At 41.6% G+C, this 144,179-nt stretch overlaps 1 protein-coding gene, 1 non-coding gene and 1 pseudogene across 2 annotated transcripts; 2 read left to right on the forward strand and 1 right to left on the reverse strand.

Moving 5' to 3' along the window:
* The first annotated feature begins 7,182 nt into the window (after window positions 1-7,182).
* Window positions 7,183-110,072, forward strand: ATF7IP2 (activating transcription factor 7 interacting protein 2). Its single transcript, XM_010370259.2, has 12 exons — window positions 7,183-7,214; window positions 51,016-51,171; window positions 52,600-53,435; window positions 55,536-55,660; window positions 66,392-66,526; window positions 68,688-68,786; window positions 85,823-85,980; window positions 100,675-100,748; window positions 102,034-102,089; window positions 102,516-102,582; window positions 107,326-107,411; window positions 108,259-110,072. The coding sequence occupies exons 3-12, from the start codon at window positions 52,610-52,612 to the stop codon at window positions 108,670-108,672; spliced, it is 2,040 nt and encodes a 679-aa protein (XP_010368561.2). The 5' UTR covers window positions 7,183-7,214; window positions 51,016-51,171; window positions 52,600-52,609; the 3' UTR covers window positions 108,673-110,072.
* Window positions 110,073-116,614: 6,542 nt separating this feature from the next.
* Window positions 116,615-116,721, forward strand: LOC115895393. The gene has a single exon (XR_004055590.1). It is a non-coding gene; the product is annotated as a U6 spliceosomal RNA (small nuclear RNA).
* A 12,262-nt stretch (window positions 116,722-128,983) lies between these two features.
* On the reverse strand, window positions 128,984-129,141 carry LOC115895286 (annotated as a pseudogene).
* Between the last annotated feature and the right edge of the window lie 15,038 nt (window positions 129,142-144,179).

A 144,179-nucleotide genomic window follows, 5' to 3' on the forward strand; every position in this document is an offset into this window, starting at 1 on the left:
TCTAGCTCACATACGCAGATAACAAAGGAAATTAACAGGATTATGTTTTATTTTCTTTCTTTCTTTCTTTCTTTCTTTCTTTCTTTCTTTCTTTTTTTTTTTTTTTTTTTTTTGATGGAGTTTTTTGTTCTTGTTGCCCAGGCTGGAGTACAATGGCCGGATCTCAGTTCACTGCAACCCCCACCTCCCAGATTTAAGGAGTAGCCGGGATTACAGGTGCCCACAACCACACCTGGCTAATTTTTGTATTTTTAGTAGAGAAGGGGTTTCACCATGTTGACCAGGCTGGTCTCGAACTACTGACCTCATGATTCACCCACCTTAGCCTCCCAAAGTGCTGGGATTACAGGCGTAAACCACCAAGCCCAGCCTGAGAGTTATAACGTTTTTATTGTTTGTTTGTTTTTTGTTTTTTTTTGAGACGGAGTCTTGCTCTGTCCCCCAGGCTGGAGTGCAGTGGCCAGATCTCAGCTCATTGCAAGCTCCGCCTCCCGGGTTCACGCCATTCTCCTGCCTCAGCCTCCCGAGTAGCTGGGACCACAGGCGCAGCCACCTCGCCCAGCTAGTTTTTGTATTTTTTAGTAGAGACGGGGTTTCACCGTGTTAGCCAGGATAGTTTCGATCTCCTGACCCAGTGATCCGCCTGTCTCGGCCTCCCAAAGTGCTGGGATTACAGGCTTGAGCCACTGCGCCCGGCCAATTATAACGTTTTCTATACAAGACTAATTTAACAGTTTAATCTGTTACAGCTTGTATTCCCTTTTTTTTTTTTTTTTTTTTTTTTTTTTTTTTTTTTTTTTTTTGAGATGGAGTTTCACTCTTGTTGCCCAGGCTGGAGTGCAATGGTGCAATCTCGGCTCACCCCAACCTCCACCTCTCAGGTTCAAGCGATTCTCCTGCCTCAGCCTACCAAGTAGCTGGGATTACAGGCATGCGCCACTATACCCAGATAATTTTTGTATTTTTAGTAGAGACGGGGTTTCACCATCTTGGCCAGGCTGATCTCAAACTCCTGACCTCAGTTGATCTGCCCGCCTAGGCCTCCCAAAGTGCTGGGATTACAGGCGTGAGTCACTGTGCCTGGCCTCATATGGCTTTTGAAAGAGAATTGATCTGGGCCGGGCATGGTAGCTCATGCCTATAATCCCATCACTCTGGGAGGCCAAGGCAGGTGGATCACTAGGTCAGGAGATCAAGATCATCCTGGCTAACATGGTGAAACCCCGTCTCTACTAAAAATACAAAAAATTAGCCGGGCATGGTGGCACGCACCTGTAATCCCAGCTACTCTGGAGGCTGAGGCAGGAGAATCGCTTGAACCCAGGAGGTGGAGGTTGCAGTGAGCCCAGATCTCGCCACTGCACTCCAGCCTGGGCTGTGCAACAAGAGAGAAACTCCGTGTAAAAAAAAAAAAAAAGACCTGGGATCAGGAAATGTTCAGGTTAAGATAAAATACTGTGGAGACCAAGGTTCTTTTGAAGTCTTATAATGGCTGCCCTCAGAGACAACAGATGACACATGTTTCCTATTCGTACCTTTAAAGGGTGCTAGACTTTTACTTAATCTCTTCAGGATTGGGAGGGTCTGGAAGAAAAATATCTAGCTATGTTAATAGAGATTCTTTACAGATGCACATTTTGCTCCACAAAGGACAACTTTGCAGGACCATTTCAAAATATGGCAAAGAAACATATTTTGGGGTAAAATATTTTGACTTTCTTGTCAGGTTGGAAAGTAAGTCGTGATATATGGGTTTTATACCCAACTGATGAGAATTTATGGTTTGTAGGGCATGACTCCCCAGGTCCCTTAGAAAGGAATTTGGCCACGATTTATAAAAATCAGAGTTTAGTCCTCACAATGTTTGTGTGTTTTCTTTTCTTTTTGTTTTTCTCTTTTTTTGAGACAGAGGCTCACTCTGTTGCACAGGCTGGAGTGCAGTGGCATGGTCCAGCTCACTGCGTCCTCTGCCTCCCAGGTTCAAGTGATTCTTCTGCCTCAGGCTCCCAAGTATCTGGGATTACAAGTACCTACCACCTCACCCAGACAATTTTTGTATTTTTAATGGAGACAGGGTTTCACCATGTTGGCCACACTGATCTCAAACTCCTGACCTCATGATCTGCCTGCCTTGGCCTCCCAAAGCTCTGGGATTACAGGTGTGAGATGCCATGCCCGGCCCCCCCCCTTTATTTTCTTTTTTCTTTTTTTTTGGTCTTGCTCTGTCACCCAGGCTGGAGTGCAGCGGAACAATCAAAGCTCACTGCAGCCTGGAACTCCTGGGCTGAAGTAGTCCTCCCACTTCAGCCTCCTGAGTAGCTAGGAATATTGGCACACACCACTACACCTGGCTAACCAAAAAAAAAAAAACAAACTGTAAAGACAGGGTCTCTCTATGTTGCTCAGGCTGGTGTATGTTTGTTTTCAAGCTAGGAATGTTCAAGATAGGTTAGAGAAAAGGTAGAATAAACTGGCATTTTTTTAGTGCCAATTTCGTAATCACAGTAATAACCCTTTAGAAAATAAAATAGTAACAAACGTTTATCGAACACTTACTGTTCGTTAAGTACTCTGTTGAACACTTTACATGAATTGAGTCAATGTAATTTAATTCATGCAATAATTCTAAGTGGTTAATTTTTACTATGTGTTATGTATTGTTAGTAATTTCATTTTATATGTCAGGAAACTCAGGCATGGAGAAGTCTATTAATTAGGGTTCAGTCATGGAAAAACGAAACCACTTCACATATTTCAAACATAATGGTATTTAGTACAGAGAATTAGATGCTCATAAGTTTGTAAGGGCTGGAGGAGCTACTGTCACATTGATTTTCCTTCTTTTTTTTTTAGACGGAGTTTCACTCTTGTCGCCTAGGCTGGAGTGCAATGGTGTGATTTCAGCTCACTGCAACCTCCGCCTCTGGGTTCAAGCAATTATCCTGCTTCAGTCTCCTGAGTAGCTGGAATCACAGGTGCCCGCCACCATGCTCAGCTAATTTTTGTATTTTTAGTAGAGACAGGGTTTCATCATGTTGGTCAGGCTGTCCTTGAACTCCTGACCTCAGGTAATTTACCTGCCTTGGCCTCCCAAAGTGCTGGAATTACAAGCGTGAGCCACCATGGCCAGTCTCATTGGTTTTCATTTGTGCTGCTGCCTCTGTGGTCCAGAGAATAAGAAGGGTGCTGCTTCTGCTGCCCAAAGGGCAGAAAAGTTCAGAAAACTACTGTTGTCACAGCTGCCTTTAAGTAACTGAGACAGGGACTGGTGCGAAAGAGAGCCAAAACCTAAGTAAAAACCCACAATAACATGTATGTCTGCCACTTTCCAAATTTCTGGAAGTGTATTCCATTGGGTAAAACACAAGTGAATCCAGAACGCAGGAGGCAAGGGCTCCTGGGAAATGTAGTTCATAGGGTTTCCGCTTTGCCTCAGGGAGTGCTGAGAAAAGTGTGGAATGAATGCTTGCATTTGTTTTCTATTGCCATAAAAAGTTACCACAAACATAATGGCTTAAAACACTACCCACTTATCTCACAGTTCTGTAAGTCAGAAGTACAGTGGACTCAGGTGGGAACTCTGCTTAGGGTCTCAATAGGCTGTCAGTCAGCTAAGGCTGTGCAGAAGAATCTGCTTCTGGGTTCATTCAGGTTGTTGGCAGAACTACTTTCATTCTCAAGGTTTGCATGTGGTCCCTCTCATCTTCAAGCCAGGAACCATGGGTTGAGTTCTGCCTGTGCTTTGAAAATCTATGACTTTCCTTTCTGCTGCATCTATGTGACTTGTCTTTTGCCTTTAGGGATTCTCATGATTACACTGTACTCACTAGGAAAATCTAGGTTAAGTCCTCCATCTTAAGGTCAGCTGATTATAACCTTAATCATATTTGCAAAGTCCCTTTTGCTATGTAAGGTAACTTATAACTGTAAGAGGCATACTAGGAGACAAAGATCATGGGAGTACAAATTTTGCCCACCACAATCCTCAATGGAGGAAAACGAACAAACAAGAAAGCATTCCAACACAAAAATCTGAAGAATTTACTCAAGATCATTGATAGTCTCAGCTTTATTAATTTTAATAAGTTACTATATATCAAGTGTCTACAACAAGTCAAGAAATGTACAAGAACCTGTATCTGTTATTATGTTAAGCATTATTTATTTTAAAAAGTCAAATAGCAAATCGAGAGACTTCATAGTACTTCATGTAGCACATTATGTGAATGCATGAATTTATTTATTTATTTATTGAGACGGAGTCTCGCTCTGTCACCAGGCTGGAGTGCAGTAGCATGATCTTGGCTCCTTGCAACCTCCTTCTCTGGGGTTCAAGCGATTCTCCCGCCTCAGCCTTCCAAGTAGCTGGGACGACAGATGCGCACCATCATGCCCAGCTGATTTTTGTATTTTTAGTAGAGATGGGGTTTCACCATGTTGGCCAGGATGGTCTTGATCTCTTGACCTCAAGTGATCTGCCCACCTTGGCCTCTCAAAGTGCTGGGATTACCGGCATGAGCCACCACACCCGGCCAACAATAATAAACTTTATTAACATAATGTCCAGTAAATATAAATTATTTTTTTTATAGAGGTGGGATCTCGCTATATTGCCCAAGCTGGTCTCATACTCCTGGTCTCAAGCTATCTGTCGGTCTTGGCCTCCCAAAATGCTAGGATTACAGGTGTGCCCATGGCCTATTATATTACTATTGTTAAAATGAAATACAAGATATCCTAGTACCTTAAACAGATGTAGCGAAATGCTAGGATTACAGGAGTGTGCCTGGCCTGTTTTATTACTATTGTTAAAATGACATACAAGACATCCTAGTACCTTAAATAGACATAACATTTCTAAAGGCTAGTTACTCACTGTTAAACTGAATTAAGTCCAAATTCCTTATCTGACTGCAATTTACTACCTTCCACTCCCTCCCACACTATCTCTCTTAGCAACGCTATAATTATTTTCAAAATCATGTTCCAGAACAACAAAAAATGTGCAAAGATTAGGATTGTTTTACATTTTTGCTAATTTCCTTAATATCTGACTTAATACAGTAAGACTCTCTCTCTGTTTTTTTTTGAGATGGAGTCTCACTTTGTTGCCCATGTGGGGTGCAGTAGCACAATCTCGGCTTACCACAACCTCCACCTCCCAGGTTCAGTCTATTCTCCTGCCTCAGCCTCCCAAGTAGCTGGGATTACAGGCATGCGCCACCATGCCCGGCTAATTTTTATATTTTTAGTAGAAATAGGGTTTCACAATGTTGGCCAGTCTGGTCTCAAACTACTGACCTCATGATCCTCCTACCTCAGCCTCCCAAAGTGCTGGGATTACAGATGTGAGCCACCATGCTTGGTCTCTCTCTCTCTCTTCTAAGACAGTCTCTTGCTGTATCACCCAAGGTGGAGTGCAGTGGCACTTTCACAGCTCACTGCAGCCCCTAACTCCTGAGCTTAAGTGATCCTCCCATCCTCTCAGCCTCCCATGTAGCTGGAAGGATGCAGCTTTTTATTTTCACTTTTGTAGAAAAGTGGAGGTCTCACTTTGTTGCCCAGGTTGGTAGTTAGATTCTCATGTCTGCTTCTGTATTCAGTCTGTAGCAATATCACACGTCAATTTTTCAGAGGCTTCTAGAAAATTCCATTGACTCTTCTGACTCAGAGAATGAAAAAAGCAAAAACATCTTTATATTATTATAAATATAGTATAATTATAAAAATAGGATTGACATTAAAGATTACCCCTAGATCCCTGGAGCATATTCGGGGAACTGGCTGGTTGGAATATGTTATTCTGTTGATGACCTAACCTAGATTGTCTGGACTCACCTCATTTTTCTCGTAACTGAAAGTGACAAGGCAGGCAGCGCTAGCCTCATGACAAGCGTGGCTGGCTCACGCCTGTAATCCCAGCACTTTGGGAGGCCAAGGCGGGTGGATCACCTGAGGTGGGGAGTTCATGATCAGCCTAACATGGAGAAACCCCGTCTCTACTAAAAATACAAAAAAAAACTTAGCCAGGCATGGTGGTGCATGCCTATAATCCCAGCTACTGGGGAGGCTGAGGTAGGAGAAACACTTGAATCCGGAGGCGAAGGTAGTGGTGAGCCGAGATCGCACCATTGCACTCCAGCCTAGGAAACGAGCGAAACTCTGTAATAAATACATAAATAAATAAAAGAGGGCATTATGGACCTAATCCACTGTTGTATTTCCTGTACGTTCTACACAGTGGGCATTCAGTAACCACCTGTTGAGTGAGTTCATGGCATCCAAGTGGGCAGGCACCTAAGGCATCCGGCCTCATGAAATCACAAGCAGCCAAGGCTGGCAGGTTCCTGGGACAATTTAGCGAATTCAAGGATCTGGTGCAGGCCGGTGCGGTGGGTCATGCTTGTAATCCCAACACTTTGGGAGGCAGAGGTGGGCGGATCACCTGAGGTCAGGAGTTTCAAGACCAGCCTGGCCAACACAGTGAAACCCCATGTCTATTAAAAGTAGAAAAATTCGCCGGGCATGGTGGCACACACCTGGGGTCCCAGTTACTCAGGAGGCTAAGGCAGGAGACTCGCTTGAACCCGGGAGATTGGAAATGGGGGTTGCAGTGAGCTGAGATCACGCCACTGAACTCCAGCCTGGGAGACAAGATCAAAACTCCGTCTCAAAAAAAAGAAAAAAAAAATAGTACGGTGCTAGGACCAATCTCCTGAGTCGCAAAATTTAAGGACTCGTCAAAAAAAGTAAATAAGATAAATATTTTCAAACAATATTTAAAAAATTCAAATCGGAAACTACCGATCAGGGTGAGGAGTTGTTTTTGTAAATACGATTTTATTCCTAATAAGTTTCGAAAGTCTAAATCTTCACACCAGTCACTGAAAACAAAGGCCCAGCTCAGGCGCCTCCATCTACGCTATGGCGGGAAAGCCCCGGTGACTGACCGGAAGAAGCGCTCAGGGAGGCGAACCCCAGGCAACCCTCAGCTTACTTCCATTTCCCCTCGCGGCCCTTCGCCCCGCCCACTCTAGCTGGCTGTGCCTGATTGGGCTGGGCTGCCACACATTCGCGCTGCTATTGGTCCATAATCAGCTGGGGGTGGGCGTTGGGAGACCTACTTCAGCAGGTCTTGGCCGGATCACCATTGTTAGCGGCTGCGGTTTGAAGTGGGTTTGGGTATTGCTGCGGCTGGCGCGGTGCCGCTCTAGGTACGTTGGGGCCGGGCGAGTGTCCTGCGAGAGCGGCGATTGGTGGGGTGGCGGCTCTGGGGGCGTCGGTCGCGTCTCTGAGGGCCGGCCCCGGAGGCCTCCGAGCGCCGGGCCGACCGGACGTTTGCGGCGAGGCTGCCCTGACTGAAAAGCGCCCGCGGGGCCGTCTGACCCGGCCGGGAAGGGGCCCCTGAGGGGCGGACGGGCGCGTCTAAACAGTTTCAGAGAGGGGTGCTGGTGAAGCGGGAGTGGTGTGCGGCCCCAGGTCCGGGCGGCACTGGGGTTGGGGACTGCGGAGGGAAGTGGTCCGTGTTTTTTGTTCTGAGGGGGTAACTACAAGCTCGCTCTTGTCCGGAATGCTTTTAGAAATTAATGGATAAATCTCCACCTCCACCAACTTAGTGTCCCATTGCCAGATTTTCTTGAGTCGTTTTAATCATCCAATGAAGCCAGGTGCCAGAAGGCAACTGGATCTTGCCAGGCGGCCTTGAAGTTTGTTAAAAAGTAGGGACCAGAGCATCAGGAAAAATAAAACATTCTGAGTAAACTGCCGAAATCCCGTACCTCTGAGCTTGCCGGTGTAGGGATGGTAGGATTTAAGGAAGACGACTTCCTTACGGTAGAAGTTCGTTTTTATGATTCTTTTAAAGAAAATTCCATCTTACCGCCCTTCTGTAACCACCTTTCTCCAAGTTTGACAAGCAGGTTTAAGAAAGAGAGGAAGCGGTAATTTGCTTTATTTCTGTTAAAACCTTACCGCACTTAGGGAAACGGACTTCTGCCTTTCCATGTTCCTACGTTGAAAATGAAGTTTCTAACCACGTGTTGCTTCCTTTACGACACAATGGCTTTTTCTGCTCTGAAGACTTGTATATGGTTAATATGTATAGTAGAAGAGGACAGTTGTACTGAATAGTCCACATTAATAAAACTATGTCATATTCACTTAAATTGTTATTCTAGATTGCGACTTAATACTGTTTTTATTATGATTTTGTCATATTTATTGTAGCCAGTAAATGACCTGCGACATAACTGTTTGCAAAACAAATGGGGAAGACCAAGATAAAGATAAGTTATATCACAGGAAAGCAATTGAAAAATGTAAAAATGAAGCGTCAGAATGAAGGACTAATAACACTGAATTCAGCTTTTGTGAAATATGCCTTTCTTCTTAGCTTGTTTATTCTGCAATATGTTTGTAGAAGTGTTGACTCCAATCTTAATCAAATTTACTTCACTCTCAGTCTTATCTGCAGATCTGTACAGACCACATCCTAAGATTGACTTCTGCCTCAACAGAAATACATGAGCCAGTGCCTTATTGGAAATGATTTGCGTGTTTTAAGAACTGGTGTATATAGGTACATCTTGAATGTTGTGCTTTCCTTGCCTTATGCCTGTACTTCACCTCAGCCTTAAATTCCATTGTTTCCTTGCTACTTGATATCTTGAAATCTGGTTCGAAACTGTTGCATGATCCCTGCATCTTTGCTTGTGCATATATCATAGTTCTCTTATAGTGAGTGTGCACAATCTATTTCATTTTATGTAATCAAAGTTTAATATATTGGATAGTTAAAAATAAAATACAACTTTAAATGCACAAGAGTACTAGTTCTCATTGTTGAGTGAGATAATACAAAATACAAAAAATCGTATTCTCTCATTCTATGTCATAGTCTATTTATTTTACTTCATTCCCCCGGCCCCCACACACACTGCAGTGACTTATCTATCTCTTTTATTTTATTTTATTTTGAGGCAGAGGTTCGCTCTTTGGCTCAGGCTGGAGTGAAGTGGCACGATCTCGGCTCACTGCAACCTCCGGCCTCTGGGTTCAAGCGATTCTCCTGCCTCAGCCTTGCAAGCAGCTGGAATTATAGGCGCCCGACTAATTTTTGTATTTTTAGTAGAGACAGGGTTTCACCATGTTGGCCAGGCTGGTCTCAAATTCCTGACCTCAGGTGATCCGCCCGCCTCCGGTATCTCATGTTCATATATCATTTAGATACTTATTCTGCATTACAGTAGACTTAGGAGAGTTCTTTATCTTCATTTTTCCAATTGTGGGACAGATTGAAGTCAGCCAGTATCTAGAGAGAAATAACCTCATGACTTTTTGGAGGACAGGGAGATAATATATTGGATTTTTTTGAACTCCTGATTAAGTTATGAAATGTTTAGAGAGGTGTTACTAAAGTTAGCCATTAATTATTTAGAGGCATTATATGTGTCTACTAAATGTGGGAATTTCCATTGGTATACCTCTGAGGCTCTAGTGTGTACGGTATGCTGATTTGAACTAGCCTATCAGCCATGGCAAAAGTTGCCGAGGCCTTTTTAGTACTCTTTATTAAGCAGACAGTGACTTCGGGAGGCTTTTCAGTACTTGTTATTAAAGAGAATAATTTTGGGTGGCTTTCCAGAGGTTTGTTTTTAAGTGAATATTCATTAAACAGCATTTATTAAAACTACTGTAAGAAAGGCCGTATCACTGAAGATATAAAAAATATTTGTAGTGGGAAATTTAGATAAAGAAGAGGTGATCTTTAAGCTTGATCTTGAAAGAGCGTAGAATGGGGGAAAGGTTGATAATATGATAGTTCTGGTCAATTTGGAAAGTGAAAGTTAGGTTTATAAGAAGGTTCAGTTGGTATCTCCAGGAAAAGACAAAGTACTGTGAAAGAAAGATAATGTAGTCATGGTAGTCTATCTGGCTATATAGAGAATATTTATAACAATTTAAATATTGATTTAACTGAAATTATGATGAGCTGTAAGAGACGTGTGAACTACAGAACTGGATCTATGAGTGACAGAAGGGCAGACCACAATGCTTTTCGCATCTTCCCCTCCTTCCCATGGGCAGAAGACCTGGCTGTAGGAAATCTAGCTAATTACAAGAACGTCTTTATAATTTGGAAGGAAACTCTTGGAACTGTGAGTGCTTCCTGTCCAGTGTTACCATTCCCTACCATCCGATTAAAATGTTTCCTCCCCACCTTCAAAATAATTATGTGAGTTAAATCTTCATCTTCAATTACAGGAAATCAACATGGCTAAAATTTATGAAATACTGCGATTTTAAAAACAGGTTGTTAAAATTAAAGTGATTGCCATTAGATATTTGGGTGTGCTGGCAAACAGCTGCTTTGTTTCATAATGAGCATTTTGTACTTTTACATTGATAAAACTTGGAAAAAGTAATGTCAGAATTCTATTAGCATTCAGGTGATGCGGATGCTACTGGTCTATGAACCACACTTGGGATTATTTCATGCTCATTATGAGATTAACTGCCACCTGGCCTGAGTTTTGTCATTTTTGTTAACCACTATATAACTGTTAAAGCAGCCCTGTTGCTTCATAATAACACACCTGTTTTGTGTTTATGATAGATTTCTTTGAGCCTTAAGACCCTCTGTTCAAATATTGGCTGAAGTATCTGACTTTGAACAAGTTTAGTTAAATGGGTTTTTTTTCCTAAATATTTACTTTTTAAAAACAGTAACAGTAAAAAATTCAGTTCAGTAGTTTTTTATTTTTTAATTTAATGAGAATTGCTCTTTTAAAATGTATACTATCTTGTAGAACATCATTGGAGAACAGAGATGTTTTATAATGGAGAAACCCAATGAAGCAGGGAAAAAACCAGCTAAATCAGCATGCACCCATAGCTTTGAACTGTAAAAGGAAAAAAGACTAAGCTAACTTTTAACCACAAAGATACAGGAAATATGCTATTGCTTGGAAAGTAACATACTTCTGAATAATACGCAGGTTAAGAAATTACAGTGCGTCTTAGAAAATATTGGATAAGTATCAAATTATAAGGTAGAATTTTTGAAAACTTGGGGGCCCAACTAAAGTAGGGCTTAGAGGAAAATTTACAGCTTTAAGTGGGAAATTAGAAAAAAAGGCTGGGCATGCTGACTCATGCCTGTAATGCCACCACTTTGTGAGGCCGAAGTAGAGGATAACTTGAGGTCAGGAGTTTGAGACCTGCTTGGGTAACATTACAGGACCCTGTCTCTACAAAAAAATGTTTTGTAAAATTAGCCAGCCATGGAGGCACACACTTGTAGTCTTAGCTACTTGGGAGGCTGAGGCAGTAGGATTACTTGAGCCCAGGATTTTGAGGTTGCAGTGAGCTATGTTGATGCCTCTGCACTGCAGCTGGGTGACAAAGTGAGACTCTAAAAATAGAAAAGGAAAAAGACTGAAAAATATCTGAGTTTTTACTTGAAGCTGGAGCAAGAACAGCAAAGGAAATGCAAAGAAAGCGAAAGGAGGATAGGGCATGGTAGCTCACATGTGTAATCCCAATGGTTTGGGAGGCCAAGACCAGAGGATTACTTAAGCCCAGGAATTTGAATCCAGCCTGGGCAGCATAATGAGACCCCATCGCTATGAAAAAAATTAGCTGGGCGCAGTAGCACACATGGGTAGTACTAGCTACTCTGGAGAATGAGATGGGAGAACTGTTGAGCCCAAGAGTTCAAGGTTACAGTGAGCTATAATTGCGCCTTTGCGTTCCAGCCTGGGCCACAGAGAGACCCTGTCTCAAAAGAAAAAGAAAATGTGCCAGGCATGATGGCTCACACCTGTAATCCCAGTACTTTGGGAGGCCGAGGTGAGTGGATTGCTGGAGCCCAGCAGTTGAAGACCAACCTGGGCAATAAAAATTTTAAAAAAGGCCAGGCACTGTGACTCCCAGCTACTCAGGAGGCTGAGGTGGGAGAGTCGCTTGAACCCAGGGGGCAGACGTTGCGGTGAGCCGAGATTGTGCCACTGCACTCCAGCCTGGACAACAAGAGTGAAACTCCGTGTCAAATAAAAAAAGAAAAGGAATATGGCGGGAAATTATGAAATGGAACACTGTATGATGGCAAGCTGGCAAACTTAAAATATTTTGGCAATCTTTTTGTCTTTTTTTTTGTAGTTTACTTTGACAATCTTGATACATGTTTAATAAAAATGATCAAGTAAAAAGAGAAAAACACATCACTAATATCAAGAATGAGGCCAGGTGCAGTGACTCGTGCCTGTAATCCCAGCACTTTGGGGGGCTAAGGCAGGAGGATCACCTGAGGTCAGGAGTTCGAGACCAGCCTGGCCAACATGGAGAAACCCCATCTCTACTAAAATAAAAAAATTAGCTGGGTGTGGTGGCACACACCTATAGTTCCAGCTGCTGGAGAGGCTGAAGCAGGAGAATTGCTTGAACCCAGGAGGTGGAGGTTGCAGTGAGCTGAGATCGTGCCACTGCCTTCCAGCCTGGGTGACAGAGCAAGACTCTGTTTAAAAAAAAATGAAAAGAGGGACAGCACTACAGGTAATACAAATACAATTAGAGAATACTATAAGAACTGTGTTGACAAATTTGAAATTGTGTTGAAATGGAAAGATAGGTAAAATTGACACCAAAAGATATAAAAAGTATGAATGGTTGTATATATCGTCTTCTTTTTTTTTTTTTTTTTTTTTTGACAGGTTTTCACTCTTTTCCCCAGGCTGGAGTGAAGTGGCAAGATCTCAGCTCATTGCAACCCCTATCCCCCAGGTTCAAGTGATTCTCCTGCTTCAGCCTTCTAAGTAGTGCCCGCCACCATGCCCGGCTAATTTTTGTACTTCTTAGTAGAGACGGGTTTCGCCATGTTGATCAGGTTGGTCTTGAACTCCTGACCTCAGGTGATCCACCTGACTTGGCCTCCCAAAGTGCTGGGATTACAGGCATGAGCCACTGTACCTGGCCTTTTTTTTTTTTTTTTTTTTAACTGGAGATGACGTCTCGCTATTGCCCAGGATGGTTTTGAACTCCTGGGCTGTTTGAGTCTTGGCCTCCCAGAGTGCTAGGATTACAGGTGTGAGCCACTGCTCCCAGCTGGTTCTACCTCAATTTTAATTGAAAACCTTTACCACTAAGTTAACCCCAGGCCCAGATGACCTTAGTGGTGAATTATTCTAATATTTAAGGAAAAATAACACCATTCACACACAAATTGTTCAGAGACTAGAAAGACTTTGTAGTTTGTATGAGGCCAGCAAACCTTTGGTATCAACATTTGATAAAAAACAGACCCACTTCTCATTAACTTTGATATAAAAATTATAAACATAATGTTAGCCATTTATAGGCCAGGCATAGGCCTAAAATTTCTAATCTCAACACTTTGGGAGGCCAAGGCAGGAGGATTTCTTGAGCCGAAGAGTTTAAGACCAGCCTGGGCAACTTAGTGAGACTGTCTTTTAAAAAAAAATTAGCTGGGTGTGATGGGCGCCCCTGATGTCCCTGCTACTTGAAGGGTCAGGTGAGAGTCTCGTTTGAGTCCAGGAGATTGAGGCTTCAGTAAGCTGTGTTCATGCCCACTGTACTTTAGCCTGAGCAACAACGTGAATCCCTGTCTCCAAAAGAAAAGAAAAATGAAGTTTTAAAAATGAAACTATTAGGCCAGGCATGATGGTTCACACCTGTAATTTCAGTACTTTGGGAGGCTGAGGTGGATGGATCACTTGAGGTCAGGAGTTTGAGACCAGCCTCGCCAACATGGTGAAACCCCCTTGCTACTAAAAATACAAACATTAGGCCGGGCACGGTGGCTCAAGCCTGTAATCCTAGCACTTTGGGAGGCCGAGACGGGCGGATCACGAGGTCAGGAGATCGAGACCATCCTGGCTAATACGGTGAAACCCCGTCTCTACTAAAAAATACAAAAAAAAACTAGCCGGGCGAGGTGGCAGGCGCCTGTAGTCCCAGCTACTCGGGAGGCTGAGGCAGGAGAATGGCGTAAACCCGGGGGGCGGAGCTTGCAGTGAGCTGAGATCTGGCCGCTGCACTCCAGCCTGGGCGACAGAGCGAGACTCCGTCTTAAAAAAAAAAAAAAAGACACTACAAACATTAGCTGGGCATGGTGGTGGGCACCTGTAATCCCACCTACTCAGGAGGCTGAGGCAGGAGAATCGCTTGAACCCAGGAGGTGGAGGTTGCAGTGAGCCGAGGTTGCCTCGGCCAGTATACCCAATGCCAGTATACTCCAGGCTGGGTGACAGAGTGAGAGTCTGTCTCAAAAAAAAGACACCATTAGAAAAATCCTATGGCAGTAAAGGAATAGAACAAAAGGCATGAGATGTAAACTAAAAAGTGAAAGGCCGACATAAATCAAGCTACAAGTGGATCCTGAATTATGGTTTGACGTGATTTTTAGTTTATGATGCTATGGAAAGTGATAGGCATTCAGTAGAATATAAATTACATGAGAAATTCAAGACATTAGTATAACATCAACTTCGGGTTAAATTATTCTGCTCAATTGTAGGCTAATATCAGTGTTCTGAACATGTTTAAGATAGGCTTAAGCTTAGCTATGATGCTTGGTAGTTTAGTTGTACCTGTATTTACTGCCTCTTTGACCTAGGATATTTTCAATTTCAATTTCTGATAGGTTTATTGGTATGTAATACTATTGCAAGTCACACAGCATCTGTATATCAGTAGTAATATAAAGGCCAGGTACGGTGACTCATGTCTGGAATCCTAGCAACTTGGTAGGCCGAGGATCATTTGAGGCCGGGAGTTTGAGATGAGCTTAGGCACCATAGTAAGACCTTGTCTGTACAAAAAAAAATTTTAAAATTAGCTGAGTGTGATGGCGCATACCTGTAGTCCCAGCTGCTTGGCAGGCTGATGTGGGAAGATCACTTGAGCCCAGGAGTTCAAGGCTGCAGTGAGGTTTGATCTAAGCACTGCATGATAGAGAGACCTGTCTCTAAACAAACAAAAACAACCAAGTAATGTCAGGTGTGAAAGGATTAAACAATCCAGTGAAATGGCAGAGATTTTCAGACTAAAGGGAAAAAAAGCCTTGGCCTATAGGCTGTTGACAAGAGACAGACTTTGGATTTAAAGATGCAAATAGGCTGAAAGTAAAAGGGTAGATGAAGATACAACATGCAAATAGCAATCACAGTAAATCTAGCATGCCTATACTGATTTCAGACGAAATATACTGAAACAGTATTGCTGGAGATAAAGAGGGACATTCTGTAATGACAAAAGAGTCGGTGCCTCAGAAAGGCATACATATCATAAACATATGCACCTAATAAGAGAACAACAAAATATGTAAAGCAACTATTGACAGAATTGAAGGAAGAAGTGCACAATTCAGTAATAATTGGAGAATTCAATACAAGACTGTCATAATGGATAGAAAACTGAGGAAATCAGCAAGACAAGAGACGACTTGAGCGACATTAAACCAACTAGACTGAAGAGACATCTTTGAACAGTCCACCCAACAACAGCAGAATAGACTTTCTTTTTGAGTGTATGTAGAACATTCATCAGTATAGTCACATTAGGCCATGAAGCAAACTAACACATTTAAAAGGATTGAAATTATGAAAAAGCATTATCTGGTGAATAAAATCAGATCAGTACTAAAAAGAAACTTGAGAAATTTATAAATACGTTGAAATTAACACTTCTAAATAATGGGTCAAAAGAAGAAATCATGAGGTTAATTAGAGAATACTTTGAGGTGAATGAAAATGAAGACAAACATATCAAATGTTTTGGAGGGTGCAATTACAGCAATTCTTAGGAAATTTATAGTGATAAATGCTGTATTAAAAAAGACCTCAAATCAATAGCCTAGACCTTTTAAGAAACTGGAACTAGAAGAGCAAACTGAGCCTAAAGTCAACAGAATGTAAGAAAAAAGTAGTGTAGAAATTAATAGAGAATAGGCAAAAATAGAAAAGGAAAACCTTAGTTTGAACGATCAACAAAATTAAACATTCAGCTAAACTGAGCACGAAAAAAGGGAGTGAAGGCTCAAATTACTAAAATCAGGAATGAATGAGGGGACATTACTACAGACCTTCTAGTAGTTAAAATATATAAGGGAATACTATAGAATAATTCCAATTGTATGATACTCCATTTAATAGATGAAACAGACAAATTCCTAAAAAGATGCAAAACTACCAGAACTCACTGAAAAAGAGGAAAGTCTGAACAAACATAAACAAAGCAGTGGAATTAGGACAAAATGCAAAGCCCCAAATCAGATGGTTTTATTAGTAAACTCTACCAAACATTTAAAAGTACAGTTCTTCAATTCTTTAAAGAAATAGAAGAGGACGGAACATTTCTCAAATAATTCTGTAAGGCTAGTATTATTTGAATACCAAAAGCAGACCCCAACACTATAGGAAAAGAAAACTGAAGAATGATATTTTTTTAAAGTATGTAGATGTGAAAATCCTTAACCAAATCTAGTAATTTGAAACTGACATAAAAGGATTATACACCATGACCAAGTGAGATTTGTCTCAGGAATGCAAAGTAAATTTCTCATGCAAGAATCTTTAACGTTATGTGCCATATCAAAAAGAACAAAGCTACATGGTCTTTTTAAGAGATAGTGAAAAGCACTGATAAAATCCAATGTCCCTTCATGATAAAAACATTAAACAGTAGGGAAAGTTTGGAACTTTCTTAACTTGTTAAAAAGCATCTGTAAAAAACCCACAGAGCAGGCCGGGCATGGTGGCTCAGGCCTGTAATCCCAGCACTTTGGGAGGCCGAGGTGGGCAGATCATGAGGTCAGGAGATTGAGACCATCCTGGCTAACACGATTAAACCCCGTCTCTACTAAAAATACAAAAAAAAAAGTTTAGCCGGGCTTGGTGACAGGCGCCTGTAGTCCCAGCTACTCGGGAGGCTGAGGCAGGAGTATGACGTGAACCCAGGAAGCAGAGCTTGCAGTGAGCCAAGATTGCGCCACTGCACTCCAGTCTGGGCGACAGAGCGAGATTCCGTCTCAAAACAGAAAACAAAAAAATAAAAACAAAAGAAACAAAACCCACAGCTAACATCATGGTGGAGGATTGGAGGTTTTCCTGCTAATTCAGGAACAAGATGACCCCTCTCTGCATTTCTATTCAACATTCTACTGGAGGATCTAGTCAGGAAAATGAAGCCAATTTTTTTTTCAAATAATAAAAGCATCAAATTGGAAAGGGAAAAGTAAAACATACACACATAACGTGATTTAATATGTAGAAAATTCAAAGAGATTCACAAACCATTAAAGATAAAAGCCAGTTCAACAAAGTTGAAGGATGGAAGATCAGCATACATAAATCTGTTTTATTTCCATATACTTGCAAAGAGGAATCCAAAACTGAAATTGAGGAAAGCATATATAATAGCATCGAAAAGAAGTACAAAACATATACTCTGAGAACTGCAAAATGTTGAAAGAAATTAAGTAAATGGAAAGATAATCCCATGTTCATCTAACCAGAGGACTTATATTTTGAATATTAATCCCTGATCCAGATGTATGGTTTGCAAATATTTTCTCCCATTTCATACATCGTCTCTTCATTCTGTAGATCTCTTCCTGTACAAAAATTTTTTAGTTTCGTATGTAATTCCAGTGCTTTATTTTTGCCTTTGTTTCCTATGCTGTTGGGATCATATCTAAAAAAGGTCATTGTGCAGACCAGTGTCGTGAAGATTTTTACCTACGTTTCCAGTAGTTTTATAGTTCTGGGTCTTAAATTTAAGTTTGTTTTCTTTTTTTGAGATGGAGTCTTGCCCTGTGGCCGAGGCTGGAGTGCAGTGGCATGATCTCGGCTCACTGCAGCCTCTACCTCCTGGACTGAAACGATTGTTGTGCCTCAGCCTGTTTTGTTGTTGTTGTTGTTGTTGTTGTTTTAATTGAGACAGTGTCTCACTGTCTCACGGGATGAGACGGTGTCTCACTGTCTCACGGGATGAGACGGTGTCTCACTGTCTCACGGGATGAGACGGTGTCTCACTGTCTCACGGGATGAGACGGTGTCTCACTGTCTCACGGGATGAGACGGTGTCTCACTGTCTCACGGGATGAGACGGTGTCTCACTGTCTCACGGGATGAGACGGTGTCTCACTGTCTCACGGGATGAGACGGTGTCTCACTGTCTCACGGGATGAGACGGTGTCTCACTGTCTCACGGGATGAGACGGTGTCTCACTGTCTCACGGGATGAGACGGTGTCTCACTGTCTCACGGGATGAGACGGTGTCTCACTGTCTCACGGGATGAGACGGTGTCTCACTGTCTCACGGGATGAGACGGTGTCTCACTGTCTCACGGGATGAGACGGTGTCTCACTGTCTCACGGGATGAGACGGTGTCTCACTGTCTCACGGGATGAGACGGTGTCTCACTGTCTCACGGGATGAGACGGTGTCTCACTGTCTCACGGGATGAGACGGTGTCTCACTGTCTCACGGGATGAGACGGTGTCTCACTGTCTCACGGGATGAGACGGTGTCTCACTGTCTCACGGGATGAGACGGTGTCTCACTGTCTCACGGGATGAGACGGTGTCTCACTGTCTCACGGGATGAGACGGTGTCTCACTGTCTCACGGGATGAGACGGTGTCTCACTGTCTCACGGGATGAGACGGTGTCTCACTGTCTCACGGGATGAGACGGTGTCTCACTGTCTCACGGGATGAGACGGTGTCTCACTGTCTCACGGGATGAGACAGTGAGCTTGATCTTGGCTCACTGCAGCCTCCACCTCCTGGGCTCAGGTGATCCTCCTGCTTTAGCTTGTCCCCAGTAGCTGGGACAAGAGGCACATGACACCATGCCTAATTTAAAAAAAAATTTTTTTTAAAGGTTTTTGTAGTGACAGGATTTCCATGTATTGCCCAGGTTGGTCTCAAACTCCTGGGTTCGAGCAGTCCTCCTGCTTTTTTGACCTCCCAAAGTGCCGGGATTACAGGCATGAGCCACCACGTCCAGCCTACATTTAACTTTGTAGTAATGCATTTAAAGTTGATTTTTGTTATGTGGTGTGAGATACTGCCTAGTTTCTTCTGCATGTAGATATTCTGTTTACCCAGCACCATTTATCAAAGCAGCTGTTCATTCCAAATTGTACGTTTGCCTTTTGGTTCAAAATCAATTTAATATAAATATATGGATTTTATTTCTGGGTTCTCTATTCTGTTCCATTGGCTATATGTTTTTAATCCCAATACTGTACTGTTTTGTTTACTGTAGCTTTGTGGTATATTCTGAAATTGTCTAGCATGATCCCTCCAGCTTTATTCTTTTTGCTTAAGATTGCTTTGGCTCTTTGGGCCCTTCTGTGATTCCACATTAATTATCCATTTTAGGATTATATTTTCGATTTCTATGAAAAGTGACATTGGAATTTTTATAGGGATTACATTGTCTCTTTAAGGTGTTCTGGGTAGTATAGTCATTTTAGCAATATTAATTCTTCCAAAATATATGAGGAACTCAAATAACAAGAAAACAAATAAGCCAATTAAAAAATGAATTCCAGAGTTTGAGATTACGGTGAGCTATGATCTCATAGTTGCATTCCAGCCTGGACCACAGAGAGATCGAACCTCAAAAGGAAATGGGCTGGGCTTGGTGGCTTATGCCTATAATCCCAGCACTTTAGAAGGCCAAAGCGGATGAATCATTTGAGCTTAGGAGTTTGAGACCAGCCTGGGCAACATTGCAAAACCCCATCTCTACAGGAAATTAGGTGTGGTGATGCATGCCAATGGTTTCAGCTACTCAGGAGGCTGAGGTGAGAGGATTTCATGAGCCTGAGAGGTGGAAGTTGTAGTGAGCTGAGATCGTGCCACTGCACTGCAACCTGGGTGACAGAGTGAGACCTCATCTCAAAAAAAAAAAAAAAAGGCAAAGGACTTGAAGAGACATTTTTCAAAAGAAGATATGCAAATGGCTAAAGTGCACATTACTAATATTCATGGAAATTTAAATTAAAACCACTATGAAATATTTCACACCTGTTAGAATGACTTATCAAAAATAAAAGATAAGACCAGGCGTGGTGGCTCACGCCTGTAATCCCAGCACTTGGGGAGGCTGAGACAGGTGGATCATGAGGTCAGGAGTTTGAGACCAACCTGGCCAAGATGGCGACACCCCATCTCTACTAAAAATACAAAAATTAGCTGGGTTTAGTGGTGGGCACCTGTAATCCCAGTGACTCGGGAAGCTGAGGCAGGAGAATTGCTTGAACCCAGGAGGCAGAGGTTACAGTGAGCCATGATCACACCACTGCGCTCTAGTCTGGGCAACTGAGCAAGACTGCATCTCAAAAAGACAGTAACAAATGTTGGCAAAGATGTAGAGAAAAGGGAACTGTTGCACACAGTTCATGGAAACATGAATTAGTACAGCCATTATTTTTTAGAAGTTCAAAAAATTAAAAATATAACTATGATCCAGGAATCTTCTTATTGAATATATATCTAAGGGATAGTAAATCATTATATAGAAGAGATACTTAGACTCACATGTTTATTGCAGCATTATTCACAGTAGATACAGAATCAACCTGTTTATCAAGGAATGAACGAAGAAAATGTGGTATATGTACATAATGGGATATTTTGCCTGTCATTTGCAAGAACATGAATAAACGTGTACATTGTGTTAAGTGAAAAAGTCTAGACACAGACAAATACTGTATGATATCTCTCATTTTCGGAATCTAAGACTCAAGGAAGAAGTAGAAAGGTGATTATACAGCTGGGGAGTGGGGTTGAATAGATAATTGGTCAAGGGGTATAGAATTTCAGTTAGGGAAGTATATTCAAGAGATCTGGTGGAGCGAGGTGGCTCATGCCTGTAATCTCAGCACTTTGGGAGGCCAAGGCGGGCAGATCACCTGAGGTCAGGAGTTCAAGACCAGCCTGACCAACATAGAGAAACCCCATCTCTACTAAAAATACAAAATTAGCTGGGTGTGGTGGTGCATGCCTGTAATCCCAGCTACTCGGGAGGCTGAGGCAGGAGAATCGTTTGAACCCAGGAGTCGGAGTTTGCAACAACCTGAGATTGTGCCTGGGAAACAACGAAATTCCGACTTAAAAAAAAAAGAGATCTATTGTGCAAAACCTGACTAGTCAGGAACAATATGCTGTATACTTAGAAAATTATACAGTGGTAATGTCAAAATTCGTAAATAATAACTGCAATCTAAATGAAAAAATAGTAATACTAAACTGATTTACAAATTCAACACAATCCTTATGAAAATTGCAACTGGCTTGGGAGAAATTTATGATTTTTCTTTTCTGTGTATATTTAAGGTGAGTTTATTTTTAAGTATGGTGAGAGATAGGGATTTAGTTTCATTCTTATACATAGGTCAATCCAGTTTTCACAGCACCATTTATTGAAAAGAGTCTGTCCTTTCCGCAGCATATATTCTTGTCACAAAGATCACTTGGCTATGGATATGTGGCTTTATTTCTGGGTTCTCTGTTCAGTTGATCTGTATGTCTATTTCTATACATTATGGTGCTGTTTTGATTACCATCAGCTTTGTATTATAATATCGTTAGAAGTCAGGTAATGCAATTATCTTCAGCTTTATTGTTTTAGCTTAGGATTGCTTTGGCTATTTGGGCTCTCTTTTGGTTCCAGGTGAATGTCAAGACTGTTTTTTGTAATTCAGTGAAGAAGGACATTTGCACTTTGATAGTGAATGCATTGAATTTGTAGATTGCTTTGGGCAGTATGGCCTTTTTAACAATATTAATTTTCCTGATCAGTGAGCATGGGATATTTTTCCATTTGTGTCAGCTGCAGTTCCTTTTGTCAGTGTTTTGTAGTTTTTCTTATATAGGAGGTCTTTGACCTGCTTGGTTGAAAATATTCCTGAGTATTTTCTTTTACGTTTTGTAGCTATGGTAAATGAGATTGCCTTCTTACTTTGGCTCTCAGTGTGATTGTTATTGGTGTATAGAAATGCTATGCATTTTTGTTTGTTGATTATTTTATTTATTTATTTTTTGAGTCAAGAGTCTTACTCTGTCGGCCAGGCTGGAGTGCAGTGGCACGATGTCAGCTCACTGCAACTTCCATCTCCCGGGCTGAATCAATTCTCCTGCCTCAGCCTCCCAAGTAGCTGGGATTACAGGCATGTGACAGCACGCTCGGCTAATTTTTGTATTTTTAGTAGAGACGGGGTTTCACCATGTTAGCCAGGCTGATCTTGAACTCCTGACCTCAGGTAATCCACCTGCCTCCGCCTCCCACAGTGTTGGGATTACAGGCGTTAGCCACTGCTTCCAGCCGTTTGTTGATTTTTGCATTTTGAAACTTAGTTTATCAAATTAAGAGTCTTTTGGTAGAGTCTTTAGGGTTTTCTAGACATAAGATCATGTATCATCAGCAAACAGATACATTGATATCCTATTTCGTTTTTCTTTCTTTCTCTTACCTGATTGCTATGGCCAGGATATATATAGTAGTATGTTGAATAGAAGTGGTGAAAGTGGGCATCTTTGTTTTGTTCAAGTCCTTAGAGGGGATTCTTTCAACCTTTCTTGATTTAGTATGATTTTGGCTGTGGGTTTGTTGTATATGGCTTTATGGCCTTTATTATTTTTAGCTATATTCATTCCTTTTTGTTTTGTTTTGTTTTTGAGATACAGTCTCACTGTGTTGCCAGGTTGGAGTGCAGTGGCACGATCTTGGCTCACTGCAACCTCCATCTCCCAGGTTCAAGTGATTCTCATGCCTCAGCCTCCCGAGTAGCTGAGATTACAGGTGCCCACCACCATGCCCAACTAAATTTTATATTTTCAGTAGAGACAGGGTTTCGCCATTTTGTGGCCAGGCTGGTCTCGAACTTTTGACCTCAGGTGATCCACCCGCCTCGGCCTCCCAAAGTGCTGAGATTATAGGCATGAGCCACCGTACCTGGCCTTAGCTGTGTTCGTTCTATACCTAGTTTATTGGGGGTTTTATCATGAAGTGATGCTAAATTTTGTGAAATGCTTTTTGTACATGTGTTGGGATGATCATATGGTTTCTGTTCTTAGTTGTGATGTATCACATTTATTGATTTGCATGTGTTGAACCATCCTTGCATCCTTAGTGTAAAACCCACTTGATTATGGTTTATTTTTATTTATTTATTTATTTTTGAGATGGAGTTTGGCTCTTGTTCTTGTTGCCCAGGCTGGAGTGCAACGGTGTGATCTTGGCTCACTGCAACCTCCACCTCCCAGGTTCAAGCAATTCTCCTGCTTCAGCGTCCCAATTACCTGGGATTACAGGCGCGCACCACCCTGCCCAGCTAATTTTTTTGTATTTTTAGTAGAGACGGGGTTTCACCATGTTGGCCAGGCTGGTCTCGAATCCTGACCTCATGATCCGCACACCTCAACCTCCCAAAGTCTGGGATTACAGGCGTGAGCCACTGCTCCTGGCCTATTATCTTTTTTACGTGCTGTTGGATTCAGTTTGGTAGTATGTTGTTTAGGATTATTTCATTCATGTTTATCAGGGATATTGATCTGTAGTTTTCTTTTTTTGCTGTGTCCTTGTTTGGATTTGGTATCAAACTGATACCACCTTCATGGAATGTGTTAAGAATTCCCTCCTCTTTTTTTTCTTCTCTTTTTGGAATGGTTTCAAGAGGATTGGTATTAGTTCAGCTTTGTATGGTAGAATTCAGCTGTGAATCCATCTGGTTCTGGGCTTCTTTGTTGTTGGGAGAATTTTTTTTTTTTTATTGATTCAATCTCACTAATTATTCATCTGTTATTCAGGATTTCTGTTTCTTCCTGGTTAAGGCTTGGGAGGTTGTATGTTTCCAGTAATTTATCTGTTTCCCATAGGGTTTCTTGTTTGTCAGTATATACCTGTTCATAATAGTCTCTGTTGTTGTTTTGTATTTCTGTGGTATCAGCTGTAATGTATCCTTTTTAATTTCTGATTTTGTTTATTTGGACCTTACCTATTCTTGGTTGGTGTAGGTAGTAGTTTCCCAATTTTGTTTACATTTTCAAAAAACTTTTTGTTTTATTGATCCTTCTTTTTGGTCTGTATTTCATTTAGTTCTACTGTGACCTTTATTTCTTCTGCAAATTTTTGGTTTGATTATTTTTCTAGTCTCTTGAGGTACAATGTAAGATTCTTAATTTTTGAACTTTTTTTTTGATGTAGGCGTTGAATGCCATGAAGTTCTCTCTAAGGACTGCCTTTGCTATATCCCAGATGTTTTAGTATGTCATCTTTCTATTTTTGTTTGTCTCAAATATTCTTAATACCCATATTCATGTTTTCAATGACTCAGTGATAGTTCAGAAGCATGTTGAATTTCCATATATTTTTATAGTTCCAGATATTCTCTTGGCATTGATTTCTAGTTTTATTCTGCTGTAGTCTGAGAAGATACTTGATACGATTTTGATTTTTGTTTTGTTTCGTTTTGAGGCAAGGTTTTACTCTGTCACCCAGGCTGGAGTGCAGTGGCATGATTTTTGATTTACTGCAGCCTTAACCTCCTGAGCTCAAGCAATTCTTTCACCTCAGCCTCCCAAATAGCTGGGACTACAGGCATGTGCTGCCGTACTTGGCTAATTTTTGTACTTTTTTGTAGAGACAGGGTTTCACCACGTTGCCAGACTGGTCTCAAACTCCTGAGCTCAAGTGATCCTCCCACCTCAGCCTCGCAGAGTGCTGGGATTACAGGCATGTGTGACTATGTCTGGCCTGATTGTGTTTTTTTAAAAAATATGTTTGCAGCCAGGTACAGTGGCTTCCCCTGTAGTCCTAGCATTTTGGGAGGCTGAGGCAGCAGGACTGCTTGAGGTGAGTTCGAGACCAGCCTCTCAACACAGTGAACCCTTTGTCAAAAAAAAAAAAAAAAAGTTGTCTTGTTTCGTGGTCTAATGGTCTGACTTGGAGAGTGTTCCATGTGCTAATGAGAAGAATGTATGTTCTACAGCTAGAATGTTCTATGAATGAATGTTAGGTTCATTTGATTTAAAGTTCAATTTCAGTCCAATATTTGATTTTTCTGTTTCTATCTGTCTAGTGATGTTTGTGTGGAGATGAGAGATTTTCCAGGTTAATGGATATCAGGTAGAAACCCTACTGCTACCACTGCAGCTGGCCCTTAACTGTAAGTGCCACCCTACTGGCCTGGAGGTCAGCCCACATAGCTTATTACAACATGTGACACAGTGCACAGGGCTCAGGAGTGTGAGGTAAATTCTCATGACTTCATGTTACCAGAATTGTCCATACCATGCTGGCTACTCAGGAGATTGTGAACCTGCTCACCTACCTGTTACGCTGCTACTACTACTGGCATTTGAGAAAACCACCACACTAAGGCTTTTTAGAACCAAGGAAATAATAGAGTTTTCACCACTGAACTTGTCCAGAAGCAAAGACACAACCTCAAGAAGAAAAACTTCTGTCCTAGCAAAAGTAAATTTAATAATAGCAAGAAGCAAATACGTCTCTGGATGTGCAGAAATAAGCATAAAGTTACAGGAAGCATGAAAAAGTAAGGTATTATAACATACTCTCAAAGGAACATAGGAATTCCTTAGCAACGGATTCTAACCAAAAATAATAATTGAAATGCTGAGGAGCTCAGAATGTTTTAAAGGAAACTTAATGAAATGCAAGGGAAATCTGAAAACCCATACAAAGAAGTGGGAAAATCAATTTAGGATATGAATGAGAAATTTACCAAGGAAATTAGATATATTTTCATAAAACCAAACAGAACTTTATGACAATGAAAAATTCTTTGAAGGAATTTTGGAATGCATTTGAAAGCCTCAAGTATAGACTAGACAAAGCAGAAGAAACAATGTTTTTGAGTTAACCTAGTCAGAGAAAAATAAAGAATTTGTAAGAATGAAGAAGGCCTTTGAAACATATGAGACTACATAAAGCTGCAGAACTAATGAATTAACAGTATTTCCAAAGAGAAAGAAAAAGCAAGTATTTAGGGAACCTTTTTCAGGAAATAATTAATGAAGACCTCCCTAGTCTAGCAAGAGATTTAGACATCTTAGATACAGGAGGCCTAATGATTCCTAGGAAAATATGTGGCAACATAGGTTTAATGCCATATAGTCATCAGACTGTCTCAAGTCAAGGTGAAGGAAAGAATTATAGAATCAGCAAGAGAAAAGTGTCTTTAATGCCATATAGTCATCAGACCGTCTCAAGTCAAGGTGAAGGAAAGAATTATAGAATCAGCAAGAGAAAAGTGTCTAATGACATAAAAGAAACCTCATTAGACAAATAGTATACTTGTCAACAGTAATCTTTTGTTTTTTCCTTTTTGAGACAGTCTTGCTCTGTCACCCAGGCTGGAGTGAAGTCGTGTGATCTCTGCTCATTGCAACTTCTGCCTCCCGGGTTCGAGCGATTCTCCTGCCTCAACCTCCCGAGTAACTGGGATTACAGCTGTGTGCCCCCACACTCAGCTGATTTTTAGTGGAGATGGCATTTCACCATGTTGGCCAGGCCGGTCTCGAACTCCTGACCTTAAGTGATCCACCCACCTCAGCCTCCCAAAGTGCTGGGATTACAGGCGTGAGCCCTGTGCCCAGCCTTTTTTTTATTTTTTTGAGACAGAGTCTCACTCTGTTGCCCAGGATAGTGTGCAATGGCACAATCATAGCTTACTGCAACCTCTGCCTCCAGGTTCAAGCAATTCTCATGCCACTGCCTCCAGCTGGGACTACAAGCATGTGCCACCATGCCCAGATAATTTTTTTGTATTTTTAGTAGTGACAGGATTTCCCCACATTGGCCAGGCTGGTCTCGAACTCCTGGACTCAAGTAAACCACCCACTTTGGCCTCCCAAGGTGCTGGTATTATAGGTGTGAACCACTGGGCGCAACCAAAAGTAACCTTATAAGTCAGAATGGGATGGGATGAGATGGGATGGGATTGTCAAAGTGCTGAAAGAAAAAAACCAGTGAATCAGGAATTTTATATCCAACTAGATTAAGTTTCATAAATGAAGGAGAAATAGTTTTTCTTACAGAAGCAAATGGTGAGGGAACTGATCACCAGTAAGTAGACCCTCCTTACAAAAAATCCTCAAAGAAATCCTAAGCATCTTAATGAAAGGTCAATATTTGGCTGGGTGCCATGACTCATGCCTATAATCCCAGCACTTTGGGAGGCTGAGGTGGGTGGATTGCCTGAGGTCAGGAGTTCAAGACCAGGCTGGCCAACATGGTGAAACCTGGTCTCTACTAAAAAAAAATACAAAAAGTTAGCTGAGTGTGGTGGTGGGTGCCAGTAATCCAGCTACTGGGGAGACTGAGGTAAGAGAATTGCTTGAACCCAGGAGGCCGAGGTTGCAGTGATCCGAGATCACGCCATTGTACTCCAGCCTGGGGGACAATAGCAAAACTCCATTTCAAAAAAAAAAAAAAAAAAGTCAATATTCATTATCATGAAGACACCTGGAAGGGGCAGAGCAAGGTGGCTGAATGGAAGCTGTTAGTCCAAGCTGCATCATTTTGTAAGCCTGCCACCATTTTGCAGACCTTGCTCAGAGTGGAACATTCCACAGGGGCTTGAGCTGTGAGAAACATCCTGCCTAACCACCTGACTACAGAAACATTCTTATCACATCCTGCTGGACAAAGGCCCAAGGAGCGTTCTTATCACATCCTGCCTGACAAAAAGACCAAATCGCCTGACCACAGGAATATCTTTATCAACATCCTCCCAGGCAGCAAGCCATACCACCTAGATCCCTCCTGCCCTGACCTATAATTGCCCCAGCCTGTAAGTGGCAGTGGGCCTTGGCACTAAATTGGTCCCCCTATGTAGGATTCCACTGACAATAAACCTGTGTTGCTGTTGGGCTGCCAACTGTCTGTTCTTAACCCTTGACTTTCCTTCAAATCTAACAGAAGCTGTCACTTGAAGTCAGGAGTTCGTGACCAGCCTGGCCAACATGGTAAAACCCCATCTCTACTAAAAATAAACCAGCTGGGTGTGGTGGCACGTGCCTGTAATCTCAGCTACTCAGGAGGCTGAAGCAGGAGAATTGCTTGAACCCAGGAGGCGGAGGTTGCAATGAGCCAAGATCACGCCACTGCACTCCAGCCGGGGAGACAGAGCAAGAATGTCTCAAAAAAAAAGAAAAAAGCTTCAAATAATTTTTTTTCATAGAATATTTTGCTCTGTCGCTCAGGCTGGAGTGCAGTGGTGCAATCACGGCTCACCACAGCCTTGACCTCCACAGGATCAAACAATCCTCCTATCTCAGCCTCTCGAGTAGCTGGGACTGCAGGCTTGCACCACCACCCTTGACTAATTTTTTATATTTTGTAGGATGGAGTTTTGCCATGTTGCTTGCGCTGGTCTTGATCTCCTGGGCTCAAGCTATTCACTTGCCTCGGCCTCCCAAAATGCAGGGATTACAGGCCTGAACCACCATGCCCAGCCAACTTAAAATAATTAACCTAATGATACATCTTAAAGAACTAGAAAAGCAAGAGCAAACCAAACACAAAAGTAGTAGAAGAAAAGAAGTAATAAAGATCATTGCAGAAGGAACAAAAGATCAATGAAATTAAAAGTTAGTTTTTTTAAAGATAAAGCAAACTTTTGTGCAGACTATGAAAAAGAATACCTCAGACATTCAAAACATCATTTGTGGCTACTGTGAGCAACTTTAGGCCAATAAATTGGAAAATCTAGAGGAAATGGATACATTCCTGAGCACATACATCCTACGAAGATTGAACCATTAAGAAATCCAAAACCTGAACAGACCAGTAACAAGTAATGATATAAAAGCTGTAATAAAACGTTGCCCAGCAAAGAAAAGCCTGCGTCCTAATTGCTTCACTGCTGAATTCTACTGAACATTTAAAGAATACCAATCCTACTGAAACCATTTTGAAAAATAGGTGAGGAAGGAATACTTCCAAACTCATTCCATGAGGTTACCCAATACCAAAACCAGACAAAGACACATTAAATAAAACTACCGACCAATATCTCTGATTAGTATTGATGTAAAAATCAGCAAAATGGTAGGAAGAAAACTGAATTTAACAATGCATTAAAAAGATTATTGATCATGACTAAATAGGATTTCACTCAGCTTCGACATATGCTAGCAATGTGATACATTATATCAGCAAAATGGACAAAAATGTTTCATTTGATGCTGAAAATGCATTTGATAACATTCAACTTCCCTACATGATAAAAACCCTCAAGAAACTGGGTATAGAAGGAATGTATCTCAATGTAATAAAAGCCATATATGACAGACCACAGTATCATACTGAATGGGGAAAAAATACAAAAAAACTACAAACCTTTGGTTTGAGATCTGGAACACAACAAGGATGCCCATTTTCACCACAGTTATTGTACATAGTACTAGAAGTCCTAGCTCAATGAATCAGAGGAGAAATGAGGGGCATACAAATTGGGAAGGAAGAAGTCAAATTGTGCTTATTTACAGATAATAAGATCTTATATTTGGAAAATCCTAAACAATCCACCAAAACTAGTAATACTGATAAATTGAGTAAAGTGACAAAATTCAGTAACATTTCTCTACAGTAAGAGTGAATGATATGTAAAGGAAATCAAAATAGTCTAATTTATAATACCCACAAATAAGACTATTTAAAACATTTTTTTATTTCTGTGGCCTATTCAGGAACAGGTGTTACTTGGTTACATGAATAAGTTCTTTAGTGGTGACTTGTGAGATTTTGGTGCACCCATCACCCAAGCACTATACACGAAAGCCAATTTGTGGTCTTTTATCCCTCATCGCTCTTTCCCCTGAGTCCCCACAGTTCATTGTATCATTCTTAATGCCTTTACATTCTCATAGCTTAGCTCCCACTTGTGAGTGAGAACATGCAATGCTTGATTTTCTACTCTTGAGTTCCTTGTTTTCTTTTTTTTTTTTTTTTTTTTTTTTTTGAGATAGAGTCTTGCTCTGTCACCAGGCTGGAGTGCAGTGGTGTGATCTTGGCTCACTGCAACCTCTGCCTCCTGGGTTCAAGCGATTCTCCAGCCTCAGCCTCCCTAGTAGCTGGGACTACAGGCATGCACCACCATGCCCAGCTAATTTTTGTATTTTTTAGTAGAGATGGGGTTTCACCATGTTGGCCAGGATGGTCTCCATCTCGTGACCTCATGATCCACCTGCCTTGGCCTCCCAAAGTGCTGGGATTACAAGTGTGAGCCACCACGCCCAGCTTATAGCACAATTTCTTTATCCACTCGTTGATTAATAGGCATTTGGGCTGGTTCCATATTTCTGCAATTTTGAATTGTGCTGCTATAAACATGTCTGTGAAAGTGTCTTTTTTGTATAATGACTACTTTTCCTCTAGGTAGATACCCAATAGTGAGATTGCCAGATCAAATAGTAGTTCTATTTTTAGTTCTTTAGGGAGTTGCCACACTGTTTTCCATGATGGTTGTACTAGTTTACATTCCCATTAGCAGCATAGAAATGTTCTGTTTATACCATAGCCACACCAACATCTATTATTTTTTGACTTTTTGATTATGGCCATTTTTGCAGGAGTAAGGTGGTATCTCATTGTGGTTTTGATTTGCATTTCCCTGATCATTAGTGGTGATGAGCATTTTTTCATGTTTGTTGGCCATTTGTATATCTTCTTTTGAGAATTGCCTATTTCCTTAGCCCACTTTTTGATGGGATTATTTGTTTTTCTTGCTAATTTGTTTGAGTGACTTGTAGATTCTAGATATTAGTACTTTGTTGGATGTATAGGTTATAAAGATTTTCTCCCACTCTGGGTTATCTGTTTACTCTGCTGACTCTTCATTTTTCTGTGCAGAAGCTCTTTAATTAAGTCCCGCCTATTCATCTTTGTTTTTGTTGCATTTGCCTTTGAGTTTTTGGTCATGAAATTCTTGCATGTCAGTGTCTATGCTGGAGATAAATGCTTGGTGTCACAAAGTGAAACCAGCACTCAGGCAAAAGTTTTCTCAGCAAGGCAATTTACTTCTGCAGAAGGGTGCTGCTTGTGTCAATCACGATCTCAAGAGCACACTGAACAAAGGAGGGAAAGGGTTTTTATTCCTAACATGGCCCCTGCATCTGTGTCAATCCCCCATGGGTAGGGGGTAGGTGGGTCAGACTGCACATTCTGAGTTGACCTGACTGGCTATTTGTGAATATTTTCCCAAATAAGGAAGGGAGGGGGGATGTGAGTTACAGTGGTGGGACATGCGGTTTTAAAGGGTGGAATGGGTGCAGAGTGAGCAACCAAGGGAACAGATGTGAGTTATTGATTAGAGCTGATAGGAAGGTTGTTTACAGTAATTAGGGGCAAGGAGGCATGGAGAACAAGAAAGTTGAGTTTGAGAACAAAGAACAAGGAAGTTAACAAGCTAAACCTTTGAAGAGGAATGTAATATATCCTACATCTAGAAGGGTTTTTCTGATGTTATCTTCTAGAATTTTTATACTTTCAGGTCTTAGATTTAAGTCCTTGATCCATCTTGAGTTGATTTTTGTCTAAGGTGACAGATGAGGATCCAGTTTCATTCTCCTACACGTGGCTTGCCAGTTATCCCAACTCCATTTGTTGAGTAGAGTGCCCTTTCCCCACTTTATGTTTTTGTTTGCTTTGTCAAAGCTCAGTTGACTTTAAGTATTTGATTTTCTCAGTTCTCTATCCTGTTCCATTGGTCTTTGTGTCTATTTTTATACCAGTAGCACGCTGTTTTGCTCACTATGGCCTTATAAAGTAGTTTGAAATCAGGTAATGTGATGCCTCCAGATTTGTTCTTTTTGCTTGGTCTTGCTTTGGCTATACAGGCTCTTTTTTGGTTCCATGTGAATTTAGGATTCTTTTTTCTAGTTTTGTGAAGAAGATGGTGGTATTTTGATGGGAATTGCATTGAATTTTTAGATTGCTCATAGCAGTGTGGTCATTTTCACAGTATTGTCTCTACCCATCCATGAGCATGGGATGTGTTTCCATTTGTTTGTGTCATCTATGATTTATTTCAGCAGTGTTTTGTAATTTTCCTTGTAGAGATTTTTTGACTCCTTGGTTAGGTATATTCCTAAGTTGTTGTCTTCCCCCTCGCCCCCCGCCCCGCCCCCAGCTGTTGTAAAAGGTGTTGAGTTCTGGATTTGTTTCTCAGCTTGGTTGCTGCTGGTATATAGGAGAGCTACTGATTTGTGTACAGTAATTTTGTATCCAGAAACTTTGCTGAATTCTTTATTAGTTTGGGAGCTTTTTGGAGGAGTCTTTAGGGTTTTCTAGGTATACAGTCACATCATCAGCACACAGCGACAGTTTGACTTCCTCTTTATTGATTTGGATGCCCTTTATTTCTTTCTCTTGTCTGATTGCTCTGGCTAGGAAGAGAAGTGGTGAGAGTGGGCATCCTTGTCTTGTTTCGGTTCTCAGAGGGAATGCTTTCAACTTTTCCCCTTTTAATATTATGTTGGCTGTGGATTTGTCATAGATGGCTTTTATTACATTGAGGTATGTCCTTTGTATGCCAGTTTTGCTGAACGTTTTAATCATAAAGGGATGCTGGATTTTGTTGAATCCTTTTTCTGTGTTTATTTAGAGATGAGTGTATAATTTTTGTTTTTAATTCTTGTTATGTGATGTATCACATTTATTGAATTGCATATGTGAAACTACCCCTGCATTTCTGGTATGAAACCCACTTGATCATGGTGGGTTATGTTGTTGATGTGTTGTTGGATTCAGTTAGCTAGTATTTTGTTAAGGATTTTTGCATCTATGCTCATCAGGGATGTTGGTCTGTAGTTTTCTTTTTTGATTATGTCCTTTGCTGGTTTTGGTATTAGGGTGATACTGGCTTCATAGAATGATTTAGGGAGGGTTCCCTCTTTCTCTATCTTTTGGAATAGAGTCAGGATTGGTGCTGATGTTTCTTTGAATGCCTGGTACAATTCAGCTGTGAATCTTTCTGGTACTGGGCTTTTTTTTTTTTTTTTTTCCTTTGAGACAGAGTCTCAACATGTTGCCCAGGCTGGAGTGCAGTGGCACAATCTTGGCTCAAGCGATTCTCCTGCCTCAACCTCCAGAGTAGCTGGGATTACAGGCGTGTGCCACCATTCCCGGCTAATTTGTATTTTTAGTAGAGATGTGGTTTCACCATGTTGGCCAGGCTGGTTTGAACTCCTGACCTCTGGTGATCCACCCACCTTGGTCTCTCAAAGTGCTGGGATTACAGGTGTAAACCACTGCGCCTGGCCTATGTTGGTAATTTTTTAATTGCTATGTCAATCTCGCTGCAAGTTATTGGTCTTTCAGGGTACCTACTTCCTGATTTAAGCTAGGAGGGTTGTATCTTTCAAGAATTTATCTATCTACTCTAGGTTTTCTAGTTCACACGCGTAAAGGTGTGGAATTAGCCTTGAATGGTCTTTTATATTTCTGTGGTGTCAGCTGTCAAATCTCCTGTTTTGTTTCTAATTGAGCTTTTTTGTTTTTTGTTTTTTTCTCAGCTTTTCTTGGTTAATCTTGCTAATGGTCTATCAATTTTACTAACCTTTTCAAAGAACCAGCTTTTTGTTTCATTTTTCTTTTTTTGTTGTTTATTTTTATTATACTTTTAAGTCCTAGGGTACATGTGCACAACGTGCAGGTTTGTTACATAGGTATACATGTGGCATGTTTGCTGCACCCATTAACTCGTCTCATTTATCTTTTGTATTTTTTTTTGTTTGTTTGTTTCAATTTCATTTAGCTCTGCTGTGATCTTAGTTATATTCTTTCTTCTGCTGCGTTTGGGTTTGGTTTTTTCTTGTTACTCTGGTTCCTTGAGGTGTGACCTTAGATTGTCTGTGCTCTTTCAGACTTTCTGATGTAGGCGTTTAGGGCTATGGACTTTCCTCCTAGCACCACCTTTGCTATATCCCAGAGGTTTTAATAGGTTCTATCTCTATTGTCATTCAGTTTGACAAATTTTTTAATTTCCATCTTGATTTCATTGTTGACCCAATGATCATTCAGGAGCAGGTTATTTAATTTCTATGTGTTTGCATGGTTTTGAAGGTTCCTTTTGGAGTTGATTTCCTGTTTTTTTCCACTATGGTCTGAGAGAGTGCTTGATATAATTTCAGTTTTATTAAATTTAATGAGGCTTGTTTTGTGGCCTATCATATGTTCTATCTTGGAGAAAGTTCCATGTGTAATGAATAGAATGTATATTGTGCAGTTGTTGGATAGAATGTTCTGTAAATATCTGTTGAGTCCATTTGTTTCAGGGTATAGTTTAAATCCATTGTTTCTTTGTTGATTTTCTGTCTTAATGACCTATCTAGTGCTGTCAGTGGAGTATTGAAGTCCCCCACTATTATTGTGTTGCTGTCTATCTCGTTTCTTAAGTTTAGTAGTAATTGTTTTATCAATTTGGGAGCTCCAGTGTTAGGTACTTCCATATTTAGGATTGTGATATTTTTTCTACTGGATAATGCTTTTTATCATTATATAATGTCCCTCTTTGTCTTTTTTAAGCAGTGTTGCTTTAAAGTTTGTTTTCTCTGATTTAAGAATAGCTACTCCTCATTTTTTATATTCGTTTGCATAGAATGTATTTTTCCACCCCTTTACCTTAAGCTTATGTGAGCCCTATGTGTTAGGTGAGTCTCTTCAAGGCAGGAGATAGTTGGTTTATGAATATTCATTCTGCAATTCTGTATCCTTTAAGTGCAGCATTTAGGCCATTTACATTTAATGTTAATGATACGGTTTGGCTGTGTCCCCACTCAAATCTCAACTTGAATTGTATCTCCCAGAATTCGCATGTGTTGTGGGAGGGTCCCAGGGGAGGTAACTGAAACATGGGGGCTGGTCTTTCCCATGCTATTCTCGTGATAGTGAGTAACTCTCATGAGATCTGATGGGTTTATCAGGGGTTTCCGCTTTTGCTTCTTCCTCATTTTTCTCTTGCCACCGCCATGTCAGGAGTGCCTTTCGCCTCCTGCCCTGGTTCTGAGACATCCCCAGCCATGTGGAAATGTGAGTCCAATTAAACCTCTTTTTCTTCCCAGTCTCAGGTATGTCTTTACCAGCAGATGAAAATGGACTAATCCAATTAGTATTTAGTTGTGAGGTACTATTCTGTTCATCATGCTATTTGTTGCCTTTATACCTTGGTTTTTTGTTTGTTTGTTTATTGTATTTTTGCTTTATAGGTCCGGTGAGATTAATGCTTTAAAGAGGTTCTGTTTTGATGTGTTTCCAAGATCTGTTTCAAGATTTAGAGCTCCTTATAGCAGTTCTTACAGTGCTAGCTTGGTAGTGATGAATTCGCTCAGCATTCATTTGTCTGAAAAAGACTATATTTCCTAAATTTATGAAGCTTAGTTTCACTGGATACAAAACTCTTAGCTGGTAATTGTTTTGTTAAGGAGGCTGAAGATAAGGCCCCAAATCCTTCTAGCTTGAAGAGTTTCTGCCGAGAAATCTGCTGTTAGATTACCTGTTGTTTTTGCCTTACAGCTCATAAGATTCTTTCCTTTATCTTAACTTTAGATAATCTGATGACAGTGTGCCTAGGTGATGATCTTTTTGCGATGAATTTCCCAGGTGTTCTTTGAGCTTATTGTATTTGGATGTCTAGGTTTTTAACAAGGCCTGGGAAGTTTTCCTTGATTATTCTCCCAAATACGTTTTCTAAACTTTTAGCTTTCTCTTCTTCCTCAGGAATGCCGATTATTCTTAGGTTTGGTTGCTTAACATAATCTCAGACTTCTTGAAGGCTTTGTTCGTATTTTCTTACTCTTTTTTTTCTTTGTCTTTGTTGGATGGGGTTAATTCGAAAACCTTGTCTTCGAGCTCTAAAGTTTTCTTCTGCTCGTTCTGTTCTATTGCTGAGACTTTCCAGAGCATTTTGCATTTCTATAAATGTGTCCATTATTTCCTGAAGTTTTGATTGTTTTTTATTTATGCTATCTATTTCACTGAAGATTTCTCCCCTTATTTCTTGTATTTTTTTTGATTTCCTTAAATTTGGGCTTCACCTTTCTGTGGTGCGTCCTTGATTAGCTTAATAACTGACCGTCTGAATTCTTTTTCAGGTAAATCAGGGATTTCTTCTTGGTTTGGATCCACTGCTGCTGAGCTAGTGTGATTTTGTGTGTGTGTGCGTGCGCGCGTGCGCGCGCAGGCAGTGGGGGAGGGGAAGTTAAGGAACCTTGATTTGTCATATTACCAGAATTGGTTTTCTGGTTCCTTCCCATTTGGGTAGGCTCTGTCAGAGGAAAGGTTTAGGGGTCAAGACTGTTGTTCAGATTCTTTTGTCCCATGGGGTGTTTCCTCAATGTAGTACTCTTCCCCTTTTCCTAGGAATGTGGCTTTCTGAGAGCCAAGCTGTAGTGATTGTTATCTTTCTTTAAAATTAAATACCTACTAACTAACCGAAGATGTGAAAGATACCTACAATAAAGACCGTAAAACCCTGATGAGAGAAATTGAAGAGGACACAAAAAAACTGAAATATATTTCATATTTATGGATTAGAAGAATTGATATTGTTAAAATGTTCATACTAGTTAAAGCAGTCTGTAGATTCAGTGCAGTGGCTATCAAAGTATGGATGACATTCTTCACAGAAATAGAGAAAACAGTCCTAAAATTAGTATGGAACCACAGAAGACTGAGAATAGCCAACACTATTCTGAACAAAAAGAACAAAACTAAAGGAATCACGTTACCTTACAACTTCAAGTAAGAGCTATAGTAACCAAAACAGCATGGTACTAGCATAAAAACAGACCGAACAGTAGAACGGAATACATATCCCGGAAACAAATCCATATACCTACAGTGGGTGAACTCATGTTTGACAAAGGTGAAACGTTTGCGAGAAGATGGTCTCTTCAATAAATCGTGCTGGGAAAACTGGATATTCACATACAGAAGAATGAAATTAGATCTGTTATCTCTCACTGTATATAAAAAGGCAAAATGGATTACTTAAATCTAAGTTCCCAAACTATAAAAGTGCTAGAAGAAATCACTGGGGAAACTCTCTAGGATGTTTTTCTGGGCAAAAAATTTTTATAAGCATTGGTAACCAAATGAAAAATGGACAAATTGGATCACTTCAAGTTAAAAAGCTTCTCCACAGCAAAGGAAACAATCTACAAAGTAAAGAGACAAGGCACAGAATGGGAGAAAATATTTGTAAACTACATGTTTGACATGGCATTAATAACCAGAATATAAGAAGCTCATACAGCTCTGTAGGAAAGAGTCTAATAATCCAGTTATACAGTGGTACTACCTGAATAGACATTTCTCAGAAGGAGAGATACAAATAGAAAACAGGCATGTGAATAGTTGCCTAACGTCATTGATCATCAACAAAATGCAAATCAAAGCAACAGTGAGATATCATCTTACCGCATTTAAGGTAGCTTTTATTCAAAAGACAGGTAATATGAAATGCTGGTGAGGATGTGTAGACAAGGGAATCCTTGTACATTGTTGGTGGGGATGTAAATTTGTACAACCAGTATGGAGACCAGTTAGGAGGTTCCTTAAAAACTAAAAATAGAGCTACCATGCAATCCAGCAATCCTGCTGCTGAATATATACCCAAATGAAAGGAAATCAGTTTATCAAAGGGGTATCTGCAGTTTCATGTTTATTACAGCACTGTTCACAATAGCCAAGATTTGGAAGCAACCTAAGTGCTCATCAGCAGATAAATGGATAAAGAAAATATGGTACACATACACAATAGAGTACTATTCAACCATGAAAAAGAATGAGATCTGTCATTTACAACAATGTGGATGGATCTAGAGGTCATCTTCAGTGAAATTAGCCAGGCACAGAAAGACACACTTATGTTGTCACTTATTTGTGGGAGCTAAAAATTAAAACATTTGAATTTATGAGAGTAGAAGGATGGTTACCATAGGCTGGGAAAGGTATATGGTGTTGGGGAGGAAGGTGGGGGTGGTTAATGGGTATAAAAAGTAGTTAGAATGAGCCAGGCACAGTGGCTTACACTTGTAATCCCAGCACTTTGGGAAGCCAAGGCGGGTGGATCACCTGAGGCCAGGAGTTCAAGACCAGCCTGGCCAACATGGCGAAACCACCTCTCTACTAAAAAACACAAAAGTTAGCCTGGTGTGATAGTGGTGGGCACCTGTAATCCCGGCTACTCAGGAGGCTGAGATAGCAGAATCACATGAACCCAGTAGGCAGAGGTTGCAGTGAGCCAAGATCACACCGCTGCACTCCAGCCTGGGTGACAGAGCAAGACTCTGTCTCAACAAAAAAAAAAAGTATTTAGAATGAATTAAGACCTAGTAACCTAGTATTTAATTGCACAACTGGGTGACTGTAGTCATCAGTAACCTAGTTGTACATTTAAAAATAACTAAGACTATAATTGGATTGTTTGTAACACAAAGGATAAATGCTGAGGGGATAGATACCCCATTTACCAGTGTGATTATTATTATTATTATTATTATTATTTTTGAGACGGAGTCTCGCTCTGTCGCCCGGGCTGGAGTGCAGTGGCCAGATCTCAGCTCACTGCAAGCTCCGCCTCCCGGGTTCCCGCCATTCTCCTGCCTCAGCCTCCCGAGTAGCTGGGACTACAGGCGCCCGCCACCACGTCTGGCTAGTTTTGTTTGTATTTTTAGTAGAGACGGGGTTTCACTGTGTTAGCCAGGATGGTCTCGATCTCCTGACCTCGTGATCTGCCCGTCTCGGCCTGCCAAAGTGCTGGGATTACAGGCTTGAGCCACCGCGCCCGGCCTACCAGTGTGATTATTACACATTGCATTTCTACATCAAAGTGTCTTACATACCCACAAAAATTACAAATTAAAACTGGAAGTAAAAAAAACTCATCAAAGTCTAAGAATCGGAGGTCATATAAAACAATCACATAAAGGAAGAAGAGAAAGGAATCAAAGGGCAACACAATATAATTCCATTATACCACAAATACAGAGGAAGACAAGGAAAGAATTTATAAAACAATTAGGTAATAATTGATAATGTGACAGGATCAAAACCTCTCATATTGATACTAACATTGAACATGAATGGATGAAATGCTCCACTGAAAAGGGAGACTGATGGAATGGATTTTCAAAACCCATCAACCAAGTATATGCTGCTTACCAGAAACTCATCTTACATGGTAAGACACATTTAGACTCGAGTTGAAGGGGCAGAAAAAGATATTCTGTGTAATGGAAACCAAAACTGAGCAGGAGCAGCTATACATATCTCACATACAATTGCCTTTAAATCAAAAGTAGTAAAGACAGACAAACATGATCCTTTTTTTTTTTTTTTTTTTTTTTTTTTTTTTTTTTTTTTTTTTTTTGAGACGGAGTCTTGCTCTGCCACCAAGGCTGGAGTGCAGTGGCCGGCTCTCAGCTCACTGCAAGCTCCGCCTCCCGGGTTAACGCCATTCTCCTGTCTCAGCCTCCCGAGTAGTTGGGACTACAGGCGCCCGCCTCGTCGCCCGGCTAGTTTTTTGTATTTTTTAGTAGAGACGGGGTTTCACCGTGTTAGCCAGGATGGTCTCGATCTCCTGACCTCGTGATCCGCCCGTCTCGGCCTCCCAAAGTGCTGGGATTACAGGCTTGAGCCACCGCGCCGTCCAAACATGATCCTTATTTGGGATCATTTCAAAAAGGGGATATAACAATCCTAAATATGCATGCACTCAACACTGGGCCACCCAAATTCATTAAATATTACTGTAGTTAAAGAGATAGACAGCTGAACAATAATGGTAGGGAACATCACCACACTCATACTAGACAGAAATTGGTAATCTGATCCTAAAATTTATATGGAAATTCAAGGGACCCACAATAGCCGAAACAGTCTTCTCCAAGAATAACAAAGTTGGAGGACTTACACATCCTGAATTCCAAACTTCTCACAAATGACAGTAATCAAGATAGTGTGGTACAGACCTATACACAAATGTAATAGAATTGTGAACCCAGAAATATACCTTCTCATTTAAAGTCAATTTGTTTTGTATAAGGGTGTCATAAAAAAGGAAAGAAATAGTGTTTTAAAATTGTGCTGTAACAATTGGATGTCCACATCAGTCATAGAGACCCTAACCCTGTGGCACTAGAGGAATTAAAGACACACACATAGAAATATAGAGTGTGGAGTAGGCATCAGGGGACTGACAGCCTTCAGAGCTGAGAGCCACGAACAGAGTTATTTATTGACAGCAAGCCAGTGATAAGCATTGTTTCTCTAGTTTATAGATTAACTAAAACAGGAAACCAAGGGATGGGCTCTGGCTAGTTATCTGCAGCAGGAACATGCCCTTAAGGTACAGATTGCTCATACTATTGTTTATGGTTCAGGAATCCCTTAAGTGGTTTTCTGCCCTGGGTGGGCCAGGTGTTCCTTGCCCTCATTCTGGTAAACCAACAGCCTTCTGCGTGGGCATCATAGCTGTCGCAAGCATGTCACACTGCTGCAGAGATTTTGTTTATGGCCAGTTTTGGGGCCTGTTTATGGCCAGATTTGGGGGCCTGTTCCCAACATGTCCCCCTTTTTTGTTTTTGCAAGACGATGAAAGCAACGGTGGCTTTATCACAGTGAGCTACTTCTCTCAGGAGTCAGGATCCGCATCTGCAGACTATACAAAGACAACACAGATTCAAGACACAATCATCATTGAAATCACAGAGCCTCCAAGTGTTTTTATCCATTTTAATGGGTTAATAGCTGCTAATCTGTCTGCAGCTCCTTCAAGTACTCCAGTTCCTGGTATTAAGGTTAGGTGTGCCTGGGATGCTTTAAATATTTGTTCTTTTAATTTTGCAATATCCAAAGACAAGTTTGTAGACTGTCCTAGATGGCTTTTTATTCTTTCCCAAATTTTGATCCTATTGAGAGCCATTAATAGTTTCCACAAATCCTTGTGTTTAGCTCCTAGAGCAGGCCATATTATTTGAGGTTGAGGTGCCACTATACTGCCATGTTTCCAGATAATAGGAACTCTTGTTTTTCTTCTTACCATTTCTGCCATCTGACCACTTTGTTCAGACCAGTTGAACATAGTGTGACCATGGCATGCTGACTGAGAGGTACAATTCATGCTAAACATCCCCTTAGGGGACCGATCTATAATGATTCCATGGGAATCATTGCGCAGCACCTCTGCCTGTTCTGCAATGCAATCTTCCCAAACAAGTACGTTCATTTTTTCGGGCCAGGTCCAATTCTGTTTACAAATAGTACCAGAAGGCACGTGTAACTGTATCATCTAGTAATTATGTCTAGGCATTATTGCCAGCCAAGATTGATAGCGAGGGGGTAGGCAACTAGTGGCCTTTCACAAACAGATAGGTGAATGTTCAAATCCTAAAGAAATATTCGTAACAGCTCCTTCCTCGTGTGGGTGAGACGGGCCTCTATCATCTGTAGGACCAAGCATCCAAGAGCTATCATTAGTGTATACCTCCATTGCAGGGTCCAGCCAAGTTACAGGCTGTAGAAATGGTGGAAGAGGTAAATATGCCCAATAACTATAATTGTTCTCTGTGTCAGCCCTTGCTAAATGAATACTTAGGGCAGTGGTGATTACCGCTGTCATAGCTATCATTAAATTACTCATTGTGACTGGTTGTCCCACTTTCCTCAGGTTTTCTTCCGCCATCTGTGACAGCTTCTTGATTTGTCCCCAGGTAGGTGGCTGCATTCGACAGGTGTTGCGCGTGACAGTTGGGGTCCTCCTCAGTGTCAGTCTCAACATAACTGCAACTGATGGGTCTTTGGGATCCTCCCAAAACCTCTTCCTGAGTATCTGGCTCATAGTAAGGCTTTAGGTGTCTCAGTGGCACCCAGATTGGCTGTTGATTCGGTCCTGGCAAAACACAAGCATAACCTCTACCCCGTTATTAATTTACTTGGGGTAAAATAATTAGTTTCCCAACTTTTTGTTATCGGATCTCTCCACCAAACCAGTTGTTCTGCTTCTGTCTTTGCAGCTGGTTTCTGTAAGTGCTGTTCAGCTGCTGATAGCATCTGGCCTTTAGGAAGGCTCAAAAAATTTAGTCGATAATGCTAGATTCAATTGCCTATGTGGTGTCCTGTAGTGCCTGTTTGCCCGCTTTTGCTTTTGCAACTGCTGTTTCAGGGAGAGATTCATTCGTTCCACAATGGGTTGTCCTTGAGAGTTATATGGGATGCCAGTAATGTGTTTAATATTCCATATAGAGAAGAATGTAGGTAGAGCTTGGTTAGTATAGCCTGGGGCATTTTCCATTTTAATAGAGGCTGGAATGCCCGTCACCGCAAAACACCGCAAAAGGTGACATTTAACACAGGCAGAAGACTGTCCTGATTGGCATGTAGCCCAGACAAAGTGAGAAAAGGTTACACATACATGCACGTAAGCTAGTCTCCCAAATGAGAACATGGGTGACATCCATTTGACAAAGACAATTAGGTTCCAGTCCACAAGGATTAACTCCTCCTGTAAAAGATGAGGAATGCACCATTTGGCAAGTTGGGCGTCGCTGGATAATAGCTTTAGCTTCTTTCCAGGTAATGCTGTATCTGCATTTGAGACCAGAGGCATTAACATGGGTTAAATTGTGAAAGCGTCTAGCATTAGATACTGCATTAGCAACTAGGCAATCGACCATTTGATTCCCTGCAGTCAAAGGTCCTGGAAGAGGTGTATGAGTCCTAATGTGAGTGATGTATAAGGGTGTATTCTACTCCTAACTGCTGTTTGCAATTGGGAGAATAATCAGTTGTTCATCTGTATGAAATCATAACTGAGCAGTTTCAATTAATTGTGTGGAATGAACCACCTATGAAGAATCAGAAATCACATTAATAAGTATATCAAAAGCAGTCAATACCTCAATTATAGCTACAAGCTCTGCTTTTTGAGCTGAAGTATAGGGTGTCTGAAAAACTTTACCTTTCAAGCCAGAATAAGAAATTTACCATTACTAGACCCATCTGTGAAGACATTTTGAGCACCCTCGGTTGGTTTACATTTAGTTATTTTAGGGAGAATCCAATTAAATTTCAAAATTTTCAAAAATTGGAACAGTTTTGTTTTAGGAAAATGGTTATTGAGAATACCCACAAAGTTAGCTAAATGGGTTTGCCAAGTAAGACTATTTATAAAAGCTTGCTGTATTTGTGCCTTCATGAGAGGGGCAATAATTTTTCCAGGATCATATCCATGTAATTTAACAATCCGAGTTCTCTCATTTCCTATCGTAATAGCGGTTTGATTTAAATGAGGAGTTAGAGTCCGTGAATTAGTATGTGGAAGAAAAAGCCACTCTACAAGATCTTGCTCTTAAACAGTAACACCAGTAGGTGAATCTGAGTTGAAAAAATTAGCAAATCTAGAGTCTTCTCTGGATCTTTTCTACTTATTTGAGCCTTATGCACATGCTTCTCAATTAGCTGTAACTGTCTCAGCCTCCTTTGTTAATTGCTGAGGGCTATTGAGACTAGGATCTCCTCTAAGGATAGAAAACAGATTACTCATGGCATAGGTAGGAATGCCTAAAGCAGGTTACCCTAGTAATTTTTGAAAGTCATTTAATGTTTTCAATTGATCTCTACATATGGTTACTTTCTGTGGCACTATTGTGTCATTTACTAAGGTCCCCAAGTAGGAGTAAGGAGCAATAGTCTGAATTTTGTCAGGAGTTATAATTAAACCAGCGTAAGAAATTGCAATTTGCAAGTGATCATAAGATTGGAGTAATAATTCTCGAGTGGGGGCAGCACAAAGTATATCATCCATGTAATGAATAATGTAACACTGAACATTTTTTATGAGTAGATTCAGTTGCTTGCCCTACATATGTCTGGCAAATTGTTGGACTGTTTAACATGCCTTGTGGCAACACTTTCCAATGAAAACACTTAGCAGGCTGCAGGTTGTTTAGTGCAGGAATTGTAAATGCAAACCATTCAAAGTCTTGCTCAGCTAAGGGGATAGAAAAGAAACAGTCTTAAATCTATGACTGTTAAAGGCCAGTTTTCCAGAATCATAGCAGGACAAGGCAATTCTGGCTGTAATGCCCCCATAGGTTGTATAACTGAATTAATGGCCTTTAAGTCAGTTAACATTCTCCATTTACCTGATTTTTTCTTAATTACGAAAACTGGAGAATTCCAAGGGGAAATTGTTGGAGCTATGTGTCCTTTTTCTAATTGTTCAGTAACTAAGTCCTCTAAAGCCTCCAGTTTCTCTTTGCTCAGCGGTCATTGTTCTATCCAAATTGGCTTATCTGTTAACCATTTTAAAGTATAGGTTCTGGAGGCTTAACAATGGCTGCCATCAAAAATGATATCCTAAACCTTGGCGGGAACTTTGTCTTTCCTCTTGAAGCGGTTCCTTCAAACCTTGCAAAATTTTTCCAGCCCCATACCAGGGACATACCCCGTTTCATGCATCATATGTTGACTTTAAGGGCTGTATAATTGCTCTGGAATTAGAATTTGTGCTCCCCATTATTGTAATAAATCTCTCCCCCATAAATTTATAGATGTAGAAGTTACAATTGGTTGAGTAGTCCCAGGTTGTCCATCAGGCCCTTCACAATGCAAGATATAACTGCTTTGATATACTGCCAGTGCTTTACCAACTTCAGCTGTGTTAAATTGAGCAGGTTGAATTGGCCACGCAGCCAGCCAGTGCTGTAGAGAAATGAATGAAATGAAATGTCCGTTCCTGTGTCTACCAAACCTTTGAATGTCTTTCCCTGAATAGTTACTTCACAGATAGGACATTTATCAGTAATTTGATTCACCCAGGAAGCTGTTTTGCCTTGTTTATTTGTGTTTCCAAATCCTTCTGTTCGTTTAGTTTCACTTTTCCCCATTTCCACATATGGCAGAATCAGGAGCTATGGTAAATGCTCTCCTCCCTCTGCTTTCCAGGGAACAGAAGTATATATAACAATTTGAATTTCCCCATTGTAATCTGAATTAATGACTCCTGTATGTACTTGCATTCCTTTTAAATTTAAACCAGAGGCCGGGCACAGTGGCTCACGCCTGTAATTCCAACACTTTGGGAGGCTGAGGTGGGCGGATCATGAGGTCAGGAGATCAAGACCATCCTGGCTAACATGGTGAAACTCCATCTCTACTAGAAATAGAAAAAGTTAGGCAGATGTGGTGGTGGGCACATGTAGTCCCAGCTACTCAGGAGGCTGAGGGAGGAGAATGGCATGAACCCGGGAGGTGGAGCTGGCAGTGAGCTGAGACCTTGCCACTGCACTCCAGTCTGGGTGACAGAGCGCGACTCCGTCAAATAAATAAATAAATAAATAAATAAATTTAAACTAGACCTACCTAGAAGTAATCCTACCATCCTGACTGCTGGCATCATCTAACTGGAGACAGCAACATTCTTTAACAGTCCTATTACAAAAGGATAACCTGGTCTGTATTGATTAATAACTTGTTTAAATTATTTAAGTATTTTAAAGATAAAAGGCTCAAAAGTCCCTGTTAATCTGGGTGGTGTATTCTAACAGGGAACTGCAAAGCCTCTGTGTCACCCTCTTGTCTAGCTTGCTGAATTCATGAATAGAACTGAGAAGGGTCGCTTGAGGCGCTGCCCGAACAGTTACTGCGGCAACTACTTTTCACCCACTGTCCTCTGGAAAAGAAAGATCTAGAGGGTCAGGCCACTCTTTTTCTTCAAAATAATGAGGGGGTACAGAAGGGTAGGGACAAACCTCTCCCTCCTTTGCTGCTTTAGCTTTAGCTGGTCAACAGACCTGCTCTGTCACCTCTCATGTTACTTTGTTATACCCTCCTTCCTCCTCCTCATCAGTGTGAAAAGGTTCCAAGGTGGAATGAACCAGAGCCCACACTTGTCCCATTGTTATCCTGATGCTTCCGAGCTCCCCTTCTTACTCACCACAGGGATTGCTTAAGAGTACTCAGGTGTCCTCCAGCGTAGTTCCACGTTCTCCAACCATCGCTCTGGTGACCCTTCGACCTGGGTTCAAGCCCCTCATATGGGCACCACTTGCTGAGACCAGCTCAGTCATGGAGACCCTAACCCAGCGGCACTAAAGGAATTAAAGACACATAGAAATATAGAGTGCAGAATGGGAATTGGGGCTAACAGCCTTCCTAGCTGAGTGCCACGAACACAGTTTTATCCACATATTTATTTGCAGCAAGCCAGTGATAAGCATTGTTTCTATAGATTATAATTTCACTAAAACAGGAAACAAAGGGGTGGGCTCTGGCTAGTTATTTGCAGCAGGAACATGTCTTTAAGGCACAGATTGCTCATGCTGTTGTTCACGGTTCTGGAACACCTTAAGGGGTTTTCCGCCCTGGGTGGGCCAGGTGTTCCTTGCCCTTATTCTGGTAAACCAACAACCTTCAGCGTGGGCGTCATAGCCATCACAATCATGTCACAGTGCTGCAGAGATTTTGTTTATGTCTAGTTTTGGGGCCTGTTTATGGCCAGATTTGGGGGCCTGTTCTCAACAGACCCCTATCTCTCACCATATGCAAAACTTAACAAAAATGGATGAAAAACCTAAATATAAGCACTTATAAAACTTCAAAATTCTTAGGACCTTGGATTAGGCTTTGATATCTTTGCTAAAGACACATGTAAATGTGTTTTCAAATCTTTAGAAATTGTGCTTTATGAAAAATTTTACACTGTTTTCAAAGCATACCATCAAGGAATGGAAAAGACAATCCATAGAATATGAGGGAAAGTTTGTAAATTATATCTTATAAGGGACTTAATCTAAAATATATAAGGAACTCTTACAAGCCAGTAGTAAAAAGGCAAATAACACAATTTTTAAATTCTCAAAGAATCTGCATAGACATTTATCCAAAGAAGATGCACAAGCCTCCAAGAAGTACGTGAAAAGATGCTCAACATCATTAGCCATCAGGTAAATGCAAATCAAAATGGCAACAAGGCACCACATCAGTTGCAACAGGATAACTATATTAAGACAAATAAAAAGTGTTGGTGAAAAGGGTGTTAAAATTGGAACTCTCATCCACTGCTGGTGTGAGTGTAAGTTGTTCCAGACATTTTGGAAAACAGTCTGGTAGTTCCTCAGAAGGTTAAATCTAGAGTTACCACATGACCAGATAATTCTACTGCTAGGTATATAGAACAAAGAAACATGAAAACATGTTCACATAAAAACTTGTACATGAATGTTTATATCAATTTGGTTTTTTTTTGTTTTTTTTTTTTTTGAGACAGTTTCGCTCCTCTTGCCCAGGCTAGCGTGCAATGGCTCAGTCTCGGCTCACTGCAACCTCTGCCTCCCGGGTTCAAGTGATTATCCCACCTTAGCCTCCTGAGTAGCTGGGATTACAGATGCCTATCACCATGCCCGGCTAAGGTTTTTTTTTGTTTGTTTGTTTTTTGGTATTTTTAGTAGAGACAGGGTTTCACCACATTGGCCAGGCTGGTCTTGAACTCCTGACCTCAAGTGATCCGCCCGCCTCGGCCTCCCAAACTGCTGGGATTACAGGCGTGAGCCACTGTGCCAAGCCAGAAATCTTTAAAGGTAGTCAGTTCCATGCAATTGTGAAGCAGATTCAGATCTTAAAAAAAAAAAAAAAAAGACATCTTAATATTAAATAATATAGAAACAATAGTGTAAATTAAGGTTTTAATATGTCATATATAACTAATGTAAATGGATTAAATTCTGTTGAAAGACATTAGGTGAAAATTTTTGGGTATTGCAAGAAACAAATTGATAAAAAAATGTTAAAGGTAGGCCGGGTGTGGTGGCTAACATCTGTAGTCCCAGCACTTTGGGAGGCTGACGTGGGCAAATCACCTGAGATCGGGAGTTTGAGACCAGCCTGACCAGCATTGAGGAACCCCATCTGTATTAAAAATACAAAACTAGCCAGGCGTGGTGCCACACGCCTGTAATCCCAGCTACTCGGGAGGCTGAGGCAGGAGAATACTTGAACCCTAGAGGCAGAGGTTGTGATGAGCCGAGATCGCACCATTGCACTCCAGCCTAGGCAACACGAGTGAAACTCCGTCTCAAAAAAAAAAAAAGTTAAAGGTAAAGGATGGTAAACATATTCAGTAGGATTTACATCATCATAAAACAGATTACAGATTAGATTATTTTATGATTTTTAAATGAAATTTAACAGTGAGGATACAGCCAAGCAATTACACATCTGAGGGAAAAATGAAAATAAGTCCTTTCCTCTGTGCTAAAATAAATTCTAGATGGATTAAGGACTTAAATTGTAAAAGACTTGAGAACGTATAATTAAAACTTGAGAAAATATAATTCATCTTTTGCAGTGTGTTTATAGGATGGTGTTTCCATCTCAAAGATCTGTGAGTTTTGGCTTATGTGACAGCAAAGAATTGAAGTTGGCTGAAGAGAGGAGTTCTGGTGATGGTAGGGATCCACGATTAGTTTGGGTGGTTATTTTTTATTCTCAGCAATGAATTCAACTTCACTAAACAGTTTCAATGATAGGCAAACTATATAGTTAGAAATATTTAACTTACTTGCACCTCTCCTCAGAGCCGTAAGTTTAACCAGTTATAAAGTATGTAATGTTAATGATCATTTAGTTCATGTTTTTTATGAAGTTTAACAGTAATGTACTCTGAGCTGGCACTCTGCGATCCTACTGTATATTGTAATAATTGCACAGCCGTGGTATAGCACCACGTCCTTAAATAACTTACATCAGCGAAAGGCTTCTTTACCACCAGTAGGCTTCGCTATTTCACACAACATCATGGGGTAGAGAAGGATGTCACAAGGAAGAGAGATCAAACTTTAACCATAAAAGAAAAAAAAGTATTTAATTTGACGATATTAAAATTAGGAAGAGCCTAATAAGAGACCTGTAACTCATATAACAAAGGATTGACAAAGGAATATGTTTTTGTTTTTGGTTTTTGTTTTTTTAAGGCAACGTCCCACTCTGTTGCCCTGGCTAAAGTACGATGATGTGATCTCGGCTCACTGCAACCTCCACCTCCTGGGTTCAAGTGATTCTCTTGCCTCGTCCTCCCAAGTAGCTGGGAATACAGGCGTGTGCCACCACGCCCAGCAAATTTTTGTAGTTTTTAGTAGAGACAGGGTTTCACCTTGTTGGCCAGGGTGGTCTCGAACTTGCCTCAGGTGATCCGTTCACCTCAGCCTCCCAAAGTGCTGGGATTACAGGTGTGAGCCACCACACCCGGCTGGAATATGGTTTATAATATGTTAAGTATGCTTTAAAAATGAAAGAGGAAAAACACCCGAAGAAGTCATGAGCAGGAAATAACCAGGAATTTTTACAGACAAGTAAACATAGCTAATAAACATAGGAAAAGATGGTAGTAATTAGGGAAAGGCAAATTAAGACAATGAGAGCTAATTCTTTATCCAAGTAGATTGGCTAAAATAAAGTCTGGCAATACCAAGGGTTCAAGAGGATGTGGCTCAGTAACTCTTATATATTGACTGTATAAATGCAAACTGGTAGAACTGCTCTAGGAAATAATTTGGCTTTCTTGAAAAGTTGAACATAGATACCTTTTTAGTATCCAGAAATGCACTCAGGAAATGCTTTTACATAAGCACCTGGAGACAGAAGTGTTCAGAATAGCGTTGTTGTGTCAGAACATCAACAAGAACTGGAGATGTAATCCCAGCACTTTGGGAGGCTGAGGCATGAGGATCACTTGAGCCCAGGAGTTTCAGACTAGCCTGGGCAACATAGTAAGACCCAATATCCACAATATTTTTTTTACAAATTAGCCAAGTGTGTTGGTGCATGCCTGTAATCCCAGCCTCTTAGGAGGCTGAGGTGGGAGGATAGTTTGAGGAGGTTGAAGCTGCCGTGAGCCATGCTGCACTCCAGCCTGGGTAACAGAGCAGCAAGACCCTGTCTCAAAAACAAAAAAAAGCAACTGGAGGTGACCCAAAGATCTTTCACAAATGATCAGATGAACAAATTTTGGAATATCTGCCCAGTGAATTATTACAGTGCAAAGAAGAACATGAATTATTGCTATACACAAGCACGTGGATGAATTTTATACATACATATAACTGAAAAAACAAGTATTAGCTATAATTTGCTCAACAAAATTAAACAGTTTATTTGTTTACATACGACATTTATGATGAAACTGTAGAAAAAGTAATAGAAGTATAAACTAAGTTTAGGAAACTTCATCAGGATGGAGAAGAGGTGCAAGGGGCATTATTTGGAGAAACATAAGTAAATGCAGGTTACTGATAGTATTCTACTTATTTGTTGCGGGTGTTTCAAAGATGTTCACTTTATTATGCTTTGTAATTAACACATATTACAAGTCTCTTGTATGCATCAAATGTAAAGGCACTTTTTTACTGCAGAGCTTAAATTTCAGCACTTTTTACTAGTTTGGGCGTTTTCCAAAGGCCCTTAGAAGGGCCATAGTAACAATATGTTCGCGTGGTTGGACGTTTTCATCAGTTTTACAATGGTAAGATATTTTAAGTATAGTTATTTAAGACCCCTGTCTCTCTTCACCTTGATTTCTTCTTTGTGTCAGATGGCAGTAGAGTGGTTTCAGGCATTTTGTGATTGGGGGATTTGTTTGTGTTGAGTGGGATGTGTTTGTGATTCAGAGTCATTTCTGGATATAGGTAATTATAGCCTGTTAGCCTGATTGTGTTGGGAATGTGGTCTCTGGTGCCTGGCACCTGTAATACGTGAGCATTAGAGAAGCCAAAGTTTGAAATTTATGAAACCAGAAGGTAATCAGGAAAAAATTCCCAGTTATCTGATGTTTAAATTTTTAAGTACAGGATTTCGTTCTCATTAATTTCCAGTCAAAACAGCACTTTTCTCCCGTCAGAAATAACAACATAGCACATTCAATTATAAATTCACCATATTTTTATTTTCTTTTTTTTATAGGAATCCTGCTTTTTTTTTTCTTTCTTTCTTTGAGACAGGGTCTCGCTCTGTCACCCATGCTGGAGTGCAGTGGTGCAGTTACAGATCACGGCAGTGTCTAATTCCTCGACTCAAGTGAACCTCCTGCATCAGTCTCCTCAGTAGCTGGAACCACAGGCATGTGCCACACCTGGTTGAATTCTCCCTTTATAATAATATAAGAATGTTTTTATTTGTAGGATACAAAACTGTAGCAGTGTCTTCAGGCAAAGCTGCTAGTTTTATGCGTCATGATTATCAGTTTTAGCAAATTCATCATTAAACCATGCTAGAGAAAAGATTTGATTTGTTCATTTTCTTTGGAAAATAATACAAAAATTGTATTCACAAAGAGACAATCAAATAATACACAGTCCTACAGGAAAAATATAATTATATAGGCACGTTAGGGTCTTAATTAATGAAGAGTGTTCTGCTGTTTTTCTGGATTTATTTAGTATACATATCAGGTTGGTTTGTTTGTTTAAGACAGAGTCTCGCTCTGTAGCCCAGGCTGGGGTACAGTGGCACTATCTTGGCTCACTGCAACCTCTGCCTCCCGAGTTCAAGTGATTCACTTGCCTCAGCCTCCCAGAAGGTGGGATTGCAGGCATGCGCTACCACGCCTGGCTAATTTTTGTATTTTTAATAGAGATGGTGTTTTGCCCTGTTGGCCAGGCTGGTCTGAACTCCAGACCTCAGATGATCCACCTGCCTCAGCATCCCAAAGTGCTAGGATTACAGGCGTGAGCCACTTGCGCCCGGTTAGTTGGCTTGTTTATTTAAGCTGGAATGTTATGTATCTTAGTGCTTGTTTTATTTTATTTTATTTTTTTTGAGACCATCTCACCCTGTTGCCCAGGCTGGAGTACAGTGGTGCAATGTTGGCTTACTGCAACCTCCACCTCCCGGGTTCAAGTGATTCTTGTGCCTCAGCCTCCTGAGTAGTTTGGGATTACAGGTGCATGCCACCATGCCTGGCTAATTTTTGTATTTTTAGTAGAGACAGGGTTCCATCACATTGGCCAGACTGGTCTCGAACTCCTGACTGCAAATAATCCTTCCGCCTCGGCCTCCCAAAGTGCTGGGATTACAGGCATGAGCCACCACACCCGGCCACATTTATTTTAGAAACTTGAACATTAGGAAATCTTAAACAGATGCCATTATGTATAGAAAATGGAATGTTTTATACAAAACTTTTTTTTTTTTAATGAATAAGTGCAATTTAATGTTTAGGTTATTTAAACTCTGACTTACCTTGGTGAGTAAATAGTGAATGATTATGGCACTGAGGTGATAAAACAAGAAGTGGCTAGATAAAACTATCAGGTAGAGGCTTACTAGCAATACAGATTTTGAATTTATATAGTTTCGATTTATAGAAACAATAGAAATGATTTCTGCTTTCAGTGACATGAAAATGGATATGTTTTCATTAAGGTGATTATCTGGAGAGACAGTATCAATGTTATTTTAATATTATAAATAAGTAACTTTAATTCAGTAGTAAATAACTTTTATTCGCTAGAGGAATGCACTTAAATATGATGTCTTAAATTCCAGGATATGAAAGATGGCAAGTCCAGATATAATTAAACGAAAGATATTAAAAGCCAAAAAAACAATGCCCCTAAGTTGCCGAAAGCAAGTAGAGATGCTGAATAAGTCAAGGAATGTTGAAGCACTGAAAACAGCAGCAAGTGGGAGTAATGTTCCAAGTGGTAATCAGCGTTTCAGTCCTAGTGTCATAGCTACCAAATGTAGCCCTTCTGAAAATGGTGCATCCTCACTGGACTCTAATAAAAATTCAATATCAGAGAAAAGTAACGTATTCTCTCAGAATTGCATAAAACCAGTAGAAGAAATCATTCATTCAAAAACAAAATTGGAACAAGTTGTTTGTTCGGACCAAAAGCCAAGTAAAACAACAGATCTCCCCAGCAGAGTCTTCACAGAAGAGGCGAAAGATTCACTGAACACTTCTGAAAAGGATTCTGAGTGTCAGACAAATGTAACAAGATCCCTTTTTGAGCATGAAGGGGCTTGTAGTCTGAAGTCCAGTTGCTGTCCACCCAGTGTATTGAGTGGTGGTATTCAGATGCCAGAGGCTACAGTAACCAGTACCGTGGATGATAAAACTGACCAGATGGTTTTCCATTTAGAAACAAACTCCAATTCAGAATCACATGGTAAAAGGCAAGGTGACAACATTTTATGTTCAGAAGACTCAGGTTTTGTGCCTGTTGAGAAAACACCTAATTTAGTGAATTCAGTCACTTCTAACAACTGTGCTGATGACATTTTGAAAACCGATGAGTGTAGTAGAACCTGTCCTTCCAGTATTTCAAATTGTGAAAGTGCAGACTCAACATGGCAGTCATCACCTGACACTAATAACAGTAAGTATATATTTATGCACCTTTTAGAAAAATTAAAATAGTCACTTTTCCTTGGGGTATTTTAAAGTCTCAAATATACGAACAAGTGGAATATAGATAGGAAAAAGGTAAATGATAACAACAATATCACAGTATCTTGTTTCTGAACCGTTCTTAGTGAGGTGGGGGACAGCTGTCCACCATATTAAAAGGGTAATTATTGCAAAGAAGGAATCAATCACTTTTCCTTAAGTACAAAATATCAAAAGGTGGTTTATAGCAATTACTTAGTTCATTTCATATACATCTCTTCTTATTTTGAAGTTTTATTAGATTAAGGAGGGTAGTTTAAAGCGAGTGGGTTTTAAAAATTGTTGGTAACCCTATTTCTTTTTTTTTTTTTTCTTTTTTTTTTTTTTTTTTTTTTGAGACGGGGTCTTGCTCTGTCGCCCAGGCTGGAGTACAGTGGTGCAATCTCGGCTCACTGCAACCTCCACCTCCCAGGTTCAAGTGATTCTCCTCCCTCAGCCTCCTGAGTAGCTGGGATTACAGGTGGGCACCACTATGCCTGGCTAATTTTTTTTTTTCTTGTATTTTTAATAGAAATGGGGTTTCACCGTGTTGGTCATGCTGGTCTCGAACTCCTGACCTCGTGATCCACCCGCCTTTGCCTCCCAAAGTGCTGGGATTACAGGCATGAGCCACCGTACCCAGCCAACCCTATTTCTTTCTATAGAATTGACCTGTAAATCACATGCTAAGTATAAGATGATAGATAATATATTCACATGTGTATATATGTGTGTGTAGAGAAAGAGAAGCACCCCAAATAGTAAATGAAGTCCTTGGGTTATAACAGCATTAAAATAGCAAAAGTGAATTTCATTTGAAGTAGGGTGTTTTGTTTATGAAATAGAAAAAAACTGATTTAATGCTATAAATGTTGTGTTCTTGTCTAGACTACAGAACGGTCTTTTAACAAGATAAATTTAAAATTATTTAAAAATAATAACAGTATCATCTATTTAAAATATGTATAATACGACTGGCTGGGTGCGGTGGCTCATGCCTGTAATCGCAGCACTTTGGAAGGCCAAGGCAGGAGGATCGCTTAAGTTCTCCAGACCAGCCTGGGCAACAGATCCAAGACCTTGTCTCTTAAAAAAACAAAAACAAAAACAAAAACAAAAAAAAAACAGGCACTGTGCCTAACAACTATAATCCCAGCACTTTGGGAGAACGAGGCAGGTGGATCATCTGAGGTCAGGAGTTCAAGACCAACCTGGCCGACATGGCGAAACCCTATCTCTACTAAAAATACGAAAAAAATTAGCCAGGCATGGTGGGGGGCGCCTATTATCCCAGCTACTCGGGAGACTGAGACAGGAGAATTGCTTGAACCTGGAGGGGCGGAAGTTGCATTGAGCCGAGATCGCGCCACTTCACTCTGGTGTGGGCGACAAGAGCGAGACTCCTTCCCAAAATGAAAAAAGAGTACCTTTATATAAAATAACGTAGAACCACTTAAGTCACTATAAATAGAGAATTAAATGCCATAATTTGTTAAGTTTTTGTTCATATATTTGTATTGAATTATTAAGATTGAAGGGACAGTGTGTCTGAGACCAGAACCCTACCTAAGATAACTCTTTTTTTTTTTTTAAGATTAGTTTTTGGGTATGTTTTTATTCAGTTGAACATCTAAAAAATGCTGTAGTGTCACATTTTAGTTTTTCCTTATGCTCAAAGGGTCTCTAAGTTAGAGAATTCCTATGTCCTTCTCTTTTTTTCCTCCTCGAAACAGGGTCTCACTGTGTTGCCCAGGCTGGAGTGCAGTGGTCGAGGTGCTCACTGCCACCTCAACCTCCCAGGCTCAAGCAATCCTCTCATCTGAGCCTCCTGAGTAGCTGAGACTACAGGCATGTCCCACCATACCCAGCTAATTCTAAATTTTTTGTAGAGATGAATTTTCACTATGTTGCCCAGGCTGGTTTTGAACTCCTGGCCTTAAGCCATCCTCCCTCCTAAGCCTCCCAGAGTGCTGGGATTACAGACATGAGCCACCACAATAAACCTGTTTTTTTCTTTAAAATATCTTTCTAATTTTTCCATCTCCTCAAGGCCATTATCAAAAGAAGAGGATGTTTTCAGAAAACAAAGAAAATGTTAAACGCATGAAAACTTCAGAGCAAATTAATGAAAATATTTGTGTAAGTTTGGAAAGGCAAACAGCCTTCCTGGAACAGGTAAAATATTGGGGCTTAAATAAAACTTTTACTTTTGATTAGTAAAACATGGTAAAAGTTAATTATCTGTTCTCCACAATGACATAACACAGACAACTTTGACTTGATGCAAAGCTGGTGTGTAAAAGCCAAGTTATCAGACAGACTGGGGAGAGAGAATTATTTACATAACCAAACAGCTCTGGTTTCTTGAAAATGCTCTCATGCAGAATAACTTAGGGATCATGTGTAGGTAGAGTCCTGTTGCAAAAAGAGAATGGGCTTTCAGTCAATATTACACTCAGATTTGTCTGTAAGTCAGACACTGCATGACCTTCAGCTTTGTTAAACAATCCAGTGTCTTTTGTACTAGTCATGGGGTTCTTAGATCTGCAGCTATATCCGTTTGTAGATCTCACGACAACCCAGAAGACTCAACCTGGAAGTCCATTGCAAAGTCCCTCTGCAGTCAGGTTTACTTGCCCTATTTTCCAAACTTAAACGGATATGGTGCATTATCTGACATTTTGCTTTATAGCATCATTAAATACACTTCTTGCTTTCATTGTGGGCTCATTTTACCTCATTGTACTACAGTCTCAATATGTGTCTGATCAATTGTTAGCTGAAGTGTAGCGTGTTTCAGTTCTAGCAGAATGCCTATACTCAGGACGGGTTTTGATGACCATGTTTTCCTATTTCACTACCACTAGAATGCCACCACTATAAATCATGATGTGGTAGACTAATGTCTCCCAGCTGTAATGGACCAAAATGTCCCCATCCAAACTGCCCTGCAACTGTTTTCAGAAACAGAAACACTACCATTTTTCAAAACAGACCATTACAATTGCATAGTTACATATACTATGAATGTGTATTCTTCACCTAATAAGGGAAAATAAAGAGAAAGACTTATGCAGAACCAGCTTAAAGAGTGAGTCAGCAGTTTTTCCCGGTCTACCTTTTGGTTTTCTTCGAAGAAGACCAAAGGAGACACAATAAAAAATATGTAAGTGTTCTGTTGTTGGCAGGGAAAGGGTAGAAGTATGGTAAGCATGGATCCTAGCCCTAAGGACCATGTTATTCAAGAAGAAGGTTGGGGATTCCAGCTGTGTCTTGTTTCCAGTAATTAGTAGCTGAAGTGAGAAGTAAGTTTGTGTTTGTTCATTTGTTTGAGGCAGAGTTTCACTTTGTCACCCAGACTGGAGTGCAGTGGCACAGTCTTGGCTCAGTGTTACCTCCACCTCCTGAGTAGTTGGGACTACAGGTGTGCACTAGCACGCCCAGCTAATTTTTTGTGTGTGTTTTTAGTAGAGACAGGTTTTACCATGTTGGCCAGGCTGGTCTTGAACTGCTGATCTCAAGTGGTCCGTCCGCCTCGGCCTCCCAAAGTGCTGGGTTTATAGGTGTGGGCCACCACACCCAGCCAGAAGTAAGTTCTGATGTGTACATAACGATCTCTAAATAGCTAGCTTTTCCTCACTTCTTATTCCTGTCCAAACAGTTCTCTCTCTAAACCATATCTATAAGTTTACCTTGTTAGAATCTCAATGAGATAGCCCTCCCCATCATTCTGACATTGTTCTCCCCTACTGAAAGAGTCCTCCAGTGATCGTTTCTTAGCCTTTTGAGGTTTCATAAGGAGCATGGCCTGGTTAATTCCAGTTGAATTACTGAAGAGGAAGGGTTTTTCCTTTACAGTCTTAAGTTATTCACTCTACCCACTATCTCAGAAAGTTGGCACAGATTGGAGATAAGTTTATACTTTCTCCAAACTTCAGGCCAATTTGGGTGCCATCACCACTTTGAAGCCAAGACTTCAATCTGATTCCCTGCTGATGGGCACATTACCATTGGTAAAAACATTTATGAGGTATTTGATGGAGGTTATTGTGTCTTCCTTCTGTATAAGGAACATTACCATTAAATTAGAACAAATGTATAGTCTAACCAAGAGGAGTTACACCATGGTGGGTACTTAGTCTAAAATGATCAAATTTAAGGACCTGTCCCAATCTGAACCACCAGGAGTACTTGTTTAAATTGTGGTTTCTTGAGCTCATAGTTGAAGATTGTTGTTTTAGGCTACTGCTTTCTCAAACGTACCTGATAAAAACAATTTATAGTAACTGTTTAGTATACAACTTTCCAGGCTCCTTTCCAAAAGATTGTGTTTGGTGGATCCAGGATGGGGCCTAGGAATTTGATTTTAACAACCATCCCCTGTGATTGTTCCTCACCAAGGATGAGGAACACTGTTAGAGAAACACTGTACAAAACAGTGTCTCCACGTTCAAAACATTTAGATCTGTTTCTCCAAGATTCATGTGGGTATGAGCTTCACATATTGAACCCATCAGTGAACTAACAAACATGTGATCATAAAACACCACACGAATAATAGGTAATGGTCATCAGTAAAAATAATAGTATCGGCCAGACATGGTAGCTCATGCCTGTAATCCTAGCACTTTGGGAGGCCAAGGTGGGTGGATCACTTGAGGTCAGGAGTTCAAGACCAGCCTGGCCAACAATGGCGAAACCCTGTCTCAGCTAAATATAAAAATTAGCTGGGCATGGTGGAGCATGCCTGTAGTCTCAGCTACTAGGGAGGCTAAGGCAGAAGAATCACTTGAACCTGGTGGGTGGAAGTTGCATTGAGCTGGGATCATGCCACTGCACTGCAGCCTGAGCGACAGAGTGAGACTCTGTCTCAAAAAAATAATAATAATAATAGTGTGTGTTTCTGAGCCATTTTTTTAACATAATACATTTTGAGCACATTCATTTGCTCATATGTTTAAAAGTTATGAAAGTAAAATGACAATCATGTCTAATAATGTAGAGAAACCGTGGAAGAAATGTTAGTGAAGCATTAGAGAAGAGATCAAGTAGACAATGTTGACAAGTGAGAATGCTTGAAAACAGGAAGGAAGAGCCTTGGGAATGATCAAAATTAAAGAATATAATCATCCAGGTGGTATCAGTATAAGAGTTTAACATGGAAACTATGTGTTCTATTTTGAGCATCATGAAGCAAGCTACTGGAGGAAAAAATATATAAATATTTTAAATACTTTAAATGTAGCATAGCAGGTCATATTAACAAAGACTACGTACACTGTGATGAAAATTGCTTACCAGAAGGATACACACTGAGTAAAAAACTACAGTGAATCTTTCTGAATGTATGGTTCAGCAGAGCTGCTCATATCAGTGGCAATGAAATTATTCTCAATGTATGGCTCAGCAGAGCTGCTTGTATCAGTGGCATTGAAATTATTCTCCCTGAAAATGGACCAGTCTGTTTTCAAAAAAAAAAAAAGATAATGAAGTTTGTTAATTTTTCATATTATAACTACTATGATTTGTTAGAATGGCATGCATTATGCCAGATAACATTGTTAACTACATAATTGTTCTTGGCTTCCCCCCCCATTTTTTTTTTTTTTTTGACTTTTTATAAATATCCTTTGTTGTGTTCAGGTAAGTTTCTTCTATACCTACTTTGTTTACAGTTTTCTTTTTTTTTATTATTATACTTTAAGTTCTAGTGTACATGTGCATAACGTGCAGGTTTGTTACATATGTATACTTGTGCCATGTTGGTGTGCTGCACCCATCAACTCGTCATTTACATCAGGTATAACTCCCAGTGCAATCCCTCCCCCTTGCCCCCTCCCAGTGATAGGCCCTAGTGTGTGATGTTCCCCTTCCCGAGTCCAAGTGATCTCATTGTTCAGTTCCCACCTATGAGTGAGAACATGCGGTGTTTGATGTTCTGTTCTTGCAATAGTTTGCTGAGAATGATGGGTTCCAGCTGCATCCATGTCCCTACAAAGGACGCAAACTCATCCTTTTTTATGGCTGCATAGTATTCCATGGTGTATATGTGCCACATTTTCTTAATCCAGTCTGTCACTGATGGACATTTGGGTTGATTCCAAGTCTTTGCTATTGTGAATAGTGCCGCAATAAACATCCGTGTGCATGTGTCTTTATAGCAGCATGATTTATAATCCTTTGGGTATATACCCAGTAATGGGATGGCTGGGTCATATGGTACTTCTAGTTCTAGATCCTTGAGGAATCGCCATACTGTTTTCCATAATGGTTGAACTAGTTTACAATCCCACCAACAGTGTAAAAGTGTTCCTCTTTCTCCACATCCTCTCCAGCACCTGTTGTTTCCTGACTTTTGAATGATTGCCATTCTAACTGGTGTGAGATGGTATCTCATTGTGGTTTTGATTTGCATTTCTCTGATGGCGAGTGATGATGAGCATTTTTTCATGTGTCTGTTGGCTGTATGAATGTCTTCTTTTGAGAAATGTCTGTTCATATCCTTTGCCCACTTTTGGATGGGGTTGTTTGTTTTTTTCTTGTAAATTTGTTTGAGTTCTTTGTAGGTTCTAGATATTAGCCCTTTGTCAGATGAGTAGGTTGCAAAAATTTTCTCCCATTCTGTAGGTTGCCTGTTCACTCTGATGGTAGTTTCTTTTGCTGTGCAGAAGCTCTTTAGTTTAATTAGATCCCATTTGTCAATTTTGGCTTTTGTTGCTGTTGCTTTTGGTGTTTTAGACATGAAGTCCTTGCCCATGCCTATGTCCTGAATGGTATTACGTAGGTTTTCTTCTAGGGTTTTTATGGTATTAGGTCTAACATTTAAGTCTCTAATCCATCTTGAATTAATTTTCATATAAGGATTAAGGAAAGGATCCTGTTTCAGCTTTCTACTTATGGCTAGCCAATTTTCCCAGCACCACTTATTAAATAGGGAATCCTTTCCCCATTTCTTGTTTTTCTTAGGTTTGTCAAAGATCAGGTGTCTATAGATGTGTGGTATTATTTCTGAGGACTCTGTTGTGTTCCATTAGTCTATATCTCTGTTTTGGTACCAGTACCATGCTGTTTTGGTTACTGTAGCCTTGTAGTATAGTTTGAAGTCAGGTAGCGTGATGCCTCCAGCTTTGTTCTTTTGACTTAGGATTGTCTTGGCAATGTGGGGTCTTTTTTGGTTCCATATGAACTTTAAAGCAGTTTTTTCCAGTTCTGTGAAGAAACTCATTGGTAGCTTGATGGGGATGGCATTGAATCTATAAATGACCTTGGGCAGTATGGCCATTTTCACGATATTGATTCTTCCTATCCATGAGCATGGTAGGTTCTTCCATTTGTTTGTGTCCTCTTTTATTTCACTGAGCAGTGGTTTGTAGTTCTCCTTGAAGAGGTCCTTGACATCCCTTGTAAGTTGGATTCCTAGGTATTTTATTCTCTTTGAAGCAGTTGTGAATGGAAGTTCATTCATGATTTGGCTCTCTGTTTGTCTGTTACCGGTGTATAAGAATGCTTGTGATTTTTGCGCATTAATTTTGTATCCTGAGACTTTGCTGAAGTTGCTTATCAGCTTAAGGAGATTTTGGGCTGAGACAATGGGGTTTTCTAAATATACAATCATGTCATCTGCAAACAGGGACAATTTGACTTCTTCTTTTCCTAACTGAATACCCTTGATTTCTTTCTCTTGCCTGACTGCCCTAGCCAGAACTTCCAACACTATGTTGAATAGGAGTGGTGAAAGAGGGCATCCCTGTCTTGTGCCAGTTTTCAAAGGGAATTTTTCCAGTTTTTGCCCATTCAATATGATATTGGCTGTGGGTTTGTCATAAATAGCTCTTATTATTTTGAGATACGTTCCATCAATACCGAATTTATTAAGCATTTTTAGCACGAAGGGCTGTTGAATTTTGTCAAAGGCCTTTTCTGCATCTATTGAGATAATCATGTGGTTTTTGTCTTTGGTTCTGTTTATATGCTGGATTACGTTTATTGATTTGCATATGTTGAACCACCCTTGCATCCGAGGGATGAAGCCCACTTGATCATGGTGGATAAGCTTTTTGATGTGCTGCTGGATCCGGTTTGCCAGTATTTTATTGAGGATGTTTGCATCGATGTTCATCAGGGATATTGGTCTAAAATTCTCTTTTTTTGTTGTGTCTCTGCCAGGCTTTGGTATCAGGATGATGTTGGCCTCATAAAATGAGTTAGGGAGGATTCCTTCTTTTTCTATTGATTGGAATAGTTTCAGAAGGAATGGTACCAGCTCCTCCTTGTACCTCTGGTAGAATTCAGCTGTGAATCCATCTGGTCCTGGACTTTTTTTGGTTGGTAGGCTATTAATTATTGCCTCAATTTCAGAGCCTGCTATTGGTCTATTGAGGGATTCAGCTTCTTCCTGGTTTAGTCTTGGGAGAGTGTAAGTGTCCAGGAAATTATCCATTTCTTCTAGATTTTCTAGTTGATTTGCGTAGAGGTGTTTATAGTATTCTCTGATGGTAGTTTGTATTTCTGTGGGGTTGGTGGTGATATCCCTTTTATCATTTTTTATTGTGTCTATTTGATTCTTCTCTCTTTTCTTCTTTATTAGTCTTGCTAGCGGTCTATCAATTTTGTTGATCTTTTCAAAAAACCAACTCCTGGATTCATTGATTTTTTGGAGGGTTTTTTGTGTCTATCTCCTTCAGTTCTGCTCTGATCTTAGTTATTTCTTGCCTTCTGCTAGCTTTTGAATGTGTTTGCTCTTGCTTCTCTAGTTCTTTAATTGTGATGTTAGAGTGTCAATTTTAGATCTTTCTAGCTTTCTCTTGTGGGCATTTAGTGCTATAAATTTCCCTCTACACACTGCTTTAAATGTGTCCCAGAGATTCTGGTATGTTGTATCTTTGTTCTCATTAGTTTCAAAGAACATCTTTATTTGTGCCTTCATTTCGTTATGTACCCCGTAGTCATTCAGGAGCAGGTTGTTCAGTTTCTATGTAGTTGAGTGGTTTTGATTGAGTTTCTTAGTCTTGAGTTCTAGTTTGATTGCACTGTGGTCTGAGAGACAGTTTGTTATAATTTCTGTTCTTTTACATTTGCTGAGGAGTGCTTTACTTCCAATTATGTGATCAATTTTGGAATAAGTGTGATGTGGTGCTGAGAAGAATGTATATTCTGTTGATTTGGGGTGGAGAGTTCTGTAGATGTCTATTAGGTCCGCTTGTTGCAGAGATGAGTTCAATTCCTGGATATCCTTGTTAACTTTCTGTCTCGTTGATCTGTCTAATGTTGACAGTGGGGTGTTGAAGTCTCCCATTATTATTGTATGGGAGTCTAAGTCTCTTTGTAAGTGTCTAAAGGACTTGCTTTATGAATCTGGGTGCTCCTGTATTGGGTGCATATGTATTTAGGATAGTTAGCTCTTCCTGTTGAATTGATCCCTTTACCATTATGTAATGGCCTTCTTTGTCTCTTTTGATCTTTGGTGGTTTAAAGTCTGTTTTATCAGTGACTAGTATTGTAACCCCTGCTTTTTTTTGTTCTTCATTTGCTTGGTAGATCTTCCTCCATCCCTTTATTTTGAGCCTATGTATGTCTCTGCATGTGAGATGGGTCTCCTGAATACAGCAGACTGATGGGTCTTGACTCTTTATCCAGTTTGCCAGTCTGTGTCTTTTAATTCGACCATTTAGTCCATTTACATTTAAGGTTAATATTGTTATGTGTGAACTTGATCCTGCCATTTTGATATTAACTGGTTATTTTGCTCGTTAGTTGATGCAGTTTCTTCCTAGCCTCGATGGTCTTTACATTTTGGCATGTTTTTGCAATGGCTGGTACCAGTTGTTCCTTTCATGTTTAGTGCTTCCTTCAGGGTCTCTTGTAAGGCAGGCCTGGTGGTGACAAATCTCTAAGCATTTGCTTATCTGTAAAGGATTTTATTTCTCCTTCACTTATGAAACTTAGTTTGGCTGGATATGAAATTCTGGGTTTAAAATTCTTTAAGAATGTTGAATATTAGCCCCCACTCTCTTCTGGCTTGTAGAGTTTCTGCCGAGAGATCTGCTGTTAGTCTGATGGGCTTCCCTGTGTGGGTAACCCGACCTTTCTCTCTGGCTGCCCTTAAGATTTTTTCCTTCATTTCAACTTTGGTGAATCTGGCAATTATGTGTCTTGGAGTTGCTCTTCTGGAGGAGTATCTTTGTGGCGTTCTCTGTATTTCCTGAATTTGAATGTTGGCCTGCCCTACTAGGTTGGGGAAGTTCTCCTGGATGATATCCTGAAGAGTGTTTTCCAACTTGGTTCCATTTTCCCCCTCACTTTCAGGCACCCCAATCAGACGTAGATTTGGTCTTTTTACATAATCCCATACTTCTTGCAGGCTTTGTTCATTTCTTTTTCTTCTTTTTTCTTTAGATTTCTCTTCTCGCTTCGTTTCATTCATTTGATCCTCAATTGCTGATACTTTCTTCCAGTTGATCAAGTCGGTTACTGAAGCTTGTGCATTTGTCACGTATTTCTCATGTCATGGTTTTCATCTCTGTCAGTTCATTTATGGCCTTCTCTGCATTAATTATTCTAGCTATCAATTCTTCCACTCTTTTTTCAAGGTTTTTAGTTTCTTTGCGCTGGGTACGTCATTCCTCCTTTAGCTCTGAGAAGTTTGATGGACTGAAGCCTTCTCTCATCTCGTCAAAGTCATTCTCCGTCCAGCTTTGATCCATTGCTGGCGATGAGCTGCGTTCCTTTGGAGGGGGAGATGCGCTCTTATTTTTTGAATTTTCAGCTTTTCTGCCCTGCTTTTTCCCCATCTTTGTGGTTTTATCTGCCTCTGGTCTTTGATGATGGGGACGTACTGATGGGGTTTTGGTGTGGGTGTCCTTCGTGTTTGTTAGTTTTCCTTCTAACAGTCAGGACCCTCAGCTGTAGGTCTGTTGGAGATTGCTTGAGGTCCACTCTAGACCCTCTGTACCTGGGTATCAGCAGCAGAGGCTGCAGAAGATAGAATATTGCTGAACAGCGAGTGTACCTGTCTGATTCTTGCTTTGGAAGCTTCCTCTCAGGGGTGTACTCCACCATGTGAGGTGTAGGGTGTCGGTCTGCCCCTAGTGGGGGATGTCTCCCAGTTAGGCTCCTCAGGGGTCAGGGACCCACTTGAGCAGGCTGTCCGTTCTCAGATCTCAACCTCTGTGTTGGGAGATCCACTGCTCTCTTCAAGCTGTCAGACAGAGTCGTTTGTGTCTGCAGAGGTTTCTGCTGCTTTTTTGTTGTTGTTGTTGTTGTTTAGCTGTGCCCTGTCCCCAGAGGTGGAGTCTACAGAGATAGGCAGGCCTCCTTGAGCTGCTGTGAGCTCCACCCAGTTTGAGCTTTCCAGCGACTTTGTTTACCTACTTAAGCCTCAGCAATGGCGGACGCCCCTCCCCCAGGCTCGCTGCTGCCTTGCCATTAGATCGCAGACTGCTGTGCTAGCAATGAGGGAGGCTCCCTGGGCATGGGACCCTCCCGGCCAGGTGTGGGATATAATCTCCTGGTGTGCCCATTTGCTAAGACTCTTGGTAAAGCGCAGTATTGGGGTGGGAGTTACCCGATTTTCCAGCTGTTGTGTGTCTCAGTTCCCCTGGCTCGGAAAAGGGATTCCCTTCCCCCTTGCGCTTCCCAGTTGAGGCGATGCCTCACCCTGCTTCACCTCTTGCTGGTCAGGCTGTAGCAGCTGACCAGCACCGATTATCCAGCACTCCCTAGTGAGATGAACCCAGTACCTCAGTTGAAAATGCAGAAATCACCTGTCTTCTGTGTCGCTCGCGCTGGGAGCTGGAGACTGGAGCTGTTCCTATTCGGCTGTCTTTTTTTTTTTTTTTTTTTTTTTTTCTGAGATGGAGTCTCGCTCAGTCACCCAGGCTGGAGTACAGTGGCGTGATCTCGGCTCACTGAAACCTCCACCTCCCGGGTTCAAGCAGTTCTCCTGTCTCAGCCTCCTGAGTAGCTAGGACTATAGTCACCTGCCACCATGCCTGGCTAATTTTTGTATTTTTAGTAGAGTCGGGGTTTCACCCTGTTGGTCAGGCTGGTCTTCAACTCCTGACCTCGTGATCTGCCCACCTCGGCCTCCCAGAGTGTTGAGATTACAGGCATGAGCTATTGCACCCTGCTGGCTTCTTTCAGTTTTAGCACTATGGTCTAACTAGCTGAGCTAACCAGCCGATTGATATTTAAATTTTAACAATAAGAAAGCCACACCCTAAAAAAGTTATGGAAGTAGTGGTGATTATCTTGCATATTTATTTCTTTCATATCAATTCAGTGTTTTTTTATTTTATGGTGCTCTTTTGCGTATTACCTTATGTTCCTATAAAAATCCTTTGAGTATCACTTGTTCAACATTTATTATATTATCTACTCATTTGTCAAGAAGGAAGATGAAGCTCAAAAGTAATGCGACTGACTAAAGGGTCAGGTAGCTTATTAGTGGTAATGTCCAGTCTCACACTTGTGTAATTTGTTCTATATCTACTACAGACCAACCATTTTCATCAGGCTCTGGTTTTCAGATAAGCAGAGTTCCTTTATATGGAATACTAACTAGGAGTTGTGGACATTAAAAAATATAAATGGTATATAGTCTTTTAATTGTTTCTATAATGTATAATGTGGAATTCAAGTGGAACTGCAGGAAACTAAAGTTAGCATTATGAGAATAAATTTAATTTCTAACATGTCCAGTATACTTAAATATTGGGTGTGTTCTGAGTTTAATATCCAAGTTTTATAAAACTTACTGGTATATAAACATACAAATATAAATAAATAAACTATAATTGGTTACAGTAAATCTGGAAAAGAGCAAGGCTTTTTTTTTTTTAAGTAGAAAGTAAAATTGCTTTTAAATTTGAAACGTGGGGTGTTTCAGTTTTTATTTTAAAATTCTAGGTCAGACATTTGATTCAACAGGAGATCTATAGTATAAATTACGAACTATTTGATAAGAAACTGAAAGAATTGAACCAACGCATTGGGAAGACAGAGTGCAGAAATAAACATGAAGGAATAGCTGATAAACTCTTGGTAAGTTTTGATTTCATTTTAGTCCTTTTTAGGGGAGTGGGGAGTGTTCTTGCTCTGTTGCTCAGGCTGCAGTGCAGTGTTTCACTGCAGCCTCTGCCTCCTGAGCTCAAGCAGTCCTCCCACCCCAGTCTCCAGAGTAGCTGGGACTACAGGCGCACACCACCATGCCCTGCTAATTTTGGGGATTATTTTGTAGAGATGAGGTTTTACCAGTTGCCCAGACTGCCCTCGAACTCCTGAGCTCAAGTGATTCTCTAGCCTCAGCCCCCCAAAGTGCTGGGACTACAGGCATGAGTCACCACACCTGGCCCATTTGAGTCCTTTTAAAAGGAAGAATTTGGTGATATTTTTCATATTAGCAAAGGAAAACGATAAAGGAAGACATACGTGATTCCTGGCCATTAGCCTAATGTAAGAACATATCATAGACAATGTAATTTATTATAGATTAGCAATATTGGTTTTTGAGAAATATTCATAGAACTGTTAGGCATTCTGTGTCAGTTGACAGGCTTAATACTTAGGCAATTTTGGTCGGGTGCACTGGCTCATGCCTGTAATCCCAGCACTTTGGGAGGCCAAGGTGGGCGGATCACAAGGTCGAGAGATCAAGACCATCCTGGACAACATGGTGAAACCCAGTGTCTACTAAAAATACAAAAATTAGTTGGGCATGGTGGCATGTACCTATAGTCCCAGCTACTCGGGAGGCTGAGGCCGGAGAATTGCTTGAACCAGGGAGGCAGACGTTGCAGTGACCTGAGATTGTGCCACTGCACTCCAGTCTATTGACAGCAAGACTCCATCTCAAAAAACAAAACAAAAAAATTATATAGGCAGTTTCTTTTAAATCTAAATATATCCTTTATTAGAACTTGTATAACCTGTTTCAAGCTTTTTTTTTTACTTTTTGTTTTCCTCTTCTAGGATTACTTGCTGACTGATGTTTTTACCCATATTAATTTTATTGTAGACCAGTTAGAAGTTTGAGTGTTTTGTTTTGTTTGTTTGTTTGAGATGGAGTCTTGCTCAGTCGCCCAGGATGGAGTGCAGTGGTGCGATCTCAGCTCACTGCAAGGTCTGGACTGCAAGTCCCTGTAGCTGGGACTACAGGCGCCTGCCACCATGCCTAGCTAATTTTTTTGTATTTTTAGTAGAGATGGGTTTCACTGTGTTAGCCATGATGGTCTCAATCTCCTGACCTCATGATCTACCCGCTTTGGCCTCCCAAGGTGCTGGGATTACAGACGTGAGCCACTGCCCCGGCCTTTTTTTTTTTTTTTTTTTTTTAAAAAAACAGTCTCACTCTGTTGCCCAGGCTGGAGTGCAGTGACATGATCTCGGCTCACTGCAACCTCCACCTCCCAGGTTCAAGCAGGTGTCCTGCCTCAGCCTCCCGAGTAGCTGGGATTACAGGCACCTGCCACTACACCCAGCTAATTTTTTGTATTTTTAGTAGAGATGGGGTTTCTCCATGTTGGTCGGGCTGGTCTCAAACTCCTGACCTCAAGTGATCCACCCACTTCGGCCTCCAAAAGTGCTGGGATTACAGGCGTGAGCCACTGTGCCCGGCCGAAGTTTGAGATTTTTATCTTCCTTAACTTTAATATTATATAAGCATAGGCTGGGCATGGCGACTCACGCCTGTAATCCCAGCACTGGCAGAGGCAGAGGCAGGTGGATCACCTGAGGTCAGGAGTTCAAAACCAGCCTGACCAACATGGAGAAACCCTGTCTCTACTAAAAATACAAAATTAGCCAGGCGTGATAGCACATGCCTGTAATCCCAGCTACTTGGGAGGCTGAGGCAGGAGAATGGCTTGAACCTGGGAGGCAGAAGTTGCAGTGAGTCGAGATCACACCATTGCATTCCAGCCTGGGCAACAGGAGTGAAACTCTGTCTCAAAAAAAAAAAAAAAAAAATATATATATATGTGTGTGTGTGTGTGTGTGTGTGTGTGTGTGTGTGTGTGTGTGTATATGTGTGTGTGCATATATATAGCATAAAATGTTATTTCAAGCTTTTGCATATATTAGAATTTCTCATTTGGATAGATCCGTAAGTCTTACACAACTACTCTGCCAAATAATTGACCCTCCATCTCTATATGATATATAGCACTCTGGCTTAGTATTTATTTCTTTTCTTTTTTTCTTCTAGGCAAAAATAGCAAAACTTCAAAGACGTATTAAAACAGTATTATTATTTCAAAGGAATTGTTTGAAACCAACCATGTTATCCAGTAATGGAGCCTGTAAGGTTTGTATAAACACACAGGAATTTTAATAATTTAGTTGACTCATATAAACGGTTTGATTATAAGAAATGAATATATTTCCAAGCTAGGACAGAAGGTATAAAGGTAAGTAAATTTTTACTTAGAGTGTTCCCATGAATCTGTCTCTGGAGAAGACACCCTTAGGTAGTAAATTCCACTTATATTTCTGTAGTAAAGGGAGCAGAAAGAGGATTGGTAATTGCCAAGATTGTCTTCCCCCACCCCCATTTTATCATGAAAAGTGTCAAATATATACAGCAAAGTTGAAATTACTTATTTTTAATTATAGTATTAAGTTCTGGGGTACATGTGCAAAATGTGCAGTTGCATTACATAGGTATACCCATGCCATGGTGGTTTGTTGCACCTGTCATCTACATTAGGTATTTCTCCTAATGCTGTCCCTCCCCTAACCCCCCACCGCCCAACAGGCCCTGGTGTGTGATGTTCCCCTCCCTATTTCCACGTGTTGTCATTGTTCATCTCCTACTTATGAGTGAGAATATGTGTTTAGTTTTCTGTTCTTGTGTTAGTTTGCTGAGAATGATGGTTTTCAGCTTCATGTCACTGCAAAGTACACGAATTCATCCTTTTTTTTTTTTTTGACTGCATAGTAGTCCAAGTTGTATACATGCCATATTGTCTTTATCCAGTCTATCATTGATGGGCATTTGGGTTGATTCCTAGTCTTTGCTATTGTAAATAGTGCTGCAGTAAATGTACATGTGCATGTGTCTTTATATTAGAATGATTTATAATCCTTTGGGTATATACCCAGTAATGGGATTGCTGGATCATATGGTAGTTCTGGTTCTGTAGATCCTTAAGGAATCACCACACTGTCTTCCACAATGGTTGAGGTAATTTACACTTTCACCAACAGTATAAAAAGCATTCCTATTTCTCCACATCCTGTCCAGCATATGTTTCCCGACTTTTTAATGATTGCCATTCTGACTGGCATGAGATAGTATCTTACTGTGGTTTTGATTTGCATTTCTGTAATGACCAGTGATGAGCTATTTTTCATATGTTTGTTGGCTACATGAATGTCTTCTTTTGAGAAGTGTCTGTTCATGTCCTTAACCCACTTTTTGATGGGGTTTTTTTTTCTTGTAAATTTAAGTTCTTTATGGATTGTGGATATTAGCCCTTTGTCAGATGGATAGATTGCAAAAATTCTCTCCTGTTCTGTAGGTTGCCTGTTCACTCTGATGATAGTTTGCTGTGTAGAATCTCTTTAGTTTAATTAGATCCCATTTGTCAAGTTTGACTTTTGTTGCTGTTGCGTTTGGTGTTTTAGTCATGAAATCTCTGCCCATGCCTATGTCCTGAATATTATTGCCTATGTTAAAAACAAGAGCTCGGAGTCGCAAAGAAAATGAGCACACAAACAAAAGATTTCTCAGCAAGGTAAATTTACTTCCACAGAAAGGTGCTGCCTGCGTCAGTCACGATCGCAAGAGCACACTGAACAAAGGAAAGCAAGGATTTTTATTCCTAATGCCATTCCTGTTTCTGTGTCCTCCTCCCATTAATTGGGGTCAGATTGTACAATCTAAACTGATCCCAATTGACTAGATTTAGCATTTAGAATAGGACAAAGAACCAGGAAGTTTATTGTTTGTACCTAACAACTTCAAGTAAGGTGGTGTGGCTCAGCTACAACCATGGTAAATGGAGGCATGCCTGGGCGTGTTAAAGGCAGGAAAGATTACTTACAAAATAAAACGAAGGACAAGGAGGGTGAAACCCTTTGCAGAGAAACTGTTCCTAACAATTTTCCTCCTCTGAGAATTTATACATTTTCTTCTTCAAACTTAACATGTCTTGACTTTGCTGTTCTTTTTGATTGTCTAGAGGTAAAAGCTTGTCAGAATAGGGTGGAAAAGAAATGAAGAAAGTTTTAGTAGGGTCTGTTTTGTTTTTGTTTTTGTTTTTTGAGATGGAGCCTTGCTCTGTCTCCCAGGCTGTAGTGCAGTGGCATGATCTCAGTTTACTGCAACCTCCACCTCTTGGGTTCAAGCCGTTCTCCTGCCTCAGCCTCCCCAGTAGCTGGGATTACAGGCATGCACCGCCATGCCCTGCTGATTTTTGTATTTTTAGTAGAGACAGGGTTTCAACATCTTGGCCAGGCAGGTCTGAAACTCTTGACCTTGTGATCCACCCGCCTTGGCCTCCCAAAGTGCTGGGATTACAGGCTTGAGCCACCATGCCCAGCCAGTAGGGGCTGTTTTTATAAGTTATTGTTTTATTGAACTAATCCATGAATAGAAGGTATGATAGAGCAGCCAGTGGGAATGAGAACCCTAACTATAATTGCGAGGGAAGTAAAAATAGAAGCTGTGAGTTCTTTCCATTTACCAAACAACCTTTCTAATCATCCTGTAAAGGGTCATTTACCCCAGAGTTCCTGGTTTAACTCATTAGATAAGGAGGTGAGACCTTGTAGAGGTTTAGTGATTGTTCCATCAGGGGCTGTATTGTTAGGGATGAAGGTACAGCATTGGGTTCCTATCATGATACAGACTCCATCTTTTTCTGCTAGTATCATATCTAGTGCCATCCTATTTTCACAGGCCATTTGGCTAGTAGGCCCTAATTGCTTAGCTATTCCTTTAATGGCATCCTTAGTATAATTGACAAATTGTTGTTGGTTATAGTAGATATAATTTATCAAATCCACATTAACAGTTACCCACCAGAACAAGGATTCGAACCCTGCAGCTGTTTAGTTTCGTGTTTTAATTTATCTGGTACCCCTTGTGGGACTCCAATGGTATCTATATAAACGTGAGAATCAAAAGATCCATGAGGGGCCTCTCTTGTTTTATGGTGTTGTTTTTCCTTTTTCTGGTTGATGGAATGCCAGGGTGAAAGGGATGGCCGATTGAATTCGAGTGCAAGTACTGCTCCAGTTGTTTGGCAGTGTCCAGTAAGGGTCCACCACAGTACCACCATATATCCACTCAACAATGAGTAAGGGCAGACTGATTGGTAAGCTCTTGGAAAGGCTTAAGCTCACTGCATCCCTTTAGGTCTCCAAGGAAGGCTCAATTTTCTCCCTGTCATGAGAGACACAAAGTAAAATTGGCATCAGAAGATGGAAGCTGGGTGGCCCTCAGGGACTGACCTGCATGCAGGGTGCTGGACTTTGGGGAATAACAGAGAAAGAGCTTGGCATGACTTATTACCCCAGGCTGTGGGGTGCTAGAAGAGAGCTACCATACAGTCCATGCCCAGTTGATTTGAAGGCCATGCGAGTAGAAAGGGGACAACCTGGGCCTCCGGCCTACCATGTGCACAAGTGTAACAACTGCTTTTGTTTAGAGTGTTAACAGAATTATTCAATTCATTCCATGCAGGCATTTGCTTCTTGGTATCCAGTCTCAATTGCTAAAGTCTGTTTTAAATCTTTTACTTTTACAATAGCTACTTTAGTTTTGTCATTGGGAAGGGGGTGAGGAGTGGCACCCACTATTTGATTTGGTGGATTTAGGGAAGGTGAAGTGGTAGGAGGTGGATAATGGTGGACAAAATGTATTTCAAGGAGGCTATAGGGTCCCTTCCAGCAACATTTGCTCCTAAACCATAGAGACAGCCTAAGGTCTAGGGCTTAGGGTCAATGGAAGTAGAAGCAGTAGTGGGGATAAGGACTGGGTTACATTGGTAGGATTGACAATTAGAGGGGGTGGTTCATTTAGCGATGTGGAAATAAGGCTTTAGGGTGGCACAGGGACCTTCCATGAAAGTCCAGCCTTGGTACTGAGTGGTCCAATGAAAATGTTCCCAAGAGCTACAGGATTTCAAATACCATGCTAGATGGTCACAACGGTGAGAGTTAGGGGTGGGTTCTGTGTGTTCTAGAGGGCCAGGGCAAAGGTACTTCCCTAAAGAGGCTAATTACCTTTGGGTTTGTAGGTCCCCACAGGGCATAACAAGGCAAGCTTCAAATGTAATTGTTTGAGGAAATGATGATCGGGTTACACTGATAATAAAATGTTCCAGGGTAGCTAACGGAAGAAAGAGGAAGCAAGTTAGACAGGTTAAGCTTTTCTGAATATTAGTTTGGAAGGTGTTGGCCCAGGAGTGATGACCCATGACTCCAAAGGGGGTGATGCCTTTTTCACCTGAGTGTGATGGGTGTACCCTTTCTTAACGGTCCAGACTGCTGTCTCAATGGTTAGGAGCACAAGATAAGGTCCCTCCCAGGTTGGTTCGAGTTTTTCTTCTTTCCATCTTTTGATGAGGACATAATCTCCAGATCGATATGGATGCACTGGGAACTCAAGAGGCAGTGTTTGTGCTAAGAGACCTTGGGTCCTAAGAGAAGACGAAGTAGAACATAAACCAAATATATAATGTCTTTTTGAGGGGCAGTTCAAATTCTGAGCAAGGCAATGGGGAGACAGGTGGTGCAAGGCAATCAAGTTTTCAAAATCAATTTAAATGATTCTTTAAAGTTTGGTTCATTTTTTTCTACGTTTCTTGATGAAGGTGGATGCCTTGGAGTATGATGTTGCCAATTTATTCCTAGAGTCTGAGTAAGCCCTTTAACAATATTTGCATTAACATGAGTTCCGTTATCTGAATCAGTGTTTTTTATTATTTCAAACCTGGGTACAATATTTTCAATTAATGCCTTAACTAGATTATTAGCAGTTGTGTTTGGAAAGGGAATAGCTTCTACCCAGTGAGTGAGGTGATCTACTATTACTAAATAGGTATTTTAGGCAACTAATTGAGGCATTTCTGTATAATCACTGTGGATACTATGGAATGGTCTTAGTCCTGGAAGTCTTCCCCCAAGGGGTGATTTTTTTAGAGTTTGCTTATTAGTTTTCTTACATATTAAGCAACTATCTGTAACTTGTTTGGCTAGGGTATAAACTCCTGTACACCCATAAACTCTGAGAACTGCATCACACATAGCTTGGGGTCCCCAATGGACTCCTTGATGCAGCTGAGACAAGACCTCCCTCATGAGGGGTTTGGATAACATTTCTCTTTGGTCTGATAATACCCATTTCCCTTCTGAGTTTTCTTTAGCCCCTGTTTTTATTAATTTTTCTTTTTCAGTAGAAGAGAAAATGGGGACTGCGGTAGGAGGAGGAAAGCAGAGAGTTAAGTGAAAAACAGGGCTCTCAGAGGAAACAGCCACTTGTTTGGCTATTTGATCTGCAAGGTTATTTCCCCGACTTTCAAAAGAAAGGCTTTTCTGGTGTCCTGGGACATGGACAATAGCTATTTATTCTGTCAACTGGAGATTATTTATTTATTTATCTTGAGACAGGGTTTCACTCTTGTTGCCCAGGCTGGAGTGCAACGGCGTCATCTTGGCTCACAGCAGTATCTGCCTCCCAGGTTCAAGTAAGTCTCCTGCCTCAGCCTCCCGAGTAGCTGGGATTACAGGCATGTACCACCTGCCTGTCTGATTTTTTTGTATTTTTAGTAGAGACAGGGTTTCTTTATGTTGGTCAGGCTGGCCTCGAACTCCCGACCTCAGGTGATCCACCCACTTCGGCCTCCCAAAGTACTGGGATTACAGGCATGAGCCACCGCGCCCGGCCCTGGAGATTATTCAATACGTGGGTGATTAACTCTTTGTGAACTAGGTCTTGACCTTTGCTATTAATAAGGCCTTGTTTGGTCCAAATTTTTCCAAAGTGTGAGCTACCCCAAAAGCGTAGTTGGAATCAGTATAAGTAGTCCCTTCTTGGTTCTGCAAGTGCTTTAGGCTTGATAAAATGCAAACAGTTCACATGTTTGGGCAGACCAATTATTGGGCAGTCTTCCTGACTCTACTTCTTCAAGGGCTTCCCCATCAATTGACTACTGAGTACCCATTATATCTTTTTCCTTCAATTACTTGGGAAGAGCCATCTATAAATAAGTGCTGCCCTGTTTTGAAAGGGGTCTCTCTTAAATTAGGCCTAACTTTTGTATGGTAATTAATTAAATCTAAACACTCATGTTCACGTCTCTTTAGATTTGAATCTCCAGTCAAGAAATCTGCTGGGTTAAGTGAATTATCAGTGGATAGTGTTAAGTCATCTCTTTCTAACAGGATAGCTTCATATTTTAAGTAAGTTGGTAAGCCACCTTCCTGCCTTTTAAGATGGTTCTAACTTGATGAGGTGTGATTACAACCAACTTTCCACCAAAGGTTAGTTTTTGACTTGTTCCCTCCCGTCTTTCAGGGGTAAAGGAGTACAAGTCCTTGCCACCAACATATAGCATAACCTATTTCCTCTTGGGAGGTAGGGCTCTTACAATTAATACATCCTATTGAAAGCTGACAGAGCCAATCCTCATATGACCCAAACTTTGGCCAGAAAACTGAGGATTTGAGGATTGGTTCCTGAGTCTAGATATAAAAATATTTTGTCATCTGTTGCTTTTTCTTGTGTTTAGTCCTTTATCTTTCCAATATTTTAACATAAGCCCTAGGGGACAATCGGGGAATGTTATTGCTGCTGGCATTATCCTTTTTATGCCCTACCTTATTTGGGGTATTTCCCAAATAAACCCCAAGTTGGGGGTTTTGTGGTGAGGCTTAATTTCCCCTGTTGGAAATTTCTTGCCTTCCCGACTGTTGGAGGTTTGTGTGAGGCTCAGTGCCCCCCTACTGGAGATTTCTTGCCTTTCCTTTCCTAGAGCCTCCACCGTCCCCCACCACTGGAAGTTTCTCGTGCTCTTCTCCTTTTGCTTCGTCTTCTCTGGCCACTTCCCCAGAGGGAATTTAGGTCCCTCTTAACATTGGTGGATCAGTATAAACCCCTGATGGGACCTCCAAAGGGCCACCATAAGCCATATGAGTTGACCACGGAACTGCAGATTGGACTCATTCACTCCGCACAGCAGTAGTGCTTGTTACCATTCATGCACTTTCAACCTCCAAGATAACCAGACCATCAAGGAAGAACTTCACCGCCCCAGTGGCTTTTCTTACCTTGGTCTGTGCACAGAGTTACCTGGTTGCCACGGTATTTGTAGGCCTTCTCTTCTCGCATTGCTGAGATTCCAGGTTTATTCGTCACAACGGGTGGGTCTCGATCTCCAGCCTTTGAGGCCACTGCAGTGAGTCAGTGGGATGCATCCCCTCCCAGAAGATGACCAGAGACCCTTCCCTGGAGGAGAATGGGATCCTGGGCAGGGCCCCCAAATTGTTAGAAATGAGCTGGGAGTCGCAAAGAAAACGAACACTCAAAAGACTTCTCAGCAAGGCAGATTTACTTCTGAGAAGGGTGCTGCCTGTGTCAGTCACAATCACAAGAGCACACTGAACAAAGGAAAGGAAGGGTTTTTATTCCTAATGTTGTTACTGTTTCTGTGTCCTCCCTCCCTCCCCCCCACCTCCCCTGTTAATTGGGGTCGGACCTCACAATCTAAACTGATCCTAATTGACTAGATTTAGCATTTAGAATAGGACAGAGAACCAGGACGTTTATTGTTTGTACCTAACAACTTTAAGGCAGTGTGGGTCGGCTACAATCTTGGTGGATGGAGGCATGCCTCGGCATGTTAAAGGCAGGAAAGATTACTTACAAAATAGAACAAAGGACAAGGGGGGTCAAACCCTTTGAAGAGAAACTGTTCCTAACAACTAGGTTTTCTTCTAGGGCTTTTATGGTTTTAGGTCTTACGATTAAGTCTTTAATCCATCTTGAGTTAATTTTTGTATAAGGTGTAAGGAAGGGGTCCAGTTTCAGTTTTCTGCATATGGCTAGCCAGGTTTCCCAACACCATTTATTAAATAGGGAATGCTTTCCCCCATTGCTTGTTTTTGTCAGGTTTGTCAAAGGTCAGATGGTTGTAGATAGGTGGTTGACACCTATTTCTGAGGCCTCTGTTCTGTTCCACTGGTCTATATATCTGTTTTGGTACCAGTACCATGCTGTTTTGGTTACTGTAGCCTTATAGTATAGTTTGAAATCAGGTAGCATGATGCCTCCAGCTTTGTTCTTTTTGCTTAGGATTGTCTTTGCTATGCGGGCTCTTTTTTGGTTCCATATGAAATTTTAAGTATTTTTTTCCAATTCTGTGAAGAAAATCAATAGTAGCTTGATGGGGATAGCATTGAATCTATAAATTACTTTGGGCAGTATGGCCATTTTCACAGTATTGATTCTTCCTATCCATTAGCATGGAATGTTTTTCCATTTATTTGTGTCCTCTCATTTCCTTGAGCAGTGGTTTGTAGTTCTCCTTGAAGAGGTCCTTCACATCCCTTGTAAGTTGGATTCCTAGGTATCTCTTTGTAGCAATTGTGAATGGGAGTTCACTCATGATTTGGTTCTGTCTGTTATTGGTGTATAGGAATGCTTGTGATTTTCGCACATTGATTTTGTATCCTGAGACTTAAGTTGCTTATCAGCTTAAGGAGATTTGGGGCTGAGATGATGGGGTTTTCTAAATATACAGTCATATTATCTACAAAGAAAGATAATTTGACTTCCTCTCTTCTTATTTGAATACTCCATATTTCTTTCTCTTGCCTGATTGCCCTGGCCAGAACTTCCAATACTATGTTGAATAGTAGTGAGAGAGAGGGCATCCTTCTCTTGTGCCAGTTTTCAAAGGGAATGCTTCCAGTTTTTGCCCATTCAGTGTGATATTGGCTGTCGTTTTGTCATAAATAACTCTTATTATTTTGAGATACGTTCCATCAATACCTAGTTTATTGATAGTTTTTAGCATGAAGGGGTGTTGAATTTTGTCAAAGGCCTTTTCTGCATCTATTGAGATAATCGTGTGGTTTTTGTCATGGGTTCTGTTTATGTGATGGATTAAGTTTATTGATTTGTGTATGTTGAACCAGCCCTGCATCCCAGGTGTGAAGCCAACTGGATGATGGTGGATGAGCTATTTGATGTGCTGCTGGATTCGGTTTACCAGTATTTTATGGAGGATTTTCGCATTGATGTTCATCAGGGGTGTTGGCCTGAAATTTTCTTTTTTGTTGTGTCTTTGCGAGGTTTTGGTATCAGGATGACGCTGGACTATAAAATGAGTTAGGGAGAATTCCCTCTTTTTCTATTCTTTCTAATGGTTTCAGAAGGAATGGTACCATCTCCTCTTTGTACCGCTGGTAGAATTTGGCTGTGAATCTATCTGGTCCAGGACTTTTGGTTGGTAGACCATTAATTACTGCCTCAATTTCAGAACTCATTACTGGTCTTTTCAGGAATTCGATTTCTTCCTGGTTTAGACTTAGGAGGGTGTGTATGTCCAGAAATTTATACATTTCTTTTAGATTTTCTAGTTTATTTGTGTAGAGGTGTTCATAGTATTCTCTGATGGTAGTTTGTATTTCTGTGGGATCAGTGGTGATATCCCCTTTATGATTTTTTATTGTGTCTATTTGATTCTTCTATCTTTTCTTCTTTATTAGTCTGACTAGCAGTCTATTTTGTTGGATCTTTTAAAAAAAAAAAAAAAACAGCTCCTGGATTCATTGATTTGTTTTGTTTTGTAGGGTTTTTCATATCTCTATCTCCTTCAGTTCTGCTCTGATCTTAGAGTTATTTCTTGTCTTCTGCTGGCTTTTGAATTTATTTGCTCATGCTTCTCTAGTTCTTTTAATTTTGATGTTAGGGTGTCGATTTTAGATGTTTCCTGCTTTCTCTTGTGGGCATTTAGTGCTATAAATTTTCCTCTAAACACTGCTTTAAATGTTCCCAGAGATTCTGGTACATTGTGTCTTTGTTCTCATTGGTTTCAAAGAACATCTTTATTTCTGCCTTAATTTTGTTATTTATCCAGTAGTCATTCAGGAGCAGATTGTTTCCATGTAGTTGGGCGGTTTTGAGTGAGTTTCTTAATACTGAGTTCTAATTTGATTGCACTGTGGTCTGAGAGAATGTTAGGATTTCTGTTCTTTTGCATTTGCTGAGGAGTGTTTTAATTCCAATTATGTGGTCAATTTTAGAATAAGTACAATGAGGTGCTGAGAAGAATGTATATTCTATTGATTTGGGGTGGAGAGTTCTGTAGATGTCTATTAGGTCCACTTGGTCCAGAGTTGAGTACTAGTCCTGAATATCCTTGTTAATTTTCTGTCTCATTGGGCTGTCTAATGTTTACAGTGCATTGTTAAAGTCTCCCACTATTACTGTCTGGGAGTCTAAGTCTCTTTGTAGGTCTTTAAGTACTTACTTTATAAATCTGAGTGTTCCTGTATTGGGTGCATATATATTTATGATAGTTAGCTCTTATTGTTTCATTGATCTCTTTACCATTAGATAATGCCCTTCCTTGTCTCTTGATCATTGTTGGTTTAAAGTCTGTTTTATCAGAGACTAGGATTGCAACCCCTGCCTTTTTTTGCTTTTCATTTGCTTGGTAGATCTGCCTCCATCCCTTTATTTTGAGCGTATGTGTGTCTTTGCATGTGAGACGGATCTCCTGAATACAGCACACCAATGGGTTTTGACTCTATCCAATTTGCCAGTCTGTGTCTTTTAATTGGGACATTAAGCCCATTTACATTTAAAGTTAATATTGTTATGTGTGAATTTGATCCTGTCATTATGATGCTTGCTGGTTATTTTGCTGATTAGTTGATGCAGTTTCTTCACGGTGTCGATGGTCTTTACAATTTGGTATGTTTTTGCAGTGGCTAGTATTGGTTGTTCCTTGCTATGTTTAGTGCTTCTTTCAGGAGCTCTTGTAAGGCAGGCCTGGTGGTGACAAAATCTCTCAGCATTGGCTTGTCTGTAAAGGATTTTATTTCTCCTTCACTTATGAAGCTTAGTTTGGCTGGATATGAAATTCTGGGTTGAAAATTCTTTTCTTTAAAAATGTCGAATATTGGCCCCCACTCTCTTCTGGCTTGTAGAGTTTCTGCAGGGAGATCCACTGTTAGTCTGATGGGTTTCCCTTTGTGGGTAACCTGACCTTTCTCTCCGGCTGCCCTTAACATTTTTCCTTTCATTTCAACCTTGGTGAATCTGACAATTATGTGTCTTGGGGTTGCTCTTCTTGAGGAGTATCTTTGTGGTATTCTCTGTATTTCCTGAATTTGAATGTTGGCCTGTCTTGCTAGGTTGGGGAAGTTCTCCTGGATGATGTCCTGAAGAGTGTTTTCTAATTTGGTTCCCTTCTCCCTGTCACTTTCGGGTACAACAATCAAACGTAGATGCGGTCTTTTCACGTAGTCCCATATTTCTTGGAGGCTTTGTTTGTTCTTTTTCAAAAATTCTTTTTTCTCTAATCTTGTCTTCTTACTTTATTTCATTAAGTTGTTCTTCACTCTCTGATATCCTTTCTTCCGCTTGATCGATTCAGCTGTTAATACTTCTGTGTGCTTCATGAAGTTCTTGTACCATGTTTTTCAGCTCCATCAGGTCATTTGTATTCTTCTCTAAACTGGTTATTCTAGTTAGTAATTCGTCTAACTTTTTTTCAAGGTTCTTAGCTTCCTTGCATTGGATTAGAAGATCCTCCTTTAGGCTGGGTACACTGGCTCACACCTGTAATTCCAGCACTTTGAGAGGCCGAGGTGGGCATGAGGTCAAAAGTTCAAGACCACCCTGGCCAACATGGTGAAACCCCATCTCTAAAAATTAAAAAATTAGCTGGGCGTGGTGGTGCACACCTATAGTCCCAGCTACACAGGAGGCTGATGCAGGAGAATCACTTGAACCCGGGAGGCAGAGGTTGCAGTGAGCCGAGATCACTCTACTGCACTCTAGCCTGGGAGACAAGAGCAAAACTCCATCTCAAAAAAAAAAAAATGCTCCTTTAGTTCATGGGAGTTTATTATTACCCACCTTCTCAAGCCTACTTCTGTCAATTTGTCACCCTCATTCTCCATCCAGTTTTGTTCCATTGCTGGCAAGTAGTTGTGATCTTTGGAGGAGAAGAAGTGTTCTCGTTTTTGGAATTTTCAGCCTTTTTGGGCTGGTTTCTGCCCATCTTCGTGGATTTATCTACCTTTGGTCTTTGATATTGGTGACCTTCGGATGGGGTCTCTGAGTGGACGTCCTTTTTTGTTGATGTTGATGTTGATGCTATTCCTTTCTGTTTGTTAGTTTTCTTTCTAACAGGCCCCTCTACTGCAGGTCTGCTTGAGGTCCACTCCAGACCTTGTTTGCCTGGGCATCACCAGCGGAGGCTGCAGAACAGCAAAGATTATTGCCTGTTCCTTCCTCTGGAAGCTTCATCCAGAGGATGCAGAGGGGCAGATGCCAGCCAGAGCTCTCCTGTATGAGGCGTCTGTCGGCCCCTACTGGGAGGTGTCTCCCAGTCAGGATACACAGGGGCCAGGGACCCACTTGAGGAGGCAGTCTGACACTTAGCAGAGCTTAAACACTGTGCTGGGAGATCCACTGATCTGCTGCTGTCTTCAAAGTCCTGTTCAGCAGGGACGTTTAAGTCTGCTAAAGCCCTCAGCTACCCCTTCCCCCGGGTGCTCTGTCCCAGGGAGATGGGGGTTTTATCTATAAGCCCCTGACTGGGGCTGCTGCCTTTTTTTCAGAGATGCCCTGCCCAGAGAGAGGGAATCTAGAGAAGCAGTCTGGCCACAGTGGCCTTGCTGAGCTTCAGTGGACTCGGCCCAGTTCAGACTTTCCAGTGGCTTTGTTTACATTATGAGGGGGAAACCAACTACTCAAGGCTCAGCAATGGCAGACGCCCCTCCCTCACCAAACTTGAACATTCCAGGTCAACCTCAGACTGCTGTGCTGGCAGCGAGAATTTCAAGCCAGTGAATCTTAGCTTGCTGGGCTCTGTAGGGGGTGGGACCTGTCAAGCCAGAACACTTGGCTCCCTGGCTTCAGCCACCTTTGCAGATGAGCGAACGGTACCGTCTCGCTGGCAATCCAGGCGCAACTAGGGTGTGGAAAAGAAAAACTCCTGCAGCTAGCTCAGTGTCTGCCCTAACGGCCACCCAGCTTTGTGCTTGAAACCCAGGGCCCTGGTGGCATAGGCACCAGAGGGATTCTCCTGGTCTGTGGGTTGTGAAGACCATGGGAAAAATGCAGTATCTGGGCTGGAGTGTACCGTTCCTCACAGCATAGTCCATCATGGCTTCCCTTGGGTAGGGAAGAGAATTCCCTGACCCCTTGTGCTTCCCTGGTGAGAGCCCCACCCTGCTTTGGCTCACCGTCCGTGGCTACACCCACTGTCCAACCAGTCCCAGTGAGATGAACCAGGTACCTCAGTTGGAAATGCAGAAATCACCCGCCTTCTGCATCAGTCTTACTGGGAGCTGCAGACCGGAGCTGTTCCTATTCAGCCATCTTGCCAGCAATCTGAAATAATTTTATAGTGAATATTTGTATACTCAGCATTTAGATTCTGAAAACTGAGCAAGGAGCTTTCTTTTTTTATTTATTTTTTTTGAGACAGAGTTTCGCTCTTGTTGCCCAGGCTGGAGTGCAGTGGCACAATCTCAGCTCACCGCATCCTCCATCTCCGGGGTTCAAGCTATTCTCCTACCTCAGCCTCCCGAGTAGTTGGGATTACAGACATGCGCCACCACACCTGGCTAATTTTGTACTTTTAGTAGAGACAGGGTTTCTCCATGTTGGTCAGACTGGTCTCGAACTCCAGACCTCAGTTGATCTGCCCACCTCAGCCTCCCAAAGTCCTGGGATTACAGGCGTGAGCCACTGCGCCTGGCCCACAGCTTTCTTCGTAAGAAGGTTTTTACTTGAAAATACAATTCTTTCATAGGTATAGGGCCATTCAGATTTTTTTTTTCCCATCTTTTATCAGTTTTCTAAGTTATCTTTGTAAGGAATTTGTCCATGTTATCTAAATTATTGAATTCACTGTCACAAAATTATCAGTAAAATTCACTTATCCTAGGCTGGGCGCAGTGGATCACACCTGTAATCCAAGCACTTTGGGAGGCTGAGGCAGGCGGATCACGAGGTCAGAAGTTCAAGACCAGCCTTGCCAACATAGTGAAACCCTGTCTTGACTAAAAATACAAAAAATTAGCCAGGCATGGTGGCGGGTGCCTGTAATCCCAGCTACTTGGAAGGCTGAGGCAGGAGAATCGCTTGAACCCGGGAGTCGGAGGTTGCAGTGAGCTGAGATCATGCCATTGCACTCCAGCCCAGTGACAGTGTGAGACTGCATCTAAAAAAAAAAAAAAAAAAATTCACTTGTCCTTTTAATGTTTGGGGTTCTACAGTGATACACTGTACTTTGTTTCTTATGTGGGTTAATCTGTATTTTTATATTTATTATTTTTCCTTCTTGATCACCAAATTTCGTTAATTCTATCATTTGTTTTATTTTGATTCCTGTTTTTTTATTACCGTCTTTCTTTTACTGACTTTAGTTATAATTTGTTCTTTTTCCAGGTTTTTAAGAGACCTTTTCTAACATTAAGCATTTAAAGCTAAATTTCCTTCTAAGCATCACTTTTTCTAAGCATCTTCTTAGTGGTTAGATTATGTACTTCTTAATGCAAAGATTATAATCTTTCAAACATCATATCTTTGTTTTCCATTAGTTCAAAATGATTTATAATGTTCCTTGTATTCTTTGACCTGTGAATTATTTGGAAATGTGTGTTTAATTTTAAAATATTTGTGACTTCTAGGTATTTTATTTTTCTAATACCTGATTTCATTTAGTCAGAGAACATACTATGTAAACGTTAAATTTTGAAAGCTGAACTTATTTTATAGGCCAGCATATTATTTCACTTGATGAATGTTCTGTGTACAGAATGTTGGCTGTAATGTTCTATAAATGTCATGTTTGAGTTCATTGTGCCAAGATAGTTGATAGTGTTTTTTCGACCTTCTACAGCTGTGGTAGATGGAAAAAATGGTCCGGTCCCTGCAAGATGTCCATGACCTAATTCCCAGAACTTGTGAATATATTATCTTACATGGTGAAAAGAGTCTTTGTAGGTATTATTAAGTATCTTGAGATGATGGGTAGTTAATCCTGGATTATCCGTGTGGGCTCATTTTAATCAAAAGGGTTCTTACAAAACATGTGGCAAGGTCAAAGGCAGAAAAAAGAGATGAGACAATGGAAGCAGTGGATGGAGAATGAAGTACACTGAAGATGGAGGAGGGCCTCAAGTCCAGAAACAGTCATCCTCCAGCAGGAAGGCCAGCACCTTGATTTTAGCTTAGTAAAACTGATTTCAAACTTTTGGCTTCTAAAACTGTGATAAAATAAGCTTTGAAGTTTGTGGTAATTTGTTAAGGTAACTTCAGGAAACTTACAGAGAATTTGGTATCAGGAAGTATGGGGTGCTGCTGTAACCAATACCTAAAAATGTGAAAGTGGCTTTGGAGTAGGGTAATGCTTAGAGACTAGAAGAGTTTTGAGGAGCATGCTTTATAAAAAGGCTAGATTGCCTTGAACAGACTCTTAGTAGAAACTGCCCGTGGGGGTTAAAAGGAAATGAGGGGCACAGTGGAGAAAACCTACCATGGACTTAATACCTAGATCATAAACAAACTTTTGGTAGAAATACAGACATTAAAAGCATTGTTGGTGAGGACTTGAAAGGAAGTGAGGAACATGTTATTGGAAACACGAGGAAAGGGGATTTGTGTTATATAGTGGCAGGAAGTTTAGTTGCATCGTATCCTATAGTTACATGGAAAGCAGAACTTGTAAACAATGAATTTGGATTTTGTTTGACTTATGTTTTTTTTATTTCTTCTTTTATTTTTATTTTTTGGAGTCAAAGTCTGGCTCTGTTGCCCAGGCTAGAGTGCAGTGGCACAATCTCAGCTCACTGCAACATACACCTCCTGGATTCAATCAATTCTCATGCCTTAGGCTCCTGAGTAGCTGGGATTATGGGGCATGTGAGGTTTCTGAGCAAAGTATTGAAGGTTTGGCCTGATTTCCTCTTGCTTCTTTTTACAATGCGAGAAAAAGAAAAACCGAAGAACAAACTGTTTACCAAAAAGAAATCAGGACTTAATGATTTAGGCAATTCTCAACCTGTCCAGATTGCAGAAGACTCTAGGAGGCTCACTTTCAGAAGAGTATGCAGAGAAAGTCAAGATTTTGGCTGGACACCCTTTTGCTAGTACCTTGGGAAGGATCAAATGTCTCAGTATGCAGTCACATGGAGGGCTCTTTGAAAACACTAAGCATAGGACTCTCTTTCAGCAGGAAGTTCCCCTGTTTAGGTTTAGCGTGTAGATCCTGGCCTTTTCTTTTAAGCTGTGGTTTCAATGACAGTTTACTTTTCAGAGCTCTTACAGTACCATACTGTTTAGCTTCATTCTTCTGGCTCCACAGGGTCTCCCATTTAGCCCCTGCAGGTGCCCCCTCAATCCCCAGTGCTGTTGGGTGGGAAATTCAGGAAAAAAGTTGGCCTATGGTCACTACCACTGCAACAGATTGGGCCTGCCATTGCCCCAGATGTCAGATGAGCACCCAACTGATAGTGCTGCTGTGGTGAACTGTGCCCCCTGATCCTCCAAGTATAGAATTGGGGGGTTAGCCACCACTGCTACAGGTTTGGGGCAACGAACAGGTGCCCGGCTTCCGTGGCACCCAGTACATTTTTGTTCATGCTGTCCCTTGATCCTTTTGAATTAATGTACATATATATTTACATATATATAAAATGCTGCAACTTCTCAACCAAAGCTGAGAACACTGAATGTTTCAGCTTCAAGTTTTAAATAAACTCAGCAATTGGAAGAGCAAGTTGGCAGTCTGAGTTATTTTTAGTCTTATTAGAAGTATAACAAAAGTAAAATTTTCTTAAGTTATTAGTTCCTAAAACTTAGTCTTATAGAAATACAGTGTTGTCTGAGTACCTGAACATTTGTTTTTCCTTCTTTCCATCCAAGCTAGGAAGTTGATGTATACCATCATTTTTATTTCTTCGGAGTTTTTAAAAATTCATTTTGGCAGGCAAATCACAATCATGGTCATCAGCCATCGAAATACATGTGATTTAACTTATGTTTTGCCATATGTATGCAAGAATACTTTGAAAATCCTTATTTTGTTTGGAAGGATACGATTGGTAAAATTCCCCTCAACTGCTTTTTTCTCACGTATTTAATAGGTTGCAAATTCAGAGGCTATGATTTTGGATAAGAATCTGGAGTCAGTTAATAGTCCAGTTGAAAGGTCTTCTGTGAAATATGAGCCTTCTAACCCTTCAGAAAAAGGAAGTAAAATAATTAATTTGTCACCAGATCAAAATAAGTCTGTTTCTGAAAGGTAGGTGTTTCTGCAAACATGCATAAATTTATCTAAATCTATAATAATGAATTTTTTCTTCATCAGTTTTGGATCTTTATAATATTGATTATTCTTAACATTGACTCTTAAAATGTCCTATAGTTTTACTTTTACATATTATACCTCAGTTGTGGGTTTTTTTTGGTTTTAGGGTTTTGTGGGTGTTTTTGAGACAGGGTCTCACTTTGTTGCCCAGGCTGGAGTATAGTGGTACAATCACAGCTCACTGCAGCCTCAACCTCCTGGGCTCAAGTGATCTTCCACCTCAGCCTCCCAGGTAACTGGGACTACAGGTGTGCAATCACCATACTGGGCTAATTTTTTGTATTTTTTGTAGGGACAGGGCTTCACCATGTTGCCCAGGCTGGTCTGGAACTCCTGGGCTCAGGCAATCTGCCTGCCTCTGCCTCTGCCTCCCAGAGTGCTGGGATTACAGGCGTGACCCACTGCACCTGGCCCTATACTTGAGTTTTTAAAAAGAGGAAAACATAAAATCAAAGATAAGTAGATTGAATGATGGCCATTGTTCGAAGAACACCCTTTCCCACAAATAACTGTGCGTACACAAGGAGGCTCTAAAACAAAGGAGAGGCATTACAGGTCTAAACCATTTATGTTTGTGTTGGGGGATTTAACATGCAGTTGTGACCCTTCAGGAGATGCCCTAATATTCTGTAATATTGGACCCACATTTTATTTTAAGCCAGGAAGCTGCTGTGAAGGAGGCATTTAGTTGATGAAGGCAAGAGCCACATTTCAGTGACACTTTGTAGTGTGACCCCTTATTGATGCATGTGCTGAAACTCATGAAGTAACAAAAAATAAAAAGTGGTAGTGATGGAAGTGAAAAAGGCACCATTAAAATAGCACTTTATAGAAAAATATATCCAATTTAGCAGTGGTTTGTGTCTGTTATATGAACAAATCTATCTCATGTTCTATTCTGAAGGAAGAACCCTGGGATTTATAAAACTGAGGCAGCACTCTCAGCCCATGGTGAATGTGCGGATAGGTGTAACAAATGTGTAACTTGATTCTGATGGCTTTAATGGTGAGTTTTATAAAATTTTTAAGCAAGAAATAACACCAGCTGTAAGCAAACTCTTCCAAAGAATAGAAGAAAAGGGAATGTTCTTCAGCTCATTTTATGAGACTAGCATAACCCTAATACTATTATAAAATCAATTTTAAAATTTTACAGAAACGGAAAATTACAGCCTGCTTTAAACCACAGAATAGATGCAGGTGTCCTAAACAAGATAACTAGTAAACCAAGTTCAATAGTCTACAAAAGTTGAGTTTGACTCAAGAGTACAGGAACCTTGGTTTAACAATTAAACATCAATTAATGTGGCTGGGCATGGTGGCTCACGCCTGTAATCCCAGCACTTTGGGAGGCTGAGGCAGGTGGCTCACTCGAGGTCAGGAGTTTGAGACCAGCCTGACCAACATGGTGAAACTCCATCTCTACTAAAAAAAAAAAAAAGAAAGTAAAAATTTAAAAATTGACCAGGCACGGTGGCTCATGCCTGTAATCCCAGCTCTTTGGGAGGCCGAGGCAGGCAGACCACCTGAGGTCGGGAGTTCGAGACTAGCCTGACCAACATGGAGAAACCCTGTCCCTACTAAAAATACAAAATTAGGCCGGGTGCGGTGGCTCACGCCTGTAATCCCAGCACTTTGGGAGGCCGAGGTGGGTGGATCACGAGGTCAGGAGATCGAGACCATCCTGGCTAACATGGTGAAACCCCGTCTCTACTAAAAATACAAAAAGTTAGCCAGGCGTGGTGGTGGACACCTATAGTCCCAGCTACTCGGGAGGCTGAGGCAGGAGAATGGCGTGAACTTGGGAGGCGGAGCTTGCAGTGAGCCGGGATCATGCCACTGCGCTCCAGCCTAGGCGACAGAGCTAGACTCCATCTCAAAAAGAAAAAAAAATACAAAATTGGCTGGGCATGGTGGTGCATGCCTGTAATCCCAGCTACTAGGGAGGCTGACACAGGAGAATTGCTTGAACCCAGGAGGCAGAGGTTGCAGTAATCCAAGATCACACCATTGCACTCCAGCCTGAGCAACAAGAGCAAAACTCCATCTCAAAAAAAAAAAAAAATTAACCAGGCATGGTGGCACAAACCTGCAGTCCCAGCTACTCTGGAGGCTGATGCAGGAGAATCGCTTGAACCCAGGAAGCAGAGGTTGCAGTGAGCTGAGATCACGCCATTGCACTCCAGCCTGGGCGACAGAGTAAGATTCTGTCTCAAAAAATAAAATAAATAATGTGATTTGCCTGGAGAAAAACCATTATCAACTCACAACTCACTATAGATGCAGGACTTGATAAAATACCCATTTATGATTAAAATAAATTCTTGGCAAACTCAGAATAAGAGGTAACTTCTTTAATCTGACAAAAATTATCTACAAAAACCCTAAGACAAATCTGATGGTGAAACATTGGAAGTGTTCCTTGGAGATACAAAAGAAAGATGCAGGCCGGGCGCGGTGGTTCAAGCCTGTAATCCCAGCACTTTGGGAGGCCGAGACGGGCGGATCACGAGGTCAGGAGATCGAGACCATCCTGGCTAACACGGTGAAACCCCGTCTCTACTAAAAATACAAAAACTAGCCGGGCGAGGTGGCAGGCGCCTGTAGTCCCAGCTACTCGGGAGGCTGAGGCAGGAGAATGGCATAAACCCGGGAGGCGGAGCTTGCAGTGAGCTGAGATCTGGCCACTGCACTCCAGTCTGGGCGACAGAGCGAGACTCCGCCTCAAAAAAAAAAAAAAAAAAAAAAAGAAAGATGCCTGCTGTCACCATTTTATATAACATACTGAATGTCTTAGCTAAAGTAAGAATGCCAAAAAATCGGGGGGAAAAGAAAAATACAAAGTATAGTGAAGAAGGAACAATATTACTACTATTTTTGGGTGATTGGGGTGTGTATGTATGAAATCCAGTGAAGCCTACAGATTATTAAAATTAGTAAGAGTAAAAGAAGATTGCTGAATTCTAATATCTAAGAAATCTTTTGTATTTCTGTTGAGAATATAAGATAGAAACAATTAGGAAAAGCTGTAATACCATTATAGAAGCCCCAAAACATATCAGGTACAAGTAGATCAGTGTAACAGTAGAGAGTCCAGAAATCCATGTATGTATGTACGTGTGATATGTGGTGGAGACTGTGTGGCAGTCAATCATTTGGGAAATGATTGACTTTTAGTAAATGGTACCATCTTGTTTGCTGTTTATGTTCGGGGAAATATGAAATTGGACCCCTATGTAAAGCTATAAAAACAAACTCATGGATTAAGGAACTAAAAATAGCTAAAGGAAATTATAAAGCTTTTAGAATATGTATTATAAAGCTTTAGAATATTAGAATTATATTAGAATACAATATTAGAATATTATAATTATAGAGCTTTTAGAATATATAATGTCTTCATGAACTTGGGTAGGGAAAGATTTCTTAAGACATAAATGCCCTTGCCATAAAAGAAAAATGGATTAATTTTACCACATTAAAATTAGAAACTTCTTTTCTCAAAAGGCACTATAAAGATAGTGAGAAGACAGGCCATCCGAGTTGGAGAAGATACTCGCAGCACATATAACCTGTAGAGGACTAGTACGCAGAATATATATAAAGAACTTCAACAAGTCAATGAGTAAAAACCAAATAATACAAAAGAAAAATGGGCAAAAGACTTGTGCATCCACTTCACAAAAGAGGAGTTTGAAATGGCCAATAAACATATGAAAAGGTGTTCATCTTCATTAGTAATCAGGGAAATGCAAATTAAAACCACAATGAGATAACATTTCATATCAGGTAAGGAAAAAATACATTTAAAAATCTGACTACTGGGTATTGGTGAGGTTTTGAAATAAAGGAAGTTGTGTTTAATATTTTGTTGTTGGGTGAGTAAATTGGTATAGTAGTCCAAAAGAAAATTGGCATTATCTGGAAGTATCAAAGATATGAATAGCCTTTGACCTGGCAGTCCCATCTGTTGATATTCCCTAGTTAGAGGTATGTCTATTGCATGTTGATATGCCGTAGAATATATGTACAGGAATGTTTATTAGCAGCATTTTTTATAATGGCCAAAAACTGAAAGGAAAATGTCCATCTACAGTTGAAAAGGAAATTACAGTAATCTATACAGTGGAATGTTGCACATGAATGAAAATGAAGGAACTGCAGTCACATGCAACAGTATGGATTATTCCCACAAAGTATGATTGGAAAGCAGACACAAAAGACGTGTATGATTCCATTTAAATGAAGTTCAAAAATAGCCATAAAACGAAGTGTATGATTCAGGGATTCTAAGCTGCATAGTAAATCTAGAGAGTAAAACAAGGAGATTAGTACCACATATGCCATTTATGGTGAGGAAGTTTATGATACAGGATAGAGGCATATGGATTTCTGAAGTGCTGATAATTTAAAATTTACTTACCTGAATATGGCTGCATGGACACTAGCATTGTATTTAATCAGCAAAGTGATGTATGCTTAGTGTAATCTGACTGATGTGTGTGGATTTATAATTACAGTCTTACTATCTGTTTTCTGTTTGCCCAGTTTTATGGTCCTTTTCCTCATATGTAGCTATCTCTCTGTTTTAGCCATCTTTTGAATTAATTTTTTCTTCCATCCCCATTACCTTGTTAATTTTACCGTTTTCATTATTCCTTTAGAAGTTATCCTAATGATATATATTCTTTACTCATTGGAGTACTACTTCTGCTCTTTTATAGACAATGCTTGATCTTAGAATACTTCAGCTTTGTTTACTGTTTTCCCCATCTTACGTGTTTTTGTGCACTTCAATTTTACATTAAGTCCCAGAGGATGACTACTCTGTACCATCATTGTTTATTTAGAGTTACCCACATATTTATGTTTTCTCTTGCCCATTTCTTCCTGTAGTTTCATCTTTCCATCTGGGCTCATTTTTTTTTCCACATGAAGATCTCTATTTATTATTTCTTTTGCTTTTAGTTCTGCTTAGAAAAAAATGCCGTCAGTTTTTATCCGGAAATGACTTCATGTTGTCTTTATTTTTGAAGGGTATGTTAACTTGGGTATAGAATTATAGGTTGGCAGCTATTTTCTTTGAGTACTGTTATTTTCATCACATTGCTTTCTGACTTCTATTTCTGTTGAAATGTTTTAACATTTGTTTTAATTTTTGCTTTTTCGAAGATATGTCTCCAGCTGCTTTTAAGATATTCTACTTTGGTTTTCATCAATATACTATTAATATAAGATGTTAGGTGGTGGGGAGTATACTTGGCCCTTCTTGAATCTATGGCTTGATACCTTTCATTGTCTTGGGAAAGTTATTGATACTGTTTCAGATATTGCTTCTGGAGCATTCCATGTCTTCTATCTTACTGGTTTCTAATTATGTGCTTTTCTATATACTGCATCTGTTTTGCTCTAGATACTTTTGTATGGGTATCTTCAACTAACTGTATTGTGTTCCAGCTTATTAGTCCTAATCCTTTATTTTACTTGATCCAAGTAGCTATTAAACTCATGTATTGAATTCTTAATTTCAATTTGTATATTTTTCAGTTCTTGGTTATTTTTTCCAGATTCACATTCTCTGGTGAAATTCTTTACCTTGCCATCCATGTGTTGAACATTTTAGTCACTAAGATTTTCAGATCTATTTCTGACAACTCTCCTATCTGGGTCACTTTGAACTCTATTTGTGTTTGCTTTTTTACATCTTTGTCCTGTCTGTTAGGACAGTTGCTAATTTTGTGTTTGATTACTGGATATTGTATATTGGAAATTGTAAAGGTTCTGAATGATGTCTTCCACTAGACTAGACTCACCCTGTACTCTGGAAAGCAGCAGAGAGACACAGCACCTGTGATGGATTTTAGATATGTCCACAAATTTTCAGTACCCCTCCTTGAAAATATGGAGCCTAATTCCATCTTGGACTATACTTAGTGACTCACTTCTAATGCATAGAATATGGCACAAGTGACATTATTTTAGTAGATCATAAAATACATTAGCTTCCTTGTTCTCTCTTAGATCACTTGCTCTGGAGCAAGTGACTACAGCACCTGCCAGCATCCTGGCTGCAACTTAATGAGAAAACGTGAGCCAGAACCCCTGAGTCCACGACTTCCTACTTATTTACCCACAGGAATTGCAATAATGAATGTTTGGATTTTTAGGCCATTATGTTTTGGAGTACATTATTATGTGGCAATAGAGATACAGTACAACATTTCAATCTATTCAGAAATTGAGCAGAACTGAGGCTGATCTGCAGATGTTATAAGACTTGGTGATTTCTTATTTTCCCCCATTCTTGTGTTACAGCCCTCTTGCCTGGGATATGGTCTGTGGCTCCCCTCCTATTGCTGGTCTTATATTCTAGTTCTTGGCTCCTTAATACCAGCCCTCTGTGATTTCAGTCACTTTTTGCTTGATTTCATAGCATCCTGTGTGCCTGAGTTGACAAATGCCTTGAGAGAAGAACACTGGCCAAGTGTCTAGCTCACGTCTCTTGGGTCTTGGTCTCTCTAGTTATTGGTCTCTCAGGTTATGGCTTTCTCCACAGCTTTCTAATGTCTTCAAATAGATATTTTTTCCCCCAATTTTTCAGATTGCTTAAGTGTGGGGCTCCATCGTAGCTGTTCTACCTGTCATTCATGTAGTTTTGTATACATTATCTATTTTTAAATTTTTAAAAACATTTAAGAAATAAAGGAACCCTTACAAAGGAAAAAAGAAATATATTGTTCCCCGTTATTATCCTGGCTCTAGAGAAAACCGGATTTTATCGTTGTTTTTTCTCATGCCGCAGGTATTGAAGGAATTAGTGCCACTGTTGTCTGTGTCTGTAGTATGGCTGGATTTAGAAGTTTAAGCATTTTTGTTTTTAGAATCAAGAGGAAATGGGAAAGGCAATAACAACTGAGCTGCAGAAGCTCATAGAAGAGAAAGTTGATGGCCCAAAACACATGACAAAAATGAAACTTGCTTAAGTTGGAAGAAAATGCCTTTATATGCAATTACTTCCAAAGAGTAAGCAGCAGGGTCTAAGGCACCCAAGAGCAGACCATTTCACCAATACTGATTGAATAAAATATTAATATGGCCTAAAAAAATCTCACATTGAATTTCATGTGATAAAAAAATGTTTACAGAGATAGAAAGGGGGACAGGAAGGAGTTACGAGCCACAGTATCTTAAGAAAGTTACTACTATTTTGCATGTGTTCCTCCATACTCATTCTTTTGTTGCTGCTGTTGTTATTTGGGAGACGGAGTTTCGCTCTTTTTGCCCAGGCTGGAGTGCAATGGCACGATCTCAGCTCACTGCAACCTTCACCTCCTGGGTTTAGGCAATTCTTCGGCCTCACCCTCCTGAGTAGCTGGGATTACAGGCATGTGTTGCCACGACCGGCTAATTTTTTGTTTACAGTAGAGATAGGGTTTCACCATGTTGGCAAGGCTGCTCTGGAACTCGTCACCTCAGGTGATTCGCCTGCCTCAGCCTCCCAAAGTGCTGGAATTATAGGTGTGAGCCACCATGCCTGTCCATCCTACTCATTCTTTATTAAAATTTATCTAATCCTAATAATAAATGTATCCCTCTTTTACAGATGAGGAAATCAGAGTTTCTTGCCCCAAAACACTCAAGTAGTAAATGGCAGAGCCTGGATTTGGATCTAAACATTCTGTCTTCAGAACCTATGCTCTTACCTACTACATAATAACAATGCCTGGAGAAATGAATTACTAATTTTAGACATAGAAATGTTTCTCCAAGGTAAACTACAAGTAGATAACATATGTTAGTCACACTCAGGCTTCCATAAAAATTACCAGTTTCCTCAGTTTTCCTCCCAGATATGGTTCATTAAATAAGAGCTGGGCCGAGCGCAGTGGCTCACACCTGTAATCCCAGCCTCAGGCCGAGGCTCCTGAGCTCAGGAGTTTGACACCAGCCTGGGCAACACGGTGAAACCCCATCTCTACTAAAAACAAAAAACTAGCTGGGCGTGGTGGTGTGCGCCTGTAGTCCCAGCTACTCGGGAGGCTGAGGCAGGAGAATTGCTTGAACCCGGGAGGTGGAGATTGGAGTCACCTGAGATCACGCCACTGCACTCCAGCCTGGGCGACAGAACGAGACTCCTGCCCAAAAACAAAAAAGAGCTTTCATTGGTCGCAGTTAGTTGAATAGTTTCATGAAAGTTTCCTATCATTACATCAAAATCTAGTGGAATTCCAGTTAGACCATAAGGTTGCCGTTTTACAAATGGATTTCTCAGGATAAGCATTAACAGCTTTATATACAGACATAATTTTAAAAATAAAGTTAGTGGACATGTAATATCTACTAAAAGCTGCATGAACAGTGTGTTAGGCTGATGAATTTTCACAAAGTGACAAATGACCCAGATTAAGAAACACCAGTGGCATCCAGCCTGCCTCATGCCTGTTCTCCTAGTCATCAGTCTTCTAACACCATAAATTGTTTTTGCTTTGTTTTTGCCTTTATAGAAATGGAATCATACTCAGTGAACTCTTTTATGTCTTCTTTCATCCCACATTATGTGTTGTGAGATCCATCCATGCTGTTGCTATTCAGCAGTTTATTCATTGCTATATAATATCTATCATATGAATATGCCACAATTGTGTAATATCTATCATATGAATGTGCCACAGTTAATCTGTTTAGTTCATGGCCATTTGGATTGTTTTCAGATTGGGGAAAGTATAAATGGTGTTGCTGTGAACATTCTTTTACATGTCTTTTGGTGAATGTACATATATACACTTCTGTTGGACATATGCCTAGAAGTGGAATTGCTAGGTCATAAGGTATGTGTATCTTGAGGTCTGATACCGCCAACCAGTTTACCAAAGAAGTTGTACTAAGTTATACTCCCACTATAAGTACATGAGATTTTGGTTGCTGCATATCCTTGTCAACTCTTGGTGGTATCTTTCTTTTTAGCCATACTGGTGTATAGCATCACATTGTGGTTTTAATTTGTATTTCCTTCTAATAATGAAAATTAAGCGAATTTGCCTGTTAGCCATTTGGATATCTTCTTTTATGAAGATTTTTGCTTTGTCTTTTCAAGTTTTTTTGACAGATACATTTATTATAAATACCTTTCCTGACCCAAAGTCATGTTGTTTCCCTGATGGTGTCTTTATATGAACCAACTGTACTTAATTTCAGTGTAGTCTTTTTTTCATAGACTGTATGCTTTTCTGATGAATGCTCCATCTGTTTTAACTGTTTTCTCCATCTTCTATATTTTTAAAATTATTAATCGTAGTTGTTTTAATGCGCTTGTTTTAACTCCAGTATTTGGATCACCTCTGCGTCTGTTTCTTTTGTTTTTCTGTCAGTTTCCAGTTTTTTTGTTTGTTTTGGCATGCTTGATAGTTTCTGAAAAATTGTTGAGGCTCTAAGTGATGTCTTGCCATAAGACAAGGCTAATCCTCTGCTTGCCAAATAGAGTAGGAGTCTGATCACCTAATCTACTCGGGGAACGGTATCACAAGCCTTGTAGTAATCTTGGTAAGGCTCCTTCTACCTCTAGTTCATTCTGGTCTCTAAGACATAGTCTACCATGGATCCCATCTGAAAGTTTGGACTCTTGCCAGGGCTCCTTCACCTTGGTGGGTCCCAAATATTATTATTTACCTCGTAAATATAGTGAGACTGCCAAAAATTTCTTCCTTTTTAAAGACTTTCTGCTCAGTTTCTTACACTCAAATAGCATTAATTGGAAGTACTGTAGCTTCAACCAAAGAAAAATTAAGTGAAGGATTTTGAGATTGATAAAGTATTTTGACCGTCATATAATGAACATCTGAGAAGAATTACTTAACATTTTCTTACAGATAGATTTCTTACAGATAGATTCTCTGTCACCCAGACTGGAGTAGAGTGGTGTAATCTTGGCTCACTGCAACCTGTGCCTCATGGGTTCAAGCAATTCTCCTGCCTCAGCCTCCTGAGTAGAGCTCCCACCACACCTGGTAATTTTTTGTATTTTTAGCAGAGATGGGGTTTTGCCTTGTTGTCCAGGCTGGTCTCGAACTCCTGACCTTAGGTGATCCACCCATCTCAACCCCACGAAATGCTGGGATTACAGGCATGAGCCGTGGCACCCAGCCAAAAATCAAATTTTCTTTTCTTTTTTTATTTTTTGAGACAGAGTTTTGCTCTGGTTGCCCAGGCTAGAGTGCAATGTCATGATCTCGGCTCCCCACAACCTCTGCCTCCCAGGTTTAAGTGATTCTCCTGTCTCAGCCTCCCAAGTAGCTGGGATTAAAGGCCTGTGCCACCACGCCCGACTAATTCTGTATTTTTTAGTAGAGACGAGGTTTTCTCCATGTTGGTCAGGCTGGTCTCGACCTCCTGACCTCAGGTGATCCTCCCACCTCCCAAAGTGCTGGGATTACAGGCTGAGCCACCGTGCCTGGCCCCAATCAAGTATTCTTAATAAAATTTAGATTTAAATATTTGTGTTTCTTAGGTAGAAATAATGGCAAATGTTAGAGTCCCATTGAGAAATGTGATATTTAAAAAGTTGTTGAATTTGTGTTTTTTTAAATCTGCATGGAAAACTGTTGAGCATGAACTGAAAAATGAACATGATTTTTGCCTCTCCCCATGCAGTCAACAGCTACAGGAACTGACATTTTGCTGTAAACAAGGCAAATCGGGCTAAAAAAAAATTGTTTTCAGATATTGTTCAACCAGGAGTTCAGGATCATGATTGGGAAAACGAAGGAAATGAACTCGACCATTGTCCCAGCTTACTGCCTGGAGGTATTTTCCAGGTCAAGAGCAGGGATGGAGGAGGGATTCCAAACAGAGCCTTGTGGTCTTGCTGAGTTTAGGTCAGAGATTGGAGAGTCTGAGTTGGCTAGAAGTTATGAGGTGGAACAGTGAAGAGAAAAAAATTCAGATAGAGCTATGAAGATCTGCAAAGGGTCCTCGAAATATTGGCTGAGTAGAGATCTGCATGCAAAGGATGAAACTACTAGAGACTGGGGAAAGTACTATTGGAAAGAAGGCCAAGTGATTGATTGCTAGAAGTCATACATCTTGTTTTCCCTCTGACTAGGAGGATTGGGAACATTTTGCTTTCCCCTTGGCTAAAATGAAGAAACTTTGTAATCAGAAGTAACAGGTAGAGTCCACAGATGGGGACTGCTTTAGTGGGGCTCAATTAGTCCCAGAGACTGCAAAGAATCTATACACAGAAAAGCCAAAAGCAAGCTTCAAAGGAATCAGGCTAATCCTAAGTAATTTAATTGCATGCCAGAACAAAATCTAACACTCTTATGAAGGAATGGAACAACATCCATTACCCAACAGCATAAATTTTACAGTATCTGACATCTAATGAGAAATTCCCAGGCATGCAACATAGCAAAAAAAAATGGCCCATTAACAAGGAGAAGAATGAAGTGATCTACCTAGAAATAATTTGGACTTAGCAGATGACATAGAAGAGCTATTGCCAATATATCAGTGAAATAGGTATAGAAAATGTTCAGTCTAAAGCATGGAGAGGAAAAAGACCGAAAAAACAATGAACAGAGCATCAGAGACGTATGGAATAGTATCAAGGAGTCTAATACACATATTATTAGAGTATCACTAAGGCAGGGGCTGAGCAAATGTTTGAAGATACAATGTGTGAAAATTTTCCATAGTTGATGCAAACTCTCAATCCATAAATGAAAAAAAAGTTAAATTCAAGCAGAAGAAACATAAAAGCATATAAAACCACATCATCAGACTGCTGAAAGTCAATGAGGAAGGGAAAATTTTAAAAAGTAGCCACACAAAAGACACATCACATACAAAGGAACAGAAAGTCTGACCAACATGGAGAAACCACGTCTCTACTAAAAATACAAAATTAGCCTGGCATTGTGGCGCATGCCTGTAATCCCAGCTATTCGGGAGGCTGAGGCAGGAGAATCAGTTTGAATCCAGGAGGCAGAGGTTGCGGTGAGCCGAGATCGTGCCACTGCACTCCAGCCTGGGCAACAAGAGCGAAACACCATCTCAAAAAAAAAAAAAAAAAAAAAGGAACAAAAAGTAGAATGGCAGCAGACTTCATGCTGTAAGCTGTGCAAACTAGAAGACATCTCTAAAATTGAGATCATAGATACTTCTAAAGTATTGAAAGGTTAAAAAAAAAAAAAAAGGTCCATTCAGAATTCTATATGCAGTGAAAATATGTTTCCAAAGTGTAGGGGAAAAACAGACTTTTTAAGCTAAAAAAAGGTGAGAAGAATACATCAACAGACGTACACTACAAGAAATTTTGGAGGAGATTTTTCAGGCAAAAGGAAAATAGTATTAAATAGAAATTTGGATCTGTACAAAGTAATATAGACTGACAGATATTATAAATATGTAGGCAAATAGAAAATATTTTTGTTTCTGACTAGTGTATACACACACTATATGGAAACACTACATCCTATATATGTACAATATATAGTTTGGAAATTATATATATACACACACAAGCAAGAAACAATTGGAATTTGAAATTTAAAATGGATACCATTTACAATAACTTCAGAGATCATAATATATTTGGGAATAAACCAAAACTACCTAACCTAAAACTACAAAGTATTACTGAAGAAATTAAAAGAGACCTGAATAAGTGGTGAGATATATATGCAACTTTCATGAATTCATTAAGATGTTACTTCACCCCAAATTGTATATCTATCAATGCCTCAGCCATTTCTGTAGAAAGTAACAAACTAGTTAAAAACTTAAGGCCAGGTGTGATGGCTTACACCTATAATCCCAGAACCTCGGAAGGCCAGGGCAGGAGGATCACTTGAGGTCAGGAGTTCAAGACCAGCCTGGCCAACATAAAAAAACATTAAATTTTTTTTTGTTTGTTTAAAGTTAGCCAGGCCTCATGACACATGCTGTCTTCCCAGCTACTTAGAAGGCCGAGGTGAGAGGATCCTTTGAGCCCAGGAGGTCTAGGCTTCAGCAAGATACATTTGCACCACTGCACTCCAGCCTGGGACACAGAGCAAGAGTTTGTCTCTTAAAATAAAATAAAATAAAAAATTTTATATACATTGAAAATGCAGAGACCTAGAAGATGAAAACAATGTTGGGAAAGAACAAAGTTACAAGACTACACTATCTTTGTTCAAGACTTAACTATAAAGCTGTAGTATTAAGACAGTGTTGTTGGCGCCGAGCGCGGTGGCTCAAGCCTGTAATCCCAGCACTTTGGGAGGCCGAGACGGGTGGATCACGAGGTCAGGAGATCGAGACCATCCTGGCCTACACGGTGAAACCCCGTCTCTATTAAAAAATACAAAAAACTAGCCAGGCGAGATGGCGGGCGCCTGTAGTCCCAGCTACTCGGGAGGCTGAGGCAGGAAAGTGGCGTAAACCTGGGAGGCGGAGCTTGCAGTGAGCCAAGATCACGCCACTGCACTTCAGCCTGGGCGACAGAGCAAGACTCCGTCTCAAAAAAAAAAAAAAAAAAAAAGTGTTGTTGGCATAGAGATAGGCATGTTGACCAATGGACACACTAGAGAATACACATGCAGTTCACTGGTTTAAGACAAAGGTACCAACGTAGTTTAACAGGAAAAGATGTTCTTTTCAACAAATGTTGCTGGAATAGAGGGAAAAGTGAACCTCAGCTCTTCATACCATAAACAAAAATTAACTCAAAATGGATCATACACCTAAGTACAAACAGTAAAAATATAAGATGTCTGCAAGGAAATGGTATAATTGGACTGGGTACAGTGGCTCACGCCTGTAATCCCACTACTTTGGGAGGCCAAGGTGGGCTGATCACCTGAGGTCAGGAGTTCAAGAGCAGCCTGACCAACATGGTGAAATCCTGTCTCTACTAAAAATATAAAAGCCGGGCGTGGTGTCATATGCCTATAATCCCAGCTACTCAAGAGGCTGAGGCAGGAGAGTCACTTGAACCCAGGAGGCAGAGGTTTCAGTGAGCCCAAGATTGCGCCATTGCACTTCAGCCTGGGGAACAAGAGCAAAACTCCATCTCAAAAAAACAAAAAAGTCACTCATAAAAGAACAGGGTCAAAATGGCTTCAAATATTCTGTAACCATAATCAGCATCATTTATCATCATTGCCTCAATTAAATTTGTGGTCAGTATTGCTACTGGAGAGATACAGTAGCAGTTCTTTTTAAAATAATTTTGCTATAGTTTTCTACCTTTAAGAGTCCAGGTGTCTTTATTGGTCTTAATAGATTTCCATCATTAAATGATGTTTCATTTTTATAGAAGCAAGTATATATGCTCAAATGAATTTGTATGTTTTATACATTTATGTCCGTTGTATATTTATATGTATTTTGAGTCATTGTGAAGGACCTATAAAATGTAGTAGGGATCTAATTACTGGATTTTGATGAACCTTTGGTCATATAACTGAATTGGTAATAAATGGCGTTTTTTTGGGTATTTGGTTTTATCATTTCTATTTCCCCCTACGATTGTTCAGTTAAAACATTATGAAATGTTAAGTTAGAGGACTCCTAACCACTAATTGCATGTTTAAGCCTGATAATGCATGTTTAGTTTTTGTTTTTAATTTCTTTTTATCATTTTAGTAACAATGATGATGTTATGTTGATTTCTGTGGAAAGTCCTAATTTGACAACTCCAATTACATCAAATCCAACAGGTATCTTATAGCTGATTAGAATATGATCTATCAAGTTAGAAGGCCTTAAATCAATGTTTGCTTAAAAGTGAAAAATTGAATAATATCTTTTAATAAAATGAAAAATTTAAATGTACTCTCAAATGTTCTAACTTATATCATGGTTAATATTACCTAAATAAATGATTCCTTAATGTAATTGAGATTTCATTTTAACCTTCTATCAGTTTATGGCCTTTTTGTTTCTTTTATATGTTTAATGACTTTGTAAGTTGTAAAACTGCCTATTTTTAATCATTTGCCCTGGCCTTTTGTTGATGGTAGTGATGGTTTGTTTTTTGTCTTTTTATTTGTTATTTATTAAGTTATCTTATAGTCAACTTAAGATTTAAAGTTTTTCTTGTCAGTCTGGGTGTGGTGGCTCATGCCTCTAATCCCAGCACTTTGGGAGACCGAGGTAGGTGGATCACCTGAGGTCAGGAGTTCGAGACCAGTCTGACCAACATGGAAAAACCCTGTCTCTACTAAAAAATACAAAATTAGCCGGGCCTGGAGGCGCATGCCTGTAATCCCAGCTACTCGGGAGGCTGAGGCAGGAGAATTGCTTGAACCTGGGAGGCGGAGACTGCAGTGAGCTGAGATCAGGCTACTGCTCTCCAGCCTGGGCAACAAAGCAAGACTCCATCTCAAAAAAAAAAAAATTAACCTTACATTTCCAATGATAACATTTCTGTCTCTCAAAAACAGCCATCTTCTTTGGCTCATAATTTATTATCCAAAATTCCCCATTTTCATTTCATTTTCTACTATGTTAGAGTATTTGCATTGTAATTTTAAAGCTTTGCCTCCACTTAAAGCTACTTACTTGTCCCCACAGTTTGGGCTGTTAAGATTGTGAATCAGAATTACAAAGGATGTTAATCATTTATCTTAGGCTTCCTACTGGTTCCAGGAAGGGCGCTTCTCAGCCATGTCAGGCAGTTGTAGTCTAAAGATACTGTGAATTAAAAGTACGTGCATTTCCAAGTGTATTTTCTCATGCACATTTCTAGGTAGAAGGATTTTCAAAAAAAGAGTTACTAATATAGTTGCAAAGTTACAGAAAGAAAAAATGGTTTGACCCATAATTACATTTAAAAAAAAAAATTCATTCAGTCTTTGGAATCGGTAAAGTCAATTGAGTTACTTTTTATCACTATATAATTAACAGCTAATTAGCATCCCCATTATTTTGTTTTAGCATTCATATTTCACAAAGCCCATAAATACTATGTAATCAATTTGTCAAATGTCTCATTTCTTTCAGATACCAGAAAAACTACATCAGGAAATTCTAGCAGTTCTCCTAATGCTGAAGTTACGGTAAGTAAGAAATGCTAACTCTGAGTATTGTTCATTTAAACATGTTAGTTCTAGGAACTTCAGTGTTTGCTACATCTTGGATGATTTAGTTTTAGTCCAGCTTACACATTGAAAAGCAGACAGCTAATGATAAGCATAATTCATAACGATACTCATTTACCAAATTCATGTACGTTCTCCTTAGTCTTATTCTCAGAAACCATATAGTATTTTATAAGAACTTTTTAATAGTAGAGTTAAACCACAGGAAACTTTGAGATACTCATCTCTAGTTTCTGAATGGTAATTTGAAATTACCATTTAAAATTACCAAATTTTTCTGAATGGTAATTGAAAATTACCATTTAAAATTACCAAACGTTTAAGTTTTTAAAAACATTTTCAGCTATTGAGGCAAAGCTTTATTATTATTTATAATTTTTTTAGGCTGTACAGAAGAAACTTGATTTTATAATTGATTTGACAAAAGAAGGCCTATCCAACTGCAATACAGGTAAAATGATTTTTTAGATCTTTCTTTTGTAAAAAGGCAGGAAGGGCTTACTTATGAAGTTTGTTTTAATATGTTAGTGTGCAGATGTTTATATCTCTATGCAGTTTTAGCACATGTGCAGATTCAGGTAACTGCCATCCCAGTCAAAGTACAGAACCTGTAGCCACAAGGCTCCTTCGTGCTACCCCTTTATACTCACACCTTATTTCTGCCCCAGTCCCTGGCAAACACCAATCTATTCTGTACTGTAACTGTTATTTCACAAATTTATATAAATTTGGTAATGCAATATGTGTTCTTCTGAGATTGACTTCTTCCACTCAGCATAATTCTGAGGGTCATCCACATTGTTGTGTATCAGTAGTGTGGTCCTCTTTATTGCCAAGAGTAGCCCGTGGTGTGGATGCATCATAATTTGTTTATTCATAAACCCACTGAAAGACATCTGGCATGTTGGGGACTTTTACAAATTTCTTTTCTTCCTGTGGTACATACTTTTTTCCCTAACCACAACAATAGCTACTGAGAGGACGCACAGAGAGACAGAAACTGGGGTAGGTATAACATGAAAATGTAGAGGGAGAGTGACAACAGTGTCTGTCTTTCACAGATTTAAGGAAAAAGAAGTGAAATACAGTCATGGGGCTGGGGATCAATTATAAGGTCTCATTCAAATTTAATGAGAAGTATAAACCCACAAGATGTTTAATAAACTCCAGGAAAAAAAAAGAAGTCATACCAAGACATATCATAGTCAAGTTCCTGAAATCCAGTGATAAGGAGAAAAGTGAAGATACAATGTAGGTGAAAGAACAGAGAATTCACAGGTTTCTAGGCTAGAACAACACAAGCCAAGACACTTGAATGACTTCATTAAAAGGCTGGGGGAAAATAACTATCAACCTGTAATTCTTTATCTAGAAAATACGTCTTTCAAAAATGAAAGCAACTTTGGGAGATCGGGTCAGGAGGGTGGCTTGAGGCCAGGAGTTGGAGACCAGCCTAGGCAACATAGCAAAACCCCATCTCTACAAAAATAAGAATAAATAAAGCAAAATTAAAATTTTTCAGATCAACAAATGCATTGCCAGCAGACCTTTGCTATCAGAAATAAAGGAAGTTCTTCAAGTGATAGTAAAAGATACCAGATAGAAAGCAGATCTACACAAAGAATAAAACTGTATTATAGAATGTATATAGAAGTCAGTAGATGAAAACAGTAGTGCAAAAGATAGTCACAGGATTGAAAGTATGCTGTTGTAAGGCTCTTAAGTGAAGTGGTGTCATGTTGTTTGAAGCTAGAGATATACATGGTAATGCCTAGAGCAACAGTTTTTTCTTTTACATAGAAGTAAAGCTGAAAAACCAGTAGTGGAGATAAACGGAATTTTTAAAATACCCAATCTAAGCCAGAAAAAAAAGAAAAAAAGAAAAAACAGCAGAGAAAGAACAAACAAAACTAATAGAGAACAAAAGGCAAAATGATCAATTTAAACCTGACCACACTGATAATAAATATAAATGGTCCAAACACTCCATTGAAAAGCATTGTTAGACTGGAGAACAATACAAGTGTCAACTGTGATTACAAGAGATGTACTTTAAAAAGGAAATAAACAGGCCGGGCACGGTGGCTCAAGCCTGTAATCCCAGCACTTTGGGAGGCCGAGACGGGCGGATCACAAGGTCAGGAGGTCGAGACCATCCTGGCTAACATGGTGAAACCCCATCTCTACTAAAAAAAAATACAAAAAACTAGCCGGGCGAGGTGGCAGGCGCCTGTAGTCCCAGCTACTCTGGAGGCTGAGGCAGGAGAATGGCGTAAACCCCGGAGGTGGAGCTTGCAGTGAGCTGAGATCCGGCCACTGCACTCCAGCCTGGGCGACAGAGCGAGACTCCATCTCAAAAAAAAAAAAAAAAAAGGAAATAAACATTAATTAGGTTGAAATAAAAGTCCTGTCTTGTCTCTTATTATCATAAAGTTGAGCTTCTATTGCAGTCTGTTTTAATTTGCCAAGGGCCTGTTGACTTACTGCCTTGAAAGAAGGAATATTATTTACAAGAAATGATATTTGCTAGGATATTTTGAATATTCAGCTGTTGGCTAAAAATTTAAAGGTTATTTGTATTAGTTCTTAACCTACAGATTATAATTTTACAAATCTGTCTCTTAAAGCTAGTACAAAAGAGCTGAACAGACGCTCTAAAACAACTCATTAATTCTTCTAGGAAGGTTTTTGTAAAAATACCAGTAAATAAGGGACTAACTCTGAAACAACAGTACAGAATCTTGTTCATCTTTGTCAAAAGAAAAATACAAGTAAAAGAAATTTCATTTGGAGGATTCATAAAATGTATTAGTTATATCATAGGATATAAAGGATCTAAAATGGTTTTTACTGCTTAATTCTGGGATTTTTAGCTACCCAGCTTTCATACTTTCCCATATAAACCCCCTTTTCTTAATCATCCCTATATTTGCTCTCCCCAGTTGTGTGTGTGTGTGTGTGTGTGTTTTTATCTTTATATTCTGGTGTACACGTGCAGGACGTGCAGGTTTGTTACACAGGTAAATGTGTGCCATGATAGTTTGCTGCACCTATCAACCTATCACCTAGGTGTTAAGCCTGGCATGCATTAACTATTTTTCCTGATGTTCTCTCCACCCCCCGCCCTCCCCCAACAGGCCCAGTGTGTGTTGTTCCCCTCCCTATGTCCATGTGTTCTCATTGTTTAGCTTCCACTTATAAGCGAGAACATGTGGTGTTTAGTTTTCTGTTCCTGCATTACTTTGCTGAGGGTAATGGCTTCTAGCTCCATCCATGTCCCTGCAAAGAACAGGATCTCATTTCTTTTTATGGCTGCATAGTATTCCATGCATATATGTACCACATTTTCTTTATCTAGGCTATCATGGATGGGCTTTTGGGTTGATTCCATATCTTTGCTATTGTGAATAGTGCTGCAATTAATTAACATGTACATGCATGTATCTTTATAGTAGAATGATTAATATTCCTTTGGGTGTATACCCACTAATGAGACTGCTAGACCAAATGACAATTTTATTATGAAATCGTCAAAAGCAATTGCAACAAAAGCAAAAATTGACAAATGGGATCTAATTAAAGAGCCTCTGTACCGCAGAAGAAACTGTCATCAGCAGACAGACAACCTACGGAATGGGAGAAAATTTTTGTAATCTGTCTTAATACCCAGAATCTACAAGGAACTTAAGCAAAATTACAAGAAAAGCAACCCCATTAAAAAGTGGGCAAAGGGCCGGGCGCGGTGGCTCAAGCCTGTAATCCCGGCACTTTGGGAGGCCGAGACGGGCGGATCACAAGGTCAGGAGATTGAGACCATCCTGGCTAACATGGTGAAACCCTGTCTCTACTAAAAAAATACAAAAAAACTAGCTGGGCGAGGTGGTGGGCACCTGTAGTCCCAGCTACTCAGGAGGCTGAGGCAGGAGAATGGCATAAACCCGGGAGGCGGAGCTTGCAGCGAGCCGAGATCCTGCCACTGCACTCCAGCCTGGGCGACAGAGCGAGACTCCGTCTCAAAAAAAAAAAAATAAAAATGTGGGCAAAGGACATGAACAGACATTTCTCAAAAGAAGACGTACATTTGGCCAACAAACATGAAAAAAAGCTCAACATCACTGATCGTCAGAGAAATGCAAATCAAAACCACAGTGAGATACCATCTCATGCCTGTCAGAATGGCGATTATTAAAGTCAAAAAACAACAGATGCTGGCGAGGATATGGAGAAATAGGAATGCGTTTACACTGTTGGTGGGAATGTAAATTAGTTCCACCATTGTGGAAGACAGTCTCAGTGATTTAGAACTGGAAATACCTTTTTTTTTTTTTTTTTGAGACAGTCTCACTCTATCCTGTCATCCAGGCTAGAATGCAGTGGCTTGATCTCAGCTCACTTCAACCTCTGCCTCCCAGGTTTAAGCAATTCTCCCATGTCAGCCTCCCGAGTAGCTAGGACTACAGGCATGCACCACCACGCCTGGCTAATTTTGTATTTTCAGTAGAGATGGGATTTCACCATGTTGCCCAGGCTGATTTGGAACTTCTGACCTCAAGTCATCTGTGTCCTAAAGTGCTGGGATGACAGGCATGAGCCTCTACGCCCGGCCTTCCCAGTTGTTTTCAATCCATTCTTTTACCTACTTGTACCTTCTTTCCCTCCCACCCACATCTTTCCTATTCGCCTCTTTTCTTCTTCTTACCATCTATTTTCCTTTCCATTTCTCCTCCTTCCCCTCTTCTTTTCCCCACTCCACATTTTATACCTAATTCCTTCCAGATGAGCACAGACCTCATTAGTTGAGATTTCTTTAATCCCAGCCCACATAATTTTTAGTTTGAATTCCTAAAACTTGGGTATAGATTATAAATGGCTCTGTGTTTGAACATCTTTGTTGGCCTAACGAGAAAATTTGCCTCTAAGATCATTGATCAGAGGTCTCTGTACCATGTGTAAACATATCCGGTTCCCAGTTACACAATGTGTAAAGTGTTTACCTTAAGCAGAATTTTTGTCACCCTAAAAATTTTCTGTTTGGTACCTCTGTATCTTGAACTTTAAAAGTGTGTCTTCATAATTCAATTTTATAATTTTAATTCACATTTAATTATCACCAAAGATGTAAACTATATCTTAAAGGCTATGGAATTGATTATTGCAGATAAAATTTACTTCTTAAACCTTCTGTTGTTCACAGAAAGTCCAGTATCCCCTCTGGAGTCACATTCGAAAGCTGTTTCAAACTCAAAAGAAACAACCCCATTGGCACAAAATGCAGCCCAGGTACTGATTCAGAGTGCTTTGTAAGGGATATGTATTCTAAATTGAGTGGGAAGTACCTATCTTACCCTTGAAGAAACATTTGGGTCACATTTCAGCTTAGAAAACAATTTAATATGCTGTTGTTAATCTACTTATTTATACAATTAAAATCAGTTGAGTTTTACAGAAGCTACAGAAATTAAAACAAATACTTTTTTTAAATTGAAGAAATTGGAAAAGAAGCAATAGCCATTGTTGATGAGGATGGGAGGAAAAGGGTGTTCTCATACACTGACACTTTTTTTCTTTTTTTTGACTCCAAATCTTGCCCAGACTATACTGAATCTTGCCCTGTCGCCCAGGCTGTAGTGCGGTGGTGTGATCGTGGCTCACTGCAACCTCTACCTCCTGGGTTCAAGTGAGTCCCCTGCCTCAGCCTTCTGAGTAGCTGGGATTACAGGCGTGCACCACCACGCCCAGCTAATTTTTGTATTTTTAGTAGAGTCGGGGTTTCGCGATGTTGGCCAGGCTGGTTTCAAAGTCCTGACCTCAGGTGAGGCAATGCACCCAGCCACGCTGATACTTTTCATGTAAATTAGTACAGTGTTTGAGAACGCAATTTGGAAATGAGATGGAATATTTATCCCACATATCTGGAACCTAACCCATTCTGGATTATTGACATTCCAGGGTGTAGAAATCTTAAATCCAAAAGAGGATTATGCTTAAAGGACTGGATCCAGCCTCACATATTATTGAAATATCCTTTTATTATTTTGATAAATGGATTGAAGAATGGGAAGTATATATTTCTACAACTGCAATTGACCACTTTAAAAGCTGTACTTTCTTAAAATTGTGTTTTTAGGTTCCTCAGTCCTTTGAGCACCTGCCACCTCTCCCAGAACCACCAGCACCACTACCTGAATTAGTAGACAAAACCCGAGACACACTTCCTCCCCAGAAGCCTGAGCTCAAAGTGAAACGGGTTTTCAGACCAAATGGCATTGCCCTGACTTGGAATATAACCAAAATCAATCCCAAGTGCGCTCCTGTAGAAAGCTACCACCTCTTCCTGTGTCATGAGAACTCTAATAATAAATTGATTTGGAAGAAGATTGGAGAAATTAAAGCTTTACCACTCCCCATGGCCTGTACTTTATCTCAGTTTTTAGCTTCTAACAGATACTATTTTACTGTCCAGTCAAAAGATATTTTTGGACGATATGGACCGTTCTGTGATATAAAATCTGTCCCTGGGTTTTCTGAAAATCTTACCTAAAAGGGAGGTCTTTAATAATTATATATTATACTACTTTTTTTTCATATTTGTTTGTTTACAATGTTACTGTAATACTATTTGCCGTTGTAAAAGGTCAGCTCAGATTGTGAGCCCTTTCTATTGGGACAGTCCTCTTCTATATGTTGTAAGTGGCCAATAATTTGATGAATTTCTGGTTTGTATTAAATATGTCCTTCCAATGGATAAGTTCTAAAACATATGCTATCTTGGTCGCGTGTTGCTGAGATGTGTTGTGAACAATACCTTTGGTGACTGTGGAACTGCTGCTTCTATCAGAAGACCTAGGATACAAGCAGCCACTGTTTCCTCCATTAACAATCAGCTTTTAGTGACCTGCTGTGGTCAGCATAGCTATAGGAAAAGTCAGCCCTTGACTGAGGGCCAGATCATCCCTGCAGTGCACCTCCACCAAGATTTTATGAAAAGATGACATGTTGGACTGCATAATAAAAATTAATATAAAAATTTTTTTAAAATTTTTTTGGGATGAAATCTTGCTCCATTGCTCAGGGTGGAGTACAGTGGCACAATATCAGCTCACTGCAACCTCCATCTCCCAGGTTCAAGCAATTCTCCGGTGTCAGCCTCCCAAGTAGCTGGCACTACAGTAGCTTGCCACCACACCCAGCTAATTTATTTTTAGTAGAGATGGGTTTCACCTTGTTGGTCAGGCTGGTCTCAAACTCCTGACCTCAGGGGATCCACCCGCCTCGGCCTCCCAAAGTGCTGGGATTACAGGCGTTGAGCCACCACACCTGGCCAAAAACTAAAAGATTTTATGAAAAGAAATGGCTTCCCATTCTATTCAGCTTCTAAGTGGGCTATTCATTTGTGCCCCTCCTCTTTTTTGTTTTGTTTTGCACTATGTCAGTCATTTGGGGAAAAAGCCTGGAGGTCTTTCCTGAATCTGTAGACATAATAAAATTTGTGTGCTGTGTACACAAAAACATAATAGTATCTCTCATGAAAGCATTACCCAACCTACTGTTTGAGTTGAGAATGGATTTGTCCACCTTAGATGTGAGACTTTAGTTTGCTCATTTCCTAAATGCTACCCTTTGATCATTTCCTGGCTGCCATCCCAATACTAGGGGGCTCAGATGTGTCTTGTGCCCACCTCTTCCTGAGAAGAAGTGGAGCTGTGACTAGTACAAGCAGCCCAAGAAACTCAACAGGACCCAATGGAGGCAAACTTGAGAAAATAACTGGGATGATAAAAAATAAAAATAATCCCAACTGTTTGAAAGTTCGAAAGAGGGGCATTCTTTCCTGGTACATGGTGAAAGTTCGGGCTCCAGAGGCTTAAAATGGGGAATGATTTTCCTTGGCATTTTGTAAATGCTCTCACATCTGCAGTAATAAAGCTGTTATTTTCTGCAGTCTTCTATGTCTTCATTTTCAAGAAAATTACTGATTCATGAGAGGAACTGCCCTGTGAGTTCCCATTTCCTACTCAGAGCCACTCTGGGTGAAGATTTCACCCTGGGATTGTCATGGACTAGACATTTACTCATTGTGAAGCCCAAAGACGCAGCCCATAAACAAGATTTTGGTACCCATCACCAAGTGAATCTACATCTACAACCATTGGGCCATCTGGAAAGATGATCGATGCTCAAGTCTGTAGCAAATGAGCCTTTATGATCAAAGGAGGAGGGAGAAAGGCTGACAGCAAACATCTTAGAGGTGGTACCTCAGAAAGCATTACTATTTTGCCTTTTGGAGAGGCAGGGGCAAGATCAACTGTTTGTTCATTTGTTTTTGAGATAGGATCTCTGTTACCCAGGCCGGAGTGCAGTGGCACCACCATCAGTGTCCCTGCAGCCTCAACTTCTTGGGCTCAAGTGATCCTCCCACATTAGCCTCTCAAGTAGCTGGGACTACAGGTGTGCACCACCATGCATGGCTAATTTGTTTGAATTTTAGTATTGCTGAGGTCTCACTATATTGCCCAGCCTGGTCTCGAGCTCAGGGGATCCTTCTGCCTCGGCCTCCTAAAGTGCTTGGATTATAGGCAGATCCTCAACTATTAACACATCAGTGACACCAGGAAGGAGCTAGCCAGCCTAAGGACAAAAAAGTCCTGCCAGTAACACAGTCACACAGTACAGAGAACCCACATCCTGACCCCACCCTATGAAATGCTTCCTGTACTTCCAGTGGGAAACCTTTATACCTTCATTAGGTAACAGAATCAAACTGAGTAATGACTGAAAATTGAATACATTGAGAAAAGGCTATGGAGTGGCCCAAGGAATTACCAGGAATCCTAGAGACTCAAGGAAAAAAATACTTTGCAACAACCCAACCAAGTTTCAAACCTGATACAGTTTATGCAATTCACATTCTACATAATGGTATGTTAGACATTTTATGCCCATTTTAAAGATGGAGAGACAGGCCCAGAGAGCTTAGGAGACTGGTGCAAGGTCATAGAGGCCCAGGGAATAATTACAGCCGGGATTCAAAACCAGCTACATGGTTCTGATTCATGCTGTGTACACCATGCTCTGCTGTCTGTGGGAACTACACTGAAGGAACGGTTAGAATTCACACTCTGCTGCCTTGTGGCTCCAGATTGAAATCCCAGCATCTGATTGGCTTATCCTAGGGCATACGTTCAAGTTGCAAGGTGAATTGGAGAAGCAAACTTCTGGTATTTCTAATCTTCAGTGAGAGGTGTACACAAGGTAAGGTTCTGGACTGTGTCCCGTAGCTAAGCTAGAACTAGCTACCCAGGATTTCTTTCCCTGGCTAGTTCAAGGTTAGCATTGATCACGAGACATTATGCTGAGATTTGAAGAGCAGAAGTGAAATGGCATCACATGTCTTAGGTTCCGAAGGGCAGTGCAGGACATCAGAATGAGGCGGCGGATGTGCGCTGTTGCTGATCTGCAAGTTGATGGACCTGCAGCTCCTGCGGCTGCCATCAAAGCCACCTCTAGCCTATCCAAGTACAGGACACGTATGGGTGCTGCTGTGTGTTTTTCCCACAGACCATTATTCCCATGGCGTCAAGGTGGGATTGGTGACACAGGTTCCAGTTTGTACTTGGTCCCAACCACATCCACCCTTCCTCCCCAACAGCCTGCCTGGCTGACTGATAGTGACTCCAGGCTTCACAATAGACACAAAAGGAACAGTTTGTGTGGACTTCTCTACCAGCTGTCATGCATAGGAATAAGTCTAACTCCATGAGAGATACGTCTTGTTGAATACCATGAGTTCTAAATTTCTCTTCAAACAATCAGTATGTCAGTATATTCAGTTCTTTGTTCTCCATTTCAAAGCTTAACTTCCTCATTCTCCTCACCCCTAGTTTCAGTAAACAACCTTTTCCACCAGTTCTAATCAGTAGTTCAGCTCTGTTCTCCTGTTCTGTCCTGAGTCACCCTGGTCACCTGCTCTGACCTGAGTCATCCTGAGTCACCTGTTCTGTAACCGCCCTTCCCGCCAAACTACTCACCCCACCACTCCAGCTTATATCCCTGCTGTCTTTAAAATAGCCACTCGGAATTAGCTTAGACTGTGTCGTCCAACCCTAGCCAATAGGGGAATGACACAGCAGTAGGGGCTACCTGTCTCAGAAATAAAAACCCCTTTCCCCTCCCTTGTTCAGGTATGCTCTCACCATTGCTCCACCCACGAGTTGCACCTTTCACCACAACCTCGTCAAATGTTGGATGGAAGGAAAACTCAAACCGGCTTGGGAAAGGACTCTACCTAGTGCTTCTAACCACCGAGATCACAGTTCGAATAAGTGACTCATCACACCTGGGTCAAAAGAGCAACACCCCCTCCAAAATCATGGATAGCTATTCCAGGGCCAATTCCAACCAAGCTACAGCTAAAACGGGTTTGATCTTCTTATATTGCATCTCTTTCTTTTCCCCTTCTATTGCTAGTCCTCTCGTTATTAATGTAACTAGGTCAAGTTCACCCCAAACTATTACTTTTGATGCTTGCCTCGTGATGCCCTGTGGAGATTTGCCAAACCAGAGGCAACTCACCACCTCAGAAAAGTATTTTTATCCTTCCTAGCTCTCCTCAGACTAGAAGTCTGTTAACTGGGATAAGTTAGTTTGGGAAGACTTTGATGAAGATTCCAGTATAAACTGGGAATCTTGTCCTCCTAGAGCAGAGGTTCTCTGCCAAAGTTGGTCCAATGCTCTACAAAACTAAAAAGCAAGGATGGACCACCTCAACTAGTACTTGCAGCTTCTTGAAACCATATATTCATTTTACTAAAGGAGTTACCCCTCCCCATTGTCAGCTGAACCAGTGTAATCCAGTACAGGTTACCATCTCTTCTCCCCAGAGGTCTTCCCCTTCATTAAGCTGTTTCTATGATATAGGAACAGAAATCTCACAGAAGGACCCCATAAGATCCTTTGAAATGTGCTTGATTGCCTCCTCACCTCCTGCACCGCCTTCTCCCTCTCCTAAGTTCTCCACTAACCAAACCTTCTCTCATTATATACGCAGTGATAGGACCAAAGTAGACGTTGAGGAAGTAAATGATTTAAAATAAACTTTAGCAATAGAGACAGGATATCGAGATGCAAATGCCTGGTTGGAATGGATCCAATGTTCTGTTCGCACGCTAAACAAAGCAATTGTTATGCCTGTGCACATGGCAGGCCAGGGACCCAGATTGTCCCCTTTCCACTAGGATGGTCCTCCAGTCGACCAGGCATGGGCTGTACAGTAGCTCTTTTCCAGGATCCCACCGCCTGGGGTAACAAGTGATGCCAAGCTCCCTCTCTGCTATATCTCAAAGTTCGACACCCTGTGGGTCAGCCCATGAGGGCCATCCAACTTCCATCTCCCGACACTAAGTTCACTTCGTATCTCTCATGACAAGGAAGGAACTTAGCATTCCTGGAAGACCTGAAAGGATGCACTGAGCTTAAGACTTTTCAGGAGCTTACCAGTCAGCCCTTGTTCATCCCCGAGCAGATGTGTGGCGGTATTGTGGTGGGCCTTTACTGGACACTCTGCCAAGTAACTGGAGCAGCACTTGTGCTCTAGTCCAACTGGCTATCCCTTTCACCTTGGCATTTCATCAACCAGAGAAAGGGAAAATACAACATCGTAAAACAATGGAAGCCCCTTAAGAGGCTTTCGACCCTCATGTTTATTTAGATGCAACTAGAGTCCCATGAGGAACACTAGATAAATTTAAAGCCCAAGATCAAATATCTGCAGGATTTGAGTCAATATTTTGGTGGGTGACAATTAATAAGAATGTAGATTGGATAAATTACACTTATTACAACCAACAGCAGTTTATTAACTACACTAGAGATGCTGTTAAAGGAACAGCTGAGCAATTAGGGACTACTAGCCCGATGGCTTGGGAAAATAGAATAGCCTTAGACATGATATTAGCAGAAAGAGGAGGAGTTTGCATCATGATTAAAACTCAGTATTGTACCTTCATCCCAAACAATACCACCCCGATGGAAGTACAACAAAGGTACTGCAAAGTCTAACCATTCTGTCCAGTGAATTAGTCAAAAACTCAGGAGCAAATAACACTTTCTCAGGGTGGCTACAAAGGTGGTTCAGTAAATAGAAAGAAATCATAGCCTCAATTCTTACTTCTCTTACAGCCATAATAGGTGTACTCATTCTTGTTGGGTATTGCGTCATACCATGCATCTGTGGACTGGTGCAGAGACTCATAGAGATAGCACTTACTAAAACCTCCCTTAACTCTCCTCCACCTTATTCAGAGAAGCTTCTTCTTTTAGAGAATCAAGCAGAACAACTAAGCCAAGACATGTTAGGAAAGTTTGAAGAGAAAGAACTGTAAAATTCAAGAGGATGGAGTTGTTGAATATAGTGAATTCTAAATTTCTCTTCAGAGAATCATTCTGTCAGTATGTTCAGTTCTTTGTTCTCCATTTTAACGTTTAACTTCCTCGTTCTCCTCGCCCCTAGTTTCAATAAACAACCTTTTCCACCAGTTCTAATCAGTAGTTCGCATCTGTTCCCCTGGTCACTTGCTCTGTCCTGAGTCACCCCTGGTCACCTGCTCCATCCTGAGTCATCCTGAGTCACCTGTTCTGTAACTGCCCTTCCTGCCAAACTACTCACCCCACCACTCCAGTTCATACCCCTGCTCTCTTTAAAACAGCCAATCAGAATTAGCTTAGACTGTGTGGTCCAACCCTAGCCAATAGGGGACACGGCAGTAGGGGCTACCTACATCATGAATAAAAAACCCCTCCCTTCCCTTGTTCAGGTGTGCTCTTGCCATTGCTCCATTGTGGGTCACACCCTTCTATAGAAGTAAAATTGCCTTGCTGAGAAAATTAAATGTATGTTCGAGTGCTATTTCTTTTGTGGCACCAAAAAATTATTTATAACTTTCTATAGCCTCAATGGCTCCCTCCCTGAGATGATGGGGACTCCCAGAACACAGGAAGAACAACCTTGCTCTGAGGAGTTGAGGAGGGCAGTAGCTTCCCAACCTATCCTGGAAAGCAGCGTATCTCATTCACTGGTGTGTGCTAGAATATGGACTTCACAAATATACCCTTGGGTCTGAAAGTAAGTTCCAACACTTATTTGGGCAACATGTTTTATGTCTCTGAGCCTTCTTTTTCTCTATGTGCAAAATGTAGACAGTACTGGCTGCCTACATTTTGTAACAGTTTCCTTTCCTTCTCTGCCCTTCTCTTTTCTCTTTCCCCCTTCCTTCTCCCTCTTCTTCTCCATTTCTTTTTCCATAATTAACTGGTTCTTTTTCTATTAAGAGGTGAGACTAGGCCAGGTGTAGTGGCTCATGCCTGTAATCCCAGCACTTTGGGAAGCTGGGCCAGGCGGATCACCTAAGGTCAGAAGTTTGAGACCAGCCTGGCCAACATGGCAAAACCCCCTCTCTACTGGAAAAAACAAACAAACAAATTAGCCAGATGTGGTGACGCACAACTGTAATCCCAGATACTCGGGAGGCTGAGGCAGGAGAAGTGCTTAAACCTGGGAGGCAGAGGTTGCATGAGCTGAGATCATGCCACTGCACTTCAGCCTGGGTGACGAGAGCAAAACTCTGTCGCAAAAAATGAAAGAGCACAAACACATTCCTCCATATATCTCATCTTCCTGAGCCCAACACAAACACATTCACACATTCCTCAGCCCTGGGCCCAGCACAAACACGTTCCTCCATATATCTCAACTTCCTGAGCCCAGCACAAACACATTCCTCCATATATCTCAACTTTGGAAAAACACCACCTGGAGAGTCCCCCGATAAGGTCACAACCGTCTGTGGTTTTACTGAAGGCGTGGGAACCAATAGAAAACTACTAAATGTATAACTTAAAATGACAACCAATTGTAATGCTGTAACCAAAAGAATACCCTTGTTCCTCTGTAACTTAGCATATCCTGTTTACATCGGGCTATAAAAAGCGAGCACACGCATCGTTCGGGGCCCTCTTGTATGCTGTGGAATGGAGGGACCAAGTTCTAACTTGCAGTAAAGATCCTTGCCACTTGGCTTTGACTCTGGACTCTGGTGGTCTTCTTCGGGGAATAAACGGTCTGGGCATAACAAAAACAAAAATTTTTAAAAAGTGAGACTAAGAATCCTGATAGATACATACAGTGCCATTGTAAGGAATAAATCAGTGTGGTAAATTCTTACAGTTTTATGGTTCTGTTTGCTTTTTTTAGTTCAGTAGTTTTTGGGGTATAGGTAGTTTTTGGTTACATGGATGAATTCTTCACTGGTGAATTCTGAGATCTTATTATACCTGTCATCCGAGCAGTATACACTATACCCAGTATGTAGTCTTTTACCTCTCACCCAACTCCCAATCTCAGCCCACCCCAAGTCCCCAAAGTTCATTATATCACTCCATATGTTTTTGCATCCTCATAACTTAGCTTCTACTTAAAAGTAAGAACAGTGCTTGCTTCAGTAGCACATATGCTAAAATTGGAATGATACAGAGAAGATTAGCATGGCACCTGTGCAAGAATGATACACAAATTCGTGAAGTATTCCATATTTTTTTGGCTGAAATCCCAGCACTTTGGGAGGCCAAGGTGGGTGGATTGCTTGAGGTCAGGGGTTCAAGACCAGCTTAAACAACATGGTGAAACCCTGTCTCTACTAAAAATATAAAAATCAGCCTAGTGTGACGGCGCACACCTGTAATCCCAGCTACTTGGCAGACTGAGGCAGGAGAATTGCTTGATGCCAGGAGGCAGAGGTTGCAGTGAGATTGCCCCACTGCACTCTAGCCCAGGTGACAGAGTGAGACTCTTATCTAAAAAAAAAAAAAAAAAAAAAGGAAGAATGTACAGTATTTGGTTTTCCATTCCTGCTACTTCACTTAGAGTAATGGCCTCCAGGTCCATCCAAGTTGCTGAGAAAGACATTGTTTTGTTCCTTTTTATGACTGAGTATTCCATGGTGTATATATACCACATTTTCTTTATTTACTCCTTGGTCAATGGGCATGTAGGTCAGTTTCATATCTTTGCAATTGCAAATTGTGCTGCTATAAACATGTATGCATGTGTCTTTTTCAAATGACTTTTTTTCCTTTGTGTAGACACCTAGTAGTGGGATTGCTGGATCAAATGGTAGGTCTACTTTTAGTTCTTTGAGGCATACTATTTTACAAAATATTTGTTCTAATTTACATTGTCATCAGCAGTATAAACATGTTCCCTTTTCACCACATCCATGCCAATATATATTGTTTTTTGACTCTAATTAAGGCCATTCTTGCAGGAGTAAGGTGGAATCTCATTGTGGTTTTAATTTGCATTTGTATGGTTCCATTTTGAATACAAGTAACCCTTTCCTGTACCAGAAGCAGGGCTTAATTCCAATTTGCAGTTCTCCACCTCCTCCCAGTTCCTCAGTGTCATCCATCCAGATGTCTGCCCTATCCCAGTGACCACCTCCCCATGGGATAGCTAGATACAACCTTCCTGACTCGCTCCAGTAAACCTCAAAGCCTGCATGTGCTGTGCAGGTATGCCACAGTGACCACTTTTCAGTCACAGCCCAACCCGTGCCTGCTTGCTTTAAACCAGGGCTGTTCAACCTTTTGGCTTCTCTGGGCCACATGAGAAGAGGAGTCATCTTGGGCCACACATAAAATACACTAATGCTAATGAAAGCTGATAAGCTAAAAAAAAACACACACACAAAAATGCAAAAAAAATCTCATAGTGTCTTAAGAAAGTTTACGAATTTGTGTTGGGCCACATTCAAAGCCATCCTAAGGCCACATGCAGCCCGTGGACTGTGAGTTGGACAAGCTTGTTTTAAAGCCACCAGTGGGAACTCCCCACAGAAAACCTGCTGTGGTGATGCACTGGACCTGAGTAAAGGCTTTAGTCCTGCAGATCCTTCTCTCTCTTGCTCCCCACCCACTGGATGAGCTCCCTGCTGCCTCTGAACATCCCATCAACCCTGTGGTCACCACTCTTCTCCTTGGATCTGTGAGTAAGAAAGCACTGCTGTGATTTCCTGTGTTTTGTTGCACTGCTGGCTCTGTGTCACCTGACCCACACACTTGAGCCTGACTCTCCTCCTGGTCAGGGCTCTCCTCCCAGAGAGTGGCTGTGTTGGTAAGAACAAACTGGACACAGGTCAGACACGAACAAAAGGCTGCCTGCCAGTACAAATAAGTCTCCTGGGAGAGGGACACCTGGTAACCAGTTGGACACAGGCTTTAGGTTGTCTACCAGAAAAAGAAGCATCCCATGAAAGGCACTGTCCAAACGCCCACTTCCCCTGGAGCCCCATCAGGACAGGGCTAGAGTTTATATATCCTCGCCCGAGAGAGACTTTAAGACCAAGTCAGAGCAAAATCCCAACAATGAGATAACGTGAAATACCCAGGACAAGGCAAAAAGGCTAGGGGAGGGAGAGAATGAAAAAGACCTTGTTTCCTAACTGCTAATTTACTGAGACAAGGTCAACAGGAGACGGCAAGTCACTCAGAAGTAGTCATAGAAATAAATATATATATCACTTATTTTTATATTTACTTTTATGTATAATAAAAATAAATAAAAGATATATATTATATAATTATCATTTATTTTATATAGCACTTTATATTTTATATATAATAAAAATAAATAAAAGATATAATTACATTACATAATATATATCTTTTATTTATACAAAAGATATATAATACATAATTACATAAAAGCTATATATCATTAAATTATATTATATTTATATATTAATGATATTATATATTATAAATATATATGTTGGGATTTTTATATAATATGTATTATAGATAATACATATATATTATATATGTTGGGATTTTTTTTTTTTTTTTTGAAACGGAGTCTTGCTGTCTCCCAGGCTGGAGTGCAGTGGCATGATCTTGGTTCACTGCAAGCTCCGCTTCCCAGGTTCACACCATTCTCCTGCCTCAGCCTCCCGAGTAGCTGGGACTGCAGGGGCCCACCACCATGCCCGGCTAATTTTTTATATTTTTACTGGACACAGGGTTTCACTGTGTTAGCCAGGATGCTCTCAATCTCCTGACCTTGTGATCCATCCGCCTTGGCCTCCCAAAATGCTAGGATTACAGGCATGAGTCACTGCGCCTGGCGTATTTTTGTATATTATATATAATGTATATATTTTTTATTTTTATTATATATAAAAATAAATAAGTGATATATATATTTATCTCCATGACTACTTCTAAGTGATTTGCCATCTCCTATTGATATATGTTAAATATTCTATATAATATAAAGATACATATATTAAAATACAAATATATTTTATTTGGGTTTTGAGACAGGGTGTTCCACTCTGTTGCCCCGGCTGGACTGCAGTGGTACAATCTTGGCTCACTGTAGCTTTGACCTCCCAGGTTCAAGCAAGACTTTCACCCCCCAAGTAGCTGGAATTACAGATGTGCACCACCATGCCTGGCTAATTTTTGTATTTTTTGTAGACAGGGGGTTTCACCATGTTGGCCAGGCTGATCTTGAACTCCTGAGCTCAAGCAATCCACCTGCCTCGGACTCCTAATTTTCTGGGATGACAGGTGTGCTTGGCCTCTTTTTTTTTTTTTTTTTTTTTTGAGATGGAGTCTCACTCTGTCACCCAGACTAGAGTGCAGTGGTGCGACCTTGGCTCACTGCAAGCTCCGCCTCCCGGGTTCACACCATTCTCCTGCCTCAGCCTTCTGAGTAGCTGGGACTACAGGTGCCTGCCACCACGCCCAGCTAATTTTTTTGCATTTTTATTAGAGACGGGGTTTCACCATATTAGCCAGGATGGTCTCGATCTCCTGACTTGTGATCCGCCCACCTCAGCCTCCCAAAGTGCCGGGATTACAGGCGTGAGCCACCGCGCCCAGCAGCCTCTTTTAAAAAACTCACAATATGTGATCATATTCCCAATAGAAAATTATAAATACAGCACTTAAAAAAAATCAAAAGTCTCATTTTAGCACCACTCACTCCCAACTCAGTCTTTCCATGGCAGGCCAGATCTCACTAACACAGGCCTCCATAACAACTGTCTCAGCACAGAAAGGCTAGAATGTAACAAAAGTCCATCAAGAGTTTTGCCTAGGCCTTTCCTGGGCCTTATAAAGCATGACAAAGTAACGAAGGAATTCTTAATGGGACCTGTTTAGGATTAAACAAGTTTTATTGGGAGGTCCGAAAAAACTCCCCAGGGCTTCAAAAAGAAGTTTACTGGGGGTCCTGTTAGAGCAGAGGGAGAGACGAGAAGGAACACAAAGCAAGAGAGTGGCTCAAACACTTGAGACAGGGCTTCTGGCTAGCAGGATCAGGGGCAAACTTCTCTTACAGTCTGAGGCGTTTAAAAAGGGCCCAGTTGGGGAAGTGTGCTCTGGGTGTGGTCCTACTGGGGAAGGGTTAGGGGAGTGCTGGCTGGTTGGGGACTGCTGGGGACTTTGATATGTTTGGTTAGGGTTGTTATGCTCTGTTGAAGATATAGGTGGGGCTGACTTTTGCGGTTTGGTCAGGTGGCAATGGACAGTTCTGAGAAATGGAAACTTGATACTTTAAGGTGGTGGAGTCTTGTTAAGATGGTGGGACTCTTCTCCTATCAAGACTAAGGAATTCCCCAAACCTCTGTGACTTAACAGGAGACAAGATAAGGGTAATCACCCCAGCACCTGGAGCCATTTAGATTAAGTAAATTTACAGAGGAAGGTCTTCAGAATTGAGATCTTAGTTACAGACTAAAAGAAGTTAACTGGGTGCAGTGGCTCAAGCCTGTAATCCCAGCACTTTGGGAGGCTGAGGTGTGTGCATCACCTGAGGTCAGGAGTTCAAGACCAGCCTGACTAACATGGTGAAACCCTGTCTCTACTAAAAATACAAAACTTAGCTGTGCTTGGTGGCATGTGCCTGTAATCCCAGCTACTTGGGTGGCTGAGGCAAGGAAAATCACTTGAACCCAAGAGGCAGAGGTTGCAGTGAGCCAAGATAGTGCTACCGTACTCCAGCCTGGACAACGGAACAAGACTCCGTCTCAAAAAAAGAAAAAAAGTTAATCACTTATGTCTTTAGATAAATGCACACTTACATGTAGACATACAGCTTAGAAGGTATATAAACTCTGGAAAACTTTCTAATTTTGAGTTAGTCTGGTGATATTTTCCAGGCCTTCTCCCTGTAACCAGTTACCCAAATAAAAATTCCCTCCTTTCCCAGTTCATCTGCATCTTGTTATTGGGCCACAAGAATAAGCAGCCCGACCCTCCATTTAGTCTGGGAACATTTCTGTTGAGGAGGTAATTACTCTTACCAGTTGGGTATATTTTCTTCCAGGCTTTTCAGGGAACTTATCTGTGTAGAATCCTGACAGATTGCTCTCAAGGTTTTACCACTCCACACTTTCAACAGAGAATGGAGTATGCCCTCCCCATCATGGGTTTTTTATTGTCAATAAAGTGAGGCAAAATTTTAAACCTGATGAAATTCTGTGTCTGTGTCAGAGACATTTGAGAGGAAGCAACTCCATGTTGAATAGGGGCTGGGTAAAATGAGACTGAGACCTACTGGGCTGCATTCCCAGACGGTTAAGGCATTCTTAGTCACAGGATGAGATAGGTCAGCACAAGATACAGGTCACAAAGACCTGGCTGATAAAACAGCATGCGCTAAAGAAACTGGCCAAAACCCCACCAGAACCAAGAAGACCATGAAAGTGGCCTCTGGTCTCCCTCACCACTTATTATACGCTAATTATAATACATTAGCATGTCAAAAGACACTCCACCAACACCATGACAGTTTCCAAATGCCATGGCAACGCCAAGGAGTGACCCTATATGGTCTAAAAGGGAAAGAAAGGCTCAGTTGCAGGAATTCTCAGAAAACTCATGAATAACCTACCCCTTGTTTAGTATATAATTGAGAAATAACTATGAATATACTCATTTGAGCAACTCATGCCACTGATCTGCCTATGGGGCAGTCATTCTTTGTTTTTTTTATTTTCTTTTAATTGAGACAGTCTCGCTCTCTCACCCAGGCTGGAGCACAGTGGCGCGATCTCAACTCACTGCAACCTCTACTCCCAGATTCAAGTGATTCTCCTGTCTCAGCCTCCCGAGTAGCTGGGACTATAGGCATCCACCACCACACCTGGCTAATTTTTGTATTTTTAGTAGAGATGGGGTTTCACCATATTGGCCAGGCTGGTCTCAAACTCCTGACCTTGTGATCCACCTGCCTCAGCCTCCTAAAGTGCTGGGATTACAGATGTGAGCCACCGTACCCAGCCAGAGTAGTCATATTTTATTCCTTTACTTCTCTAATAAACTTGCTCTCACTTCTTTTTCACACGAGGTCCAAGAACCCTCTCTTGGGGTCTGGAATGGGACCCCTTTCCAGTGACATCTGCTCTAGACTAATCTTATGTCCTGCGTTTGATGAATCGGGAATCTCAGGTGAATAGGAAAAATTGTTGGATTGGAAGGAGATTCTGGTTTCTGGTTTCCCTGGCTCTCGTTTAATATGTAACCCTGAGTAAGTAGCTTTCCCTTCTTAAATCGGTTTCCTCAACTACAATGAGAGGATTTAGATCTTCAAAGTCTCTTTTAGTTCAGACCCTCAAAAAAATCCAAAACACACAGCCAGGCGCAGTGGCTCACGCCTGTAATCCCAGTACCTTGGGAGGCCGAGGCAGTTGGATCACAAGGTCAGGAGATGAAGACCATTCTTGCTAACAAGGTGAAACCCCGTCACTACTAAAAATACAAAAAATTAGCGGGGGTGGTGAATCACCTGAGGTCAGGAGTTTAAGACCAGCCTGGCCAACATGGTGAAACCCCGTCTCTACTAAAAATACAAAAATTAGCCAGGCATGCATGGTCGTGGACACCTGTAGTCCCAGCTTCTCAGGAGGCTGAGGCAGGAGAATTGCTTGAACCCGGGAGGCGGAGGTTGCAGCAGTGAGCCGAGATTGCGCCACTGCACTCCAGCCTGGGCAACAGAGCGAGACTCCATCTCAAAAAACAAAAAAAACAAAATAAAAAACACACAAGTTATATCAGAGCTGGAAGAATCTGGTGTAATGCCCAGACCCGCGATGACCCAAAAGCAACCACCAGAGTCCAGAGACAAAGCCAAGCGGCAGGGATCGCTTTATTTCGAGTTCAAACTCGGTTCCCTCCAGCTAGGTATCAGATCCTAGGGAGAGACCCCGAGCTCGGTGTTCAGCCGTCTTTTATAGTCAGACACAAACGAGTTACAGCAAGTTACAGAGTCACTGGGGATTTTTACAGTTGTAGGTTTACCATTGGCTGACATTTAAAGTTAGACATTAGGCCGGGCACGGTGGCTCAAGCCTGTAATCCCAGCACTTTGGGAGGCCGAGACGGGTGGATCACGAGGTCAGGAGATCGAGACCATCCTGGCTAACACAGTGAAACCCTGTCTCTACTAAAAATACAAAAACTAGCCAGGCGAGGTGGCGGGCGCCTGTAGTCCCAGCTACTCTGGAGGCTGAGGCAGGAGAATGGCGTAAACCCAGGAGGCGGAGCTTGCAGTGAGCTGAGATCCGGCCACTGCACTCCAGTCCGGGTGACAGAGCGAGACTCCGCCTCAAAAAATAAAAATAAAAAAATAAAAAATAAAAATAAAGTTAAACATTAGTCAGTTGTTCACTGGTTCCCGCCCTTTGACCAAACCACAAACAGCCACTTGCCCTGCTAGGGACTTTCCAGATAACCTTGTTGTTTTTAGCATTAAGGGGAGTTTCCTGACTTTTCTGACCTCTGATATTCCTGACTTTTCTGACCTCTGATATTCAGTATTTTTCCACTCCTCACTGGGAGCTCTTACTTTGGGAGATTTGGGTGAGGTTCTTATGGTCTCCTTTACAGTTTGTTTATTTCAGTCCAATCTGATAGATTCTGCCCTCAGACTCTATTTATAGTGATAACTGTGTGAAAGGAAAATAAATCTCAGGACCCCAAAAGTCACTAAGCTAAAGGGAAAAGTCAAGCTGGGAACTATGTCAGGCAAACCTGCCTCCCATTTTATTTCTAAATAACATAACTACAAAGATTTAACAACAACAGCAACATCAAGAAAAAAAGCTACATACCTCCCTCACAATTTACCGAGAAGGAAATTACTTGTGGACAAAGGACAGACAGAACTCAAAGTCTTCCTTCTGCTCACTTGAGACAAATGCCTATCTGACTGCTTCCTCTGCCCGACTGTTTCACTAAACCGCAAGTGACTATTCCTCTACCCTCCTCTCACATGTAAACTGTATATTCATTGAAAGGCTAATCAGAGACTCAAAGGAGTGCAACCCTTTCTTGTCTACCTATGACCTGGAAATTCCCACCCTACACCCAGTTGTCCCAATGTCAGAGATAATTAATCTTCAAAAAGCTTTAGTTCCCCGTTCTGTTTCTTACGACCAACTTCCTTGTACTTCCTACCTGTCTGTAAACAACCTACCTGTTGTTGTCTCCTACCTGTTCTGTAAACAACCTTCCCACCTTTGTAGCACCCAGACAAGTCCTTCTGGCCTAGTAAAGGACAGTCCCTTTTCCTTCCCACCTAATAGACCCTATTCCATTTTAAACTTTGGCCAATCCAGTTAGCTTACATTGTGAAGTCCAACTTCAGCCAATGGGGAAAGGACACAGAAGTGCTAGGAACTGCGTCAGGGATAAAAACCCCTGCCCTACCCGGCTTGGTGTGCTCTTACACTCGTGACTGGCGCAAACCGCACTCTTCTGCAGAAGTAAATTTGGCTTGCTGAGAGATCTTTTGTTTGAGTGCTCATTTTCTTTATGACTCTGAGCTCTTATTTCTAACACCACCTTTCCAGGCCAAACCAATGTACATCTCACACGTATTGAATGATGTCTCATATCTCCCTAAAATGTATAAAACCAAGCTGTGCCCCGACCACAGTAGGCACCTGTCATCAGGACCTCCTAATGTTAGAAGTGTGTGAACCAGAGCAACTCCATCTTGATAGGGGCTGGGTAAAAGAAGGCTGAGACCTTCTGGGCTGCATTAGATGGTTAAGTCATTCTAAGTCAGGACAACATAGGAGGTCAGCACAAGATACAGGTCATAAAGACCTTGCTGATAAAACAGACTGCAGTAAAGAAGCCAGCTAAAACCCAACAAAACCAAGATGGCTAGGAGAGTGACCTCTGGTTGTCCTCACTGCTACACTCCTACCAGTGCCATGAGAGCTTACAAATGCCATGGAAATGTCAGGACGTTGCCCTCAGGCCTCTGAGCCCAAGTCTGCAGGTATTCATCCAGATGGCCTGAAGTAACTGAAGAATCACAAAAGAAGGGAAAATGGCCTGTTCCTGCCTTAACTGACAACATTACCTTGTGAAATTCCTTCTCCAGGCTCATCCTGGCTCAAAAGCTCCCCCACTGAGCACCTTGTGACCCCCACCCCTGCCTGCCAGAGAACAACCTCCTTTGACTGTAATTTTCCTTTCCCTACCTAAATCCTATAAAACGGCCCCACCCCATCTCCCTTCGCTGACTCTCTTTTCGGACTCAGCCCGCCTGCAGCCACGTGATTAAAAAGCTTTATTGCCCACACAAAGCCTGTTTGTTGGTCTCTTCACACAGACACATGTGAAAGTTACCCTATATGGTCTAAAAAAGGGGAGGCATGACTAATCCACCCCTTGTTTAGCATATAATCGAGAAATAACCATAAAAATGGGCAACCATTTTTTATAGGCTCATGCCTGTAATCCCAGCACTTTGGGAGGTCGAGGTGGGTGGGTCACCTGAGGTCAGGAGTTCGAGACCAGTTTGGCCAATATGGTGAAACCCCATTTCTACTAAAAATGCAAAAATTAGCCAGGTATGATGGCGTATGCGCCTGTAGTCCCAGCTACTCAGGAGGCTGAGGCAGGAGAATCGTGCCATTGCAGTCCAACCTGGGTGACAGAGCAAGACTCTGTCTCAAAAAAAAAAAAAAAAAAAAAAAAAAGCGGGGGGCAACCAGCAGCCATCAGGGTTTTTCTGTCTATGGAGTAGCCACTCATTCTTTTATTCCCTTACTTTCCTAATAAACTTGCTTTTACTTTAATCTATGGACTCACCCTGAATTCTTTCTTGTGTGGGGTCCAAGAACCCTCTCCTGAGGTCTGGACTGGGACCCCTTTCCTGAAACACTGAGACTGTGTGTCACACGCACATCCTTAACCTTGGCAAAATATACTTTCTAAACTGCGATCTGTCTTTGATACTTTTGGGTTCACAGTTGAAATGTGCAGTGAGACTTATTTTATTTTGTATTTTTTTTGTTTATTATCCTTTTTGTTTGCTTATTTTTCTCCTTCTCTTCCTTCTGTTGAAACCTTTCTTTACTTCCTTCTGCTTGTTTACAGCAATTTCATTGTTCTTCTGTTCTTTCAGTGACTTCCCTCAAATGTCAACATGTATTACTGTTTTTGTTTCGTTTTGTTTTGTTTTTGAGACAGAGTCTTGCTCTGTCACCCAGGCTGGAGTGCAGGGGGTACAATCTTGGCTCACTGCAACCACTGCCACCCAAGTTCAAGCGATTCTCCTGCTTCAGCCTCCCGAGAATGATAGGTACGATAGGCGCCTGCCACCATGCTTGGCTAAGTTTTGTATTCTTTTTTTTTTTTTTTTTTTTTGAGACGGAGTCTTATTCTGTCGCCCGGGCTGGAGTGCAGTGGCCGGATCTCAGCTCACTGCAAGCTCTGCCTCCCGGGTTCACGCCATCCTCCTGCCTCAGCCTCCCAAGCAGCTAGGACTACAGGCGCCAGCCACCTCGCCCGGCTAGCTTTTTGTATTTTTCAGTAGAGACGGGGTTTCACCGTGTTAGCCAGGATGGTCTCAAACTCCTGACCTCGTGATCCGCCCATCTCGGCCTCCCAAAGTGCTGGGATTACAGGCTTGAGCCACCACGTCCGGCCAAATTTTGTATTCTTAGTAGAGACAGGGTTTCACCACTTTGGCCAGACTGGTCTCGAACTCCTGACCTTGAATGATCCACCCACTTTGGCCTCCCAAAGGGTGGGGATTACAGGTGTGAGCCACTGCACCCAGCCTATTTGTTATTTTTATCAATAAGTTTAGACCCATCTTTTTTTTTTTTTTTTTTTTTTTTTTTTTTTTGAGACGGAGTCTTGCTCTGTCCCCCGGTTGCAGTGGCCGGATCTCAGCTCACTGCAAGCTCCGCCTCCCGGGTTTACGCCATTCTCCTGCCTCAGCCTCCAGAGTAGCTGGGACTACAGGCGCCCGCCACCTCGCCCGGCTAGTTTTTTGCATTTAGTAGAGACGGGGTTTCACCGTGTTAGCCAGGATGGTCTCAATCTCCTGACCTCGTGATCCGCCCATCTCGGCCTCCCAAAGTGCTGGGATTACAGGCTTGAGCCACCGCGCCCAGCCACAGACCCATCTTTTAAAAGCAAAAAGCGCCATTACGGCTGTTTCCAGTCAATAATTGTTTAATTTACTGGCATTTTTATCACATTTCTATATTTACCATTTTCTTGCATCCCACACTTTTTCTTTCAATTAGGGGCTATCGTGTTAAATTATTTGATTGTGGATGTATCTGATATATCTTTATTCCACCCTCAATCTCAAATTTTGGTTCCAGGAATTGCCAGATTCTTTTCATTAATGGATATCTAACAAATTCTGCAATATTCTCTTTACCATCAGCCTTGGCTCCAAACTGCTTTGACTTGGAAAGATATCCAGTCTGTTTACCCTCACTTCTTTCAAGACTTCGACAATTTTCTTACTTTCTTTCCACAGGTTCTGCATTGAGTTCTTGCACTTCTCTATCAATATATAGACTTTAAGATGAGGTGGCTTAGAAGAACAATAAGGGGGGATAGTTTCGCATTAAATTCAGGTAAGTAGAGCTTAGACAGGATTTTTGGAAAACAGAGAGAATGCTAGAGTTTAGTTTGGTTTAGTTGCCAAAGGATTTCTCTCTACCCATCTCAGCAAGAGAGAATCAAGTCTCCTGAGATTAATTGGTTTTAATTAACTTATTTTTTAAGAGGGAGTCTCACTCTGTTGCCCAGGCTGGAGTGCAGTGGTGCAATCTCGGCTCACTGCAATCTCCACCTCCCAGGTTCAAACGATCCTGCCTCAGCCTCCAGAGCAGCTGGGACTACAGGCATGCACACCACCACACCTGGCTAACTTTTGTATTTTTTATTTTTTTTTAGTAGAGTTGGGGTTTCACCATGTTGTCCAGGCTCCTCTTGAACTCCTGACCTCAAGTGATCTGCTTGCTTCCACCTCCCAAAGTGCTGGGATTACAGGTGTGAGCTACTGTGCTTAATTTGTTTTAACTAAGAGTGTTCCAGGCACAAAAAGTAGAAAGAGAAAGAGATAACAGTCAAATTAAACACCTCTAATTCTGAAATTCGCACCTGATCTAGCTCTCATAGAGAAATACTGGTCCTCAATCCTGGTCACGTATCAGAATCATCTGAGAAACATTTAAAACAGAAAAATGTTTTGAACAAATTCAATAATAAGTCTCTGTAGCTGTAGGCTATAGGAAGCTATAGGAAGAAGTAACCTATCACTTCTTCCTTTTGCTATTTTATTTTTATTTTTTTGAAATGAAAGGCCTCACATATTTATTACTGAACCCAGTCAACCAACGCATTCATAATAGATTCAGAGAGGAAAACACGTCCGACTCTCCAGATACTGGTGACATTTTCAGTTTGACATGGTAATGTGATCGTGACCTTCACGCAGCACAAGTATGTGTGCCATCTCAAGTGCAATTCCTTATAGACCCAGCTTGGTTCTTCTCCAATGTCTCCTTTTGGAGTTGTACCTGATTTTATTTCCAGTTTTCATACGAATCCACTGGGGAATGGGACGATTTTGCTTTTGTTTCTTGGCCAGGAATCACTTAATCCGGAAAGTCTTGTGAGAAGACATGGCGAGAAGCGGAGGCAAGAACACGCCACGATGGCGGAGAAAGGAAAAGAGAGGCCCTTTTGCTATTTTAATAAAAGCTGTCAGTTTTAGAAACAATTCGGGCATCAATTTTGGCTATAGTTGGACATTCCAAAAGTTTAAGTAATTGGTCTAAGGACATCTGAATAAGGACATCCTTTTATATTATAAAAGATCATTCTTTTGTAATATAAGGACATCCTTGTATAATCTACCTAGGATATTCATTCAGTAATGAAGAGTTTTTGACTTTTGGCCTGGCCTGTGCTACAGTTGACCGCCTTAAACTAACTGTTAACAAAATGCAGATCCCATCATTGAGGACCCTGTGATTGCAAGCAAGTGTGTTGGGGAAATATCTTACAAGAAAGCTATAGGTTGATTCACAGAAAGAAAACAACATCCGATTTCTTTGTGATGCTCTCACTGGAATGACATGATATGCCAATCTTTGAAACAATAACTGTGCTAGGGAATGGGCTAATGTGATTAACATTCCCAACCTACCCCAAAGTAAGGAAAGAAGTGCCAAACAGGCAAAATTAACAGGTGTGTATGCCGGGCGGGGTGGCTCATGCCTGTAATCCCAGCACTTTGGGAGGCTGAGGTGGGTGGATAACCTGAGGTCGGGAGTTTGAGACCAGCCTGACCAACATGGAGAAATCCCGTCTCTACTAAAAATACAAAATTCGCTGGGTGTGGTGGCACATGCCTGTAATTCCAGCTACTCGGGAGGCTGAGGCAGGAGAATCACTTGAACCCAGGAGGCAGAGGTTGCAGTGAGCCGAGATCGCATCATTGCACTCCAGCCGGGGTAACAAGAGCGAAACTCCCCTCAAAAATAAAACAAACAAAAACAGGTGTGTACTATGTAAATGCTTAAACAGTTGGGGTAAATTATTGCCACACTAGGCTGGCTGGTGGACTGATCAGGTAATTCTGCCTATTAAGTGACATGTTACTGAATAGGCCAGAGTAAAGCTGAATTGGCATCCTCTGTCTTTATTTGGAAACTTGGATCTCAGTTCAGGAGCTAAGACCATATACTTTGGTCAGGCAGCAAGCATGATCCTACCTAACTCTAGGTTCTTGGCTGCCACCTGGTGGTAATGTTGAAGGAACACACCACTCCCATCAGCAGATTAATGTGGATGGAAGGGACTCCACTCAAGACTTCATTTGGTTGCTGAGACAGGAACTGAAAATATAAATGATTTTTAAGGGGCACCGCTCTACAAAGGTGTGTGGTTCCCTTGCTAATGAAGAAAGAGAAACTCTACTCCATCATCAAGAAGCGTCCTCTGAGCCTTTCCAGCATTTATCTGCATCCTGTGTGCAGCTGGTTGAACTGGGTCCCCCACCCCAAGAGATGTCTTCATCCTAGAACCTGTGAATGTGACCTTATTTGGAAGAAAGGATCAGCCAGGCACGGTGGCTCATGCCTGTAATCACAGCACTTTGGGAGGCCAAGGCAGGAGGATTACTTGTGCCCAGGAGTTTGAGACCAGCAACATAGCGAGACCCCATTTCTAAAAAAAAAATAAAATATTACCCGAGCATGGTGGCTCACACCTGTTCCCAGCTACTCAGGAGGCTGAGTTGGGAGGATCGCCTGAGTCCAGGAGGTTGAGAGTCCATGAGCTATGATCATACCACGCTGTACTCCAGCCTGCTAGAATGAGACTCTGTCTTAAAAATGAAGAGGGGAGGGGAGGGGAAGGGAGGGGAGGGGAGGGGAAGGGAGGGGAGGGGAGGGGAGGGGATCTTCACAGATGTAATTAAGAATTTCCAGATGAGATCATCTTGGATGATCTGGGCCCAAATTAAATGACAAGTGTCCTGATAAGAGACACACAGAGATGAGAGAGAGAAGATATGCAATATGAAGACAGAGATGGAGACTGGGGCAATGCAGCCAAAAGCCAGGGAATGCCTGGGGCCATCAGAAGCTGAAAGAAGCAAGGATAAGTTCTCCACGAGGGCCTCCAGAGGGGGCATAGTCCTGTGGATACCTTGGCCTCCAGATTGGCAAGAAAAATAATTTCTGTTGTGTTAAGTCACCAAGTTTATAGTTTTTTTTTTTTTTTTTTTTTTTGAGATAGAGTCTCACTCTGTTGCCCAGGCTAGAGTGCAGTAGTGTGATGTCGCCTCACTCCAACTTCTGCCTCCCGGGTTCAAGTGATTGTCCTGCCTCAGCCTCCTGAGTAGCTGGAATTACAGGTGTGTGCCACCATGCTCGGCTAATTTTTATATTTTTAGTAGAGATGGAGTGACATGTTGGCCAGGCTGCTCTCGAACTCCTGACCTCAGGTGACCTCAGGCCCACCTCGGCCTCCCAAAGTGCTGGGGTTTCAGGCATCAGCCACCGCGCTTGGCCGTTTATGGTACTTTGTTACAGCAGCATTAACCTGACTAATACATTCCATCTCCACTGGAAGCCATGGCTTGTTCAAAGAAATGATACCAGGCCCTCACCCCATATGCCATGGAGGTGGGTCCCCCTGGATACTCTTAGACACCCACATTTGCTGGGAGACCTTTTACCCACCAATAAGGAAGCTGCAAAGCCCTCCATCAATCCCCTCAAGAGCTCTTACCTCATTCAGATGTGCCCAGCATGATGAAAGCAGGGAGGCTTTATCCTGAATTGTCAGATGGCAGTGAAGGTTGCAAAAGCAGAGACAGACTAACGATCTTACTTGTTACCCATTACCACAAATCCAGGATGACAGAGTGGAAGAACTGAACTCAGAGGAAAAATAAGAGGATGGGTGTGGTGGCTCATGCCTGTAATCCCAACACTTTGGGAGGTGGAGGCAGGTGGATCATTTGAGGTCAGGAGTGTGAGACCAGTCTGGCCAACATGGTGAAACCCTGTCTCTACTAAAAATACAAAAAATTAGCTGGGTGTGGTGGTGGGTGCCTGCAAGGAGCCTGAGGCAGGAGAATTGCTTGAACCCGGGAAGCAGAGGTTGCAGTGAGCTGGGATCATGCCACTGCACTCCAGCCTAGGCGACAGAGCAACAATCCATCTCAACAACAACAAAAAAATAAATAAATAAAAATAAAAAAATAAAAATAAAGAGAGAGAGAGAGAGCGCTGTAAGGAAGACAAATATGATCCTGTCAGTTCCCGCCTTTCACCCGCATGAGACTTTGGGAGGAGCCGTGTGCACGTGTGCATCTACCTTGATTTTCTTTTTTTTTTTTTTTTTTTTTTGAGACGGAGTCTCGCTGTGTCGCCCAGGCTGGAGTGCAGTGGCCAGTTCTCAGCTCACTGCAAGCTCCGCCTCCCAGGTTTATGCCATTCTCCTGCCTCAGCCTCCGAGTAGCTGGGACTACAGGCGCCCACCACCTCGCCCGGCTAGTTTTTTGTATTTTTTAGTAGAGACGGGGTTTCACCGTGTTAGCCAGGATGGTCTCGATCTCCTGACCTCGTGATCCGCCCATCTCGGCCTCCCAAAGTGCTGGGATTACAGGCTTGAGCCACCGCGCCCGGCCTCTACCTTGATTTTCTATCCACGTTGGAGGGCATCAGAATACATTACCCCAAAACACGCCAGTTTAGCATAAAGATTATTTTGATCTAAGGGCAACTGAGAAACTGCAGACAAAAAGAACTCTCTACCCACTCCCTTTCCGCCTAAAAGCAGGGAAATTCCCCATGTAAAGATGTTTCTCCATTCTGTAGCAGGGTGACTGGCACAGAGATGAGTTGGCATGACAAACATTACTAAACAACCCTTACCCACCACTTCCTACTCATCTTTCCACAATTTACCACCCCTGGGAACCCAAACTCTCCCTCCTTCCCTCTCTCTTTCTGAGTCTCTGTCACCTAGGCTAGAGTGCAGTGACACAATCATGGTTCACTGCAGTCTCCAACTCTTGGGCTCAAGAGATCCCCCCACTTCAGCCTCCTGAGTATCTGGGACTAGAGGCACACACCACCACTCCTGACTAATTAAAAAAAATTCTTTTTTTTTTGACCAGGCACAGTGGCTCATGCCTCTAATCCCAGCACTTTGGGAGGCCGAGGCAGGCGGATCACCTGAGGTTAGGAGTTCGAGACCAGCCTGGCCAACATGGTAAAACCTCGTCTCTACCAAAAATACAAAAAATTAGCCAGACGTGGTGGTTTATGCCTGTAGTCCCAGCTACTCGGGAGGCTGAGGCAGGAGAATTGTTTAAATCCGGAAGGCGAAGGTTGCAGTGAGCCAAGATCATGCCATTGCACTCCAGCCTGGGTGACAGGGCAAGACTCCATCTCAAAAAAAAAAAAAAAAAAAAAAAAAGGAAAATGATATGTAAGCCCCCAGGTCTAACCACTGCTTTGCATTTTTGCTCCTTGTATGTGAAGCCTCCATGCATGTATAACTATTAAAATTTGTCTTTCCTCCTGTTCATCTACCTGCTGTCAGTTTAATTTACAGACTCCAGTCCCAGAATCTAAGAGAATGAATGAAGTTCTTCCTCTCCTGCCATTGAACTACGAGTGGTGGGACTGTGTCGGGGGAAGAACCCACTCTACTGGAATCCAAACATCCAAACACACAGGCAAAGTCTAAAAAGACAGTAAGTAACCACAGGAGTTACAACAGATTCGCTATTTAGCTAGTGGGAAAGGGACAAAAATTAATTAGAATGCAAACTATTACTGGTCAACAAGCAAGGCCCTTTCATGCAGACAATGAAATAACAATCCACTTTATACCAGGATACAATATTTTTCTGAAGTCTCTTTGAAAGGAACAATTTCCCATAATTTTGATACTAGGGTTAGTGGGTGGTTTGTGGGGTGGACAACCATTTGTCAATGCCATTATGTTATTTATTTATTTATTTTTGAGATGGAGTCTCACTCTGTCACCCAGGCTGGAGTGCAGTGGCACGATCTTGGCTCACTGCAGCCTCTACCTCCCAGGTTCAAGCAATTCTCATGCCTCAGGTTCCCGAGTAACTGGGACTATAGGCACATGCCACCATGCCTGGCTAATTTTTGTACTTTTTCAGTAGAGACGGGGTTTCACCATGTTGGCCAGGCTGGTCTCAGACTCCTGACCTCAAGTGATCCATCCACCTCAGCTTCCCAAAGTGCTGGTTTTATAGGCATGAGCCACCGTGCTAGGATGAAGTAAACTTCTTTAAAGATGACAGTAAGTCTGATCTATAAGGCTGATATCAAGGAACATATCAACAGATGCTGTGATCACTGGGGCAAGGACACACCTGGACATTCTTTTTTCTTACTCTGATGGAGGTAAATGCTGTCCGATCTGTGAAAACAATCTTTCTACACCCAAGATTAAATAAAACTGTTTCTAACCCAGTTACGATTCTCCAGATTTTGGGGAGCGGAGTATCATAAATGCCATTGAAGAAGCTGGGATTGACTGGATTTAGCCAAGATAACACAAAAGCCAGATGGTATTTGATTTCTGCAACACAGAGGTTTAACTATTCAGATTCAGGAAAGTATTGAGTCTCCACGGGGAATTCCTAATGATCTGAATAATCTGCAGGATTGATGTTCCAGATACCTCTGAAGGGAGAACATGGGTCAGCACGGGAGACTCCCTAATCAGAGCCAACGATCAATTCAAACCCATCTGACCACTATCGCAACAACACATGATGGTAATTATTTAAGATCATGGGGCATTCCCTGGACTACCAACAAATTACCCTAATCACCACTCCACAGCTTGAAATCAGTTCCTACTGGGCTAATTTTACTTATCTACCACTTATCTCCTTACGAAAAAAAAAAAAAAATGTCCCATGAGCCAGGGACACTCACCCACCCCTTGCTTGCAAGTCAGGGCCCATGAGTAGCAAACAGAGAGATATTTGGGATTCTTAAGTAGTAGGGTTGGAGGCCTTTTTTTCAGGCCAGCGGGTTCTGTATCAATCTGATCTGGTACATCTATGGGCAGGGGTTACTTCTCGCAGCAAGATGGAGGCCAAACTTGGCTAGGTTGATTGTAACCCAAGACACAGGAGAAACTATTAGCAGTTGAACGAAGAGGCTTATGACATGGTAAAGGCCTGGAACATGCCACTCAGGCAACCCAAAACTCTATTTTCACCTATTTGTTAAATTTTCATTCATCAGGGAACTATCGACCAGTATGCCGGGCACTGGTACCAGGCACTATGATGGATAGCAAGACCAGACAGAATCCCTGCCTTCTTGCAGCTGACCTTCTAGTGGGGGACACAGGAGGTTGACAAGTGAAAAGTACACACACAAGATTTCCAGAGAGCACTGTGATACAGTTCACGAGGACACAGGCAAGGAGACATGAGCTTTTATCCGGCCAAACCAGGTTGCTTTCTTTTATAAAGGCCTTAATTGGAAACAGAAAGGTACAGATTCCAGGTTAAGGGGAAGGAAATAAGACCCAACCACGGCTGGAGCTGGAATGTTTGTGTGTTCAACTTAGATTCAACGACACGAATTTCACCCCTAAAACACCTGAACAAACAATTTGGCTAAATGCCCACCAGGTGGCAGGAGTGCCTCTTCCCTTCATTTCTGCAATTGAAATCAAACATACATCTTATCCTTTTTTAAAAAAACCATTTTGTTTTCATAAGCTACTTTTATCCTTTCCAATGCTGAAACCAGTTGATTTCACGATGCTACTAAATAACATGTAAAATATAGTGCCAATGTAGCAAGTCTCTAAGCTAGTATCTAGATAAAATATGGCCCTTACCTTGCAGGCCTCCATGTTGATCTCAGTTGCTTTCTATTCTTAACGTCATTCACAAATCTTACCTGGAATTGCCTTACGAGTCAGTCCGCTTCTCTAAACTCAGACTTCAAAGCTTCTCTTTGGCTGTGTTCTTAATTCCAGAGCTTCAATTCTGCTTAGAACCCAACGTCCTCGCCGGCGGATTTTCTCATCAGCAACTTTCCCTACTGTTTTCCGTCGTGCGTTGATCCTTTTATAAAATTGGAATTGAATGATGGCGATTAAAATAAATTAGTTTAAGCTGCAAATCCAACACAAGTGGAAAAGTGTTCAAATCTCTTTGAAACCACAGAAGCCATGTAGTCTATATAGTTGATGATGACAAAGCTTGTCTGACGGACTAAGCTGAATGTGGCCAAATAAACCACATAAGAAACCTCAACTCTTTTCTGCTCCCTGTGAAAATATAAAACAGGACAAAGGTTTCCAGAGCATTGCAGCAGGATGTAGTCATGGAATAAGAGAGAAAATTTTCAGCCAGGTGTGGTGTCTCACACCTGTAATCCCAGGACTTTGAAAGGCCAAGGTGGGAGGATCACCTGAGGTCAGGAGTTCGAGACCAGCCTGGCCAACATGGTGAAACCCTGTCTCTACTAAAAATACAAAAACATTAGCCAGGCGTGGTGATATGCACCTGTAGTCCCAGCTACTAGGGAGGCTGAGGCACAAGAATCATTCAAACCTGGGAGGCAGAGGTTGCATTGAGCCAAGGTTGTGCCACTGTACTCCAGCCTGGATGACAGAATGAGACTCTGTCTCAAAAAAAAAAAAAAAAAAAAAAAAAAAAAAAAGAAAAAGAAAGAAGAAAGAAAGAAAAAAGAGAGAAAACCTTCTCAGAGTTGCCGAGAGCACCAGAACTTAATCAGGAGAGGGGCTGGGGGAAGCATATTGGGTAGCCCCCAGTGTAGGCTAGAGAAGTCTCAACACATAGCAAGGAGAAAATCAGAGAACAGGCTGAAGGGCAGACTTGATAGGAGACAGGTGCTGGAGGAATCAAGACCAACTGGGTTTCCATCCTTGTGGCATCCCACTGGGGAGCCCAGGAGAGGCTCCGAAAGAGGGAATTTGATTGGCCTGGCTTAGGTCATATGCTACAAATCACTTTGACCTCTACAAGAGATTGCCCACAGGGAGGGAGAGAGAACTCTGAGAAGGAATTCGGGGTGTTGATGTAGTTTGTATATTTGTCCCCACCCAAATCTCACATTGGTCCTTACCCAAATCTTACAATGAATTGTACTTTCCAGTGTTGGAGGTAGGGCCTGGTTGAAGGTAACTGGATCATGGAGGTGGTTTCTCATGAATGGTTCAGCACCATCCACTTGGTGCTGTCCTTGTGATGGTGAGTTCTTGCGAGATCTGGTCATTTAAAAGTGTGTGGTGACTGGGCGTGGTAGCTCACGCCTGTAATCCCAGCACTTTGGGAGACCGAGGGAGCAGATCACCTGAGGTCAGGAGTTTGAGGCCAGACTGCCGAACATGGTGAAACCCTGTCTCTACTAAAAATACAAAATTAGCTGGGGTGTTGGCACCTGCCTGTAATCCCAGCTACTCAGGAGGCTGAGGCAGGAGAATCACTCGAACCTGGGAGGTGGAGGTTGCAGTGAGCCGAGATCACGCCATTGCACTCCAGCCTGGGCAAAAAGAGTGAAACTCTGTCTCATAAATAAATAAATAAATAAAATAAAAATGTGTGGCAGCCCCACCTTTGCTCCTGCCCTGGCCATGTGACATGCCTGCTTCCCCTTTGCCTTCTGCCATGACTGCAAGCTTCCTGAGGCTTCCCCAGAAGCTGAGCATATGTCAGCATCATGCTTCCCATAAAGCCTGCAGAACCATAAGTCAACTAAACTTCTTTTTGTCTGAGACAGAGTTTCTCTCTGTCGCCCAGGCTAGAGTGCAGTGGAGCGATCTCAGCTCACTGCAACCTCCACCTCTTGGGTTCAACTGATTCTCCTACCTCAGCCTCCCGAGTAGCTGGGACTACAGGCACCTGCCACCACACCCGGATAATTTTTGTATTTTTAGTAGAGACAAGGTCTCACCATATTGGTCACGCTGGTCTCAAACTCCTGACCTTGTGATCCGCCTGCCTCTGCCTCTCAAAGTGGTGGGATTATGGGTGTGAGCCACCATACCCAGCCTTAAACCTCTTTTCTTTATAAATTACGTAGTCTCAGATGTTTCTTTCTTCTCCTCCTCCTCCTCCTCCTTCTTCTTCTTCCTCTTCCACTTCCTCCTCCTCCTCCTCCTTCTTTTTTTTTTTGAGACTGAGTCAGGCTCTGTCACCCAGGCTGGAGTACAGTGGTGTGATCTTGGCTCACTGCAACCGCCGCCTCCTAGGTTCAAGCAATTCTCCTGCCTCAGCCTCCCAAGTAGCTGGGACTACAGATGCCCACCACCACACCCAGCTAATTTTCGTATTTTTGGTAGAGACAGGGTTTTGCCGTGTTGGCCAGGCTGGTCTTGAACACCTGACCTCAAGTGATCCACCTACGTTGGCCTCCCAAAGTGCTGGGATTACAGGCATGAGCCACCGTGCCCAGCCTGTTATTATATTTTCAAGACACCTCTTAGGGCCACTGTGTTTATTGTGCTTAGAGAGGGAAAGAAGAGAACTGACAGGGAAGAAGGACGCTCCAATGCTCTGGGTCATAACCACCTCCTAAACTTAGCTCATTGGTCTAGTTTATGGAATCAAGCATCCCACAAAGTATTCCCAATTGCAATCACCAACGTCCTTCAATCCAAATCCCTGGAGAGCCTGTCAAAATGGCAGATCCCAGGGCCCCAGCCCTTGAGGTTCTGACTCAGCAAGTCTGGTGCATAGCCCAGGAATCTGCAATGTCAAGATGTCCCCCATGGATTCTAAGGCAGAGCATCCATACACCATGCTTTAAGCAACTATTTTACCAGCCAGCAAATTATAAAGACTTTTTCAAGTGCAACGAGACAGAAAGCCAGGTGGAACTTAAAATTAGTTGACCTGCTGGCTACATCTGCTAAGCGGGTCCTTGCCCCATATCACCCTCTGGCTCTCCGCATCCTCTGCCAGGAAACGAGGCCAGCTGATGAGGCTGGAGCATAGCTTGCGGAGTCGTCTGTCCTTTAGCAGGTGCTCTGATTACTGGGTCAACTCACACATGGGACAGGGAGGCAGAGCATGCAGGCCACACGTTGCCATCAAGTGGAGGCAACTCTTTTTCGTGTGTGAATATTCTTTTTTCTTTTTTTTTTTTTTTTTTTTGAGACAGAGGCACTGTCACCCAGGCTGGAGTGCAGTGGTACGATCTTGGCTCACTGCAACCTCTGCCTCCTGGTTTCAAGGGATTCTCCTGCCTCAGCCTCCTGAGTAGCTGGGATTACCAGCACCCGCCACCATGTCTGGCTCATTTTTGTATTTTTAGTAGACATGGGGTTTCATCCTGTTGGCCAGGCTGTTCTCAAACTTCTGACCTCAAGTGATCCTCCCACCTCAGCCTCCCAAAGTGCTGGGATTACAGGTGTGAGCCACCACACCCGACCTGGAGGCAACTCTTGAGGTTGGATGTCTGCCGTTCAGACTGAAGGCTCTTAATCCTGCTAGGAATTCCCAACAAACTGCCTCATGTTCATCCCATAGGAAAACCTACAGGATAAGCCAGCAGCTGCTCCACATGCTGACTGCACACCTTGCTGCTCTTCCTCAACTCCTCTCCTCCCCCAATGACAAGATCAGCCACCGCCTGCTCCAGTCCTACCCTTCTGATTCAGTCCTACCGTTTGCAGCCTCCCCACTTTAGCGGCTTCAGCACTTCTCTAACCATGTTTCAGGTGTCACTGTTTTTTCTTTTCCTTCCTTCCCTCCCTCCCTCCCTCTCTTCCTCCCGCCTTTCCTTCCTTCCTTCCTTCTTTCCTTCCTCCCTCCCTCCCTCTCTTCTTTCTTTCCTTCATTTTTCCCTCCCTCCCTTGATTCCTCCCTCCCTTCCTCCTCCTCTTCTTTCCTTCCTCCTTCCCTCCCTTTCTTCCTTCCTCCTTCCCTCCCTCCCTTCCTTCCTCCCTCCCTCTCTTCCTTCCTTCATTCCTCCCTTCCTTCTTTCCTTCCTCCCTCCCTTCCTTCCTCCCTCTCTTCTTTTCTTCCTTCCTTTTTCCCTCCCTCCCTTGCTTCCTTCCTTCTTTCCTTCCTTCCTTCCTTCCTTCCTTCCTTCCTTCCTTCCTTCCTTCCTTCCTTCCATCCTTGAGACAGAGTCCCACTCTGTTGCCCAGGCTGGATGAAGTTCAGTAGCATGATCTTAGCCCACAGCAGGCTCAAACTCCTGGGCTCAAGGGATCCTCTTGCCTCAGTCTGCTGAGTAGCTGAAACCACAAGAGCACACCACCACACCCAGACAATTTTTAAACTGTTGTAGAGATGGGGGGGGGTCTCTCTATGTTGCCCAGGCTGGTCTCGAACTCCTGGCCTCAGGCAACCCTCGCACCTCAGCTTCCCAAAGGGCTCCCCTCCCTCCTCTCCACTCCCTCCCCTCCCTTCCCTTCCCCTTCCCCTTCACCTCCCTTCCCCTCCCTTCCCTTCCCTTCCCCTTGCCCTTCACCTCCCTTCCCCTCCCCTTCCCTTCCCCTCTCCTCCCTTCCCTTCCCTTCCCCTCTCCTCCCTTCCCTTCCCTTCCCTTCCCCTCTCCTCCCTTCCCTTCCCTTCCCTTCCCCTCCTCCCTCCCTTCCCTTCCCTCCCCTCTCCTCCCTTCCCTTCCCCTTCCCCTCTCCTCTCTTCCCTTCTCCTTCCCCTCTCTTCCCTTCCCCTCCCCTCCCTTCTCCTCCCTTCCCTTCCCTTCCCTTCCCTTCCCCTCTCCTCCCTTCCCTTCCCTTCCCCTCTCCTCCCTTCCCTTCCTCTCTCCTCCCTTCCCTTCCCCTTCCCCTCTCCTCTCTTCCCTTCTCCTTCCCCTCTCTTCCCTTCTCCTTCCCTTCCACTCCCCTCCCTTCCCCTCCCTTCCCTTCCCCTCCCTTCCCCTCCCTTCCCCTCCCTTCCCTTCCCCTCCCCTCCTCTCCCTTCCCTTCCCCTCCCCTCCTCTCCCTTCCCTTCCCCTCCCCTCCTCTCCCTTCCCTTCCCCTCCCCTCCTCTCCCTTCCCTTCCCCTCCCCTCCCTTCCCCTTCCCTTCTCTTTTTTTTTTTTTTTTGTTTGTTTTTTGAGATGGAGTCTCAGTCTGTCGCCCAGGCTGAAGTGTAATGCCATGATCTTGGCTCACTGCAACCTCCACCTCCCGGGTTCAAGTGATTCCCCTGCCTCAGCCTCGATTGGCTGGGACTATAGGCACGCGCCATCACACCTGGCTAATTTTTTTTGTATTGTTAGTAGAGACAGGGTTTCACCATGTCGGTTAGGCTGGTCTCAAACTCCTGACCTCAAGTGATCTGCCTGCTTCGGCTCCCAAAGTGCTGAGATTGCAGGCCACTGCGCCTGGCCTCCTTTCCTTTTTGAGACAGTGTCTTGCTCTACTGCTGGAGAGCAGTGGCACAATCACAGCTCACTTCAGCCTCAATCTCCCGGGCTCAAGTGATCCTCCCACCTCAGCCTCCTGAGTAGTTGGGGCCACAAGTGTGTGCCACCTCACCTAGCTAATTTTTAAAATTTTTTGTAGAGACAGGGTCACACTACATTACCTAAGCTGGTCTTGAACTCCTGAGCTCAGGTAATCCTCCTACTTCAGCCCCCCAAAGTGCCAGGCTTACAAGCATGAGCCACCACATCTGACCTGCCATCATTTCTTTCTGGATGAGGCAATGGCAGACCACAGCAATTGAACTTCCCTTCCAGGCCAAATAAAAAATAAACATAAAAAATCTGGGCTTTAAAGTAATCCTGTGCCAAGGTGAAGTAACACCTCTCTTCCCTCACATGTGTTCAGGACCCTGGTGAAATTACAGTATTGTCCTTCTACAAACACAGAGAAGCCATTTCTTCCGGGTTCCTCTGGTCTGTTTGCTCTAGCTGATGACAAAAATCGAGCCAATGTGCCGTTTCAGCTTTGGGATGGGGAACGTCCTGTGCTGTTCTCCCATGTGTTCAGAGACACCAAGGGCCATGGTGGGGGAGACTGTCATTGACTTTCCTTCCAGATGGGTGTGAGCTGCTCTAGACCAATCACCTCCCCTGGCAATTTCCAACACCTCCCAGTAGCCCCACCATCATGGCTGCCAATCACCGTATTTCCTGGTGTATACAGGACCCAACAGCAGTGGCTCTCCCTTGTAGGCAATTTTGTCCCCACCCCTTGCATGGGGCATTTGGCAATGTCTGGAGATATTTTTGGTTGTCACAACAGTGGTGGGGGTTGGGGAGCACTGTTGACATCTAGCGGGTAGAGGCCAGGGATGCTGCCACACATCCTATAGTGTACATACAGGACAGTCCCCACCAAGAATTCCGCAGCCCAAATGTCAATTGTGGTAATGCGGCAAAACTCTACCCTACAGGTATACCATATGGAGTTCTTACAAGAAAAACTTTAGAAAGAAAGAAACTTTTGAAAGAAAACACTCACAAAGACTTTTCATAATACACCTATTTAAAATGAGTTCAAGGCTGGGTGCAGTAGCCCATGCCTGTAGTCCCAGCACTTTGGGAGGCTGAGACAGGCAGATCACTTGACCCCCAGGAGTTCAAGACCAGCCTGAGCAACATGGCGAAATCCCATCTCTACAAAAAAAATACAAAAATTAGCCGGGGGTGGTGGCATGTGCCTGTGATCCTCCCACCTACTCGGGAGCTGAGGTGGGAGGATCATTTGAGCCTGGAAGGCAAAGGTTGCAGTGAGCTGAGATCTCACTATTGCACTCCAGCTTGGGTGACAGAGTAAGACTCTATCTCAAAAATAAATAAGTAAATAAATAAATAAAGAGTTCATAATAGGTTTGTACTGAAAATATATTCTCTTTCTCATGCAAGTATAGTCAATTCTACACTGACATTCCATTGCAAACTAAATCTGTCTCAATGTAGAAATATTCTACTAATAAAAAAAAAGTACAAAAATCACATGGCTAATCCCATGGCTATATATTAATAAATTGAGACAAATGAAAATAGGTACATAGCCATGTTCTAGCAGTAACAGATTTAACTCTAAATTAATCAGGATTTGTGCACGTTAGCTTTTATCAGCTGCGTTGGGTTTGGCTAAGTTGGACGTGCAATTGCTATCTTTGCTTCAATGCTTCATTGCTATACCATGTTGTCACACACCACCACTAGGGCGTGGTAGTAGTACCTGCTCTTTCACTTTCTGGAAGCTTGGCTTCCCCTGGCCATAAAACAAACGCATTGGAAGCTGGAAATTTTTGAGATACATGTTTTGAGGGAGGAGTAGAGATTCATACTACATATTGACATGTAAAACATTTTGGGTCCGGGCGTGGTGGCTCATGCCTGTAATCCCAACACTTTGGGAAGCTGAGATGGGCAGATCACTTGAGGTCAGGAGTTCGAGACCACCCTGGCCAACATGGTGAAACCTCGTCTATACTAAAAATACAAAAATTAGCTGGGGGTGGGTCAGGCATAGTGGCTCACGCCTGTAATCCCAGCACTTTGGGAGGCTGAGGCAGGTGGATCATTAGGTCAGGAGTTTGTGACCAGCCTGACCAACATCGTGAAACTCTGTCTCTATTAAAAATATGAAAATTAGCCGGAAGTGGTGGCATGTGCCCGTAATCTCAGCTACTCGGGAGGCTGAGGCAGGAGAATCGCTTGAACCCGGGAGGCGGAGGTTGCAGTGAACCGAGATCGTGCCACTGCACTCCAGCCTGGACGACAATGCGAGACTCTGTTTATTTAATAAAAAAAAAAAAGAAAAGCTGGAAATTTTTGAGATACATGTTTTGAGGGAGGAGTAGAGATTCATACTACATATTGACATGTAAAACATTTTGGGTCCGGGCGCGGTGGCTCAAGCCTGTAATCCCAGCACTTTGGGAGGCCGAGATGGGCGGATCACGAGGTCAGGAGATCGAGACCATCCCGGCTAACACGGTGAAACCCCGTCTCTACTAAAAAATACAAAAAACTAGCCGGGCGAGGTGGCGGGCGCCTGTAGTCCCAGCTACTCGGAGGTTGAGGCAGGAGAATGGCATAAACCCGGGAGGCGGAGCTTGCAGTGAGCTGAGAACCGGCCACTGCACTCCAGCCTGGGCGACAGAGCGAGACTCCATCTCAAAAAAAAAAAAAAAAAAAAAAAAAAGAAAAAAGAAAAAAAAAAAAGCTGGAGTGTCTTTAATCCCATCTACTCA

This window comes from Rhinopithecus roxellana, chromosome 20 (assembly GCF_007565055.1).
Source record: "Rhinopithecus roxellana isolate Shanxi Qingling chromosome 20, ASM756505v1, whole genome shotgun sequence".
Lineage (NCBI taxonomy): Eukaryota > Metazoa > Chordata > Mammalia > Primates > Cercopithecidae > Rhinopithecus > Rhinopithecus roxellana.

Bases quoted from the DNA above. Each gene is read 5' to 3' on its own strand.
- ATF7IP2 (XM_010370259.2), top strand. From the start codon at position 52,610: ATGGCAAGTCCAGATATAATTAAACGAAAGATATTAAAAGCCAAAAAA. The intron at 85,981-100,674 runs GTAGGTGTTTCT...TTATCATTTTAG, and splicing joins AATAAGTCTGTTTCTGAAAG to TAACAATGATGATGTTATGT. The intron at 102,090-102,515 runs GTAAGTAAGAAA...TAATTTTTTTAG, and splicing joins CTCCTAATGCTGAAGTTACG to GCTGTACAGAAGAAACTTGA.